The following is a 128,421-nucleotide window of genomic DNA, read 5'->3' as shown; positions in this document are numbered from 1 at the left end:
ACCTCTCCTAAGTATTCGCTTTGGTTAACACTACCAGACAAATGTTAAGTGAAAGTGGAGACAATGTGCATCCTTCTTTTGCGTCTGACTTCAGGGCGCATGCTTTCTGCTGCTACATCACAAAGTATGTTGCTGGTTTATGGCTGGAGATTTATCACATCAAGAAATTACGTTTGCTTCTGTTTTTGTACAACGTTTGTCATAGATGATCGCTAAAATTTTCCATATGTCTTTAACATCTGTGGAGATTGTGAAAGTTATAGTTATTAGGCCTGCGAACAAGGCTTCCTCACAGCGCTAGGAACTTCTGCACATTTTCCGTCTCTTTCACATCTTTTCTTCTCTGTCTTCCCTGGCTACCACTTAAGTCTCTTCAGTTATGAGAAATCAGTTCTAGCACAGTTAAACATCCCTGCAGGCAGTCCTTACATGGTGGGGTGCTGCGTAAACGTGGATCTCTCCAGGGGCACCTGGGTGGCTCAGTCGGTTAAGTGTCTGACTTCGGCTCAGGTCATGATTTCGTGGTTCATGAGTTCGAGCTCCGCGTCGGGCTCTGTGCTGACGGGCTCAGAGCCTGGAGCCCGCTTCGGATTCTGTGTCCCTTTTTCTCTGCCCCTCTCCTTCTCACTCGCTCACTCTCTCTCTCTCTCAAATGTAAACATTTAAAAACAATTTGTTTTAATTTAAAAAAAGTAGATCTCTCTCTCCCTTTATTTTTCTATAAATAGCAACTCCCAATTTTGGGTGTTTAATGTACGTTTCGTTTAACTCACCCCCGGCCCCATGACATTGTGCGCTGGCCACCTTTCATTTGCCCCTTTTGGATCCACTCCTCCCCGTGCACCCTGCTCTCTGCCTTGGAAGGCTGACCTCACTGGACTGCATCTGTGGGCTCTCCCATGTCCTCTGGCTTCCAGGAGATTCTGCACAATGTGGAGACCAGGATGAGAGAGGAGAGTGCGGGCAAGTTATATATTCCCAGGGTAGCTGTCTCACTTCTCAGTCTCGGAAAGGAGTTTATCCTCACCCCCCCCCCCCCCAGCCCAGTGGATCCGCCATTCTAGCCCCCGGGGAGCTGCACTTGCCCTTGTCTCCCTAGTTCTGCCCACGCCTTTGTAAACACTCCCTCTACTTAACCCTTCTCTACCTGCCCTACTTTTATTTTTTTTATTTTTTTTTTTTATGAAATTTATTGACAAATTGGTTTCCATACAACACCCAGTGCTCATCCCAAAAGGTGCCCTCCTCAATACCCATCACCCACCCTCCCCTCCCTCCCACCCCCCATCAACCCTCAGTTTGTTCTCAGTTTTTAACAGTCTCTTATGCTTTGGCTCTCTCCCACTCTAACCTCTTTTTTTTTTTTTTTCCTTCCCCTCCCCCATGGGTTCCTGTTAAGTTTCTCAGGATCCACATAAGAGTGAAACCATATGGTATCTGTCTTTCTCTGTATGGCTTATTTCACTTAGCATTACACTCTCCAGTTCCATCCACGTTGCTACAAAGGGCCATATTTCATTTTTTCTCATTGCCACATAGTATTCCATTGTGTATATAAACCACAATTTCTTTATCCATTCATCAGTTGATGGACATTTAGGCTCTTTCCATAATTTGGCTATTGTTGAGAGTGCTGCTATGAACATTGGGGTACAAGTGCCCCTATGCATCAGTACTCCTGTATCCCTTGGATAAATTCCTAGCAGTGCTATTGCTGGGTCATAGGGTAGGTCTATTTTTAATTTTCTGAGGAACCTCCACACTGCTTTCCAGAGCGGCTGCACCAATTTGCATTCCCACCAACAGTGCAAGAGGGTTCCCGTTTCTCCACATCCTCTCCAGCATCTATAGTCTCCTGATTTGTTCATTTTGGCCACTCTGACTGGCGTGAGGTGATACCTGAGTGTGGTTTTGATTTGTATTTCCCTGATAAGGAGCGACGCTGAACATCTTTTCATGTGCCTGTTGGCCATCTGGATGTCTTCTTTAGAGAAGTGTCTATTCATGTTTTCTGCCCATTTCTTCACTGGGTTATTTGTTTTTCGGGTGTGGAGTTTGGTGAGCTCTTTATAGATTTTGGATACTAGCCCTTTGTCCGATATGTCATTTGCAAATATCTTTTCCCATTCCGTTGGTTGCCTTTTAGTTTTGTTGTTTGTTTCCTTTGCTGTGCAGAAGCTTTTTATCTTCATAAGGTCCCAGTAATTCACTTTTGCTTTTAATTCCCTTGCCTTTGGGGATGTGTCGAGTAAGAGATTGCTACGGCTGAGGTCAGAGAGGTCTTTTCCTGCTTTCTCCTCTAAGGTTTTGATGGTTTCCTGTCTCACATTTAGGTCCTTTATCCATTTTGAGTTTATTTTTGTAAATGGTGTGAGAAAGTGGTCTAGTTTCAACCTTCTGCATGTTGCTGTCCAGTTCTCCCAGCACCATTTGTTAAAGAGGCTGTCTTTTTTCCATTGGATGTTCTTTCCCGCTTTGTCAAAGATGAGTTGGCCATACCCTGCCCTACTTTTAGTATGCCAAGTTTCCTGCTGGGACCCTGAGTCATAAAGAGAGAGACTCTCGTTACCACATGAAAAGAAGAAGGCCAAGTTCACACCCAGACTATCTGGCTCCACAGTCCCAGCGAGAGCCAGAGCGCTTAGCCACCCGGCTCTCCTCCCTCCAGGATTCACAAAGGGTTGTGGGGCCCTGTTCTCACATTTCCATCTGAAGTCCAGAATGGGCTCAGTTGCTTTCCGTGGGCCTCTTTCAAGAAGGGTCACTCTTTGTTCCCTTTCTCAGTGTCATCGTTGGTTCCGGGGCGCGGCGGGTGCTGTGTGGGGCAGCCCGGTTGCTGTGGCCATCAGCCCAGGAATGGATTGAGCGGCCTTTTAAACATTCAGTAATAATGCTGACTCGTGTGCATTTGAGTCTTCACATTAGCATTTGGAGCTCCGTTTGCATCTCCGTTTGCATCTCCGTTTGCATCTCCGTTTGCATCCTCGGTGCCCTGTTGCTGCATCCAGCGGGTGGACAAGGCCGTGTGCTGGGGGAACGGAGTCTCCCCAGGCTGTCCGTCCCAGAGTGAGGAGAGACTGGAGGCTGGCAGACGAGGGGATCTGAAGGCCCTTAACCCTGGAGAACTGGCTCTCCCCAGCCTAAGAGCTGTGCCAATGCGGCCACAGCAATTTGCTATGAACTCCGCAGTTAAAGACAACAATGGAGTTTTTTGGTAAACCGGTAAATTTAGTCTGTTAATGCTTATGTATTTATTTTTGAGAGAGAGAGAGACAGGGAGACAGAATCCCGAGCAGGGTGTGCACTGTCAGCACGGAGCCCGATGTGGGGCTCGAACTCCCAAACCGCGAGGTCATGATCTGAGCCACAACCAAAAGTTGGACACTTAACTGACTGAGCCACCCAGGAGCCCCTGGGCACAAATCATTCTTAAGCATCCCTCCCACTGGCCTGTCCTAGTTCTTTCTCCCCCCTTCCCTTCCTAACGAGAGGCCAGATGCGCAAGGGTGGGTGAAAAGGGCCAGGGTGTGGTCAAGTCTGGGGTCTGGGTGATGACTGGGGACGCCCCATTGGCAAGGCCCTCCCACCCTTAACAACACCAGGTACCTGACTGGCCACATCCTTGTTTGGAACAGTACTGGCCAAGGAAGCCTCAGAAAGAGATTCCCAGCTGCTTTTCCCCTGGGTTCCCAGGCAGAATGTTTACAAATGCTGCCAGGGCAACACCAGTTTCCACCAATGAGAAACAATTTCTGGCTGTTTCTGTTAGTGAAGGAGGGGGACAGTCGGTCACGCAACAGCATGACCTCCAGAGCAGGCCCACACAGTAGAATCCGTGCCCAGTACTTCTTGCGGGGCTGTGCCAGGAGGAACAGCGACGATAAGCCTCACGGCTGGTAACTACAGGGGTCCTTTTTATGTGCCAGCTGCTGTGCAAAGGGACTCTGGATGTGTGAAGTCTTTTATTTCTCTCAACAACCCATAAGGCAAGTGTTAATATTTTCATTACAGGGGAACAGACTGAGGCAGAGAGAGGGTTCAACCCAGTGCTGCCTGTCTACACTGACTGAGCTCCTTATGTCTTCTTTTATGTATTTATTTTGAGAGAGAGAGAGCGAGCGGGGGAGGGGCAGAGAAACGGGGGAGAGAGGATCCCAAGCAGGGGCCGCACTGTCAGCACAGAGCCCGATGTGGGGCTCGAACCCACGAACTGTGAGATCATGACCTGAGCTGAAGTCGGACGCCTAACCGACTGAGCCACCCGGGTGCCTTCTTACTTCTTTATACCCAAATTCTGAGGTGGTGACCTCCCTTGTGTGCTTGATTGTTTTCAAAGATGCCCTTTATGAATCCAGGATGAGCTTCTGCCATAATGGTTATCAGCATAGACCCAGGAGCAATTGACGTAACATTTCTTAGTTTTCTCATCGACAAAATGCCTATGGAGTAAGGTTTTTTATGGGAATCAAATCAGACAATTCATGTAAAGACCGAAAACAGTGGGGCTCCTGGGTAGCTCAGTTGGTTGAGCATCTGAGTCTTAATTTCTTTTTTTTTTTAATGTTATTTACTTTTGAGAGAGAGAGAGAGAGAGAGCATGAGTGGAGGAGGGGCAGAGAGAGATGGAGACACAGAATCCGAAGCAGGCTCCAGGCCCTGGGCCATCAGCACAGAATCCGACATGGGGCTTGAACCCACGAACCGTGAGATCATGACCTGAACCGAAGTCCGACTGTTAATTTCGGCTCAGGTTGTGATCTCACGGTTCGTGACTTCAAGCCCCACATCGGGCTCTGCACAGTGCAAAGCCTGCTTGGAATTCTCTCCCCACCCCCCTTCCCTGCTTGCTCTCTCTCAAAATAAATAAATAAACTTAAAAAAAAAAAGACTGAGAACAGTGCCTGGTGCATCATAAGCTGTCTTTACGATGGTTAGATACTATTTCTAGCATTATTATTGATAGCGGTAGTAGTAGAAAATGTTTTTTTACGCGGTGAAATCAAAAGTTGTTGACCCTACATTAGGACCCAGTTTTATTAATTTGATTGATCTGTGAAGTCCCTCCGTCTCACAACCCCTGCTTTTAACCACTGTGCTTTGTGTATGAAGTGCTTGGCTCCTCGCCCCTCGGACAATCCGTCTCAATCGCAGTAAAGAAAGGAAGGTGATTCGCCGAGTGTCCCCTCCTCACCCAGGATGAAACGCTCAGCTCACTGCCCGGAAGCCGGCACACACATCGAGGTCCCACGCACGGAGCCTGCCCCCAAGATAGTGCGGGAGGCAGAGCAACGGGACTGGGGAGGGACGAGGGGGTAGGTACTGTGGCTTACAGGGACTCAGACTCTGATCGCAGACAGAGGGTTTCACGTCCCAGCTCTGCCACGTACTGGCTGTGTGACTTCAGGTAGGTTGTTTCACCTCTCTGAGCCTCATGTGTGCAATGGGAATCTTTTTTTTTTTAATGTTTTTATTTATTTTTGAGACAGAGACAGAGCACGAGCAGGGGAGGGGCAGAGAGAGAGGGAGACACAGAATCCGAAGCAGGCTCCGGGCTCTGAGCGGTCAGCACAGAGCCAGACGCGGGGCTGGAACTCATGAACCGTGAGATCACGACCTGAGCCGAAGTCGATGCTTCACTGACTGAGCCACCCGGGCGCCCCAAGCGACTGGCTCTTGATTTCGGCTCCCGTCGTGATCTCACAGTTTGTGAGATGAATCTGCGCATCGGGCTCTGTGCTGACCGAGTGGAGCCTGCTTGGGATTTTCTCTCTCCCTCTGTGTCTCTCTGCTCCCCCTCCCCCACTCTCTCTCGCTCTCAAAATAAATAAGTAAAAACATTAAAAACATAAAATAAAACAAGAAGGAAAGGCACACCGAAAGTGCGCAACAGGCAGTAGGTAGCACCGTCGTGACGGCGGAGACAGAGGAGTAGAGGAGTCCGAGTCCAGTGCTCCCCCAACGCTGGGCGAATTTGCCTGGGACAAATGCGTGTGTTTAGCTCTCGCCGTTTAGGCCCAAGGCCCAGCAGCCAAGCCAGGAAGGGATTTGCGTGACACTGTCGCTGGTGAGCACGCGGGCTCCAGAGCAAAAACACCCCCGGTGCTGATGACCGGCCTCAGTGCCACTCGCTGGTCTGACTCCCATGCGGCCCGCCAGACCAACCGCCGTGAACCTTCGAGGGCCACGGTGGGCCCGGATCCACGGCAGCCGCGTTCCCAAAGGGCAGAGCTCCGGCCTCCTTTGTGTCAAGGTTTCGTGGCTGAAGGCAGCAGGGCCTTTCCTAAGAAGCAGGGGGGGTGGGGGGAGCTGGTGAGAGGCGTGCGGTGAGAACCCGACCCAGGAGGCCGGGTGCTGGGATCCTTCACGGCCCGGAGCAGAAGGACAGGCGGCCAGGTGACGAGAAACTCCTTGTAGGCAAGATGCTTTCATGGGGGAGGCCGGGAGAGAAGGCGCCTCCTTGAAGTGGGAGCTTGAACTCCGTGGGCCAGGACTTGACCTCCTCCCCCAGTCAAGCCCCTGACCTAAGCCACAGATTCCGGCCCCGGGCTCTCCAGATTGGACTCGGGCAGTGCCGGCGACAGGTTCTCCCAAACGCCGGATGCTTTCGCTCTCCCTGGCGCAGGTGTGTGCGGCCCGGAGACGGAGGCAGAGGAGCGAGCGGGACGGTGGAGGACGAGCCCAGCCCAGCCCCTGGTTCCCCAGGAAGCAGATGGATGCGGCGGACCGGGAAGCCCCAAGTCCGCACCTTGCTGCCCCCACCCCACCTCTCCACGGGCCTCCCCTCACCTAGCCCTGCCTCCTCGGAGCCCCCAAGCCCTGGTTCCCGGCTCGGACACCAGCGTGCGGTCCAGTGACGTGCCTGTGTTCACCTGAGAGCACGCGGAGCCCGTGCCCACAGACGTGCCGCCACAGAAGCCCACGGGGCTCTTCCAGAACGCGCCGAGGGCGCCTTCTTGGCCGCCGGAAGGCCAGTCCGCAGTGAGTGGGTGTTGCATCCCCTTCCCTGGAGACCAAGGGGCAGAGCTTGTTGGACAGGCGTCGTCCTGTCCATCCGGGCGTCCCGAGGCTGCCTCACGGGACACAGCGCCAGCGGAGAGGGAGGTAGGCACCTCACTGGCCCTGCGTGTGGGAAGTGGGGGTGAATTTGTACCAAGGATATGGTGCTCCCGAGAGAGAGTTGCTCTGGAGACCCAGGTCTCTGTTAGCTTCTCCCCGAGTTGAGCACAGGGTGGGGACAGGCCTCCGGGGGGAGGTGGGTGACATCAGAGCAGAGGGAAGAGGCCAGAGCTCAAGTCGGGGGCCCGCTCCGAGGGAGTCCACACTGTGGGCCCCGAATTGGATTCTTGCCTCTGTCCCTGCAGTCATTTTCGTTCCCGCTCAGTCTCTGCCCTCCCCTCCGCTAATACCTTCACGCTCACCTCGTCACCCTCTGCCTCATTTATCCTCTTATCTGTGAAGCACGGCGGCAGGCACTGGGGGCGCGTGAAGGGGAGAAGACAAGGCCCCCACCCTCGGCGCGCTGACGGTCTAGTTGGGAAGATAAGGCAGGCCCACGCGAGAAGAGAACTAGCGGGGCGCCTGGGTGGCTCAGTCGGTTAAGCGTCCGACTTCGGATGGGGTCACGATCTCGCGGTCCGTGGGTTCGGGCCGCACGTCGGGCTTTCTGCTGTCAGCGCAGAGCCCGCTTCGTATCCTCTGTCCCCCTCTCTCTTCTCTGCCCTCACTTGCACTCTCTCTCCCTTAAAATAAATACATTTTTAAAAAGAGAGACAACTAGTAAGTCAAATGTGGCAGGGCACGTTGGGTTTGGGCAGGTTCTAAGCCAGTATGGCTGTATGACCTTCTTGCTCCGAGTCTAAAAGGCCACCAGACTGTCCCAGGAAGGGGCAGGAGGAGGTAGGAGGCCCAGGGCCTTTCCCCAGCTGAGGCCCATCCCCTAACATTAAAGGTCAGGGACCCTGAGCACTGTGCTGCCCAGTGACCTCTCAGAACGTTCCAGCCATCCTGAGCACACAGGTCTGCCACTGAGCGAGTGCCTCACTGAACAGTGCCTTGCTCAGAACAAAAGCACTGTGGCAGAGCGGTTTCTGGATCACTGGGCTTTTTTTTTTTAAGTTTATTTATTTATTTTGAGAAAGAGCATGAGCAGGGGGGAACAGAGAGAGGGAGAGAGAGAGAATCTCAAGCAGGCTCTGCACTGCCAGTGCAGAGCCCGATGTGGGGCTCGAACCCACGACCCTGAAATCATGACCTGAGCCGAAATCAAGAGTCGGACACTTAACTGACAGCCATCCAGGCACCCCTCGGATCGCTGGACTTTTTGATGGTGATGCCTTGATTCTCATCCACGGTCGTAAGTACGGTGGGCCGCTCTTACAGGCCCTGGATACAAATTCCAAGGTTGCTGTAGAGACCTGACCCACCCCGCCCCAAAGACAGTGCTCTTTAAAAAAATTTTTTTTTAATGTTTTATTTATTTTTGAGACAGAGACAGAGCATGAGCAGGGGAGGGGCAGAGAGAGCGAGACACAGAATCCGAAGCACAGAGCCCAACGCGGGGCTCGAACTCACGAACCGTGAGATCATGACCTGAGCCGAAGTCGTACGCTCAACCGACTGAGCCACCCAGGCGCCCCAAGACGGGGCTCTTACAGGTAAGAGAGGGCAGTGGGCTTCTAGGGGGCTACCCTGTTTTCGGGCCTTTAGAAACACAAGGTATTAGGCCCAGAAGGCAAAATCTTATCTTTCTGTCTTCTGGGACTGAAGAACATCTGCCAAGAAACAGGACAACAGAGGAAACAAAGTGTATCCCAACTAATAAAGCACGGAACAGTTACAGGGCCTTTTCTTCCCAGTTGCATGGGTTTACACAAGTAAGATCGGCTAGGCCCTTTTCTCAAGCCGTGCCCAGAAAAGAACAATTAGGGCTGTAATCACGAATGAAGATTTGTGGAAATCCCCAAAGCGGTGATTTGGCTCTTTGTTGCAAAAGGGCCTTTGCGGGTGGGGAAGCGTATTCCAGCCAACAGCATCGGACACCGAGGGTACACAGATATGCCAGGGAGACCCTTAGCAATCAGAGTGTGCAAACACAGCCCTGGATTTCTTCACAGAAATTTCCTTCTCTTGTCTTTGAGCAACAGTGCACCCAAAACGTGAAGGTTCTAAGAGCATGGTGAACCCCAGCGCAGTATGCCCGCGGGCTGTGCATGAGTTAGGGGGAGGAGAGGGGCGTTCCACAAGCACACACAGACCCCAGCCAAGAAGCTGAGAGCCAGACTCTGGGTATCTGACGTCCACATCGACATAACCTGGGAAGAAAAAGCTCTGTAACTGTTCCTTGTGTCCTGTGTCTCACAAAAGGAGAGTATAAAAATGTGTGTTCTCGGGTCACAGAAGTATCAGCACGAGGGGAAATCTTGGAAAAGCAAGTGGTGCTCAGCGCTCAGCCCCCACCCCCTACCTTCATCCAGAAGCTTCCTGTTGAGGATGGCCGGCTCCAATCCCAGCCACTCGTCACCTTCCCTTGGAAGGGAGCGAGTGGCAGCTGCTGAGAGGGGTAAGCCAGCACTTGGTTCTCACGGTGGCGGTGGCGTTAAGCCGGTTCTCCTCTCTGCTTTCAGAAAATACCTTCAGAGCGATCAGTGTCTTTGTTGAGCTTTGTAAGACCTGTTGTCTTTGCAGTGCTCTGGAAAGACCTTAGTTGCGATCCCTCATTCTAAGAGGGAACCCCCAGACCGCTCCCTGCACTTGGTTACACGCTGGGCCTCAGGGGCCCCCGACGCCACACTTGGGTGACTTTTGGGGACCTAGGGGTGGACTGGCCAGCCACTCGAGGGGTGCGTGCAGTGCCGGCAACGATCCCTTCCGCATGTGCGGGGCTGTGGGTGCAAACCATTTCACGGACACGACTTCGTGGCAGTCTCATATCCGCAGGGACGTGTGCGGGGCATATACTATCCTCACGTGAGAGATGGGAGACCTGAGGCTCAGAGCAGTGAAGTGACTTGCGTAAGGTCACACAGCCGACAGGCGGTGGGGCCGCCTGACACATCCCCGGCGCTGAGGCTCCACGGCACACGTCAGCCCTTCGGGAAAGGAGCCGTCCTGGGTCGGGCGTCCTGTGCATCCTAGAAGGTTTAGAAGCACTGCTGGCCTCGTTCCACTAGGTGTCAGCAGCGCCCCAGGAAAAGTAAACTTTCCGCGGCGGGGGCGGGGCTGAAGCACGGCTTTCTGTCCCTCGCTCTGCAGCGCGGCCAGGCCGGAATGGGCCCGTCACCATCTCACTCCTGCTTCCCGCCCTGCAGGGGCTCCCAGCTGCCCCAGGAAGCGAGTCTGACAGCCCGAAGGAGACAGACCAGGCCCCTCGGGTTCTGGGCGCTGCCGGCCTCTCCAGTCCCTCTTCCCTCCTCCTTCCCGCCCCACGCTCCGCTCCAGGGCACAACCGCTCATAGCTCTTTCCCACACGGCCGTGCCAGTCTGTGCGCCCACGCTCGTGCCCTTTCTCTGCGTGCCGTGCCCTCCCCCTCGCTTGCTTAGCTCGCAAATCCTACCCAACCTTCAAGACGTGCCTAGCAGCGTAGGCATCGCCCGGAAACTTACCCTAAGCCCGTGGCCTTTCCCTTCCCCCTCCTCAAGCCCCACCTCCGTGCTCCCGCACCTTCTGCAGCTTCAGTTCCGAGCACGCCTCACCCCATCCTGTCATCAACTGCGCTTCACGCTACTGGGAGCTCCTGAAGGGCGAGGCTGTGTCTTATTCGAGTCTGAGGCACAGTGCCTGGCAGGCAGCATTTACTCAGCGGTGTTTACAGACGCGAACCCCCGAGAACAGATGAAAGCACGCTGGGTTGGGAGTGAGAACACCAGGAGTCTGCTCCCACTTGCGCCCCAGCTAAGTGATTGCTTCCCACCCCTGAGCCTCTGTTTCCTCCTCTGAGGAACGGGAGTTTGGACGAAATGTCTAAGGGTCCTTAGAAATTGGGTTGCTGGGGCGCCTGGGTGGCTGTCGGCTAAGCGTCCTGAGCCCCGCATCCGGCTCTGCGCTGACAGCGCAAAGCCTGCTTGGGGTTCTCTCTCTGCCCCTCCCCTGCCCGCGCCTGCGCACGCGCTCTGTCTCAAAAAAAAAAAAACAAAAAACAAAACACATTTTAAAAAAAGAAAAAGGAATTGGACTGCTGATTCTAGAAGGTTTTCTCAAAAATGTTCCACTTAAAAATGCTTCCCAAAGGGCAGGATCATCCTCTTCCTCCCCTTCTGAACGTGTAGGACCTTTAACCTTTTTCAAAGTCTTTTCCTATCGACTGTTATTTGACCCTAGAAATAACTACAGCAGCCTGGCAGATGTAATTTCAAGCAAGAACCATTCTTCCAAACAAGTGACGTAAAGGTAAACTGTGTGTCAGCTGTTAACGCGCTTACCGACGTGTGTTTGTATGTATACGCACACAGAGAGACCCTTCAGGGTGGTGTGTCGATGGGGAGGGGCTGGGCAGGGCGTTGGAACAGGTCTTTTCACTGAATACCTTATATTGTTAGATGTTTGAGCTGTGTGACTACAGTATTTAAAAAATTAAAGATAGTGAATAAAACCAAATGAATGGCGTCATTTCCCGAGCATCATTTCAACCTGAAGAGCAGGTGGCTATGGACCAGGGGTGGGAGAGGGGTCAGTGCCCTGACCACCTGTCAGAGCTGCTGGAAGAAAACACTTCTGGCTAATTGCACCTGCAAAGAATCGAGGGAGACGCAGGCTACCGAACACGACTGTCATCTTCTACCTACGGTGTTTTCACCTGGTTCACTCCCTGGCCGCAGACTATAATGATGAAGTGAAATTTCATGGCAGGTTCCAGAAAAGAGGGAGGTGAAGGATTCAGACACTCATGCTGAACCTGACCGACTGATTTCTACCTGTCATTTTGTGGCCCTCCACTGAACAGCCCCGAATCCATCTAAGCAGATACCCTTAGTGGATGATCCCCACCTTGAGGCACAGTAGACAGAACAGACCTAAAAATCCAGAGACTTAGCGATGGATTTAGTAATGCTGTCAAGGTCTTCCACATCCCCATCCTTACTCCCTGCCTCTTCCGTCCCAGAGATGGTTTTCATGACAGTCAACAAAGTGAGGCCTGTGTGGTGCTAAATGCGGACTAGAGGTTGCATGAAGCATGTCATCGGGGCCGTGGCTTTCCTTGAACAGTTTCTCATCCCCGGGCAGCACAATAGAGAATAACGCTCGAAGCACGAACGCCGCCACCTGCTTCCTCCGTAAGCCCTGCCCGGCGGCAGGAGTTCAATGGAAAGCGCACAGTGCGACAGCGGGCCAGGTCACGTCAGACGTTAAGATGGAGAAGAGAACAGGTCCTGTGGCCGCCTTGGGGGTTGATCTACACACACATCTACACACACGGGACAGCACCATGTCTCTAGGGGTTACAGCTTTTCAGATTATCTGCTTACCTTTAGTGGTGAACGTGCAAGTGTTTATTTCAAGCAGTCAGTGTACTCATTTTAATAGAATGACGAGTCTTGCCGCTGCTCCCCACTAAGACAACAATCGGCACTTGAGTGAATCCTATGTGTCAGATGCAGAGTGAATGGAAGTTCAAGGTGCAAGCTCAGCTTTAAAAACATCCTACCTGGGGGCGCCTGGCCGGCTCTATAGGAAGAGCGTGCGACCCTTGATCTCAGGGTTCTGAGTTCAAGCCCCATGTCGGGTGTAGAGATCACTAAACACTTTAAACTTCATATAAAAGCATTCTACCTGGAACTTAACACAATAGGAATCACCCAGAAAAGGAACTAGAAAGGAACTATATTTTACTAGCAACCGCTGAAGGAATGAGGTCTTTGTTCATGTATTCCTATCTACTCCAATAGTAACAACTACCATTTATGACACATTAGGCACTGACAGGTGCTTGGTGTACATTACATCTATCATTTTAAGCCTCAGCTGCCTTCTACTTTTTTTTAAGAGGAAAGATCCTTTTTTTTTTAAGTTTATTTATTTTGAGAGAGAGAGAGACAGAGCGAGCAGGGGAGGGACAGAGAGAGAATCCCAAGCAGGCTCTGTGCTGTCAGCGCAGAGCCTGACATAGGGCTCAATCTCATGAACTGTGAGATCACGGACTGAGCCAGCCAACGCCCCTAGTTTTTTTGAAAGTGATAAAGCTACACTGGGTAGATTGCTTGAGATTGTTTAGTACTATTAAAAAAAAAAAAGTAAAGAAAGCCTTTAGTTTTGCTTTTTTGTTTTTATTATGTACTACATTGATAGACTGCATAACCTTCTAGAAAGGGCAGATGAGCATAACTGAGTTAATCTTCATCGGTCAGGAAAAGGCTTCTTTAATCAATATTTTCCAAACCCTGAAAAACAGTATAAAAAGGAAAATGTGAGAATTCTGTTCCCACCAAAGATGTGCATGTACTGGCATACATCAGAGATCTTGAAGGTTTGGTTCCGGACCACGTCAGTAAAGTCAGTCAAATAAATTTTTTGGTTGCCCAGTGCATATAAAAATTATGTTCACACTATACTGTGGTCTCAACTGTGCAATAGCATTAGGTCTAAAAAAACAGTGTACAAACCTTAGTTTTAAAGTACTTTAGTGCTAAAAAATGTTTTATTAAAAAGTACTTTAGTGCTAAAAAATGCAACCATCACCTGAATTTTCAGTGAGTCATAAGCACTGATCACAGATCACTGTAACAAATATATTCATAATGACAAGTTTGAAATATTTCGAAAATTACCAACATGTGATACAGAGACACGAACTGAGCAGATGCTGTTGGAAAAATAGCGCTGACGGACTTGCTCGATGCAGGGCCGCCCCAACCCTTCAATTTGTAAAAAAGCACAGTACTGTATCGATAAGTGCAATAAAAATGAGGTATGCCTGTACCCTTACTTCCAGTGTCCCCAAATGGCATTTTATTAAAGAAAGTACTTGCACATCCCTTATTTCTCTAACTGCAACAATAAAGTGAATTGAATGTTATAATCACTAAAGTAAAAAGAGTAAGCTATAAGGATGTCTAGTTTTCATTTTCTGACAGCAGCAAACATATCACTTTATATGAAAAGACCCCCCCCCCCCCCCCGCCCCAACCCACCCCATCAGAACTAAAGTCAAGCAACTATTTACCATCTGGATCCTTCAGAGAGTCAGAGGACAGTAAGGTAAAACCATTTAAAAAAAAATAATAACAGCCAACGTGAGGAAAATACTGTCAACCTCATTCTACTTTTTTACACATGGACAAATGGAGACTGCTTAAAAGTCTCTTGCTTAAGTCAGTAAGAAAGTGGCAGAGCCAGAATTCAAGGTCAGGGACCCCCACCTCCAGAACTCTTGCTCTGTAAGCAAGACACTGTTTATTCTAACTTAGCTCACAACCAAATACCTCAGAAACCATAGAGTAAAAGATTAATCAGCGATGACATTTCTTCCAAGTGTTAAAATAACACAGTCCAGGTATTTTGTTTACTATTGCGGGAAGAATCACCTTGCGAGAAATTAAAACTGCACGGCCCAGGGAGCCACCCTGTAGAAATTCTAATTAGGAATCTTCATTTTATCTCCTACGCCAACTGATTGTGATGGTTATTGGACCGTGCTTTGAGAAATACTGCTTTAGTTGAGTAGAGATCGATCGTCACGTTCATTACATTAGATTCTCAAATAGCACTCTACTGACAGGCAGATCACCTAGCTTGAGTCCTTAGAGTGTTATTTATAGTCACCGACCCTGTTTTCTCATCTATAAAATGAAACTAATATTAACCTGGGTTCACTGTGAAGAATAAATGAGCCAGGAGAGAATATTAAAAAGTAACTACAATTTTTTAAAAGAATAATGGGAGATGAACTCCTACAAGATGTAGGAATATACTATTAGGTTTATCAGATTAAAATGCTATTGCTTGGCCATTTTGTATCTACAAAAAACTGCAATTCCATAGGATTCAATCAAATTTAAAATTAGAGTAATTCTTTAACCTATGGCATTGGGTGCAGGAACTGGCAAACTAATGGAGTACGGAAGAGTGTATTTGTGAAACAGGACCATGTGTACGTGGAAATTTAGTTTATTAGAATGGTATTTCAAATTAAAAAATGGACTGTTCAGGGCACCTGGGTGGCTCAGTCAGTTAAGCGGCCAACTTCGGCTCAGGTCATGATCTCACAGGTTTGTGAGTTCGAGCCCGGTATCTGGCTCTGTGCTGACAGCTCAGAGCCTGGAGCCTGTTTTGGATTCTGTGTCTCCCTCTCTCTCTCTGCCCCTCCCCTGCTCATGCTCTATCTCTCTGTCTCTCAAAAATAAATGTTAAGAAAAAAAATGGACTGTTCTACAAATGGACAATTGTGACAACTGGCTATCCCTTGGAAAAAAGTACAGTTAAAATCTGATTTCACATTATACCCCCAAATGACCTGTAGATGGGTCAAAGCACCAAATGTAAATATATATATATATATATATATATATATATGTGTGTGTGTGTGTGTGTGTGTGTATATATATGTGTGTATATACACACACACACACACACACACACACATATATATATTTTGGAGGAATTTTTAAAATATATAAATAATCTTGGGTAGGAGAGCCATTTGTGAGCCAAAATCCAGAATGACAAAATACGATAAACTGAACACCAAAATTAAAACCTATCTGATGAAAGACATCATAAAGTGAAGAAGCCAGACTGGGGAAAATATCTACCACATATGCAACAGACAAAAGATTAATAGCCATTACATGTAAATAACATATATGTGTAGGTGCGTGTATAAAAAGAACAAGCAAAGGGCACAGGCAGACAATCCACAGAATAAAAGACACAAAGGAAATGAGCACTGTAAGACATTTGGCAAAACATTACTAGAACCCATCTCAACTGACACATGGCTAGTATCAGAGCTATCTTACCTTTGACACATAGTAACGATTAACTCCAGAGATGCGCCTGTCTCTTTGCATCAAACTCCACTGATACCGATAATAGGCAACCCTTTTTTCCTACAATTAAAAGAAAGTATTATTGCACAATGTTTATGAAAATGAATGACCCAAGAGAGGGCTATCGGAACTTATAAGTGACATTCTAGAAAAGGAATCATCACTGAAACAAAAACCAAATCGATACTAAGACCGGATCCTAAATAAAATCGGATCATTAAACTTCATAATTAAGATGGTAACCATGAGTTCTTACCCTTTATATTTTAACCAGCATCTGGTTTTTTTCCCCTTTCCTCCTTCCCCTCGCCCCGTCCCCACCCCCTGCTTTTTTTTTTTTTTTTTTTTTTTTTTTAGACACCTGACTAGTCGTTTCCTTTTGGGACCCTAATGAGAGGAAACAACAGCGGCAGATCACACGTGAAGAAAAGTCACAAAACCAGAAAGCAAACACATTTATACCCTGCACTCTAGAGATAACGTGAACGAGTAGAAGGAGAAGAAAATTACAACCCTGATGTGAAAAGCAGGATCTTGCGGTAAATACCTAGAGGCTTGGGGGGAAAGGTGGGGGATAAAAAAATGTCAAGGGAAAAACCTAACTACGGGTAGGGAGGTAAAAAACCGTGAAGCTACCAGGATGTGGATGCGAGAAATTTAAAAAACAAAAACAAAAAACCATCCAGCAAGAAAGATCAGCGATCCGAGGAAGTGGAGGCAAGACTAGACTGACGCTCAAGAGTTCGGACCTACCTTCTAATCTACCTTTCCAGCCCCCGAACCCACTCGGCCCTCTAGCCCACTCTTCGCACGACAACTAGCTGCTCCTTGCTAGAGGAGGATGTGGTTTCCGTCGGGTTTCGTTCCGCAAGCCTCCGCTTGCAGGCAACACTAAGAAAGGGGAGGGCCGCCCCCGGTGTTCCCCAGCCCAGAGAGGCTCCGCGCCCCAACGGCCTCCCGCCGCCCGTTTTGTAACGCCAGTCCACGGAGTCAGCCGTCGCGCCGGAGAGGCCGCCTTACCTTGCCCCCGTTACAGAACCTGTGGATGTGCGCAGTGGCTATGCCGGGGATGACCAAGCACACGGCCATGACGCCGAGGCCGGGCAGAATCTCGAACCACATCGCGCCGCTGCTGCCAGGACCGAGCCCCTCCTTCCCGGCCCCCGAAAGGTGACCCGGCCTCGGACCCTTCCCGGTAGGCTCCGCGGCAAGCTGCGAGCGGGGCGGGGCCGCACACGCCTCCGGAGGAAACGACGCAGGCCGACCGGGCTCAGCGGTGGCGCGCGCTCGCCCCCTCGCCCCCTAGCGCTCCCGCAGTCGGCTTTGGGCCGCCCGGTTGGCTCCGAGTGGCGGCCGGGCGCGCGACGTACGATGACGTGAAGAGGCCCCGCGCGGCCGAGCACGCCATAGCCGTTCCGGAGCTCGGGACTCTAAAATGGCAGGGCAACTTTCGCCGGGAAAGACCACGGACCAGGTGTGCACCTTCCTCTTCAAAAAGCCCGGTGCACGAAAAGGGGCTGCAGGCCGCAGAAAGCGCCCGGTCTGCGACAAGGAGTCCGGAGACAGCAGCGGCAGCAGCGACGAAGGCAACACAGTGGTTCGCCCGGAAAAGAAGCGGGCGATCCACAACCCGATGATACAGAAGACTCGTGGCAGTGGTAAACAGAAGGAGGCTTACGGCGACTTGAGCAGCGAGGAGGAGGCGACCGAGCCCGAGAGCCTTGGCGTGGTGTACAAGTCCACCCGCTCGGCCAAGCCCGTGGGACCAGAGGATATGGGCGCGACTGCGGTCTACGAGCTAGACACAGAGAAGGAGCGTGACGCGCAAGCCATCTTTGAGCGCAGCCAGAAGATCCAGGAGGAGCTGAGGGGCAAGGAAGATGACAAGATCTATCGGGGGATCAATAATTATCAGAAATACATGAAGCCCAAGGATACGTCTATGGGCAATGCTTCCTCCGGGATGGTGAGGAAGGGCCCCATCAGAGCTCCCGAGCATCTACGCGCCACCGTGCGCTGGGATTACCAGCCCGACATTTGCAAAGACTACAAGGAGACTGGCTTTTGCGGCTTCGGAGACAGCTGCAAGTTCCTCCATGACCGTTCAGATTACAAGCATGGGTGGCAGATCGAACGTGAGCTTGATGAGGGTCGCTATGGCGTCTATGAGGATGAAAACTATGAAGTGGGAAGCGATGATGAGGAAATACCATTCAAGTGTTTCATCTGTCGCCAGACCTTCCAGAATCCAGTTGTCACCAAGTGCAGGCATTATTTCTGTGAGAGCTGTGCGCTGCAGCATTTCCGCACCACCCCTCGCTGCTATGTCTGTGACCAGCAGACCAATGGCGTCTTCAATCCAGCGAAAGAATTGATTGCTAAATTGGAGAAGCACCGAGCTGCGGAAGTGGGTGGTGCTTCCGATTTCCCAGAAGACCCCGATGAGAGTCCAAACCCCATCACTTAGTTTTCCTATTATTCTCATACCTCAAAATAAATACTTTCGTTGTTTTGGAAAGCGTAATTCGCCGTGTCCTTCCTTTCTAGGGAAAGTGAGTGGAAGAGGCGGGTGGTGAAGTAGGTTCCTGGATGGATGGCTTGTAAAAGCCTCGAGGTAGGTACAATCTGGATTTTTGCCTGGTATAAATGCTGCCTGGGTGTAACATAACTTCTCAGAACCCTTTGGCATGAATTCCGGGGAGGGGAGAAGTTGGAAAGAAGAGCTAGAAGTTGCTAGAACTAATCAAAGCTGTGATGAAAGCAAGAACTGAACCTATCGTGTCACGTTTCTGTATCACTTAATAGGTTACAAAAGTACCTTCCATGCATTATCTCTGTTGGGAGCCTGTACTGCTTCAAAACCTGCCCCAGCCAAGGTGTGTGTTCGGGGGGTGGGGGGTGAGTGGGAGGATCGGGTGGGCGAGCTGCTAGCTAGCACCAGGGTGCGCGTCTGGGAAATGGTCCTTGCTCTCTTTAAAGCACCATAGGTGACCCTGCTTCCACGAACGATTGAAATGGCCTATGCTGTGCTGTCCAGTATGATAGCCGCTCGCTTCATGTGGCAGCTGAGGACCTGAAGTGTGGCAAGTTAGCCACTATACTGGACACTGCAGCGCTAGACCCAACTTGTAAACCAAGTTCGCAGGGCAGAAACCCAGCATTTTATAATCCATTGTCTGAAACCGTGTCCTCACAGACTGTAACGGAGCCGATCACGGTCATCTACGTACCTGTCTTCCCAACCAGTCTGTGAAGTGTTCAGTGACAAGCCCAGTGCTTGGCATGTAATAAACAATAAACCCAGAGACGCTTGAAAAGGGATATTGGGGCCAAAGCCTTGAATCCAGGCTGAGGAGCTTTGACCACATTCTGTAGGTAATGAGACAGCAGAGGTTTGGGGAGGGGAACACAATCAGACTTTTTTTTTCCCAATGTTTATTTATTTTTGAGAGGGAGAGAGGCAGAGCGCAAGTAGGGGAGGGGCAGAGAGAGAGGGAGACACGGAGCCCAGAGCAGGTTCCTTGCTCCGAGCTGCCAGCACAGAGCCCCGATGTGGGGCTTGAACTCATGAACTGCGAGATCGCGACCTGAGCCAAAGTCGGAACCTTAACCAGCTGAGCCACCCAGGTGCCCCCAGGCTTTTTGTTTTTCTTTTAATGTTACTGGGGCCACAGGCTGTTGGATAGATTGCAGGAAGATGGAAGACACGAGGCAGGGAGGCCAGTTAGACCAAATGATGAATACATTTTTACTGATTAGTATTTGTGCTGATCCCAGGAAAGAGATGCAATAATTAATTGTGGGTTAGAGTTTTTAAATTCACATTCATTAATCCATTTAAATATATTCTTTGAGGGGCACCTGGGTGGCTCAGCCAGTTGAGGGTCCGACTTCAGCTCAGGTCATGATCTCACGGTCCATGAGTTCGAGCCCCTCGTCAGGCTCAGAGCCTGGAGCCTGCTTCAGATTCTGTGTCTCCCTCTCTCTCTGCCCCTCCCCTGCTCATGCTCTGTCTCAAAAATAAATAAAAACATTAAAAATTTTTTTAATAAAATAGTAAAAAAATAAATATATTCTTTGAGCGGCAACTGTGTGTCAGGCACTATGTTTGGCATAGGGGATATTAGCAAACAAGATAGACACAGCCCCTGTCTTCACGGAGCTGGACATCAAACAGTGGCAGGTGTGATAAGCAGGAGGGAAAAAGTGCACTGGGTCGATCTCTCAGGATTAACCCAATCCCAGCCTCGGAGTTCAGAAGCATCGTTTTACTTTTTACAAAGTGATACGTTCTATAAGAGAATGGATAAAGTCCAGTGGGGATACGTAATAACCTATTGGGAGAGGGGTTTAAGAAAGTCTGGCCAGAGGAAACAGCACTCAAGGGATGAGACAAAGAAGCAGCCAAACAGGAAACAGGACGCTGTGGGGACACAGATGGAGAAATAGAAGCAAACACTGTCGGGGTGCCTGGGTGGCTCAGTCGTTTGGGCATCCGGCTTCGGCTCAGGTCATGATCTCACGGCCCATGGGTTCGAGCCCTGCATCGGGCTCTGTGCTGACAGCTCAGATCCTGGAGCCTGCTTTGGATTTTCTGTGTCACTCTCTCTCTGCCCCTCCCCCGCTCAAGCTCTGTCTCTGTCTCTCTCAAAAATAAATAAACATTATGGGGCGCCTGGGTGGCGCAGTCGGTTAAGCGTCCGACTTCAGCCAGGTCACGATCTCGCGGTCCAGGAGTTCGAGCCCCGCGTCGGGCTCTGGGCTGATGGCTCAGAGCCTGGAGCCTGTTTCCGATTCTGTGTCTCCCTCTCTCTCTGCCCCTCCCCCATTCATGCTCTGTCTCTCTCTGTCCCAAAAATAAATAAACGTTGAAAAAAAAATAAAAATAAAAATAAATAAATAAATAAATAAATAAATAAACATTAAAAAAAAACTAAAAAAAAAAAGCAAACACTGTCACGGAAGGCAAAGGAAGAGAGTGAAGTGTCGTGAAAGATACATGGTGATGAGGAGCAAAAGAATTATAAAAATGTTTCTTTCTTTTTTCTTTTTTTTTTTTTTTACCCTTCCTGAGAATTGATATTCAGGAAGTTAAGCTGATGGAAAGGGTCCAGGAGAAAAAGATGAAAGAGAAAGAATGCTGCCGAAGACTAAGCTCTAGAACTGACCAGGGATGAGATTGAAGGCACAGATCAAGTTAGTCTGAAACGCGAACCCTCTTGCACTGTTGCTGGGAATGCAAACTGGTGCGGCCACTCTGGAAAACAGTGTGGAGGGTCCTCAAAAAATTAAAAATAGATCTACCCTATGACCCAGCAATAGCACTGCTAGGAATTTACCCAAGGGATACAGGAGTGCTGATGCATAGGGGCACTTGTACCCCAATGTTTATAGCAGAACTCTCAACAATAGCCAAATCGTGGAAAGAGCCTAAATGTCCATCAACTGATGAATGGATAAAGAAATTGTGGTTTATATACACAATGGAGTACTACTTAGCAATGAGAAAGAATGAAATATGGCCTTTTGTAGCAACGTGGATGGAACTGGAGAGTGTGGTGCTAAGTGAAATAAGCCATACAGAGAAAGACAGATACCATATGGTTTCACTCTTACGTGGATCCTGAGAAACTTAACAGAAGACCATGGGGGAGGGGAAGGGGAAAAAAAGTTAGGGAGGGAGCCAAACCGTAAGAGACTCTTAAAAACTGAGAACAATCTGAGGGTTGATGGGGGGTGGGAGGGAGGGGAGGGTGGGTGCTGGGCATGGAGGAAGGCACCTGTTGGGATGAGCACTGCGTGTTGCATGGAAACCAAGTTGACAATAAATTATATTAAAAAAAAAGAAGTCTTTTTTTTATGTTTATTTTAAGAGAGAGGAAGACAGAGCATGTGAGTGGAGGACAGGCAAAGAGAGAGAGAGAGAGAGAGAGAGAGAGAGAGAGAGAGAGAGAATCCAAGCAGGTTTACCGCTGTCAGCACAGAGCCTGAAGCAACGTGGGGCTCCATCCTGCCAACCGTTGAGATTATGACCTGAGCAGAAATCAAGAGTTAGACGCTCAACTGAGTCACCCAGGCTCCCTAAGAAGTTGGTCTTAAAGTGCTGAGAGAAAGAATAGGAGAAAGACATTTGTCTACTACTCCACATATTGTTTAATACCTGCCTCTGAATCTTAAGAATATACAAGATACATGCAAATGAGCATTAATCTTAGGATCCACAACATCCAGCATTTTCTTAAAAGGGACCATAACCACAAAAGCACACGCATCAATAGTGTACTCAAAATATCTTTCATACTTACCAGTTTATGATTACATTTGAAAAGTCAGAGGGGCGCCTGGGTGGCGCAGTCGGTTAAGCGTCCGACTTCAGCCAGGTCACGATCTCGCGGTCCGTGAGTTCGAGCCCCGCGTCAGGCTCTGGGCTGATGGCTCAGAGCCTGGAGCCTGTTTCCGATTCTGTGTCTCCCTCTCTCTCTGCCCCTCCCCCGTTCATGCTGTGTCTCTCTCTGTCCCAAAAAAAAAAAAAAAAAAAAAAAAAAAACATTGAAAAGTCAGAACTAGTTTTTATCACCTTTAATTAAATGGTGCAACTTCATTTCATAGGTGGAAATTAAACATTTGTTCTTTCAAATATTTTTATTTATTTTTTATTATTTATTTTTTTTAATTTACATCCAAATTAGTCAGCATATAGTGCAACAATGATTTCATGAGTAGATTCCTTAGTGCCCCTTACCCATTTAGCCCATCCCCCCCTCCCACACCCCCTCCAGCAACCCTCAGTTTGTTCTCCATATTTAAGAGTCTCTTCTGTTTTGTCCCCCTGTTTTTATATTTTTGTTTCCCTTCCCTTATATTCATCTTTTTTGTCTCTTAAAGTCCTCATATGAGTGAACTCATATGATTGTTGTCTTTCTCTGACTAATTTCACTTTGCATAATACCTTCCAGTTCCATCTACGTAGTTGCAAACGGCAAAATTTCATTCTTTCTGATTGCTGAGTAATGCTCCATTGTATATTACATACCACATCTTCTTTATCCATTTATCCATCGATGGTCATTTGGGCTCTTTCCATACGTTGGCTATTGTTGATAGTGCTGCTATAAACATGGGGGTGCATGTGTCCCTTCGAAACAGCACACCTGTATCCCGTGGATAAATGCCTAGTAGTGCAATTGCTGGGTCATAGGGTAGTTCTGGTTTTAATTTTTTGAGGAAGCTCCATACTGTTTTCCGGAGTGGCTGCACTAGTTTGCATTCCCACCAGCAATGCAACAGCATCCCTCTTTCTCCGCATCCTCGCCAACACCTGTTGTTGCCTGAGTTGCTAATGTTAGCCATTCTGACGGGTGAGATGGTATCTCATTGTGGTTTTGATTTATATTTCCCTGATTCTGAGTAATGTGGAGCATGTTTTCATGTGTCGGTTGGCCATCTGGATGTCTTCTTTGGAGAAGTGTCTGTTCATGTCTTTTGTTCATTTCTTCACTGGATTCTTTATATTCTGGGTGTTGAGTTTGATAAATTCTTTATAGATTTTGGATACTAACCCTTTATCTGATATGTTGTTTGCAAATATCTTCTCCCATTAGGTCAGTTGCCTTTTAGTTTTGCTGATCGTATTTATTTTTTTTAACTTTTATTTATTTTTGAGGGAGAGACAGTGTGCATAGAGGGAGACAGAGAATCTGAAACAGGCTCCATGCTATCAGTGCAAAGCCCGATGTGGGGCTCGAACCCACGAACTGTGAGATCATGACCAGAGCCAAAGTAGGACACTCAATCGACTGAGCCACCCAGGTGCCCCACAAATAGTTTTTTAAAGTATGTAGTGGGGGGAGGGGAAAGCAAGCATGCGAGCAGAGATAAGATTGCTCTAAAGAAGCTAACCTAGTCTGAGAGGTCAGAGGAGGCTGCCCTAGGAAATGACCCTCAAACTGAGACCTAAAAGGGGAGCGGGAGAGAGTATCCCAGGCAGAGGGATAAGTACACACTGAAGACCTGAAGTGAGCGACTGGCTTGGGCTAAGAATACAAAGCAGTCCAGCACGGCTGCAGGAAAGAGGTAATCAGGGGCCAAAGAGCAGACACCTTGCGAGTCACCTTAAGGACTCTGGACTTTATCTGAATGGCAAAGGGATGCCATCAAAAGGTTTTAAAAAAGAAAGTGAAGGGGCACCTGGGTGGCTCAGTCAGCTGAGTGTCCGACTCTTGATTTCGGCTCAGGTCATGATCTAGCTCATGGTCGTGGGATCCAGCCTCCATGTCTGGCTCCGAGCTGAGCATGGAACCTGCTTGGGATTCTCTCTCCCTCTCTCTCTGCGCGTCCCCCACTTGTATGCATGTGCACGTGCTCTCTCAAAATAAATAAACATAAAAAAAAAGAAAGTGAGATGATCAGATTTGAATTTTTTTGAGAGAGAGCGTGAATGTGAGCAGGACAAAGTGAGAGATTTTTTTTTCACGTTTATTTTTGAGAGAGAAAGAGCGGAAATGGGGGAGGGCAGAGAGAAAGGGTGACAGAGGATCCCAAGGAGGCTCTGTGCTGACAGCAGAGAGCCTGATGTGGGGCTCGAACTCACGAACCGAACCGTGAGATCATTACCTGAGCTGAAGGCTTAACCAACTGAGCCACCCAGGCACCCCCCGATTTGAAGTTTTAAAAAGAGAATTCTGCAGTGTGGAGAATGGATTCAAGGAACCAGACAGGAGACACGGAGACCACTGGAGGTTGTGGACATGCATTTAATAAGTAGTTTTTGAGCATCCACTATATGCCAGGCATTGATTTAAGCAATAGAGACACAGCCATAACAAAAGTGCACAAGTCGGGGATGCGCCTCTTGATCTTGGGTTAGGAGTTCGAGCCCCACGTTGCGTGTAGAGAATACTTTGAAAAAAAAAAAAAGTGGCGCTCAGTCGGTTAAGCGTCTGACTCTTGATCTCGGCTCAGGTCATGATCTCACAGTTTATGAGATCGAGCCCCGTGTCCAGCTCTGCACTGGCAGTGCGGAGCCTGCTTGGGATTCTATCTCTCCCTCTCTCTGCCCCCCACCCCAACCGACTCTCTCTCAAAATAAATAAACTTAAAAAAAAAAAAAACTAAAAAAAAGAAAGATGCACATACAGAAAAGCACATAAAACACAACTTTGCAGAACAAGTAATTACACAGGAACACCCGCATAACCACGACCCTGGTCAAGGAATACAAAACGGAGAACACTCAAGGAGCCTCAGTGCACCCTCTTCAGATCACACCCCTCCACCCGTAGAGGTTACACAGAGGTAACCCCTGTGCTGGCTTTTACGGTAATCGGTCCTTTGCTTTTTTCCGTCGACCCAGCCTTCCTCTTTAGCTATTTCTCTCTCCTTCCCTCTCGCCAAACCAAGAAAAACCGCACACTCAATGTCCCTCCTTTCTCATCTCCCATTTATTCTTTCTTTGTAGCAGCTTTGGTGAGAGATAGCTCATATCTCAGTACGAATATATTCATAGTCACCATTTAAAAGTATATACTCCAGTGGCTTTTAGCATATTCACAAGGTTGTGCAACCATCCCCACTAATTCGAGAACATTTTTGTAACATACAGAATTGTTGGATCACTATGTTGTACACCTGAAACTAACTGAACACTGTACATTAATTCTACTAGAATTTTTTTAGGGGAACATGTTCAACACCCCAAAAAGAAACCCATAAACACTAGCGGTCGCTCTCCACTATTCCCCCTCGTGCCCCACACCTCACTGGCGACCACTCAACTTTCTGTCTCTATGCATTACCCCTTTCTGGACATTTCATATCCATGGACATACTACATTTTGTGTATTCATTCATCAGTTGATGGACATTTGGGCTCTTTCCACATTTTGGCTATTATGAATAATGACGCCATGAACATTCATTTTTGTGTGGACACAGGTTTCCATTTCTCTGGAGGAGATACCTAGGAGTGGAAATGCTAAGTCATGTGGTAATTTTGTTTAAACTTTTTTTTTTTAATTGAAGTGAAATTCACATAAAATTAACCAGTTTACAGTGAACAATCCAGGAGCACCTGGGTGGCTCAGTCGGTTAAGTGTCCGACTTCGGCTCAGGTCATGATCTCGTGGTTTGTGAGTTCAAGCCCCATGTCGGGCTCTGTACTGACAGCTCAGAGCCTGGAGCCTGCTTTGGATTCTGTGTCTCCCTCTCTCTCTGCCCCTCCCCCGCTCGCTCTCTCTCTCTCTCTCTCTCTCTCTCTCTCTCTCTTTCTCAAAAATGAATAAACATTAAATTTTTTTTTAACTTAATCTGAAATAATTAAGATGGGGGGCGCCTGGATGACTCCGTCAGTTAAGCATCCGACTCTTGATTTTGACTCAGGTCATGATCTCACAGTTTGTGGGTTCGAGCCCGACATCTAGCTCTGCACTGGTGATGAAGTTTTGGGGTGATTGGGGGGTTTGTGGGGTCCGGATCCAACGGCCAAGAAAGAATTCTTGAAGACGTCTTTGGTGTAAAAAGGTGATTTTGTTAAAGCACGGGGACAGGACCCATGGGCAGGCAGAGCGGCACCGTAAGTGTGTGTGTCGGGGGGGGGGGGGGGTGACTGGTTTATGGAGTGGGGGGAGAGGGAGTTTGCAAAGAGACTTTCACATGCTAAAGATTTACTGGAGGCCTAGCTACCATCAAGCTAAAGTTGTCTTTCCCTCCAGCAAAGCACTCAACGTTAAGACATTTGGGAGTTCCTGGACTTCAGGCTATGATGGGACTGCCTTTTTCTGGTAAATTGGTGGAGGCTCTTATCAGTTTAACCATTTGTTTTTGTCCTTTCCTGTTTGGGGGTAGCCTGGAGTGTCCAAGGAATATCACACATGTCCCACCTGGGGGTGGGGGTGGGGTGCTGTTAGCCTGCACTTTGTCCTCCGCTCGCCCGACGCTCCCTCGCGCCCTCATTATTGGTAGCACTAAGCACGGAGCCCACTTAGGATTCTTTCTCTCTCTCCCTCTCCGCCCCTCCCCTGCTCACTCGCTTGTGCTCTCTCTCAAAATAAATAAACATTAAAAAAATAATAAGAAATTAAGTTGGGAACACCAAAAGCAGAAGAGAGTGGATTGAAGAGCAAAACAGAATCCTAGGATGTGTGAGGTACTTTGCATAACAGTAATGGACGTAATGCCAGGTGAGGAGGGAGCACAAGGCAAGCTGATACCCCGCAAACCACCCCCCTCCCAGGTGGGATCTGTGTGATATTCCTCAGGCACTCCCGACTGCCCAAGAACAAAGGAAAGGACAGAAAACAAATGGTTAAACTGAGAGTCTCTGCCAGTTTACAATGATCTCATCAATAGCCCGATTTCCAGGAACTCCCACTATCTTAATAACGTTTTGCTAGAGGGAAAAACAACCTTAGCTTAACAATACCTAGGCCTCCAGTAATCTGTAAACCCTCTTTAGCACAGGAAAATCCCTTTAAGAAACTTTCTCTTGACTCTCCTTCCCCCAACTCCACAGTATATACACAGTCACTCCGCATAACCCCAGTGCAGCTCTTTCTGCCCACGGGTCCTGTCCCCGTGGTTTTATAAGATCACCTTTTTGCACTCAAGATGTCTTCAAGAATTCTTTCTTGGGGCGCCTGGGTGGCTCGGTCGGTTGAGCGTCCGAATTCGGCTTGGGTTGTGATCTCATTGCTTGTTGGGTTCGAGCCCCATGTCGGGCTCTGTGCTGACGGCTTGGAGCCTGCTTCGGATTCTGTCTCTCTCTCAAAAGTAAATAAAACATTTTTTAAAAATTATAAAAAAAAAAAGAATTCTTTCTTGGCCATCGGCTCCGAACCCCACCACTACCCCAAAACCTCACCAAGGATACCTCATGCCCAGAGGTGCTTGGGAGTAGGGTTTAAATTCCTCACATCCACAAAGTGTAGGGTCCCACAATATGAGAACCAAACAATAGTAACAATAAAAATGATAGTAAAACAGCTCTGAAACGGTGGGAATCATAGGGAAAAAGCAAAAGAAAACTGGTTACATGGGAGACAGAATGAGACATTCCAACATACATCTACGAGGGCTTCAAGGAGAGGATGGAAGACAGACAATATCTGAAGAGATAATGATTCAGACATTTTTAGAAATAAGTCTGCAAGCTAAAGGAGCAACCTCAAGTACTTAGCCAGATAAATACAAACAAATCCACACCCAGACAAGTTGTAATAAAACTGCAGAGCACAAAAAGCAAAGAGAAAATCTTAAAAAAAAAAAAAAAAAAAAAAAAGAGATATAGATTACCTGCTAAGTAACAACAGAAGAGTAACTATAGACTTTTCAAGAAAAAAAAAAGATGTCAGGGGTGCCTGGGTGGCTCAGTTCATTAATAGTCCCACTCCTGATTTCAGCTCAGGTCAGGATCTCAGGATTCCTGAGATCCAGCCCCACATCAGGCTCTACGCTGACAGCGGGGAGCCTGCTTGGGATTCTCTCTTTCCCTCTCTCCCTGCCCTCCCTTGTTCATGCCCTCTCTCTCTCAAAATAAATAAACATTTTTTTAAAACATGTCAGATAATAGGATAATAAAATGATAGAATAATATGTTCAGAGTGCTGAAGAAAAAAGTCAGTCAAGAATTCTATAATTAGGGCACCTTGGTGGCTCAGTCGGTTAAGCGACCAACTTCTGCTTAGGTCATGATCTCAAGGTTCGTGAGTTCAAGCCCTGCATCCGGTTCTGTGCTGACAGCTCGGAGCCTGGAGCCTGCTTCGGATTCTGTGTCTCCCTCTCTTTCTCTGCCCCTCCCCCATTCGTACTCTGTCTCTCTCATTCTCAAAAAATTAAGGAAGAAAAAAAGAATTCTATAATCAGGGGCCCCTGTGCAGCTCAGTCAGTTAAGCATCCAACACTTGATTTCGGCTCACGTCGTGATCTCGCGGTTCGTGGGTTCATGCCCTGCGTCAGGTTCTGCGTGTGGAGCTTGCTAGGGAGACCCTCTCTCTTTCTCTCTCAAAGATAAATAAATAAACCTTTAAAAAAATATTAAAAAAAAGAATTCTTATTCATTCAACAAACTCAGCAAGTGCAATGAATTTATTTTTTTAAAAAACTCGACACCTTCTCTGTGCCTGACATTTTTTTTATTTATTTTTTTTTTAATTTTTTTTTTCAACGTTTATTTATTTTTGGGACAGAGAGAGACAGAGCATGAACGGGGGAGGGGCAGAGAGAGAGGGAGACACAGAATCGGAAACAGGCTCCAGGCTCTGAGCCATCAGCCCAGAGCCCGACGCGGGGCTCGAACTCACGGACCGCGAGATCGTGACCTGGCTGAAGTCGGACGCTTAACCGACTGCGCCACCCAGGCGCCCCACTGACATTTTTTTTTAAATGATTGGGATACACAGCAAATGAAATAGACAGAAATCCATGTCTTCGTGGGGTGCCTGGGTGGCTCAGTCGGCTAAACGTCTGACTTCGGCTCAGGTCATGATTTCGCGGTCCGTGAGTTCGAGCCCCGCGTCGGGCTCTGTGCTGACCGCTCAGAGCCTGGAGCCTGTTTCGGATTCTGTGTCTCCGTCTTTGACCCTCCCCCGTTCATGCTCTGTCTCTCTCTCTCTCAAAAATAAATAAACGTTAAAAAAATTAAAAAAAAAAAAAGAAATCCATGTCTTCGTGGAATTGACATTCTAGTGGAGAGAGACAGGAAATAAGCAATAAATAAATAGGTGAATTATATAATAGGTAAAAACAGGTGAGGGAGGCGGCTGGCTGGCCCAGTCAGAAAAGCATGCGACTCCTGATCTTTGGGTTGTGTGTTCAAGTCCCACGATGGGCATAGAGATTATTAAAAAACAAACAACACAACAATAACAAACAAGGGAACTGAGATGGTCTGGGGCAGGAAGTGGGCTGAAAGTTATAAAAGGGTTGTCAGGGTCACCTCATCAAGGAGGTGACATTGGAGCAAAGATTTGAAGGAGGTAAGGTACTTGTTGGAAATGCATCCAGCTAAATTTTTATTTAGGAATGAGGGAAATAATAGCATTTTTAGGCATGTAAAGATTGTGGGTGTTTACTATTCACAGACACTCACTGACATAACTATTAAAATGAAGATTTTTTTTGCAAGAAGGAAACTGAACTCAAAAGGAGAAAAAGGCAAAAAGAAATGGTGAGCAAAAGCTTTGCAAAAAGCGAATGTGTACTAACTGTTAACATATAAAGGGGAGGTTAAAGAATGAAACCCAAATACCTTACAACCATAACATAGAAACGTGGATGGTGTGATGGGAAGGACTGGAGTTCAAGCACCGAAAACTCCATGTATTGTTTGGAAGAATGATGTAGTTACTTATTAACTCTAAACTTCTTAAAGCATGCATGTTGATATTTTAAATCAATACTAAAAGAGACAGTCAAAACAAAAACCTACACCTGAAGACTAAAAATACAACTCTAAATAGCCAATGAGTTCATGAGAAAATCTTCATGGAAATCATGAAAAAGTTAAACCTCAATGACAATAAAATACGTGTAAAAACATGTGACATGCATCTAAAATGGAATCACGAAGACAGTGCATAGTGTTTTTTTTAATGTTTTTTTTAAATATGCCAAATTAATGCATAAAGAGTTCCATTTTTATTTTATTGATTGATTGATTTTTAAGTAGGCTCCATGACCAACGTGGGGCTTGATCTCACGACCCTGAGATCAAGAGTCACATGTTCTACAGGCTGAGCCAGCCCGGTGTCCCATGAGTTCCATTTATGAAGCTAAAAAAAGAGGAGGACAAACCTAAAAGGACAGTGGGGGAAAAGTAATAGAGAAGAGCAGGAGTTAATAAAAACACACACAAAAATTGGAAATGATCAATAAAACCAAAAGCTGGTTCTTAGGAAGAAATTAATATAATAGGCATACCTCTATGAAGACTGACCTATTTAAAACGATGAAAGGTATACATAAATAATATTGAAAAAAAAAGATATAGCTATGGATTCAATTTAAAATTACAGCCACATAGAATAGGTTGGAAACATGGCAGAATAAACATGTTTTCATTTCCACAACATTCTGAAATCACACTAAAATGATAATAGATAATTGTATGGGGCACCTGGCTGGCTCAGTTGGTGGAGCATGTGACTCTTGGTTTTTTTGTTTTTTAACACAAATTCTATGGCAAAGGGAATCAAGGTGGATAATTACCTGACATTAACATAGGAAGAGTATTTTGGATTATTCAGGCCAGTATAATCACAGGGGTCTTCAAAGTGGAAGGGGGAGGCAGAAGAGAGAGTAAAAAAGAGGTAGATGAAGCAGAGACAGAGAGAGATGCTATGTTGCTGGCTCCGAAGATGGAGGAAGGGGCCATGAGCCCCCAGCAGCTTCAACACCCTGAAAATGGGGCACCTGGGTGGCTCAGTCGGTTAGGCATCTGACTCTTGATCTTGGCTCAGGTCCTGACCTCACCGTTTGTGAGATTGAGCCCTGCGTCGCGGCACGGAGCCTGCTTGGGATTCTCTCTCTCCCTCTCTCTCTCCCCCTCCCCCGCTTACTCTCACTCTCTCTCAAAATAAGTAAGTAAACTTAAAAGAAAACTCTGAAAATGACAAAAAAAAAAAAACTAGATTCTCTCCTAGAGCCTCCAGTAAGGAACTCACTCCTGCCTGTACTTCAATTTTAGTCCAGTGAGATCCGTGTTGGGTTTTTTTTTTTTTTTTAGTTTGTTTTGAGAGACAGAGAGAGAGAGAGAGCATGTGCGCACATGCAAGTAAGGGAGTGGCAAAGAGAGAGGGAGAGAATCCCAAGCAGGCTCTACACTGTCAGCACAATGCCCGATGCAGAGCTCAAACTCACCAACTGTGAGATCATGACCTGAGCCAAAATCAAGAGTCGCACACTTAATCGACTGAGCCACTCAGGTGCCCTGATATCCATGTTGGACTTTTAATTTACAGAACTGTACGCCAATAAATGTGTGTTCTTTTAACCCACTAAATTCGTCGTAATTTGTTACAGCATCAATAGGAAACCAACACAGGGGTGCCTGGGTGGCTCAGTCGGTTAAGCATCCAACTTCAGCTCAGGTCATGATCTCATTGTTGGTGGGCTCGAGCCCTGTGTCAGGCTCTGTGCTGACAGCTCAGAGCCTGGAGCCTGCTCCGGATTCTGTGTCTCCCTCTCTTTCTGCTCCTCCCCCGCTTGCTTTCTGTTTCTTTCTCTGTCTCAACAAGAAATAAACATTAATTTAAAAAATAGGAACTAATATAGTTGGTGTGGGGAAAGCTCAAGTGTTCAGTTTTGGATGTGTTCAGAGAACCTGAGCGTGTTAAAGATCTATGTAGAAGATACCAAATAGGCAGATGGGTAAGAGTCTGGAATTCAGGGGAGAGGTATGGGATGCAGATAAAAATCTGGAGTTGTCAGCGAAGAGGGAAAAGCCAAAAGAATGGATGAGGTTAACAAAGGAGCAAGTGTAGATAGAGAAGAGGTCTAAGGAGTGAGCCCTGGAACACCCAAGTCTGACAGCTGACATCCAGCCGGTGGTTTCAAGGTAGCGAGCACTCCAAAACACAGGCAGGCTCCACGATGTAAATGCACAGCTAAGCAGTAGGTCAGAGGCAGATACTTAACACTCGGCTTGTGAGAACAGGCAGGTGCTGGAGACAGGAATGAGTCACAGATCTCAAATACAGGGAAACAGTCTTGTCAAGAGGAAATAGGCATAGGCCTGGCAATAGAGGTTGAGAAAAACATAAGGACAGAGTCAGGGCGATATATTTTAGACGTTGGCAAAGATGGGACCTTGGCCCTGAACCAGCTTTCTGCCTTGGGCTTCTACTGCATCCTTAACTTGATTCCTGGCCCTTGTGGGTGTTTGTGTATCTTTCTAGCTTATCATTTTCCCTTCTCTCCCATTTCTCCTCCTTTTTCCTTAATTGCGCATAACATACAAATAATATATTCAATTGATTCTGACTTTTTTTTTTCACGTTTTAACACTTCTGAAATCAGATGAATCGTGTCACAGTTTAATTGGCAGCATTTTTTTCCTTCTTGGTATATAAAATAATGATGGTCTTGGGGGCGCCTGGGCGGCTCAGTCGGTTAAGCTTCCGACTTCAGCTCAGGTCACGATCTCACAGTTTGTGAGTTCGAGCCCCGCATCGGGCTTTCTGCTGACAGCTCAGAGCCTGGAGCCTGCTTCGGATCCTGTCTGTCTGTCTGTCTGTCTCTCTCTCTCTCTCTGCCCCTCCCCCACTTGTGCTCCGTCTCTGTCTCTCAAAAATAAATAAAAATGTAAAAAAAAAAATAATGGTGGTCTTAGAGTCAATGGTATCTTTGGTTTCATGAGATACAATTGCTCTCTCATTTAGGGAGCATTTCAAATTTTTCAAATTTTGCATTTTTTTTAAATTTGGAGGGGGCTGAACTTTATTGAAGTTTCACTTACTGAAAATAATATCCGCCAATTTTAAGTGTACAATTAAACGAGTTTACACAAATGCGTGCAGTCATGTAACCATCAGCACAATCATGATAAAGAGCATTTTCATCACTCCAAAATGTTTCCTGGGGTCTCTCTGTGGTCAGTCCTTTCTCCCTACCCCTATCCCCAAGCAATCATTGATCTGCCATCTGGCACTATAGTTTTACCTTTCCTAAAATTTCCGATAAATGAGATCGTACAGCCTGTACTCTCTTTGCGTCTGGGTCTTTTCACTGAGCATAATCATTCTGCGATTCATTCATGTTGACAGACGTTATCAGTTCATTTTCACTGTTGAGTATTATTTCATTCTGTGGATGTGCCACATTTTGTTTGCTCGTTCGCCAGTTGGCAGACATTTGGATCGTCTCCAGTTTGGGGCTATTATAAAAAGCGAATAATTGACCTTTTTCAAAGCGGGAGAAAGGGTAATCCCATGTAAAGCAAGGGGGTTTTATTTTATTTTCTCCTCATGAAGCATGAGAGAATTCTTTTACTTAAAAAAGGATAAGGGAAACAAATCTCATACATTTTGGTCATATTAGTCCTTTAAATACCAGTGAACGGTGAGTGTTCATTAAGTATCTGTGAATCCTAATCAAGGTAAGGAAAGGAAATTCCAAAGTTGCTCAGAGTACACTTTAGAATGAATAATAGAAAATACGAGTCTAAAAAAAGAAAACACAAGTCGCTCCCCCAGTGAGATAAACTTTGGATAACATTGGGCTACTTGAGGAAAACGAAGCCTGCAGAACCTATCTTTTGACCTGAAAAACACTAAACTTTCAAGAGTAAGGATTCCACTTACTTACAGATAGGAATACTGACCCATCTGTGGCTCCAGACGCCTGGCTAGGAGGAGCTAGCTGCGTTGTATGCCGGGATTTGTAGTCCTCGAAAGAGTCGTTCTAGCCAAGATGGCGGCGTTGCTAATGACGTGCGAAGAGCGGCCCCGAGGGAGTCTGAGCCACCAGGGGATTGGGCTGTGCGGACCTTCCGCCGGCGGGAAGTTAAGACCAGGTGCTAAGACCTTTCTATCAAAGGAAGCCTGGCGCCCTGAAGTCTCGCGAGATCCTGGCCGGGCCCAATGGAACGCGGGGCCTGGTTTATCACTAGGGGCGTTTGTTGGGGGCGGAGCTAGACGGGAGTGGGCCGGGCGTCGTAGGTGCCCGGCGTAGCGGCGTTTAGGCCGAGCTGCGGTTCTCAGGAGCGAAGCCGTGGCCATGAAGGAGGAGAAGGATCACAGGCCTAAAGAGAAACGAGTAACCCTGTTGACTCCCCCGGGGGCCACGGGCAGCAGCGGTGGAGCTTCGGGGGACAGCGCCAAAGGGGAAGATAAGCAGGATCGAAATAAGGAGAAGAAGGAGGCGCTGAGCAAGGTGCCTGGCCGGCTGTTGGCCCGGGAGAGGGCGGGACGGGTCCGCCACCCGCGAGGATGGTTGGGAGTGGGGCCGCTCTCTTTCCCCTCCCAGTCTGCCCCTCTGTTTCTTTACCTGAGTGAAAATCACGTCACCTAGTCTTCACCTACTCGCCCGAGATCGAGGGAGCCCCTGTCGGCCAAGCCCCGGGGTACGAGTGAAGGAAAAGGGAGGGATTCCTAGATGAGAAGGTGGAGATCCGAGCTGTGAGAAGAGTGCAAGAGGGATCGATAGTAAAGAGAATGAGGAATTAGAAGGTTAATGGGGGTGGGGGTGGGGGGGTGGATTATTAAATAGTGAAGGGGCCATCGGGGGTGGGAGTAGTTTGTGATCAGAGTAGTAATGGAGGCGAGTTGAGCGGGAGTGGGGGGATTCATGGTCGAGGGGGGGGCGGGGCGGGTTCATCTTATTTTGGGAGCAATAAGGAACTTTTGGTATTCCTTAGCGTTTTGAATTCTCTATGCTGAATGAGGAAGGATTCTGTTTTAGGATATGTTGGCTGTGGTAAGGGGATCATAAATCAAATGTTCGTGGTACCCACAAAAGACCAGGATTGGCCTATTAATTTCTTGTTACTACATCTGTCGAAAAATGGGTGATAGAAAATGATGCAAAAACCTGGTAAACGGCTGGGTTCTGTTTAACAGAACCTAAGATTTTCCTTGTTCTCTGCTGTTCTTATTTCTAAGAGTTTGTAAAAAACAACAAAACAAAACAAAAACAAAGCGTTACGATTGGTCTTGACTAATTCTGAACGTTAGAATAATTTTCTGCTGGGTTTTTAATATGTGAGCTCATCCTTTAAAGACCAACTTTTTTTCAGGGCTGGTGATTCTTTCAGGTATGACAGGAAATGGATTTGTACTAATTTTATTTTCCTTGTTCGTTTCTTAAGGTGGTCATTCGGAGATTACCTCCCACTTTGACCAAGGAGCAGCTTCAGGAACATCTTCAGCCTATGCCGGAGCATGATTATTTTGAGTTTTTTTCTAATGATACTAGGTAAAATGAATAAATAAAAGAGGGCGGGGGTAAATGAAAATTTTTCTTTCATTCTTTTTTACCCTACTGTTTCCATTTGATTTTTGAGCCTGTCTCTTTAATATATGCATACTTGTAATTCAGACACCTGCAAGCACATTTACATAATTGCTTTCCTCTCTGCAGTCTGTATCCTCATATGTATGCCAGAGCATACATCAACTTTAAAAACCAAGAGGACATTATTTTGTTCAGGGATCGCTTTGATGGTTATGTATTCCTTGACAATAAAGGTGAGTCCTTGTAACTGAAGGGGAGTTTCTTTGTCATTTGTATGTTTAAGACAATGTGTGTATCACAGTGTTTTCTCAGTGCCTTCATAGCTTTTCTAAAACTCGGTGATAAAATGTGCAGCATCTAAAGAGTTTTACACATTTACTAAGCTTATTGCAGTCTTATAAATAGATGTGTGACTTTTCACAGCCCTTGGATATTTTTATTAACCTGTTATTTCTGTAGTTTGACCGACTGAATGAAATTGCCACTGTTTTCTCTTCCTGTGGCCAATTTTTTTCGCCCTGGATTAGGCGATCTGTTGTTTTGACTATTTACCAGCTTCAACAGCAATACTGATAAACGGCTCTTTAAACTTGTACAACAAATTTTAAATATTTACTTGTCATCTCACTTCAAGGACCAACATTGATCGATTTAGGTTAAATCCTTTAAGCCAGTAATTCCCAGTTGGGAACACTGTCCAACGTTCCGATTCGTATTTGTGCTTAAAACATCCAACTTCATGATCTCCCACCTTGTATCCAGGATTCTATAGGGAAGAAAAACTTCTGCCTGAACTCTCTCTTTATTATCTGCCACTTGTAACATTGTACCTAGAGGATATCCAAGCTGCTATTTCCCACTTACCTTTTTTGTCTTTGTAACTATTATAGGCAAACAAAGTATCTTTTTGTTGGACTGTTTTTCAGTATTACTTCAGAGTTGGTAAAAATGAAATCTTTGTGAGGGAATATGCCAGGAAAAGTTGAAGGATTTCCACTGTGTTTCACCAGATTTTATTAATCCCCATGCCCCCACAGACCCCTGAAACCACTTACTTCTCCACCCCCAACTTTATTCCACTAGATAGCAGTGTTTTCCTGGAAACCTGAGTTATGTTTAACTTTTTTCCTCTCTTTTTTATCCCTTATATTTAAACAAGTGATGAATTTTTCCAGTTTATTTTTTAATGTCTCGTTCATCTACTTATTAATACTTTTCACACTGTGTCCTTGCCTCCCAACGCTTAGACAACCCATTGTCTCTAAACTTACAGAATTTTCCTTTTTTTTCATTTCTGTATAAGTTCAGTCTGTTACACTGCCATGAAATTAATGTTTTTGAAAATAGTGATTTAAGACAGCAGTTACGGGGGCGGGGGGGGGGGGGGGTCCAAATTCCATAGCCTGGTAGTCAGGGTCCTTCATAGGTTGGCCTCACTTCTGGGGTTTTGGTTTGTTTTTTTGATTTTTCAGCCTCTCTTCCACAATTCCTTCTGCTTTAGTCTGATTTATTTATTCCTTCTCAAATATATCAGTTAATAAACTAATCTGATTCTGTATTCAGTAGGATTTCCAAAACCATGCTTCCTCCCTGACTTCTTTGTGATGCCTTCTGGTCATTTATATTTATTCTATTCTGGCTTATGTCTACATGCCAATGATAGTATTTTATATCCTTTATGACATCATTCTATAACAGGGGTCTGGTGTATTTTCTTTTTCCAGCAGTCACTTGGGTATTTTTTTACTGAGATACAATTCACATACCATAAAATTCCATGGTTTTTAGTATATTCACAAAGTTGTACAACCATCACCACGATGTAATTCCAGAATGTTTTTATTACTCCAAAAAGGATCCTATAACCATTAGTCATCTCCCCTTCCTCCTCCTGTAGATATTTCCTAGAAACAGATTTATACAATATGTAGCCTTTGTGACTGCTTCTTTTACTTAACATGTTTGCAAGGTTCATCCATGTTGTAGCCTATAATCATTACCTCATTCCTTTTTTTTTTGTACACATTTTTTAAAAATTGTGGTAAAATACACAAAATTTACCATCTTAACCATTTGAATTCTACAGTTCAGTTGAATACATTCACACTGTGCAACCAATTCCTAGAACCTGTTTATCTTGCAGGACTGGAACTCTATACCCATTAAACAATAAATCCCCATTTCTTCCTCCCCCCAGCCTCTGGCAACTACCATTCTACCTCTATGAGCCATCATTCTGTCTCCATAAAGTTGGCCATTCTAGGTACCTCATATGAGTGGAACCACATAGTGTCTGACTTTCTGTGATTGGCTTGTTTATTTAGCATAATGTTCTCAAGGTTGAGCCATGTAGGGTGGGTCAGAAACTCCTTTTTAAGCCTAAGTAATATTCCATTGTATGTCTATACTACATTTTGCTTAACCATTTCTCTGTTGGAGGACATTTGGGTTGCTCCCACCTTTTGGCTATTGTGAATAATGCTCCCATGAACGTGGGTGTACAAATATCTACGCAAGTCTCTGCTTTCACTTCTTCTGAATATATACCTGAAGGTGGAGTTGCTGGGTCATATGGTAATTCTAGTTTTAATTCTTTGGAGGAGCCACCATATTGGTTTCCATAACAACCGCACCATTTTGTGTTCCTACCAGTAATGCACGAGGGTTCTAATTTCTTCATGTCTTCGTCAACACTTGTTATTCTCTGTGGTTTGTTTTTTTTTTTTCCTTTAGTAGCTACCTTTCTAATGGGTGTGAGGTGATCGCTCATTGTGGTTTTGATTTGCATTTCCCTAATGATTAGTGTGGTAATATTTTATTCTTTTCATATGCTTGTTAGCCATTTATATATCACCTCTGTAGAAATGTCTATTCAAGTCCTTTGAACATTTTTCAATTGGGTTTTTTGTTGCTGGGGAGTTGTAGGAGTTATTTATATATTTTGTATATATTGACCCCTTATCAGATGTATGATTTACAAATATTTTCTCCCATTCTATGGGTTGTCTTTGTACTCTGTTGTCCCTTAGATAAACAAAAGTTTTTAATTTTGATGTAGTTCAATTATTGATTTTTCACTTTTATTGACTGTGCTTTTGGTGTCTCCTGGCATATTTTTTATAACAGCTTTATTGAGCTATAATTCATATGCCGTAAAATTCACCCTCTTAAAGTATACAGTTCAGTGGGTTTTAGTATATTCACAGAGTTGTACAGCCATCACCACAATCTGATCTTAGAATACATTTCGCTCTCCAAAGAGAAACCCCGTATTCATTAGCTCTCACTCTCCATTCTCCCCCAACTATGCCCCAGCTCTAGGTGGCCACTAATCTTCTTTGTATCTCTCCAGATTTGCCTATTCTAGAGATTCCTGATGTATTTTAAAAAACATTTTTAAATGTTTCTTTTTTGAGAGAGCACGAGGGGAAGGAGCAGAATCCGAAGCAGGCCCCAGGCTCCAAGCTGTCGGCACAGAGCCCAATGCAGGGCCTGAACTCACGAGCTGTGAGATCATGACCTGAGCCAAAGTCGGACGCTGAACCGACTAAGCCACCCACGCGCCCCTCTGATGTATGTTTTAAACGAACATTGATTTATAGATTTTTCCCCCCTCATATCAAAATATCACACTTTAAAAGTTGAAGTTAAATGATTATTTTACTTCCCTGCCATATCTTTTCGTTATGTTATCAGTGTGAAATTGGGGCTCCTTTGGTAACATACTGATGTTAGTTGTGCCCATGTGATTTGTGCCCTTGTGATTCATTCCCATTGAGGGGCCCTATTCAGTTGACTGCTGTCAAAGGAGGCCTAGAGAATGGTGGGTTGACTCTCTTGTATCCACTTTTGGCTTTTTTGTTGTTATAGCAAGTGTGGTATTTTTTTCTAAACAGGTCAGGAATATCCTGCCATAGTAGAATTTGCACCTTTTCAAAAAGCTGCAAAAAAGAAGACTAAGAAAAGAGATACCAAAGTTGGGACTATCGATGATGGTACAGTATAGCTCTAGTTATGTAATGCTATTGCCCTGGGTTTTTTTAAAAAAAATTACTACCTTTGTGGGAATTAATTGGATTCCAGTCTTTCAAATAGGAAAACACACAGAATAAAGTTTGTGAGAAATGTAATTTCACTGGTGAAAGCTTTGCTTAATTGTCGGAATAGAAGTGGGTTTCCTGTAGAGTTCCCACTCTGGCTGGTGCCATCTCATTCCTTCACCATCAAGCAATATAGCATTGACTGTCGAGCAGTAAATTACCTTTGGCTTGTTGACTGGAAGACAATGGTGAAAAATCAGATGTATCAAAGTACAACTCTTTGAGGTCTCAATGTATTTTATGATGATGATTATTTATTTATTTATTTTTTTAACGTTTATTTTTATTTTTGAGAGACAGAGAGAGACAGCATGAGTGGGAGAGGGGCAGAGAGGGACAGAGACCCAGAATCTGAAGCAGGCTCCAGGCTCTGAGCTGACAGCACAGAGCCTGACATGGGGCTCGAACCCACGAGCCGTGAGATCATGACCTGAGCCGAAGTCGGACGCTCAACCGACTGAGCCACCCAGGCGCCCCTTATTTATTTCTTTTGATTTCCATTTTTATAGAGAGGGAAGGTTTATCATCGAGAGCTGGGATGGAAAATTTTCTATCCTTGAGGAACATAACCTAAAGTAGTGGAAGTGGCTAGTCCTATTTTCCTGGGCTTTGCATATGCAGTTAACTGCACACATAGTAATTACATTGAACTGGAATACGGGAACCGCAAAACTGGAATAATTGCCACGTAAGGTAAACTGGATCCAGATTTTGAGCTCTGTGTAATGTTATGTTGGATACAGACTTAGCTGTAACGTTTTGTATCTGATATTTTGGAATCCTCTAGTTTGATTTCCATTACTTATTATTAGAGTGGGTATTATAAAGAAAACACAGAAAAGATTCAACACACAGCTAGTGACTGATTATATCATAGATTCGGATCTGGAAGACTAGATCAAGTGACATGCCCCACAGTGCGCAGAAACTCCAAATACCAGCAATGGGATGACGCCAATGTGTTACCCTTTCTGATGTCAGATGCGTCGAGAAAACTCCAGGAATCATCAGCTCCAGTGCAACATCTAGGACATCCCCCCTCAATATGTTGGGTTTACTTAATGTGTATTTATTTTTGAGAGACACAGAGCACGAGCAGGGGAGGGGCAGAGACAGAGAGGGAGGCAACAGAATCTGAAACAGGCTCCGAGCTGTCAGCACAGAGCCCGATGCGGGGCTCGAGCTCGGGAACGGTGAGGTCGTGACCTGAGCCGAAGCCAGCCGCTTAACCGACTGAGCCACCCAGGCGCCCCGTGTTGGGTTTACTTAAAGTGAGGTATGCCCATACAGGAATTGCTTACGTGCCATCTGTAATACTGGGAAGGTCCCATAACGACAACTTGCAGTTCTCACGTAAGTGTGAGTCTGGATGAGGTGGACAGTAACTTTTAAAAGCAAACTACTTAACATGCCTGGAGGTTCTGTTACAACGTGTGGTGTCTGCTTATCCCTGACTTGAGTGAGTATAGGGAGTAAGAATTCCGAGAGTAATAGGCCAATAAAGCCCTGAATGGTCTAGTGGGTATGTTTAGGTTTATTTTTAATCTTCCATGATGTAGAAAGTTTTTTTTTAAAGTCTGCTATATTTTCTGTTTACCGAAACAATTATTTAGATCCAGAATATAGGAAATTTTTGGAAAGTTATGCTGCAGATAATGAGAAAATGACATCTACTCCAGAGACACTGCTAGAGGAAATAGAAGCAAAAAATAGAGAATTAATAGGTAAGTGGGCAACAGGAATTAAGGGCAACGGCTTTTTCATCAGAAGACCTGACTCCTACTTCTGTCACTTGCTAGCTGTGTGACCAGGGGGAAGGCCCTAACTTCTCTGAGCCTCTGTGCTATAAAGTGCAGACGATAATACCTGCCTCACAGGATTATGTAAATGCATTGATAAGATGGGGAAAATGCTCCGTGACCTATTTTAATGCCATATAAATATAAGTAGAAAAAGTTTGAAGACGCATGGGACGTTTTGACGTCGGCAAGCCTTTGAAGATCAATTGGTATTTTCTGGTAACAAGCAGCTCACGTTCCTGAAAAACATGTGAACTGAAAATGTCAAAAAATGAAGTCCGTTACTGCCAAATTGAAAACTCCTTGAGAAATTCTAGTTTGGACGTTGGCCCTAGCAGTAAATTGTCACTCCTCTCTCAGCTCCAAACATAAGCATAGCCCCTGACCCAGGATTTCCACTCCTAGGAATTTATCCAAAGGAAGTAGGCTTTCAAAAATGCTAACTACAAGGCTAGATAGCATTGTTCAGGATATTGGAAATTAAATTATCTTTCTAAAATGGATCTTATTAATGGATGCAGAGTCTAAGCCCATCTCTGATAATTTCCTTAGAATAAATTCCTGGAAGTGGAATTATGGGGACAAAATGATGAGATATTTTTAGCGCCTTCCCCCAGTTTCTTCCCAGTTGAACAAATTTATATTGCCGTCTGAAACAAGAGACTATCCTTTGCACTTAATTCTCACTGACACTGGGAATTAGTCCATTAAAAAACTGCTTGAATTCGGATTTCTTCACTTTTGAAAAATGTATTTCAGACCTTCAGAATTGAAGTAAACTACTGTAAAACTCTTTTCTGATAATGTACTCGTGAACTGTTTTAAGGGGTACAGTTTTCCCACCTTGGGTGGTTGGCAGGGAATGTCAGAAAATGGAATCCTTTCTAGGGGTTGATAAGTATTATTAATAATCTGTTTACATTTATGTAGCTAAAAAGACAACCCCACTTTTGAGCTTCCTGAAAAACAAGCAGGTAAACCTTTTGTTTTTATAGTTCTCTCGATACTTTATATTTTCACTAGTTCGTAGTCCATAAGCATACGAGCATTGAATTGGGATCCTAGCGGAGAAACAGCTACCTTTTCTACCATGATTCTTTGAAAGATGTGGCTCATTGGCCTCACTCTCTGGCCCTCTCCTTCGTGTTGTTAGGCCAAGGATGCACTCTGCAAACCCAGACGGTCTTTAGCTTATTCCAGAGACACTCCCTTGGTTTCCTAAAAGCCTCTGGAGATACGGCATGGCAACAGTGGGGAGATTCTGATACTGGCAGGCCCTGGTCTTTATTCTCAGATTCTCAGTGGGGTGGCGAGGGGGTTAAAGAGGTAGAAAGTAGGAAGGAAAGACAGTCCCGTCTAGTGGGTGCCCACCATAACTTTTGGATTAGGTTTTTGGTGATGATTACCTTGTTTGAAGGCTTATGTGGATGTTTCTTTCCAGAGAATGAGAGAAGAAAAAAGAGAAGAAAGAAGGAGGCGAGAAATAGAAAGAAAAAGACAAAGAGAAGAAGAGAGGAGGAAGTGGAAGGAAGAAGAAAAACGAAAAAGGAAAGATATAGAAAAGCTAAAGAAGATAGACAGAGTTCCAGAAAGGGACAAATTAAAGGACGAACCAAAGATAAAGGTATGAAAATGATGTGAGCTGACTGCATGTTGCTAAAAATTGCATGTACTTCTTTAAATATGCATGCATCTTGTGCTGTTGTAAACATAATTTTTTTTAATTTGTTTTTGTCTTTGTGGGGGGGGGAGGAGGTGAACCAATAGAAATCCTTCCTATGATGCGAATGGTATTGTTTTTAAAAATTCAAGATAATCTAAAAGAATTAAGTAATTTACATGATATTTTTTCATGAAGATCTGTTATTTTTATCACAGAAAATGTTCAATGTTTGGATTATTATTCTCAGTTCTTCATAAGTAAGGGCTTAGGGCTGGCTGGCATGAATTACGGGTTTTATTCAGCTTTTCCTTCATATTTGATACATGAAGTTGCCTCATCTGTTTGTTTTCCACTGTCTTCAGGTACACAGGTTTCTGTTACAAGCTGTGAATCAGAAAAATGTAAGGACCCAAGTACATGATACAGAGCACCTAGTATCATGTCACACACACAGGTCTTAGTTCATAATAAGTCCTTTTGGTGGTGGTGGTAGTGATACCTGTAGAAAACTCCTTCCAACTGACTTGAGTCTTCTTGAAATCTGAGCCATTTTCAATTCCTACCTTAGAAGGAAGCCCCAATGACTTCCTGATGCTCTGCTGGGTCCCCGGAAGCTTTAACAATCTACGGCTAGAGGACAACCATGCCTAAATCGCTCTTTCTTTCCATATGCCTCTCCTAACGGGCTGCCTTGTGGGAGTATTAGGGATAAATATAGCCTGTGTTACACGCTTCCCTTTCACATGATTCTCCCCGTTACCGTCTCTCATCTGCCTGGGGATCTGGGAGCAGCTGATTGTGATGAACGCATCGCACCTAGGAAGAGGCGAGCTTGTAGAAAGCTCCCAGCCTTACCGCTTCCCTTCTGAGGGCATGGCTGAGGCAGCTCTTCCAGCAAACTTCCTGGGGAAGTACTGCCTAGTCCTTCAGAGAAAGGGAAAATCTCACGGAGATGGTGGCAGGGTCTCCTCCTCTTACCTCCTCAAAATGAAGCAGTTTATGGCCAGAGCGTGTTCCCCCAAGCCTCTCCTGGGCTCATTACAGGCGATAAGGAGCTTGGGCAGCAGGGTGGGGAGATTCCCACCTTAATTCTTTCCAGCGATCTCTCTCTCTCTGTCTGCCGTGGCACAAGTGACCTGACTTGCTGTTCCTATCAGCAAGGCAGAAGGTTGAGCCAGCCACACTAGAAACTTTCACGATTGTTCTTAATAGAGTAATGAACATCCTGGCTTCTAACGAAGATGTTCATTAGAAAAAATAAGAACACTTCCAATGAAACCTGCACATGGTATCCTCACTACATCGATGCTCCGTAGCGTCCAGTGTGGACTGGCCATTTGCCGTGGCTACGTGCTGCAGGCCTTCATGCTCAAGTCTTTCTTGTGGTGCTTTGCCTCTTGCTTGCTGACTCGTGTGATGCCTTCACCCTGAGATGAACCTTTGTATGATGCCTTCGCTCTGAGACTCGAAATTCTTCTATTCTGCCTAAGAATCACTCTGAATATCCAACACTTGGGGATATTCTAGAGAGGTCTGTGGCAGCGATGGGAGAAAGAGACTGTTTTGTTAGCAATTTGGACTTCGTAAGGCACGTTTATTTTAGAACTGCATTTTGTCATATGTATGTGTGTCATATATATGCATGTGTATGTATATATATGTGACATTGAGCAGAGTTCCTACTCCGTAGAGACGGAACCTCACCGTTCTGTGAGGCCTTTGGATTTTTAAATCAAATGATGAAAATTATGTCTGATCGTACCATCATAAGTGTGTTATTCTCAGGCTCAAGGCAGAATTATTCTTGCAATGGATCCCTCCTTTGGTGACAAAGGTATCGGTCACTCCAAGCACGACAGGCAAACGGCTGTCCAACATTACTGTCCAACAGTAATGATCTGCCCGGCATCTTCGATTTGTGGCCTATTTTCCCATCAAGTTACATCAGTATGCTAGCTGGCTACAGAAGGCATACTTGGAAGTGTGCACTGTTTCACTAAAAGGTTGACCCATTTCAAGCCAAAGGAGTCTTGATCCTATTGCCACAAGTGATTAAACCACCTGGAGTGGATAACACTTTCCACGTTCATAGCCTCCTTTTAGTCAATTACTGCTCTCCGTGCGCTAGTTCTTAACCTGGAAGTTTAAGAGTAGCTGCAGAAAAAGGCCTCCTATAGCCTAAATTTAAATCACTTGGAATATTGTTTTCTCGGGTAGAATCAGAAGAGAATGTCCCACCCTTGAAAATAAGAATACGTTTGTTCTCTTTAAAGCTACTCAAGAAGCCAGAAAAGGGAGATGAAAAAGAATTAGACAAAAGAGAAAAAGCCAAGAAACTAGACAAAGAGAATCTGAACGATGAAAGAGCCAGCGGGCAAAGTTGTACACTGCCCAAGCGCTCTGACGGCGAGCCTAAAGACGAAAAGCCTAAGAGGTCAGTGGCCGAGGGCTCCTTGGGACACTCCGTTTTCAGCCTGTTTCAACGTGTCAGTTTTACCGCTGTGTCCTGGCTGGTGCCCGAAGGGGGGCGGGAGTGCAGGGGATGAGGAGGAAAGGTTTCAGATATTCTAGCATCTTAGTCTGGGCGAACGAACTTAGGGGTTTTGTTACTGGTTTTCAAAACGCTCGCGTTTTTTCACCCTGCTCCAAAAGCACAAGGTCACCTGTCGTGGCCGCGTCCTAACCGGAGCGCCTCCGTGCACGGGAGCAGGCCACAGGGAGCAGGCGGCGTTTGGAGGTGCCATCTGAGATCTGTTCCCCTCGCAGGCCGGAAGACGAGGGCGGCCGAGACTACCGGGAGCGGGAGCGGGAGCGGGACTACGAGCGGGACCAAGAGCGCCTCCTGCGGGAGAGGGAGAGGCTGAAGCGGCAGGAAGAGGAGCGCCGCAGGCAGAAGGAGCGATATGAGAAGGAGAAGGCTTTTAAGAGGAAGGAAGAGGAAATGAAAAAAGAGAAAGAAGCGGTTCGGGACAAAGGAAAGAAGCCGGAAAGTACCGAATCCGTAGGCAGCTCCGAAAAAACTGAAAAGAAAGAGGAAGTGGTTAAGAGAGATCGCATAAGAAACAAGGTGGTGCTTTTTGTTCTGTTTGTTTCCATGAGGACTTTTGCTCTCCTCTCGCACGTGTAGAGGCGAGGGCCAGCTCGCTGTGTGTGGCAGACTTTTTACAGGGGATCTTTAACTGTCTGCAACCTTTTTTCGGTCTCGGTGCGGTCCTTTGATTAACTTCTTGTAGGCATTTCAGACACACACAAAAGTAGAACAGAGAAGAACAAGACACACGCTTCAGCAGTTACCGGCTCCCGGCCAAGCTTTCTACTCTACCCCATCCCTGCCCCTACTGATGCTTTTCAAGCAGATCCTAGACACAGAATTTCTTCTTTAAATACGTCGATATTAGAGACAGAGATTCTTTTTCTTCATAGAACCCGGTAGCGTTTTCACACCAACCCCACCCCCCCAACACACACTAGTAAGTCCTCAGCGCCCTACCTACTGCGTTTTTCCCAATCGCCTCATTAGTAACTTCTTGATAGGCTCCAAGCAAGGTCCACCAATTGTATTGTATCCTTAGGTCTCTTTTAACCTAAACAATCCCCCCTCCTTTTGTTTTCCTGCCCTTTATTTGCTGCAGAAACCACTTTGTCCTGTGGAACTCTCAGCTCTAAATGGTCTATCTTCTACGTTTCCTTGAAAACTGGTAGTTCTATCTTGAAAAACAGGGGTCGGCCGATTTTTTTTCTGTAAAGGGCCAGATGGTAAGCAGTGTAGGCCTTATGGGCCATATGGTCTCTATCACAACCACTAAGCTCCGTAGGAAAGCAGGTATAGATAATATGAAAAGAGTGAGTACGGCTGTGTGCCGCACTCTGTTCATGAAAACAGGCGGCTCCTCACCCACAGGCCTGAATACACTCAGGCTCAATTTTTGGCGAGAACACTTCATAGATGGAGGGGCGCCTGGCTGGCTCGGTCGGTAGAGCATGCGACTCTTGATCTCGGGGTTGTGGGTTCGAGCCCCGTGTTGCATATAGAGGTTACTTAAAAATAAGATAATTAAAAAAAAAAAAAGAATACTTCATAGACGGGTGTTGTGTACTTCCTATCGTATGGTGTCAGGAAACGTGTGATGCCCGGGCGCCCCGTTAGTGTAATGCTATGATCAATACATAGCAATTGCATTGTGGTTATGGAATAGGATGTCCTTGTTCTTAGGGTATACAAGCTGAAATATTTAGGGATGAAGGGTCATGATGTGTGCAACTTAAATGGAAAACAATACGTACTAGAGGCTGAAATAGCACATGACAAAACGTTCATAATTGCGAATCCAGGAGAAGGGTACTAGGTGTTCACTATGCAGGTTTTGCAACATTTCTATAGATTTAAAATTTCTCAGGGTGAAGAAATTGAACAAACAACCAATCGGTAGGTTCAGGTATTGTAAGCCTGACCCATGTATTCTAAACATTTTTAGCCTGAAATTCAGTGTATCCAGGAAAGGCAAGATAGACACTTGATCCTTTCCCTTTATGCACCGGCATTCAGAGTAATGAGTTGGGGTCCCAGCAACTTCTAGGTCATCTGTGAGTTTTGCCTTGTCATAAGAACTTGTGGATTTAGAAATATTTGATGGATTCCAACTTGGTTTTATCAGTTATCATCCTTGTTGACGTTTAAATTGTCCCATCTTTGCACAGCGGGAGCCCCATCATCCGTTTCTTCAAATACTGTGCAGGAATCTTTGTCTGTTTTAACATCTCATCTTATAAAAATATTGAGACATTTTGCTGGAATTATTCAGTTGAGACTAATGCTTTAAGGCTAGCTTTCAGACGCTAGGGAGAAAGGGTAAGGAAGGCTCATGTAATCTTTTTGTTGAGTTCTAAAAAGGACCTATACATCTAAGTTTTCCAGGATCACACTATCATAAACCACACTCATGACTTGAACCGAGAGGTACATGATGACTTTGTTGAGGGTTATTAGGAATTGGAGATCAAAAGAGCCACCTAGAGAGTCTCAAGCTGGGGTGTTAAACTGTCATACGTGAATTAAGAAATAACCATGCTTTGTGGCAAGTTGCATGGGGTATGAGCTCGTAATTTCAGGGGGGTCTTCACTAAGACTTTGCATTGTTTTTTTTAAGGTTTTTATTTATTTGAGAGAGAGAGAGAGAGAGAGAGAGAGAGAATCCCAAGCAGACTGTGTGCTGATAGCTTGTCTACTGTGGGTCTAGAACTCACGAACTGTGAGATCAGGACCTGAGCCGAAATCCAGTCGGACACCTAACCGACTGAGCCACGCAGGCGCCCCAAGGCTTTGCCTTCTTCATTTTGGTTTTCCTCCTAAAACTTTGCTATGTGGTAGCGAATGTTAAAGTCCGTTTACGGATGAGGAGGAGAGACAGGCGATGGCTGAGGTTTCGAAGTAAAGAAAATTCAAGCTAATTCAGCTCATCTTGAGATGGTTATAAAAATTAGACTTATTGGAAACTTACCCTCAGCGTACACAATAATACTTAATAAATGGTTGCTCTTCTTTGGAGAGAGGGGAAAGGAGGCGGGAGGTTAAAAGCAAGTTAACCATCAACACTGTCGTGTCCTGTGCCCTCACGTTTCTGGCCTCGTAGGGGTTGTTTCGGGGTACATACCAACCTATCATTCGTGACTCCGAAGACCCCCTGGGAATGTCTGGCGGCGATGTTGTGACATTAACATTTCATTTTACTTTAGGATCGCCCGGCAATGCAGCTTTACCAGCCAGGAGCTCGAAGCCGAAACCGACTCTGTCCGCCTGATGACGGCACCAAGTCTGGAGATGTGGCGCTAGAAAAGAAGCAGGAAAGTGGTATTAGCCATAGGAAAGAAGGAGGAGAGGAGTGATAAGTCCAAACGGCCTTAGGTGTCCTGACTGTCTAGGCAGCCAAAGAGCACGTATTAAGCAATCCAGAAGTGCCTTCAGGGCAAAGGAATAGAGACAGAGGAAGGGATCGCTGGGCTGGTGAGGTACACTGCAGAGGAGTACGTTCTTTTTTTTTTGTTGTTCTTTTTTTTGCGTCCGAGCAGGAGCCCGGTTGCAGGTTCAGGTTGGAAATACAATTTCACTTTCTTATGCAGTTCCTACAAAGTCATTTTAAAGTGTCAAAGATGAGGGAGGGGCCACGCAGTGCGGTTTGCAGGCGGGAAATGTCCAGTGAGGAGTTAATTAGGTGCGACCCGAGGAGGGTAAAAAAAAGACAGCTCGTTCTGTAATCAAAGGTTTTGGTCAAACCCTGGATTGAACTTTTCTGAATCCGAGTGGAACAGAGTCACTGTGAAGTCTTGTTCAGATCTAATTACATTCATTGTTGGTGATAACTGTTGACCGTGTAGCGTAGACGCAACGAGCATGTAATTGTAGTACAAGGACAGTGAAGGGTATAACACGTTTGCGCCTGTGCAAAAACTGAATTATGTCGTGTCTATATCCTGGGTCCTGAAGTTTGGGGATTAGTTGTAGTTTTTTATTTGCTTATGTGAGCTTAGCGCCAAGAATATTTTTAAACCTCTCCTTTTTGCCTTTAGCGATTTTGATATTAATGAGTAAAATTTAACCTGTGTTTGGTTCTTGACAATCCAGTCTTTGTTTTATCTTAGGTCCGATGATCTGAGGGCATACCCTCTCCGGGAAGGAAACTGCACCAATTTCTGTTCCTGTCAGATAGCTACTTTTAGTCCTAGCTTTTTTGCATTGATGTCAATAAATACCAATATCACTCAAGTATGAAGCTAAGTGTTTGTTTGTTTTTTTTATTACCTTTACTAACTAGCTATTAATTTGGAGAGATGAGCCTTTTGATACTGAATTCACCTCTCGGGAATTTTGAAGGGGGACGAGCGATATTCGCTTCTGCCTTCACCAGCGTTAGGCCTTTGCTTTGCCCACCAAGATCAAATCATGGTTCACTACTCTTGTTCCTCAAGAACCGGAATGTCCGGACGGCATCCTGCCAGCCTCCCCTGAGGTGGCGTCGCTCTGCCGTTACCGAAGTCACCGCTTCATGTTCTCCTCGGCTTTGAGAAAGCAGTTTCCCAAGAAGCAGGGAAAGAGGAGGAGCCATCAAAGGTTCCCTGAAGGGAATGCTCCTCAACTGGGAGACAGCACCCAAATACGGGCAGGGAGACCGTCAGAGAGAGTGGCTGCCGGTGTTCCGTGCCGCGTGGCGGTGATGGAAGACAAGAAAGGTGCTCGTTGCGCTTGGCGGTATTGAGGTCACCGGTGAACTGATGGGGGCAGAAACCATGTTATAGTGAGGGGTGAGTGGCGTGTAGGAAATAGAGATGGGGGCAGCTGGATAAATGGACCTTGGAGCTCAGAGGAGAGACTTGGGCTGGAGATACAGGTTTGGAATTCATCTGTTGTTTTTTTTTTTAATTTTTTTTTAACATTTATTTATTTTTGAGACAGAGAGCATGAACAGGGGAGGGTCAGAGAGAGAGGGAGACACAGAATCCGAAACAGGCTCCAGGCTCTGAGCGGTCAGCACAGAGCCCGACGCGGGGCTCGAACCCACAGACCGCGAGATCATGACCTGAGCCGAAGTCGGACGCTTAACTGACTGAGCCACCCAGGGGCCCTGGAATTCATCTGTTTTTAGGTGATTGCTGAAGCATGGGTCTAAATTTAGTCACTTAGGGTGAGACGGTAAAGAAAGAACAAGCAGACCTAGGGCCCAGCCTTGAAGAACGCGAAGGTGACAGGGAAGGAAAAGTATCTACATGGGGCGCCTGGGTGGCTCAGTCAGGGAAGCATCCGACTTCAGTTCAGGTCATGATCTCACGGTTTGTGAGTTCCAGCCCCGCGTCGGGCTCTGTGCTGACAGCTCGCAGCCTGGAGCCTGCTTCGGATTCTGTGTCTCCCTCGCTCTCTGCTCCTCCCCGGCTCGCTCCCAAAAATAAACATTAAAAAAATGTTTAAGGAAAAAGAAGTATCTACATGGGGCGCCCGGGTGGCTCACTCGGTTGAGCGTCGAACTTCGGCTCAGGCCAGGATCTCACAGTTTGTGAGTTCGAGCCCCGCGTTGGGCTCTCTGCTGTCAGTGCAGAGCCTGCTTGGGGTTCCCTGTGCCCCTCGCCAATCTCTGCCCCTCCCCCGTGCTCTCTCTCACACAAGTAGAAAATAAACATTAAAAATATCTACAAAGACAGAAAAGGAGTAGCCAGAGAGTAGGTGAAAAACCAGAAGACTCTGGTATTACCTAACCCAAGAGAAAAGAGTGAAGAAGGAGAGGGAAGTGACCATTAGGGTTGGATGCTGCTGGAAGGTCAAGCGTGATGCCTGAAAAAAGGCCACGGGGTTCAGTGACCCACGAATCACTGATGACCTGGAATTACAGGGAATGGAAGCCAGACTAGGTTGAGAATGGAAACCATAGAGGGAAGTTTGGCAGTGAAAAAATGGAGATAGGTAAATGGTGTGGGTGAAGGATTATCTTATTTTATTGTTATTATTTTTAAGTAGGCTCTAATGCCCAGCGTGGAGCCCACCGCAGGGCTTGAACTCACAACCCTGGGATCAAGACCTCAGCTGGGATCAAGAGTCAGACGCTTAACCGCCTGAGTCACCCAGGCGCCCCAATGGAGGATTATTTTAAATATGAGAACTCCTAAAGCATGTTTAGAAGCCACAAGGAAAGCCCCGAGAAAGAGGATGAAGTCCCAGGGGGGAGTGACCATCAATAGTGCAGGTTTCCTGAGAAAGCAGGTGAAAACGGGGCGGCAGTGGCAGAGCTGGCCTTAGGAGGAGCGATGCTCCGCGGCCATCGGCCATCAGTCCTGAGTCACATCGCTTGCCTCCTGACCCAGCCTGGGGCCGGTTGCCAGGCCTCTGGAGGCTGTTTTCACATCAGCACCTCCCTCTTTTTTCCACTTGCCTTGCCAGTCCAACTTGGTAAACCACACTTCCCTACGCCCCTTAAATTTCTTCACGTACGTAGTCATTTTTGCCAACATTTACTAATCACTGACTGTGTGCCAGGCCCCGGGGTTCAAGGACTCGAGTCCTTGTCCTTGAGAGACCATGGTCCAGTGGTAGGAGGAAACAGCTAGAAATGACCAGAGCACGGCTGCCGAGGGTTGCTGGAGAAAACCCCTAAACCAGATCAACAGGTGAGACGACAGGAGGGCCCTCCCTCCTGCCAATAATCGGCTTTTCAAATCCATCTTGACTTCCTTTTCCACAGCGCACCTTGCTTTCTCTAGTTGGCCCCCTTGCTCTCGTGTCAGGAGGAAGGAGGTGAGGACACTTCCTCCTAACTCATAATTTCATGTTCCTCATGAAAACAAACTGCTGCAAGAAGAGAAAAGTAAGCATCCACTTTTGCCTACTTCGGACAAAGGTTTCATTTGTTTGGAAATAACGACGGGATGGAGACAGCTCACACATCTAAACGTTCATTGAACACCTACGGGCTTGCCACCAAGATGATGGTAGTGAACAAGGTCCCTGCCCTCATATTTACAGCCACTGGGAGTTTGCTGCTCTCGTGGAGAGAAGTGATACTAAGGGAAATAGGCAGGAAAAATTGAAGGGGTGAGGGCAGTGGGAATAGGTATCTCCAGGGCAGTGACAAATGGGTGGCTTTGGGCATTCATGCCCTCGGAATCGGGAACCGCACCCCCCTTTCCCCAGCAGGCAAACACAAGGTAGTCCTGAGGTAGTAACTTAACTCTGCTCGTAAATGAAAATCTAACTCTCTGTGGTATTCACAGATGCTATCTTTAATTCCACAGGAGAAAGGTTAATAGGAGTTTTGTAGCCTTTTGCTGGTGTATAGAAACTCTGATGGGGCGCCTGGGTGGCTCAGTCGGTTGAGCGTCGGACTTCGGCTCAGGTCATGATCTCACGGTCCATGAGTTCGAGCCCCGCGTCGGGCTCTGTGCTAACGGCTCAGAGCCTGGAGCCCGCTACGGATTCTGTGTCTCCCTCTCTCTGTGTCCCTTCCCCCGCTCGCACTCAGTGTCTCTCTTTCTCAAAAATAAACATTAAAAAAAAAAAGTAAGTGACAAGTGGGGGCACCTGGGTGGCTCAGTCGGTTAAGCATCTGACTCTTGATTTTGGCTCAGGTCACGATCTCACAGTTCGTGACTTTGAGCTTGAGCCCTGCATCAGGCTCCGCACTGTCAGTGCAGAGCCTGGCCTGGGATTCTCTCTCCTCCCTCTCTCTCTCTCTGCCCCTCTCTCTCTCTTCTCTGCCCCTCCCCCACTTGCTCACACGCTCTCTCTCAAACTTAAAAAAAATTACAGTTTCTTTAAAAAAAAAAAAGTGACAGGTACCTGACAGAAATAATACATCAGGGAAAGGTAATATGATGTTCACAGTTGGGGGTTGAAAGTCCTAAATGAGAAGGTGACTTCTGAGTAGACTTGAGAAGGACACGAGGTAGAAGCCTCCAAAAGAAAAAGCATGTGAAAAGGCCCTGGGGCAGGAGCATGCCTGGCCTGCTCAGGAATGGCAAAGAGGCCCCATAATGGCTGGGGTAGAGTGAGCAAGGTGGGGGGCAGCCAAAATGGATGGAGTGAAGTCAGAGAGCTCACAGGGGCAAGATCTTACAGGTCATAGTTAGGACTTGGGCTTTTCTTCCAGATGTTATAGGAACCACCACACAGTTTTGAGCAGAGATGTGATATAATCTGACTTAATATTTAAAAATAAAAGGATCACTCTGGCTGCTGTGTTGAAAACAGACCAAAACAGAGGAAAGAAGGGCAAAGAGACCTTAAGCTGTCGCAGTAATCTAGTAGAGAAATGACAGTTGCCTGGACCAGGATGGCAGCAGCAGAAGTAGTCAGAAGTGATCACATTCTGAGCACATTTTGTAGGTAGAGCCCACAGAATTTGCTGACCGACCAGATGTGGGGTGTGAGAGAGTCAAAGATTGTTTAAGCACCCGGGAGGATGAGGAAAGGATTGAGATGGAGGAAACTGCAGGAAAAAGTGTGTGTGTGTGTGTGTGCGCGTGTGTGTGCGTGTGTGCATGTGTGCGGTGGTGCAGGGGGCTATCAGTTTCGGACATGTGAAGCCATGGGATTAAGATCACCACGGGAGTAAGTATAGATGGAAGAGAAGAGATTCAAGGAGTGAAGTCTGGAGCCCTCAGGCATTTAGACACGCGACAAAGAACCAGGAAAAGAGGGTCTGAACGAGGAAGAAAACCAAGCAAGTGTACTGTCCTGGGAGCCAAGCGAACCGAGTATTTCAAGGAGGAGTCAACTCAGACAAATGTTGCTGATGGGTCCAATCAGACCATACCAGAGACATTAACCTAGGATTTGGCAACAGAGAAGTCACGAGTGATCTTCAGAACAGGTGAAAACCTGATTGGAGGGGCGCCTGGGTGGCTCAGTCGGTCGAGCGTCCGACTCTTGATTTCAGCTTCACGCCAAGTCCTGATCTCACGGCTTGGTGGGTTTGAGCCAGGCATCGGGCTCTCTCTGCTGGCAGCGCAGAGCCTGCTTTGGGATTCTCTCTCTCCCTCTCTCTCTCTCTCTCTCTCTCTCCCCCTCGTTCTCTGCTCCTCCCCCACTCGTACCGTCTCTGTCAAAATAAAGAAACTACTCAAAAAAACAAAACCAGGATCACTCTGGCTGCTGTACCGAGAAGTGACTGGAGGGGGTAAGGTCAAAAGAAGGCAGAAGAGTTAGGAGGCTTTTGTCATGACTCAGGTGGGGGATGGTGGTATCTTGGGCCAGGCTGGGGGCCGCGGGGGCGCGTGGATTCTAGCTGGAGAAGAGAGCTGTTGAAGATGTTGTTCTAGATGTTGAGGAGAGCACGAACAGGGCTTGCCGGCAGATTAGAACAGAGGGGTAAGAGAAGAAGAGTCAAGGGTGGATCTCTATAGACCATGCCTTTTAAAAACGCAGAGTTGTTCTGCTCAAGAAGTTGCAGATTGCTGGCCTCCAGGATGAAGCTCAGGCTCCCGGGCCTGCCCCGGGAGGCCCGGGACACCTGCTCGGGGTCTCTGCCCCTTTGCACACACACAGTTCCCTCTTCCTGGAAAGCCCTCCCTCCGTCCCCTTCTCTGCCCCGTCCTATTCCTTCATCAGGATTGCCCTCGAGCAGCCCCTTCTCTGAAGGCCTTTCCGTGGCCTTCCACTGCCCAGGCTGGGGGCACTCCCAGCATCCCACGCATCCCTCCCAGCACGTGGGCCACGCCCTGCCGCCAAGGACAGGGCCCTGGATCCCAGTACGGCACACGGTGCGGGCCTTCGGCTTTATTCCGCTTCCTCCACCGAGTTACTCCCTGCAGAGGGCTGGTGAGCCCAACCAAGTCCCCCCCCCCACTCCAACCCACCTGCTGTGCGCCCCGCCCATCTCCTTCTCTCCCCCCTCACTGGCTCTCTCTCCTACCTACCAGGCTGCTTTTGTCCTAGGAAGGCAGGGGTGGGGGTTATTCGAACAAATATATGAATATCTGAAATGACATGAAAGTGAAAATACTCAGATATTTCCCAAAGACACAATGGAAATTACCTATGGGGTAAACGTAGCCTAGGGAGTCGGGAGGGGGCGGGGGGCTCAAACTCCCCAACGGTGAGATCATGACCTGAGCCGAAGTTGGACGTTCAACCGACTGAGCCACCCAGGTGCCCCTCATTCATAGTTTTGTCTGTAGACCCATATAAATGTGCTTTTAACTTTACGCTGAAATATAACACCCATACAGAAAACCGTGTAATCCCGAAGGGTACGGCTAGATGCATTTTCACAAAGTAAACACACCCATACAAACAGCACCCAGATCCGGAAAAAGAGTATGATCAGCGTCCCCTGCCCCCAAAGATAGCCACTGTCCTGACTTCCCGTGGCACAGATTGCGTTCTCCTGGTTTTGGTCTTTACGTAAATGGAATCACACAGAATGTGTGCTCTTGTCTGGCTTCGTTTGTACCACATTTTTGTGGATGTTGATGAGATCATCCGTGCCATGGTGGTTTTGTCGTAGTTTGTTTATTTCCACTGCTGGATAGGAGCAGTTTGCAAATGTTTTGGTCTTAAGCCTCCTTAAGACCACTTACCTCATGGACCTCTGTTTATGTAGATAGATATATACTGTATTAGAAAGTAAAACAGGAATTTTTTTTTTTTTTTTGAGAGAGAGAGAGATCGGGCACAAGGGAGCAAGGGGCAGAGAGAGAGACAGAATCCCAGGAGGGGCAGAGAGAGGGAGAGAGAGAGAGAAGCAGGGCTCACCCGATGTGATGCGGGCCTCGCGTTCACCCAAAGTTGGGCTCGAGCTCAGCAGATGTGGGACTTGAACTTACGAACTGTGAGATCGTGACCTGAGCTGAAGTCAGATGCTTAATGACTGAGCCACCCAGGTGCCCTAAAACAGGAATATAAAAAACACACAAGCACACATTCTATTGTCTGTCAGAGCAAGGAGGTCATTCTAGTTACATAGCCCCTTGAAAACGCCACACTACGCTCATGAGAGCACGAGAGTAAAAGAAGCAAGTGATGTCTTTGTATTATTAGAAAACTCATGTTGACCTCGCAGACCCTCTGAAAGGGTCTCAATGACCTCCCCCAGAATTCCACGGGTCACACTTTGAGAACTGCTGCTGTATTGCTGCCCTTGGGAAACACGCGGTGTATCTGCTCACGTGGCGATAGATTAGGACAGTTTCCAGCTTGGGGCTCTCACAAATAATTCTGCTACAAGCAACCTAGTACCTACCTCTGCAGGCACATTTGTTCCCCTTCCCGTTGGGGAAACGCCTAGGACAGGAAATGTAGGGTTAGATAGGGAGGGAACCACGTAAAATATTTACATAATTTAAAAACTAGGGGCGCCTGGGTGGCTCAGTCGGTTGGGCGTCCGACTTCGGCTCAGGTCACGATTTCACAGTTTGTGAGTTCGAGCCCCGCGTCGGGCTCTGTGCTGACAGCTCGGAGCCCGGAGCCTGCTTCTGATTCTATGTCTCCCTCTCTCTCTGCCCCTAACCCACTCGCATTCTGTCTCTGTCTCTCTCAAAAATAAATAAGCATTAAAAAAAAAAGAACTAAATTTACAAAAAACATTCTCTCTTCGTGTCTTTCTTGTCCAGGGAAGCTCCTCTCCTGATGCCCTTCGGCCTGCCCCCGCAGGCCCGCCGAGCCCCCCACACTGTCCACTATACCTGCGTCTTCGTGCATTGTTACTCTCTCTTCTTCCCATCTTCTTCTCCATGATCTACCAAAACCCACCAACTCTTGAGCTCACCACTCTCTCGCGCGGCCCTTCTTTGTCTCCTTCCCTTCACACCCAAATGTCCTCAGAGCATCTCCTCCCTTCAAGCCCTGCCCCACCTCACCCCCCACTCTATTCCCTTCTTGCCACCTTCCTCACGTCCCATCTATACTGCCCAACTTTCACGGGCACCAAGGAGCACCATGATGGCCAATCCCGGAGCCTCTTCACAGCCCCTGTCCTTTCGGACACCTGTGGGACCCAGCTCGGTGGCATTCTGGTCCCTGAAATGTGCCTCCGGCAAATAGGGCTCCGCCCAGTCAGAATGTACCGCACCTCGACTCTTGTCTCTTGTGGCTGGCTGCGTGCGGCTCCTTCTGGCTGGAAAGCCCTCCTCCCCGTCTCCCCATGTCCTGATCCCACCCGTATCAGTCTGCCAGGGCTGCCGTAACAGAATGCCAGACTGGGTGGCTCAAACGACAGAAATTTGTCACAGTTCCGGAGGCTAGAAGTCCAAGGTCACGATGATCAGGGCATCGGCGGGGTTTGGTGTCTCCTGAGGCCTCTCTGGGGCACCTGGCGGGGGGGGGGGGGCCTCAGTCGGTTAAGCGTCCAACTCTTCTTGGTTTTCCGCTCAGGTCCTGATCTCACAGTTTGTGAGCTGACGCCCCGAGGGGGGCTCTGCACTGACAGGGCGGACCCTGCTTGGGATTCTTGTCTCTCCCTCTCTCTACCCCTCCCCCGCTCACGCTAGCCCTCTCTCAAAATAAATAAACTAAAAATTTTTTTCTAAATCTCCTGAGGCCTCTGATTGGTTTGCAGTTGGCCGGCCAGCTTCCATCGTGTTCTCACATGGCCTTTGAGGGTCTCTGGGGTCTCCTGGTGTATCCCAAAGGACATCAGTCAGATTGCTTTAGGGCCCACACCAGCAAGCCTCATTTTAAGTTAATCACCACCATAAAGGCCCTGCCTCCAAAGAGTCATGTTGTGAAATACTGGGGTTAGGGCTTCCACATAGGAATTTTAGGCGAACACAATTCAGCCCATAACACCACCACTCACCTTCTAAGGCTGGATTTAGATGCCATCTCCTCCCCTTAGCTGGCAATCCGCACCCCTTCAATATTAAAAAAAAAAAAAAAATTTTATGTTTATTTTTATTTGAGAGACAGAGACAAAGCGCGAGCAGGGGAGGGGCGGACGGAGAAGGAGACACAGAATCCAAAGCAGCTCCAGGCTCCGAGCTGTCAGCACAGAGCCCGACGCGGGGCTTGAACTCACAAACCGTGAGATCACGCCCTGAGCTGAAGTCAGACACCCAATTGACTGAGCCACCCAGGCGCCCCTCCCCTTCAATCTTGTAACAGTTTATTTGCTTCCTAGCACTCTCTGCCCTGTTACCATACAAGGGAATGAAAGTAATAATGGCTGCTGTTTACTGAGCTCGGTGGCTATTATGTGCCAGGTAGACATTAACTCAGGCCTTACTGTGTGCGTAACGTGTTACCAGCGACTCTGAATCCTCACCACGGCACTGCGAGTTAAGCAATATTATTTACCCCCATTTTACAGAAGAGGGAACTGAGGCGCAGACATGCCGAGTTACGTATCCAACGTCATGTAGCCAGTACGTTGCACTGGTGGGGTGTCCAAACTCAGCTGGCCCTGGCTTCAGAGTCTGTCAGCACTGCACTTGGGGCCTTTTCAGTTCGACAGGTACCCAGGCCTACTCCGTGTCAGGCTTCGTTCTTGGTGCAGGGGGTACAGGAGGGAAGAGATGCGACCAAAAAACCCTGCCCTTGTGGAGGCTTGTGGTAATGGTACGGTTCTAGATTTTACTGTGGTGGTAGGTCCATGAAGTTACACATGTGATAAAGCTATGTAGAACTACACGCGCGCACACACACACACACACACACACACGCAAAGTTACACATGTGATAAAGCTATAGAACTGCACACACACAGATGAGTGCACATCTAACGAGTGACATCTAAGCTCTTTGGATTGTTCCAATGTCAATTTCCTGGTTTTGATATTATAGCAATGCAAGACGATAATGCTAGAGGCTGAGTGAAGGGTGCACAGGATCTCTGTGTAGATTTTTGTGCGTTCTGGTGAATCCCTGAGTCTTTCAAAATAAAGAGTTAAAAATAAAATCTCCCTGCCCTCATTGAGCTTATGTGGAATTAGGACGATAAAGAAATACGTGCTGTGACATAATAGAGGGTGATAAGTGTTATCATGAAAAGCGGGGAATGGGGATCCGGAGCGTTGGGGAATGAATGGTCTCTCGTGAGTGGAGACATTTGAGCCTTGACTTGCAGGAGGTGTGGAAAGCAGCCGTGGGGTACCTGGGGGAATGGAGTCCCAGGGCGGGAGAACACCCGGTGTAAGGCCATGAAGGGAACTGTGTCTGGCGTGTTTTAGGAAGAGCAAGGAGGTCAGTGAGGCTTTAGCAAAGTAAGTGAGAGGGAGGACAGCACGAGCCTGGGTGAGAGAACTAATGTCCGACCAACTGGGTAGGGCCTTTGAGGCCACTGCAAATTCCTGTGCTTTCTTTCTTTTTTTTTTTTTTAACTGTTGTGTATTTATTTATTTTGAGAGAGAGACAGAGAGAGAGAGAGAGGACAAGGGTGGGGCAGAGAGAAGGAGAGACAGAATCCCAAGCAGGCCCAGTGCCATCAGCGCACAGCCCAATGCAGGGTTTGATCTCATGAACTGCGAGACCATGACCTGAGCTCAGATCAAGAGTTGGATGCTTAACCGACTGTGCCACCCAGGTGCCCCCGTACTTTCTTTTATGAGGAGAGGGATGGGGAACCATTGGAGCGCGCTGAGCGGAGGAGCGCCATGGAGATCAGGCGCGCCATGATCTGCCCGAGGTCTTGAAAGGGTCGCTCTGGCTGCTGTAGGGAAGCCAGCAAGCGGGCAGAGCAGCGAGGAGTCTTAAAATAATCTAGGTGAGAGAGGGTGGCTCGGACCCGGGTAGAGGTGATGAGAAGTCCTCAGATTCTGGATACATGTCAAAGTCAAGCGGACCAGATTTGCTGACAAACCAGATGCGGGATGCAAAAGGGACAGGTGGAAGATAGATTTTGGCCGAAGCGGCAGGAAGAATGGAGTGCCATTTGCGGTGATGGGGAGGACTTTGAGTGAGCCAGTTAGGGGTGAAAAGGTCAGGAGTTCTGTTGGAGACGTACTAAGTTTAAGGCGTCTATGAGACATCCAAGTGGATGCCGAGAAGGTGGTCGGAGCTCAGGAGAGGTCCAGGCTGGAGATACATGTTTGGGTGTCATCACCCAAGAGAGTAATGATATTGGATGAAATCGCCAAAGGAGGGAGTGTATATAGAAAAGAGAAGAGGTCCAAGGGCGCCTGGGTGGCTCAGTCGGTTAGATATCCGACTCTTGGTTTCAGCTCAGGTCACGATCTCACGGGTTTGTGAGTTCGAGCCCCACAGGGGGCTCTGTGCTGACAGCGCGGAGCCTGCTTGGGATTCTGTCTCCCTCTCTTCTCTTCCCTTCCCTTCCCCTGCTCTTGCTGTCTCTCTCAAAGTAAATAAATAAACTTTAAAAAAATTAAAAAAAAAAAAGAGGAGGTCCAAAACCGAACCTCGGGGCTCTCCAATGTTAAAAAGGAATTGAGGTAAGGAAGAATCAGCAGAAGAAACTCAGAAGGGGTAGCGTGCGAGGAAGAATCAAAACCAGGTAGAACAAAGATTGCGCTCTAAAGCTGTTAAGAATTAAAAAGATGGTTGACCCCTCTCGGTACCTGCCCCCCGTGGCCCTGTGGGTGTGCAGGCCAGGGGCGGCCCCAAAGAGTAGGAGGCGGAGGGGGAGCAGGTGGGCAGGTCTGAGTGGCGATGGCACACTCCCCGGGAGAATCGGGATGGGCAGGAGACCGCAAGGATACGCCCAGGAGCTGTGGCATCCAAAGAGGAGCAAGCAGTAAAAAAAAAAAAAAAAAATCTCAACATGGAAAATGCCAACCAAGAAAATAAAAGGATGCAATAGAGCAAGTTGCCAATAAAGGAGAGCCCTTGACTCTCCCTTTGGAAGCTGGTATATATCGTGTGCCTAGAGGAAACTGCAGGTGATTCCAAGTTCGGCAGCCCATGCTGCAGTCTAGGTGGGGCGCGATGGAGGCTTACAGAGCCACAGGCAAGGGTGACAGAAGAGAATATGGCGGGGCGCCTGGGTGGCTCGGTCGGTTAAGTGTGGGACTCTTGGTTTCGGCTGAGGTCATGATCTCCCGGTTTTCTGGGTTCGAACGCTGCCTTGGGCTCTGTGCTGACAGTGCAGAGCCTGCTTGGGATTCTCTGTCTCCCTCTCTCTCTCTGGCACCCCAGTTTATTTATTTTGAGAGAAAGAGAGTGAGCGAGTGGAGAAGGGGCAGAGAGAGAGAGAGGGAGAGACAGAATCCCAAGCAGGCTCCACACTGTCGGCGCAGAGCCCAATGTGGGCCTTGAACTCACAAACTGTGAGATCATAACCTAAGCTGAAGTCAAGAGCCCGGTGCTTAACCAATTGAGCCACCCAGGTGCCCCACTGTCTCTGTCAAAATCACTAAATAAACTTAAAAAAAAGAGAGAATATGGAAAGGATTGGGGAGGAGGTGAGACAGCTGAGGGAAAAGCAATCCGGTCATGGTCTGAGGGCGGTTAGCACTTGACCCTGCGGCCATGACCATCAGGATGAGTTTTGCCTCGTATCTTGAATCCTGTTTTCCCTGAAGTTAACAGGAAGACATACCTGCTTCCTCAACTTACATGTTCTCAATGTACCTTTGTTATAAACCTTTCGGTGCTCCGTGTCTCTTGTGGGTCTCCTGTTAACCAGCTTCTAACTGAATGTTATATTTTGACCCAATCTGTAAGACTGTGTCAGCAGGGGAGTTTTACCCTATTGTACAGCAAGATGCTCATCATACGTTGTGAAGTTAATAAAGCAGTTTAAAGAGGCAAAAAAAAAAAAAAAAGATTTGTGTAAGCTCTCAGCACCGTGTCAATCGCACCCTAAACCTAGGGTAAACGGTAGCTATAATGATGATAATGATGGTGATTCAGCAACTAAAGGCTTATTTGCTGCTCCTCTGGGCCACCAAAAACAAAATACTGGCTCTCAAATAAATAATAAAAATCCAGGTTAAGAAGCCTGAGGTCTCACTTCAGTTAAACATAAAATTATCTGGATGAGGGTCTGAATTTAAAAGATGGATGGGATTAAAGTAACCAAAGTTTTGCTGTTAAAAAAAAAAATGGTTATTAGGGGCACCTGGGTGGCTCAGTCGATTAAGTGGCTGACTCTTGATTTCGGCTCAGGACATGATCTCACAGTCCGTGAGATCTATCCCTGCCCTGCATTGGGCTCCCCGCTGAACTTGGAGCCTGCTTGGGATTCTCTCTATCCTTCTCTCTGCCCCTCCCCTCCTCTCATGTGTGTGTGTGTGTGCACTCTCTCAAAATAAAATGTTTATTTATTTTGAGACAGAACATGAATGGGAGAGGGGCAGAGAGAGAGAGAGAGAGAGAGACAGAGAGAGAGAGAGAGAGAATATGAAGCAGGCTCCAGGCTCTGAGCTGCCAGCACAGAGCCTGATGCAGGACTTCAACCCACAGACCTCAAGATCAGGACCTAAGCTGAAATCGGTCGCCCAACCAACTGAGCCACCCAGGGTGCCCCAAAATAGATAAACATTTTAAAAAATGGTTATTAAATTTGGCTCAAACTTCCTATTGTTTGTGTATTTCCTCTCTAGACCTAAGCCACCAGAATCCAGTTGCTCAAGACAGAAACCCGGGCCAAGTCCTGTTAATGTCACAATCATCTCTTGATTTTATTTCTTCTTATTCAACATCCCCGGGGACTACTTTACTTTGGGCCATTTCTTTTTTTAAGATTTCATTTTTAAGTAATCTCTACACCCAATGTTGGGGCTCGAACTCACAACCCCAAGATCAAGAGTCACATGCTCTACGGACTGAGCCAGCCAGGCCCCCCCACCCCGCCCCCGGGCCAGTTTCTTGCGCAGACTATTTCCAAATTCTCTCCCACTAGTTTGTTCTACCATCTGTCACTGTACTCCAATATAGGGATTCCTAACTATTTCTGTGCTGTGGAGTCCTTTGGCAGTCAGATGAAGTTTATTTTCAGAATGTTTTTAAATGCATAAGACAGAGTACATAGGATTACAAAGAAAAGCAACTACACTGTAATAGTTATCAAAATATTTTCTAAAAGAAATGTGTGCTGTAATAACATATGAGCTTCTTTTTAATTGCTTATTTATTTATTTATTTATTTATTTCTTGAGAGAGAGAGAGAGAGAGAGAGAGAACCATCGGCGTAAGGGCAGAGAGAGAGTGAGGGAATCCCAAGCAGGCTCCCCATTGTCTGCACAGAGCCCGACTCGGGACTAGATCCCACGAACCCCGAGATCATGACCTGAGCCAAAATCAAGAGTTGGATGCTTAAGTGACTTGAGTCACCTAGGCTCCCCATTTTTTAATAATTTTATTAAAAATTTTTTAATGTTTATTTTTGAGAGAGAGCGTGCGCATGCACACACACACACACACACACACACACACGCATGCGCGTGTGGTGGGGAGGGGCAGAGAGAGAGAGGGAGACACAGAACTCAAAGCGGGCTCCAGGCTCTATGCTGTCAGCCCTTAGCCCGACACAGGGCTTGAACTCATAAACTGTGAGATCATGACCTGAGCTGAAGTTGGATGCTTAACCGACTGGGCCACCCAGGTGCCCCTAAAGTTTATCTATTTATTTTGAAAGAAGGAGAGAGAGAGAATGAGCAGGGAAGGGGAAGAAAGAGAGAGAGAGAGAGAGAGAGAGAGAGAGAGAGAGAGAATCCCAAGAATCCCAGGCAGGCTTCGCAATGTCAGTGCAGAGCCTGATGCGGGGCTCAATCCCATCCTGAGCCAAGGTCAAGAGTCAGTGCTTAACCGACTGAGCCACCCAAGTGCCCCGGACATATAGGCTTCTTAACACAGTTCTACTTATGGGCCCAATAACTATAGTTTACCCTTGAACAACACAGGAGTTAGGGGTGCTGACCCTATTCAGTGTAAAATCTACATGTAACTTTTGACTCCCCAAAAACTTAATAGCCTACTGCTGACCAGAAGCCTAACTGATAACACAAACTGTTGATTTACACATACTCCATACGTCATATGTATTATATACTATATCCTTATGATAAAGTATGCTAGGGAAAAGTTTATTAAGAAAAATCACCAAAGAAAATATTTATAGTACTGTACTGTATCCATCGACAAAAAATCCACATATAAGTGGACCCAGGAAGTTCAAGTCCACGTTGTTGAAGGGCCAACTGTACTATAATTCCAAACAAGTGATGAATGTGTAAATGGTATTTCAAGACATCTGCATCAAATGCAATGTGATATGAAACCATCTTTGATCTCTACTGGTGACAAAGTCATAGGTACTGTTGACGCGACTATAGTATGTTGCCTACCTTTGTAAATAAAGTGCAAAATTTCAGACAGTTTGATAAAAACAAGTTGTGATTTTTTTTCCCATCCAAGTTCATGTATCCTGTGAACTCTATAAATGGACCATTTGTGGACCCCAGGTTAAAAACCCTTACCTTAATCTACTGGTGCAAAACGGCCTGAAGTGACTGCAAAGATACACAGAGGATTTTGTTTTTATTTTATTTCATTTTAGAGAGACACAGAGAGCGCACAAGCAGCGGGGAGGGGGCAGAGGGAATCTTAAGCAGGTTCCATGCTCAGCGCACAGCCCAAGTGGGGCTCAATCCCACGACCTCGGGATCAGGACCTGAGGCTAAATTAAGAGTGTGACAGTCATCCGACTGAGCCACCCAGGCGTCCCAAAAGTTTATTATTTTTTTTTAATTTTTTTTAATTTATTTTTGAGACAGAGAGACACAGGGCGTGAGCAGGGGAGGGGCAGAGAGAGAGGGAGACACAGAATCCGAAGCAGGCTCCAGGCTCTGAGCTGTCAGCACGGAGCCTGACGCGGGGCTCGAACTCACGGACTATGAGATCATGACCTGAGCTGAAGTCGGACGCTCAACCGACTGAGCCACCCAGGCGCCCCCAAAAGTTTCTGTTTTTAAATGTGGAGAAGAAAAACATGGAATCGGGGATCATCAACATCCAAAACGCATGTCATTAATTCCTATGCATTTTGCAAAGCGGGCTAAAAGTCCGTCTGGGATTCCTAGTAGCCAAGGAAAAGGTTATCTCGAAATTTCTCAGCTTAGACCTTGATTAGCAGCAACCTCTTGCCTAGACCTCCCGGACCCACCCAGTGCAGCCCTCGCCACCCTCCCTTGCTTTCTCCAACACCACCATCCCTTCCCGTCCAGCACGGCCCAGCCAGCTCGAAACCATGCTAGACGTCGAGATAAGACCGAGATGCGCACCGCCAGGCCACCCCGGCGGAGGTTAACCCTCGGCGCTCTGCTTCCTAAACCCAGGACCGAAGTCCCTTGCACTCGGACGTGACGTATCCCCCACCCGCCCTTGGAGTTAGCTCCGCCCACTCTGCTGTCTCTGCCCTCGGAAGGGTTACCGCTTCGGCTTTTACCACGGCCTGTGCGCCTCACCCACGAAGCAGGGTGCCCTGCTCCCGCCCACTTACGGAAGTGGCGTAAAACGAATTCCATTTCGCACGGACAAGCGCGATTTGCCGAGTTCCCACGAGAGCGCGCACGCGCACGCGCACGCGTGCGCGGCTGAGGCAGAAAGGGCGGCCAGAGACGGCCATCGGCCAATGGCAGCAGCTTCCAAGCTCCGCCTCCGGCAACGTCTTCTAAATACGTCCTTCCGCCCGCTTCCTTCTTTTCCTTCTTCGCCATCCTTGTGGGCGCTGCTGGTCGTTTCTCGCCATGGTAAGTTTATCCGTAACCATCGGCCCCGGGGTGCTTTCGCGAGACTTGAGGCTTCCGCGATTTCGCAGGCACCTCACGCTGTATCGAGGTGCTGGGGCCTTTTAAAGGCTTTTTCTAGAGAAGGCCGAGTTTGGCCACGGCTCCAGCTACAGGCCTGGCGGGAAACTAGCAAGTGATGGAGAACCTAAGGGGGGGTGGGGGGGTGGCGCTTTGTGCTCCAGGCCGCTGCCCAGGCTAGCAGGGGTTCCCCCTGCCCTTCGCCCTTACGGAGCGAACTGTGATTCTGGGACAGGGAGAGAAGTGGGGGGATCCACTCCAGAAACCGTGGCCCGACCTTGGGGCACGTGGGACGTGCCAGGCATCGAGAAGGGAATGTGGTCAGCTGGCTTACGGAAACTTTTTAAGTTGGCTGCCGGCTGCATAGCAAACTAGGCGCTTACAGGACTTTTAATTCTTTGTTCGAGGATTTAAGTATCTCCCCCGTGGAAGCACCTGGAAGAAGGGGTGCTCTAGTGTGAATCTATATGCCATTAGGGCGTTCAACCTAAAATGCCAACTGAGGACAATTATGGTCGTGGATTTTAACCTGTGATAGGTTTCTTAGAACGTAAAATTGCCTTCTGCTTCTAGGTGTGGAGAGAGAGGATCGGTAACTGGTTGTTTTAGTTGACAGAAAATTTACAACTGCTACCGTGAGCTGGGAGAGAGGAGTGTAGTCCTTGCCTTCTTTGTAATGGCCCCTGTTATTATGCAGGGGTGTGCTGGACCACGTTGGCCAGACTCGAGACTACCACTCCTGCCATTTCCAGATTGTTCTGCATTCTGAGGGCGGGGGGGGGGGGTGGTTGGGGTTGGACTTAGATGACCCAAGTACTTAAAGCCAAAAACGCAATGAGAAATTGGGAAAGTCATCCTTGAAAATTATGTGTTAAGTACAGTTAGAATTAATACCAAAATGGTCAGTGGGTTAGAATAGATTTATTGATGGTCAAGGACTTTGTGTATATCTTAATTACTCTTGGGATGACCCTTGAAATTAGGTACCTGTTGTACATAGTGCACTGAGACTAGTTGTCTTGCAAGTGACAGATTGTTCTGGGTGACCAAAAGCTTGTGTCCTTGGGGCCCCTGGATAACTCAGTGGGTTGGGCGGCCAGCTACAGCTCAGGTCATGATCTCGCGGTCTGTGAGTTCGAGCCCCATGTCGGGCTCTGTGCTGAGAGCTGGGAGCCTGGAGCCTGCTTCCGATTCTGTGTCTCCCTCTCTCTCTGCCCCTTCCCTGCTTGTTCTCTGTCTCTCTCTCACAAATAATAATAAACAATTAAAAAATTTTTTTAAAAAAGCTTGTGTTCTTTTGTGAAAACCAAGTTCCTCAGCTATCCCCAGTGGTCCTCTGGGTCCTGGGTGACAGCAGGGAAGAGTGGAAGGCACCCTAGCCTTGGAGCATAGATGACCTGAGCTTGAATCCCAGCTCTGCACATTAATACTCTGATTTGGGGTAGGTTACTTACTTTTCTGACTCTTGGTGATTTTTATTTGAACAGTGGGAATTACATATCTGCCTCTAGAAATTGTAAGAAGCAGCACAAAGGGCGTGATGGATGGGTTTAGCATTGAGAAGGTTGTTTTTGGTATAGATAAAGCATTCAAATGTTTGTGGATTGAAGGAGTTCCTGACTTTGAATCTTTTGAGCAAGCTCTGGTGTTGCTGTCTAAATTGATTACCTTTTTGGGGCGCCTGGGTGGTTCAGTCGGTTAAGTGTCTGACTTGACTTTGGCTCAGGTCATGATCTCGCCGTTCATATGAGTTTGAGCCCCGCATCAGGCTCTGTGCTGACAGCTCGGAACCTGGAGCCTGCTTCAGATTCTGTGTCTCTCTTTCTCTCTCCCCTGCCATGCTCATGCTCTGCCTCTCTCAAAAATAAATAAAATATTTTGAAAAAATTTTAATTGGTTACCTTTTCTTCCCAGTCTTCTCACAAGACTTTCAGGATCAAGCGATTCCTGGCCAAGAAACAAAAGCAGAATCGTCCCATTCCCCAGTGGATTCGGATGAAAACTGGTAATAAAATCAGGTAAGGACCCCCCCCCCCCCCAACACACACACACCCTGCCCTATAATCACCTGCGTCTTTTGTGGGGTGGTTGTTTTGTTTTAATGTGCTTCCTCTGTGTTTCTGGACAGAAACCCAGCCCACCTCTGGGATTAAGGGCAGACACTCCAATATTTGTTAATTTCCTGTTGTCTTTAGTCTGAGCCAGAACGTAAAGTGGAAGGCTGTCTTGTTGCTCGCCTAGTCCGTCTTGGAGGTGTTTATCTTTTCTAAAAGATTGGAAGATTGCCCTCTACTGCAGAAGTAGTTGAATTGATGGTTTTGGAAAAAAGATGTAATTGCTAGAATTGCGACAGAAGGCCTCTGGGGTCATCTAAGCTGACAGGCAAAGCAGGCTCCGTGCCCTCAGTGCAGAGAGAGAGGGAGAGAGGGAATCCCAAGCAGGTTCGACACTCAGTGTGGAGCCCGATGCGGGGCTTGAACTCAGGAACCGGGAGATCATGACCTGAGCCAAAATCAAGAGTCACTTAACCAACTGAGCCACCCAGGCGCTGCCCTCATACAACACTGAGAAAAGAGCATTGAGCCTCTTGGCGAAGTGGTTACTTGGGCAGGTCAGCCCTTCTTCAAGCTTGCTGTAGTTCTGTTGAGAACATTGGACATCCATAGTAAAGCCCTTTTTTAATGGATTGACATGAACATCGGTTTCTCTGTCCTATCCCCACCTGGTGGTGGGGCCTCCTGTTATGGGTTATTGTGAGGAGTGAAAGAAATGTATATTTCAGAGTATACACTTGGCCCAGAGAACTGGCACAATTGAAGGATTTTTCTCGTCCCTCAGCTGCCTTGCAACTTTTAAAGTGTGTTAAAGCAGGTTGCAATTACAGTGCTTCGTTTTGTGGAAGTACTGACATTATCCTGCTGAAAGAAAAACAGTGTTGATCATTTTTGATTTTGCCTCTCTGAGGGTAAAATCAGGACAGATTGACATGGACAATTCTGAGGAGCTTTCATTCTGCAAGTCACTTGCTTTGATACTGAAATGATTGGGGGTGTTAATCTATTGGAAAGATTCTGCAGATGCTGTTTTGATGTTTTGAAAGACGAGAGGTTCGAAAATAAAGATGTCTGGGTCTCCCCGGGGATGTTGAATCACAAGTAGGTGTGCGTACTCTTGGGAGGGGAAAGAACTTCCCCACTAGTCCAGTCTCAAGAACCAGTGTGTTTTCTTGGCTTGGAATCCTTTGGAGAGGCAAAAATTTGATGTGACTAGTTCTTAAACACATGTAGCAAGTCACCTTTTACTCTCCAGAGAGCTCCAAACGTGTTACGGGAAGGAAAACTGGGAGCCTGCTGAAGTCAGACTGCCTTTGTAACCCGCAGTTTCCTTCTGTGCAGATACAACTCCAAGAGGCGGCATTGGAGAAGAACGAAGCTGGGTCTGTGAGGGATCGAACATGAGATGGCACACGTTTATGCCGCCTGAAAGTCATACGTTTCTATTCCATCACCTCCCTGCTGCCTGACCAGTAGATGTGTTTTATTAGGAAATTGACTTTTCTCTGTTATGATGCTTCTGCTCCTGTAGGTTGGTTCAGTAATAAACCTGTGAGACCTTTTGGTTGAACTGCTGTTGTGTTCTGATTTGTGAAGGACTGACTTCCTCCTCCTGTCAGATCTCCCACAGCGCTGTCCGGTAGAACTTTCTGTAGTGATAGAAATGTCCTTTGACATTGGAAGGACGTGTGGCTAGTTTGAGTGAAGAGCTGATTTTTTTTTTTTCAATGTGTAAATTATTTTTGAGAGGGGGCGGGTGACACGAAATGTGAAGCAGGCTCCAGGCTCCGAGCTGTCAGCACAGAGCCCGATGCGGGGCTCGAACCCACAGATCGCAAGACGGTGACCCGGGCTGAAGTCGGACGCTTCACCAACTGAGCTACCCAGGCGCCCCAGGAACTGATTTTTAAATTTTTATTTAATTGTAATTAAAAAACTCCATGTGGCTAATGGCTCTTAACGCCTTATGGGAAGTGAATATTTGAGGTAGCACATTCTTTTTTTTAAGTAGGTTTCATGCCTGGCACGGAGCCCAACACAGGGCCCAAACTCGGGACTCTCAGATCAAGAATGGAACTTAAACTGACTGAGCCACTCAGGTGCCCAAGCACATTCTTAAATAGCATCTTTATATACTATTGTCTAATGCCAGTCTTCAATACAAGTAGGAATCATCTGAACCAGGGGTTATCCGACTGGTCTGCCTGGTTTTGTTTGGCCTGTGAACTAAATTTCTGTATTTTTAAATTGTTGAACGAAATCAAAAGACTGTTTTGACACACTAAAATTCAGATTTATTGGGCCTTTATGTGCCAGGCACTGTTTTGTTTTTTGTTTTTTTTTTTAATGTTTTATTTATTTTTGAGACAGAGAGAGACAGAGCATGAACGAGGGAGGGGCAGAGAGAGAGGGAGACACAGAATCCGAAGCAGGCTCCAGGCTCTGAGCTGTCGGCACAGAGCCCGACGCGGGGCTCGAACTCACGGACCGCGAGATCGAGACCTGAGCCGAAGTCGGACGCCCAACCAACTGAGCCACCCAGGCGCCCCTGCCAGGCACTGTTCTAGGTACTTGGGGTCAGTTGATAGACAGGTGTGGGTGTAGGTTAGGCTAGTAATGGGCCAATATGGAAGCCAGAGCAAATGTCTGGAAAACGTGGGAAGGAACAAAGGGTCCCTAATTACCTGTGGGATGTAGGTGAAACTACAGGGAGGGAAAGGGGAGTCAAGTTTGGTGGCGACCCCATATGGAGTTTGTAGGGACCCTGTGCTGGATGTAGCAGAGAGCAAGTGGCAGGGATGGCCTGGCACAGGGGTCCCTAACCCAGAAGCACACTAAGAGGTTCAGATGGTCATAATCCTGAAGGACCACTGTTTATTGGAAATCAGAAGAGTGGGCTACAGAATACCAATTAACCAACCTAGGAGCCTGGGAGCTGCTGCTGTGGGGACAACAGGAGGTTTGTTTTGTTTTTAAATTTATTTTGAGAGAGCGTGTGAGCAGGAGAGGGGCAGGAAGAGAGAGCGGGAGACAATCCAAAGCAGGCCCTGCGAGGCACCGCGTGCACAGCCCGATGCAGGGCTCGAACCCAGGAAACCACGAGATCGTGACCTGAGCCGAAATCGAGAGTCAGACACTTAACAAAATGAGCCACCCAGGCACCCTGGTAGCAGTGGTAACCTAAAAGATGTTACACGGATCCAAAGCAGTGGGGCTCGATATAATTGGCAGTCCTGTGCCGGGAATTTTCAACTTGGAGGATTAAAAACACCTCAGCCTCGGGCCGGCCGGGTGGCTCCGTCTATTAAGTGTCCGACTCTGGATGGAGCCCTGTGTTGGGCTCCATGCTGACAGCGCAGAGCCTGCTTGGGATTCTCTGTTCCTCTCTGTTCCTCCCCTGCTCACATACACACTCGAATATTAAAAAAAATAATAACCTCAGCCTCACTGTTCAGAGTAGGTTGGGACACCGCTAAGGTGCCACTAATGGACCTTAAACAGGTGTCAGAAATGAAAGGTAGAATGACATGGGCACCAGGGGTGATTGCTTGTACATAAGGGGTTAACTTTTTTCTTTCCCTAAGGAGTTACTTTTGAGCCTGGGAGTTGGGCACAGGTCCTGGTTCCATTGGCCCCTCACTAGCTCTAGCTCGTTCGGTTGCCAGTATTTGTTTGCCCATCTGTGAAGGACTAGATCAGTGCTTCCTGAAGGGGGAATTATGGGAGCTCTGAGACCTTCAAGATCTACATTTACAAACTACCAGAAGTGTGGCATTAGAGGTCAGCTGTTGAAAGACATGGGGTCAACCCTGCGCTGACACTGCCCGCCCCTTGACGTCCTGCTGAGAGGCAGGCACTGGTGGGGGGGGGGGGAGTCTGCTGAGTTGGGATTCAAATCCCGCTCTTCGTTTGTCAGCTGTAAGCCTCCGTGTCTTCATCTGTGAAGTGGGGCCAGTGGGAGCTCCCTCAGGGGGCTGTGAGGATCATGTACCTACAGCACTTGGTGCCTGACCAGGAAAACAAGGAATGGGGAGTGAGCGGGAGTCGAGGGGTGTGGCTCCCTCCCCAGCAGACCTGAGTATGTGCTGGATAAAGCTAAAGACAGATAGTGGGGAGGGACAGGTCGTCCAGGGAGAGGTCAGGCACAGCTGTCAATGTTCGCGCTCAGTGTCAGCCTCTAGACAGATGTTGGTTCCCTTCCAATCCCGGGATTCTAATTGCGAGTGCCTTAACCACCTCGAGGGCTTGGAGAGGAGGCAGGGCAGTGTGAGAGTGAAAATCCTGGGCCTTGCCGTCAGGCATCGGTTGAGTCCGGCTCCATCCTGACCCAACTGTGGAAACTCGATCTTTAGGACTTTAGGAGACTCCCCCCCCCCCAAGTCCTACTTACCTTGGGGTTTGTAAGGATCGATAATGTCTATAAAAGGTCGGTTCTACCAGGTGTTCCCCCATCGTACAGATTTTAAAAGGTTATACAACTCTCCTGCTAATAGCAACTGACATTTTGAGTGCTTACCATGCCAGGGAGCTGCCCTTAGGAATGGCCACGAGGACCCGACGGAACAGAGTGAAATATTAAGCATTCACGTTTCCCCGATCCTGTTCTGTTCCAGAGAAGTCAACATCAAACCACCGCCCAGGCAAAAACACTGGTGGGTGTTTGGGGCACCAGAGGCAAGCATAACCTGCAGGACTACTGCAGTCAAGACTATACGGGGCGCCTGGGGGGCTCAGTCGGTTAAGCGTCCGACTTTGGCTCAGGTCACGATCCCGCGATTCATGGGTTCGAGCCCCGCATCGGGCTCTGTGCTGACAGCTGTCAGGAAACAAGATGATCGGCATCCCAGAAGCCCCTCCTTGGGCCCCCTTCCAGTCACTACTGCCCCCAAGTGTAACCACTGTCCTAACGTCTAACAGCATAGATTAGTCTTGCCTATTTTTGCATTTTATAGGAATGGAATAATTAACTTTGCACTTACTGTGTCTAATTTCTTTTGTTCACTCACCATCATAGGAGATTTTGTTGTTATGTGCAGCTGTAGAGGATTCATTTTCATTGCTATGTAACGTATTGACCTTAAAACTGTCAGGGGTGCCCGGGTGGCTCTGTCGGTTAAGCGTCCGACTTCAGCTCAGGTCACGTCGCGGTTTGTGAGTTTGGGCCCCGTGTCTTGCTCTGTGCTGACGGCTCAGAACCTGGAGCCTGCTTTGGATTCTGTGTCTCCGTCTCTCTCTGCCCCTCCCCATTTCATGCTCTGTCTCTCTCTCCAAAGTAAACAAACATTAAAAATTTTTTTTAAATAAATAAACATTAAAAATAAATAAATAAAACTGTCAGTGGGGCGTCTGGGTGTCTCAGTTGGTTAAGCATCTGACTTTGGCTCAGGTCATGATCTCGTGGTTCATGATTTTGAGCCCTGCATCAGGCTCTGTGCTGACAGTTCAGACCCTGGAGCCTGCTTCACATTCTGCGTTTCCCTCTCTTTCTGCCCCTCCCTCACTCACGCTCTCTCTGTCTCTCTGTCTCTTTCTTAAAAATAAATAAACAATAAATAAATAAATAAATAAATAAATAAATAAAACTGTCAGTGGGGCATCTGGGTGGCTCAGTCGGTTAAGCATCCGACTCTTGGTTTTGGCTCAGGTCATGATCTCATGGTTCATGGGTTCAGGCCCTGCCCTGGGCTCTGTGCTGACAATGCAGAGCCTGCTTGGGATTCTCTCTATCTCCCTCTCTCTATGCCCCTCCCCTGCTTATGTGCACGCTCTCTCTCTCTCAAAATAAATAAACTTTAAAATAAAATAAAACTGTCAGTTATTTAACCAGCAAAAATGGATTTTTTCAGGAATAGCAGAGAACTGCACCTCAGGACACGTGAACCGAGGCACAAAAGCAAACAAAGGAGGTGAAGGCTTTTTTACAGAGGAAAAGGGAGAGTTGGAAGGTGCTGTTACAAATAAAAAGTCCATGGGAGTAAACTGGGAGTTCGAAATATGGTGGCTTTTCATTGGCTGAGTTGTGGCCGTCACGGGCTCTTATGAGGCAAGGAGAAAATCCTTCCTCCTCCTAGGGTAGTAAAGTATAGGCTTCTAACTGGGGAATGCAAGGTGCGTCTTTTCCTGTTGGGGTCTGCAATCGACCATGGATGGTAGGGCATGGGCGCTCCCCCTTCTGGCCTCCTGTCTCTGTTTTAAATGAGCTTTCCTTTTGATGAATTTTCACAAGCGTTCCAGTGTGTGAATAGGCCACGGTTTATTTCCCCATTTTACTCTTGATAGGCATTTGGATAGTTTCAGGTGTGGGGCCTTTAGCGAACTGCTATGAACGTCTTTGTACATACCTTTCGTTGGACATGTGTATGCATCTCACTACAAGTGATTTAGTTTTCATTTTCTATTCCTCGGGATGTATAAACATAACAAAAATGGTTTTTTAAATTTTTTTAATGTCTATTTTTGAGAGAGAGAGAAAGCAGAGTGTGAGGAGGGGCGGGGAGGGGCAGAGAGAGGGAGACACAGAACTTGAAGCAGGCTCCAGGCTCTGAGCTGTCAGCACAGAGCCTGATGCAGGGCTGGAACCCACGAACCGTGAGATCGTGACCTGAGCCGAAACCAAGAGCCAGACGCTTAACCCACTGAGCCACCCAGGTGCCCCTCTCAGCTTCTTTCTGAACGTCACTGTACTCTTGTCCTTCTGGGCAGACCTGTTTCCTCTGCTTCTCTTCGAGCAAAGCCAAACCTGGCGTCCACTTGGTCCCAGAGAGAAATGGGTGGGAATCTCTGAATCCCCACAGCAAGATCGTGAGATGGTGAGCCTGACTGGCCCAGTCAAGAATCAGTCGCCTATCGCTGGAGGGCAGGGTCCTGTGCAAGCATGACTGCCCTGTGGACGGACTAGTGCCCAGAAAGAACAGTGTGGACTGAGCTGACGCCTCCGAAGCGCACGGACTCCAGTGGAGCTCTAAGGTGGGAACGAGAGACCTGCACCCTAGGGCTGCTGTTGCTTCAAGGAACCTCTTACGTATCTGGGCCTTTGTTCTCTTCTGTTCGCTTCTCTTCATCCAGTGCTCTCTACAGTTCTTTATGTCGAGTCTTAAGTTTGCTTTTCTGCGGGTGTTTCCAGAAGCTTCCACGAACGTGGAGATGTGGGAAAGATGACGTGTCAAGTAAACAAGAGAGAATCCTGAAATAAACTAGACAAACTTATGAGCTGTGGGATTTGAAAAAGACATACCCTTTTGACCTTAGACCAAATTCGTGGTTTGGGCTACAAGGCCAGTTAGGCATTCAAGCTAGAAAAAAATGTTACTCCTCTTTAGAGACTGAGGAACGAGTCCCATGTTCTTTTTTTTTTTTTTTTTTTTTTACTGTTTATTAATTTTTAAGAGAGAGAGAGTGGGGGAGGAGCAGAAAGAGAGGGAGGCTCTAGGCTCTGAGCTGTCAGCATAGAGCCCGAGGCGGGGCTCGAACCCACAAACTGTGAGATCATGACCTGAGCCGAAGTCAGCCGCTTAACAGACTGAGCCACCCAGGCGTTCCAAGCCCCGTGTTCTTATCTGGAGCTACTTGTTCTGGAGGAAGTCCTTGGAGCTGCCTACAGCCTGGCATGCGTCTGAGTTCTCCAAGACATGTATTTTGATGGGTTCCGAACAGCACATGATAGACGCGACTTGTTTGATTGCTATCAATTCATTGTTGTGGTTGTGTTTGAAAACATTTTAAAAATCCAGTAACCATAGGGGAACTGTGTGCAGCGCACACAGGAACTCTCTGTGATAGTCTTGCAACTTTTCCGTAAACCTAAAACTATTTGAAAATAAAACGAGTTTAAAAACAGAATGAAATAACCAACCAAACACCTAAACCTAAGGGTGAAATTAATTAACCATGCATTTTAGGGGTGCCTGGCTGGCTCAGTCAGTAGAGCAGGCGACTCCTGATCTCAGGGTTGTGAATTCGAGCCCCATGTTGGGTGTAGAGATTCCTTTAGAAAAAAAATGTTTTTAAAGCATGCATTTTAAAATGTGGTGCTTGGGGCGCCTGGGTGGCGCAGTCGGTTAAGCGTCCGACTTCAGCCAGGTCACGATCTCACGGTCCGTGAGTTCGAGCCCCACGTCAGGCTCCGGGCTGATGGCCCGGAGCCTGGAGCCTGTTTCCGATTCTGTGTCTCCCTCTCTCTCTGCCCCTCCCCCGTTCATGCTCTGTCTCTCTCTGTCCCAAAAATAAATAAACGTTGAAAAAAAAAAATTAAAAAAAAAAAAAAATGTGGTGCTTACAGAAGTATGCCGATGGGAAAGTGAGCTCCTGGCATGTTTACAAATCACCAAAAGCTATTGAGTTCCACTGATGATGTGTACATCATAAACACCTATCTTTTTTTTTTAATATCTTTACATTTATTTATTTTTGAGGGAGGAAGAGAGAGAGAGAGATGCAGAGAGAGAGAGGGGGACAGAGAACCCGAAGCAGGTTCTGCACTGACAGCAGAGAGCCCGATGCAGGGCTTGAACTCACGAACCGTGAGATCACGACCTGAACCGAAGTTGGATTCTTAACCAACTGTAAGATCGTGACCTGAGCCCAAGTAGAATGCTTAACCAACTGAGCCACCCAGGCACCCCCATAAGCACCTATCTTAAGGTTGTGTCTACACAGATTGGCTCCCCATTGATTGACAGAGAAAATGTACTATTTGTAGGCTGTCCAGTCTTAGTACAACCCTCTGTATAGGTGCTTTGGTTAATCGTGTGGGGGTAGCAGAAGAATACGGAAAGCTCATGGAGCTTTGGAGCTGGCCAGGTCTGGGTTTACATCGTTTACCATTCACTAACTAGCTGGGTGACTTTAGGGGAGTTACTTAACCTCCCTGGGTATGTGTGAAATGGGGGTTAATAATACTGTGCTACAACATGGATGGAACTGGAGAGTGTGATGCTAAGTGAAATAAGCCATACAGAGAAAGACAGATACCATATGGTTTCACTCTTATGTGGATCCTAAGAAACTTAACAGAAACCCATGGGGGAGGGGAAGGAAAAAAAAAAAAGAGGTTAGAGTGGAAGAGAGCCAAAGCATAAGAGCCTCTTAAAAACTGAGAACAAACTGAGGGTTGATGGGGGGTGGGAGGGAGGGGAGGGTGGGTGATGGGTATTGAGGAGGGCACCTTTTGGGGTGAGCACTGGGTGTTGTATGGAAACCAATTTGACAATAAACTTCATATATTGAAAAAAAATAATACTGTGCTACAGACTTGCTGCGACAATTAAATGAGATGGTATATCAAAAATATCTGGTCAGGGGACGCCTGGGTGGCTCAGTTGGCTGAGCGTCCAACTCATGGTCTCAGCTCAGGTCTTGATCTCACGGTTCGTGAGTTCAAGCCCACATCGGGCTCCACACTGACAGCGCGGAGCCTGCTTGGGATTCTCTCTCTCCCTCTCTCTCTCTGCCCCTCCCCTTCTTGCTCTCTCTGTCTCTCTCAAAATAAATAAATAAACTTAAATTTAAAAAAATATCTGGTCTATTGTTCAGACTTAGTAAATGGTAGCAATTCATCTTTAAGAGTTCCTAGAGTAAACCTGTAACATAGTTTTTCTTCTTTCTTTTCCTTCCCTTCCCTTCCCTTCCCTTCCCTTCCCTCAGCTTCCTTCCTTCCTTCCTTCCTTCCTTCCTTCCTTCCTTCCTTCCTTCCCTCCCTCCCTCCCTCCTTCCCTCCCTCTCCGCTTCCTTCCTTTGCTTCCTTCTTTAGTTTTTGACTGGATTGGGGAGGGGATGAACAGCTTCTGTATCAGCAGGCAGTTAACAGAAAGCTGACACTGGTGTAGATATTTAGGTGCAAACTGAAAACTAAAATTTGAAAATGAATGGGTAATAAATAAACTGCTATAAGACTCCCTGCTTTACGGAGGGAGTAGAAGTCTGGAGCCCAGGATTGTTAGGAACCAGTAAAAGGTCCCAAGAAGATGAGGAGGTTCATCTCTGAATAGGAAATGTCAAGAATAACATTCATTCATTTAACAAATATTTATACAACATCTACATGTGTCAAACAATGGGCCGGCTGCTGGGGATATAGTGGTGAATAGGCTAAGCACGGACACCGCACTGAGGGCTCTCACAGTGTAGTCCAATAGCCACACACACACACACACACACACACACACACCTGCAAGTTTCTAGATATAATACTGGTTGTGTGCAACACATACTCATATTTTTATGTTATTCTATCTCATTAAAAATATATTTCAGGGGCGCCGGGGTGGCTCAGTCGGTTATGTGTCCGACGGCCAGGTCATGATCTCACAGTTTATGAGTTCGAGCCCCGCGTCTGTGCTGACAGCTCAGAGCCTGGAGCCTGTTTCGGATTCTGTGTCTCCCTCTCTCTCTGCCCCTCCCCCACTCATGCTCTGTCTCTCTCTCTCTGTCAAAAATAAATAAACATTAACAAAAATTAAAAATATATATATATTTCGGGGCACCTGGGTGGCTCAGTCGGTTGGGCGTCCGACTTCGGCTCAGGTCATGATCTCGCGGTCTGTGAGTTCGAGCCCCACGTCGGGCTCTGTGCTCACAGCTCAGAGCCTGGAGCCTGCTTCGGATTCTGTGTCTCCCTCTCTATCTGCCCCTCCCCTGCTCATGCTCTCTCTCTCTGTCAAAAATAAAACATTAAAAAAAATTTTAATAAAAAATACATATATTTCATAACCCGTTAATAGGTTGCATCCACAGTTTGAAAAACATTGATCTAGTCAAGGAAACAGACACACAGACAATTAATTTTCATACAGTGTTATAAGTGCAATGACAGAGAAGTATTCCTAGGGGCCAAGGGAAGTATTCTGAACTCACATTTACTTTGTTAAAAAATTGTTATTTATATTTGAGAGAGGGAGAGACAGAGCGTGAGTGGGGAGAGGCAGAGAGAGACTGAGACAGAATCCGAAGCAGGCTCCAGGCTCTGAGCTATCAACACAGAGCCTGATGCAGGGCTCGAACCCATGAGCTGTGAGACCATGACCTAAGCTGAAGTCCAACGCCCAACCGACTGAGCCACCCAGGCGGCCCTCTTCCTGAGTCTTTTGGGCCTTGATTGCTTTCAGCTTGAACGAATCCGCACGCGAAAGTGGCACATCTTGGGGTGATTGTTGTGAACCCCGACGCTCACGTGCTGAGCACCTTGGCGCTCCTCGGTCTGTTCCTCTGCACGTGGCATCTCATCCTCCAGGGCCTCTCCGTGTAGCCTGGGCTTCTCGCAGCGTGGTGATCTCAGGGCAGCTGACTGCATGGCATCTGGCTTGACTGAACGTTCCAAGAAATAGGAACTGGAAGCCGCTGCCGGTTTCTTCCGACCTGAGCCCTGAAACTGGCATGTTCATGGGCACACAGACTGTGCAGTCACACGGGGCGCTGCTAAGTTCAAGGCCCTGCTTCTCTGCCATCTTGAAATTCTTTCAAAAAATTTTTTTCTTTTTTTTAAATTTTTGATTTGTTTTTGTTTTTGAGAGAGAGATAGAGACAGAATGCGAGCTGGGGAGGGGCAGAGAGAGAGGGAGACAGAGAATCCGAAGCAGGTTCCCGGCTCCGGGCTGTCAGCACAGAGCCCGACACGGGGCCCGAACTCTCGAACCGGGAGATCATGACCTGAGCCGGAGTCAGAGACTTGACCGACTGAGCCACCCAGGTGCCCCCGAAATATTCTATTTTTTAAAGTTTATTTCATTTTTTCAGCATTCTCTACACCCAACGTGGGACTCGAACCCATGACTCTGAGATCAAGAGTCACATGCTCTATGAACTGAGTCACGGGGCCACCTCGCCATCTTGAAATTCTTAATCAGTGTTTAGAAGGGACCCTACGTTTTCAGTTTGGGCTCTGCCCAGAATATCTCTTTTGCTCTACTTTATTGGTCTGAGCAGTTGCAGAACCCACGTGGATTCAAGGGAAGGGGATACAGAGCTCACCGTCAGGAAGAGTATCAAAGAACTCAGGGTCACCTTTAATCCATCACCGCATGGCGTAGGAGAGGTGATAGAGTACTAGAAGCAAGAAATCCGAGATCTAGGGGCACCCGGCTGGCTCAGTCAGAAAAGCATGTGACTCTTAGACTCAGAGTCATGAGTTTGAACCCCACATTGGGTGTAGAGACTCCTAAATAAATAAACTGTTACAAAAAGAAGAAGAAGAAATCTGAGGTCTGGTCCCAGTTTTATCGCTACAACGGGCCTGCTGCGAACAATCACTTCAGCTTTGGGGACTTCGGTTTCCTTCCACTTAAAATGAGGAAACTGGTTCAAAAGTCATGAACTTCTAGTGACACATTTGTAACTCTCGACATGTACATCTGATAGGGTATTCGTTAGAGAACAAAAATGTTTCCACGGGGCATGGGAACGGAAGGGCAATGAGCTACAAAAAAAAAAAAAAAAAAAAGATTATTGGTTTAATCAGTAGGGCTGTGGCTCTAGATTCAAGGTCACCTGCCTCCAACTTCCAGTTGTTCCTCCCACAAACACGCACCACGGGCGATGAGGCAGACCCGCAGGGCTGGGTGCTGGGTGCTGGGCTGCGGGGATGAGCCACATCCACAGACCCCAGTCTTCAGAGGCTCACGGCCTACGGTGCGGCAGGTGAGTGTAGACAGTCGCAGCCTCCAATGCGGCCGGGAAGGCACGAAGTCCTGCCCTGATGGGGGAGGGGCCGAGGAAGAGCCCGCTGAGCCCCGCGGGCTGCGGAGGACTCAGGTCCGGGGCACCGAGTGGGGCACGTTCACATCCTAGGCAGAAGGAAGAAGGGGCACGTTCACATCCTGGGCAGAGGCCTGCAAAGAGGCCCGGTCGCGGGAAAGCTGGGAGACTTGATGGAACTGAAAGTCACTCTGTGTGGAAGTAAGTGCAGAAAGGGGACGTGTTCGGTGGGTGGTGGCAGGAGAGGGTGCTGACGGAAGGGGTGATGAGGGAACGGGGCTGAAGGCGGAAGCTGGGGTCAGATCACCGGGAGCCTCTAGGCCTTGAGAGAGAGTTTGGATTCTACCCTGAGGCCCAGGCAAACATTGAAGGGTTCGAACTTGGACGGAGGGTCTCGGCTCTGGGTTGAAGGACTCTCACCGGGGTTGCTGTGTGGACTGCTGAGGTCAGACTGGTTGGAAGTAGGGCAGGGTAGGCTGGGAGCAGCCTGGTAGGAGGCTGTGGTTTGTGGTCTGGGTGAGCAATGATGGTGACGGCACGAAGGCAGAGGCAGTGGAGACGGCGTGAAATGCACAGACGAGAGACACTTAGTAGAAGCGAGACTTGTGACCGCGTGTAGAGCAGGGAGAAGAGGGCAAGGGTCCTGCCCAAGTTCCTGGTCGGAGCAACAGGGTGGATGGTGGTGTCATTTACCGGGAGGGAAAGACCACGAGAACAGGTGTTTTTTGGAGGAGAAGCGGAGGGATCAAGGGTTCAGTTTGGTATATCCGGGCAAACCTTGGTTTGCGAGCATTAATTCGGTCCGGAAGCGTGATTGTCATCCAGAGCGCTTGTATGTCGGAGCAAATTTCAAGAACCATCGGCTCAGTTGCGATCATCGTCACGTACTACTCGCATTGCAAGACACCACTCGTTTGGCAAATTAAATTTGATTAGAAGTGTTTGCTCATCTTGGGGAACCCTCACCAAACAAGGTTTTACTGTATTTGGTTTGGGATGGCTGTGAGACTTCCAGGAGAAGATATCCAATAGAGATATCTTGTGGATATGCAAGTCAAAAGAGAACCGGAGGAGGCTGTGGGTTAGGGGAGGGGTTTTGTTTTGACCTAGGAGTGACAGCTTGTTTGCAAAATGACGTTGAAGAGCGCAGAAGAGAAGGAAAGGTAGGAAGACAGAGGGGGTCAATAGGAATAGCCAATGGATCGAAGCTCCTGGGGGCTGGGGAGGGACGGGTTAGCCCAGGACTAGGGGTTTGTCTTACAGAGGAGGAAAGCCTAGGAATTAAGAGTTCAGATGCTTGGGTGGGGGGATGGGTGAACTAGGTGAAGGAGACTAAGAACACACTTATCTTAAAAAAAAATAGGGGCGCCTGGGTGGCTCAGAAGGTTAAGCGTCCAACTTTGGCTCAGGTCATGATCTCACGTCAGCGCACAGCCTGCTTCAGATCCTTGATCTCCCTGCCTCTCTGCCCCTCCCCACCCACTCCACCCCCCCCCCCCCGCCGTCTCTCAAAAAATAAACAGCTTAAAAAAAGAAAGAAAATCATTTATATTAAAAAAGTACACTTATCCTGATGAACACTGAGTAACATATAGAACCGTCGAATCACTGTATTGTACACCTGAAACTAATATACCACCGTATGTTAACTCTACTAGAATTTAAAAAAAAATAAAAAAAAAAGAGTTCAGGGGCGCCTGGCTGGCTCAGTCGGTAGAGCACGTGACTCTTGATCTCAGGGTTGTGAGTTTGAGACCCACGTTGCAGGGCAAGATTAGGTAAAAAAAAAAAAAAAAAAAAAAAAAGAAAAGAGTTCAGGCTCTGGAATCTGGGTCCTGTCGCCTTCTAGCTGTGAGACCTTGGGCAAGTCACTTACTTTCCTGAGTGTCAGTTTCCTCAACTTTAAAGTGGGAAAATGATGAGAACCTGCTAAGTTTGGCCTGATAATCAACGGCCATAGTGTGTGTAATAGGCTTACCACGGTGCTTGGCTCTTAGGTCGTGCCCCCTAAATGGGAGGTGTCATCGTTATAACAGGAGCACAGGAGGAAAGGTCACGCACAAGTCAGGTCATAGGTTTGGTTACGGGAAGCTGAACAAATTCTTTTTAGATATTTTATACCTTTTTGATGAAATAAAAGGTGAGGTTATCTAAAGGGGGCTATGTGCGGATGTCTCTGAGACTAGAAAAGCCACTTGTTTTGCATTGCCTAGGAGACAGGATAGTCACTGTCAACAAGGGTCAACAAATTGCCAGTCACTGAAATCGTCAAGATTTGCTTTTTGGTTTTTTTTTTTTAATGTTTATTTATTTTTGAGAGAGATAGAGACAGAGCGTGAGTGGGGGAGGGGGCAGAGAGAGAGGGAGACACAGAATCCAAAGCAGGTTCCAGGCTCTGAGCTGTCAGCACAGAGCCCGAGGCGGGGCTCGAACCCACGAACCGTGAGATCATGACCTGAGCCGAAGTCGGATGCTCAACCGACTGAGCCCCCCAGGCGCCCCAAGATTTGCTTTTATTTTATTTTATTTTATTTTAATTTTTTTAAATGTTTTTATTAATTTTTGACAGAAGAACAGAGCATGAGCGGGGGAAAGGTCAGAGAGAGAGGGAGACACAGAATCCAAAGTGGGCCCTGGGCTGTCAGCACAGAGCCCAACGCGGGGCTTGAACTCACAGAGAGATCATGACCTGAGCTGAAGTCGGATGCTCAACTGACTGAGCTACCCAGGCGCCCCAAGATTTGCTTTTAAATTAAAGTGACTCCTGCTTTTGTAGCCTAGTACTGAAACTTGTACGCAGTACAAGTCACAAGTATTTGTTCATCTGTTTTTTTCCTGATCTAGTTTCCTTTGTTTTTAAGAGTTTATTTTTTAAGTAATCTCTACATCCAACACGGGGCACGAACTTACAACCCCGAGATCAAGAGTCACGTGCTCCACCGACTGAGCCAGCCAGGTGCCCCTGATCTAGTTTCTTAATAGACATTGTAAAGAACAATTATACCAAAAAGTTGAGAAGATAATACAGATAAAGCTCATGATTTATTTGGATTTTCTTAGTTTTTACTTAATATCTGTTTTCTGTTCCAGGATCCCATCCACTTTGCATATCGTTGTTATATCCCCTTAGGCTCTTGTTGGCTGTGATGGTGTCTTGGATTTTCCTTTTTGATGACCTTGACAATTTTGAGTACTGGTCAAATTTTTGTAGGATGCCCCTTTATTGGATTGTTTGATGTTTTTGTCATGATTAGAATGAGGTTATAGGTTTGGAGGAGGAAGGTCACAGAGATAAAGTGCCGTTCTTCTCAGATCATGTCAAGGGTACATCCCCCTTGATATTGACCTTGATCACCTGGTTAAAGTAGTGTGGCTCAGGCTTCACCATAAAGTTACTTTTCCTTCTTCCCAACTGTACTCTTTGGAAGGAAGTCACAATGTGCAGCACTCTCTTAAGGAGCAGAGCATTGTATTTTCCACACTTTAAGGGAGGAATGTCCCCATAAATTATTTGGAATTATTCTGCGTGGGACATCTGTCTCTTCTTTCCTATTTATTTGTTTATTTATTTAATAATTTATTTATATCAAAATAGACTTATGGGTATTTCTTTTATACTTTGTATACTTTTTATAATCCAGTACCTTCCCAGCCCTAGAATCAACTATTTTTCCAAAGAAGCAAGGAACCTTGGTTTCTTTTACTGGGAAATGGTATTAGAAACCAAGATCTGGGCACTAGGTATTTCCCATCCGAATAAACTTTAATCTGATCACAAACCTATCATCTTGAAGTAACATAGTTGTTTTTTTTTTTTTTGAAGTATATTTATTTCTTTTGAGGCAGAGAAGAGCACAGGGGCAGCAGAGGAGCAGAGAGAGGGAGAGAGAGAGAGAGAGAGAGAGAGAATCCCAAGCAGGCTCCGCACTGTCAGCGCAGAGCCTGATGCAGGGCTCAATCCCACGAACTGCGAGATCATGACCAAAACCAAGAGTCAGACGCTTAACAGGCTGAGCCACCCTGGCGCCCCATCATAGTTGCTTTTTGTATCAGTGTTCAACCAGAGAAACAGGACCAGTAGGCAATATCTATTAAGAGATTTGTCGCAAGGAACTGACTTCCATGATGGTGAGGTCTGACTAGGCAAATTGGGAATCCACAGGGCAGGCCTTCAGGAGGGTACAGTGGACCTCATGAGCTTGGGCTGTCCACAGGCAGAATTTCTTTTCTTGAGGGAGCTTCAACCCTGCTCTTAAGGCTCCTCAACTGATTAAATCAGTCCCACCCAGGTTATTCAGCAAAGCCCGGTTTGGATCTTCTGTCCTCCTCTCTCTTCTCTCTCTCTCTCAAAATGAATAAACATTTAAAAAAAAAAAAAAAAAAGCAAATGGTCTACATGCTCCAATCAAAAGACTAGGGAGACTGAATATATTAAAAAAAAAAAAAAAAAAAACCCAGACAACCAAACAAATGAAAACAAGACCCATCTATGTTTCCTACAAGAGACTCACAACAGACTTAAAGACACACACAAACAAAAAGTGAATGAATGGAAAAATATACTCCATGTAAATGGAAGCCAAAAAAAAAAAAAAAAAAAAAGCTGGGGTAGGCAATACTTGTATCAAAGAAAATAGGGTTTAAAAGGAAGAGTGTAATAAGAGACAAAGAATAGCACTACATAATGATAAAGGGATCAATCCAACAAGAGGATATAACAATTGTGGGGTTTTTTTATTAAAAATTTTTTTGGGGGCGCCTGGGTGGTGCAGTCGGTTGAGCGTCCGACTTCAGCCAGGTCACAATCTCGCGGTCCGTGAGTTCGAGCCCCGCGTCAGGCTCTGGGCTGATGGCTCGGAGCCTGGAGCCTGTTTCCGATTCTGTGTCTCCCTCTCTGTCTGACCATCCCCCATTCATGCTCTGTCTCTCTCTGTCCCACAAATAAATAAACGTTGAAATAAAATTTTTTTTAATGTTTATTAATTTTTGAGAGACAGAGCGTGAGTGGGGGAGAGGCAGAGAGAGAAGGAGACACAGAATCCGAAGCAGGCTCCAGGTTCCAAGCTGCCAGCACAGAGCCCGACCCGGGGCTCGAACCCGTGAACCACAGGATCATGACCTGAGCTGAAGTCGGCCGCTTAACCGACCTAGCTACCCAGGCGCCCCAAGGACATAACAATTATAAATATATATGCACCCAACAGGGGAGTGTCTAAATATATAAAGAAATATTGACAGATATAAGGGAGAAAGTGACAGTAATACAATAAGGCACTTTAACACCCATCCCCTTACATCAGTGGATAGATCATCCAGATAGAAAAATCAATAAGGAGGGGCACCTGGGTGGGTAAAGCGAGTCTAGAAGGAAGACATCTCAGGGCACCTGGGTGGCTCAGTCGGCTAAGCCTGTGACTTTAGTTCAGGTCATGATCTCATGCTTGTGAGTAGAGGGAACCTATCTCAACAGGAGAAAGGCCATATATAACAAACCCACAACTAATATCATATTCAATGGTGAAAAGCTGAAAGCTTTTTCTCTAAGGTCACGGACAAGACTAGGATGTCCATTCTTAGCACATTTAGTCAGCATAGCACTGCACGTCCTAGCCGCAGCAATCAGACCAGGAAAAGAAATAAAAGCCACCCAAATTGGTAAAGAAGAAGTAAAATTTTCACTGTTTGCAGATGACATGATACTATGTAACATGGAAAGCATACATAGTATCTCCACTGGAAAGTAGAACTGATAAATGAACTCAAAGTTGCAGGATACAAAATTAATATACAGAAATCTGTTGTATTTCTATACGCTGATAATGAAGTGACAGAAACAGAAATTAAGAAAACAATCCCATTTACATTTCATCAAAAAGAATAAAATACTGGGGCGCCTGGGTGGCTCAGTCGGTTCAGCGTCCGACTTCAGCCAGGTCACGATCTCGCGGTCCATGAGTTCGAGTCCCACACTGGGCTCTGTGCTGACGGCTCAGAGTCTGGAGGCTGTTTCAGATTCTGTGTCTCCGTCTCTCTCTCTCTCTCTCTGCCCCTCCCCCGCTTATGCTCGCTCTCACTCTCTCTCTCTCTCTCTCTCTCTCTGTCTCTCTCTCTCTCTCTCTCAAAAATAAGTAAACATTTAAAAAAAGAATAAAATACCTAGGAACAAATTTAACCAAGGAAGTGAAAGGCCTGTATTCTAAAACCTATGAGACCTTGATGAACAAAATTGGAGATGACACAAATAAATGGAAAGACAGTCCATGCTCGTGGATGGGAAGAATTAATATTGCTAACACGTTCATACCATCCAAAGCAATCTACAGATTCAATGCAATCCCAATAAAAATACCAATACTCTCTTTCACAGAACTACAACAAATAATCCTACAATTTGTATGGAACCACAAAAGACCCCAAATAACTAAAGCAATCTTAAGAGAGAAGAACAAAGTTGGAAGTATCACAATCCTAGGTTTAAAACAATACTACAGGGGTGCCTGGGTGGCTCAGTCGGTTAAGCCTTGGACTTCAGCTCAGGTCATGAGCTCATGGTTCGTGGGTTCGAGCCCCGCGTCGGGCTCTGTGCTGACAGCCGGATCCTGGAGACTGCTTCGGCTTCTGTGTCTCCCCCTCTCTCTGCCCCTCTCGTGCTCTGTCTCTGTCTCTCAGTAATAAATAAACGTTAAAAATTTATAAAAATAAAATAAAATAATAAATAAAACAACACTACAAAGCTACAGTAATCAAAACAGTATGGTATTGGCACAAAAACAGACACACAGATGGCACCTGGCTGGCTCAGTGGGTTGGGCATCCAACTCTTGATTTCAGCTCAGGTCATGGACTCACAGTTCATGAGTTCAAGCTCCATGTGGGGCTCTGTGCTGACCATGCGGAGCCTGCTTGGGATTCTGTCTCCCACTCTCTCTGCCCCTCCTCCACTTGTTCTCTACTCTCTCTCTCAAAATAAATAAATAAACATTAAAAAAAGACACATAAAACAATAGAATGGTATAGAAAACCCAGAAGTAAACCCATGCCTATATGGTCATTTAATCTATGACAATGGAGGCAAGAATCTACAATGGGCAAAAGACAGACTCTTCAATAAAAGGTGTTGGGAAAACTGGACGGCTACATGCAGAAGAATGAAACTGGACTACTTACACCATAAGTAAAAATACAGTTAAAATGGACTAAAGAGGGGCGCCTGGGTGGCGCAGTCGGTTAAGCGTCCGACTTCAGCCAGGTCACGATCTCGCGGTCCGTGAGTTCGAGCCCCGCGTCGGGCTCTGGGCTGATGGCTCGGAGCCTGGAGCCTGTTTCCGATTCTGTGTCTCCCTCTCTCTCTGCCCCTCCCCCGTTTATGCTCTGTCTCTCTCTGTCCCGAAAATAAATAAACGTTGAAAAAAAAATTAAAAAAAAAATGGACTAAAGATCTAAATGTGAGACCTGAAACCATAAAACTCCTAAAAAAAAAAAAAAAAGCAGTAATCTCTTAGACATCAGCCTTAGCAATATTTTTCTGGATCAGTCTCCTCAGGCAAGGGAAACAAAAGCAAAAACAAATAATTGCAACTACATCAAACTAAAAAGTTTCTGCACAGTGAAGGACACCATCAAGAAAACAAAAAGGCAACCTACTGAAATGCAAGAACATATTTGCAAATGATATATCCGATAAGGGATTAATATCCAAAATATATAAAGAACTCCTACAACTCAACACTAAAAAGCAATCCCCAAAACCCCCAAATAATCTGGGTAAAGAATTGCCAAAGGGCCTGGATAGGCATTTTTCCAAAGAAGACATCCAGATGGCCAACAGGCACATAAGATGCTCAACGTCACTCCTCATCAGGGAAATACAGATCAAAACCACACTGAGATACCACCTCACACCCGTAAGAGTGGCTAAAATGAACAAATCAGGAGACTATAGATGCTGGCGAGGATGTGGAGAAACGGGAACCGTCTTGCACTGTTGGTGGGAATGCAAACTGGAGCGGCCGCTCTGGAAAACGGTGTGGAGGTTCCTCGAAAAATTAATAACACACGTATCATATGATCCAATCATTCCACTGCTGGTTATTTACCCGAAGAAAATGAAAACACTAATTCGAAATGATACATGCACACCTATGTTTATTGCAGCATTATTTATAATAGCCAAGATAGGTAAACAACTTAAGTGTCCATCAGTAGATGAATGGGTAAAGAGAATGTGGTATATATATATATATATATATATACACACACAATGGAGTCGTAGCCATAAAAAAGAATGAAATCTTGCCATTCATGACCACATGGATGGACCTAGAGGGTATAATGCTACGTGAAATAAGTCAGAGAAAGACAAATGCCCTATGATTTCACGTATATGTGGAATCTAAAAAACAAAAGAAAAGAACAAACAAAAGAGAAATCGATTCAGACTTATTTGTTTTTCATTTTTATTTTAAGTAGGATCCATGCCCAACATGGGGCTTGAACTCACAACCCTGAGCTCAAGAGTCTCGTGCTCTATGGACAAAGCCTGCCAGGTGTCCCAGAAGCAGACTCATTAACACACATACCAAAATGGTGGTCACCAGAGGAGAAGGGTGGAGGGACGGAGAGAATAGGTGAGGAGGATTAAGAGGTACAAACTTTCAGTCATAAAAGAAATAAATCACGGGGATGAAACATACGGCCTAGGGAATACAGTCAAATAATGTAATAATTTTGTACAGTTGGCCAGTGGTAACTACACTTACCATGATGAGCATTTTGTAATGTATGTAATTGTCAACTTACTACGATGTACACTTAAAACTAGTATAATATCGTATGTCAACTATACCTCAGTTGAAAAATAAAGTGTACAGAGGGCACCTGGGCTCAGTCGTGAAGCATCTGACTTTGGCTCAGGTCATGATCTCACAGTTCATGAGTTCGAGTCCCACATCGGGTGAGCTCCAGCCCTGTTTCGGGTGAGCCCTGCATCTCTCTCTCTCTCTCTCTTTTCTCTCTCTCTCAAAAAACCAAAGTGTACAGTTGAGTTCCTTTTAGTATATTTACAGATATGTGCTACCATTATCACAGTCAATTTTGGAATATTTTCATCACCTTAAACGAAATTCCCTGCCCTTTACTATCACCTTCTAGCCCCCCATCTTTCTCAGCCCTAGGCAACCTTTATATATCTATATCTATATCTATATCTATATCTATATCTATCTATATATATTTTTTAAATTTTTTTAATGTTTATTTTTGAGAGAGAGAGAGAGAGAGACAGGGAGACAGAGCATGAGCGGGGGAGGGGCAGAGAGAGAGGGAGACAGAATCGAAAGCAGGCTCCAGGCTCCGAGCTGTCAGCACAGAGCCCGACGCGGGGCTCGAACTCACAAACCGTGAGATCGTGACCTGAGCCAAAATCAAGAGTCGGATGCTCAACTGGCTGAGCCACCGAGGCGTCCCTATCATTACCTTTTCAAGGTTCATCCACTTTGTTGCATGTATTGGAACTTGATTCCTGTTTATGGCCAAACAATATTCTATTGTGTGGTGACGCCACATTTTGCTTATCCATTCACCTGTTGATAGACATTAGGGTTATTTTTAGCTTTGGGCTATTATGAATGATGCTGCTATGAACATTCACGTAGAAATTTTTGTGTGGACACACGTTTTCATTTCTCTTAGGTAGATAACTTGATACCCAGGAGTGGAATTTCTGAGTCACAGAGCAAACAAGTTACGGTACCAATTCCCATGTGTGTATGGGGGGGGGGGTGTTCCCCACACTAATAAGGATCAATTCTTTCGTGCCAGCTGGGTACCCTACAACGTAACTCGATTTAGCTTCATTCTGACACTATCCACCGGGAGACTGGCATCAGATTCCACAGGTCGAGGACTGAGTCCTACAAGACTCACCCCCTCCCCTGACAACTTTCGATATCAGTCATAAACCCAGGTGTCACCGGTGCTTTTGGCTGACCAGCTGTAGATTGCAGGTTCCAAGTACCCTCTCCTTGGGTTCGATTAATTCGCTAGAGCACCTCATAGAAATCAGAGAAACGTTTTACGTATTAGATCCCTAGTTTATGACAAAAGGGTATAACTCGGGAAGAGACGCATGGAAGAAATGTTTAGGGCAAGGCATAGGGAAGGGTTCTCGGGGCTTCTGTGCCCTCCAGGGTGCCACTCACCTAGCACCTCCACGTGTGTACCAGCCCAGAAGCTCTTAGAATTCCTTCCTTTTGGCTCTTTATGGACGCTTCATTACATAGCCATGGTTGATTGAATCATTGGCCTTTGGGGACTGACTCAACCTCAGGCCCTCTTCCCTCCCAGGAGGTTTGGGGGAGGTACGGAAAGTTCTGTTACTTTGGGTAATCCTGGGGTTGGTGGCCCTGGCAACCAGCCCTGTCTTAAGGGCTTTCCAAAAGACACCTGTTTAACATAACAAGACACGATTATCACTCTTATCAGGAAATTTGAAGGGTTGCTCGGTGCCTGGAACAAGGTCAAAGGCCAAATATATACATATATATTTTTTAATTTTTTTTTAACGTTTATTTATTTTTGAGACAGAGAGAGACAGAGCATGAATGGGGGAGGGTCAGAGAGAGGGAGACACAGAATCCGAAACAGGCTCCAGGCTCCGAGCTGTCAGCACAGAGCCTGACGCGGGACTTGAACTCACGGACCGCGAGATCATGACCTGAGCCGAAGTCAGCCGCTCAACCGACTGAGCCACCCAGGCGCCCCAACATATATATTTTTTAAATTTCAGTTGATTTATTTATGTTGAGAGAGAATGAGAGAGCGAGTGTATGTGAGCGGGGGAGGGGTAGAGAGAGAGAGAATCCCAAGCAGACTCCACACTGTCAGCGCGGAGCCGGATGTGGGGCTCAGTCCCATGAACCGTGACATCCTGGCCTGAGCCGGAATCAAGAGTCGGACGCTTCACCGACTGAGCCACCCAGGCGCCGCCACATATGTATTTACTATAAATCGCAATATCACATATGGTAACTCTACGTTCCAACTTTTTGAGGAGGTGCCAGACTGCTTTCCAAAGTGGCTGCACCATTTCACATTCCCACCGGCGGAGAATGAGGGTTGTCATTTCTCTGCATCCTTGTCCAATGCTTGTTATAATCTATCTGATCACAGCCATCCTCGTGGCTATAAAGTCGTATGTCATTCTGGGCTTCGCGTGCATTTCCCTAATGACTAATGATGTTGAGCATCTTTTCAGGTGCTTGTCGGCTATGTGCATATATCCCTTCTTCTCCGGAGAACCGCCCGTTCCAGTCCTTTGCCCATTTTTTAAGGGCAGGTTGTTTATATTTTTGTCGTTGAGTTGTAGGATTCTTTATATACTCTAGATACTGGACCCTTACAAGATATATGTTTGCAAATATCTTCTGCTGTTCTGTGGGTCGTCTTTTTACTTTCCCAATCGTTTTCCTTTGAGGCCCCAAAGTCTTTAATTTCGGTGAAGTCCAATTTATCTCTTTCTTGTTTTGTCCCTTGTGCCTTTGAGTGCCAAGCTATGATTCCATGGCCAAATCCATATCTATTTATTAAGCACCCTCCATTCATCAGGAACTAGGGGTACTGTAGTGGGTAAGACAGACTTGGTCCCTGTCTTCATGGAATGTAAGTCTAGTGGTGGCAGGGGAGATTTTAATGTAATAACTGCTGGAATAATTTCCTCAAGTGTAATGAGGACTAGGGGCGCCTGGGTGGCTCAGTCGGGGGCAAGCATCCGACTTCCGCTCAGGTCATGATCTCACAGGTTCGTGAGTCCGAGCTCGGAGCCTGGAGCTTGCTTCGGATTCTCTGTCTTCCTCTTTGCCCGCCTCTCTCCCGCTCATGCTCTGTCTCTCAAAAATAAATAAATGCTAAAAAAATTTTTTTGAAAAAAGTATAAGGAGGACTATGAAAAGGAGCAGAATGAGCCAAGTGCTAACCCAGCCCAAGGGGCAAGGAAGTCTTCCCCAAGGCAGTGACTAACATCTGCAGGATGAGTGGGAGTGGGCCAGGTGAAGGGGGCAAAGAACAGAGGGAAGAGTGTTTCTGGAGAGGGCACGGCATGTAGGAATTCCCAGAACTCGGAAGAACATGGCTCTTTCAAGGAACCTTGCTAGGAGGGCTGTGTGGCTGGCAGAGTGAGGAAGGGAGCAGGCAGGGGTGTGTGGGGCAGGGAGAAAAGGACTCGGGGAGAGAATGCAGAGTGAAAAGAAAGCTTTCTGAGACTTCAAGTTGGGAAACGCCAGCAATCACAGCTGTAGGAGGTCATGGAAGACGAGGGAAGAGAGTTTCCAGGAGTAGGAAGTAGCCAACATGAGTCAGTGAGGCCAGGAAGCGAATGAAGATAAGGACTTGCACTGGGCAGCTGGGAGGTCATCGCTGGAGACGGCGTAGAAGCAGTCGTGCTGGGATGATGGAGGTGGAAACCAGAATGCAGAGCGTTGAGGACAGATCTAGAAGTGAGGGGATGAGGGGCGCCTGGGGGGGCTCCTGATTTTGGCCCAGGTCATGATCTCAGTTCGTGGGATCGAGCCCCGAGTCGGGCTCTGTGCCGACAGTGTGGAGCCTGCTGGGGATTCTCTCTCTCTCTCTTCTCTCTGTGCCTCTCCCCATGCTGGCATGCACTCTCTCTCTCTCAAAATAAACAAATAAACATTAAAAAAAAAAAGATGTGGGGCGCCTGGGTGGCGCAGTCGGTTAAGCGTCCGACTTCAGCCAGGTCACGATCTCGCGGTCCGTGAGTTCGAGCCCCGCGTCAGGCTCTGGGCTGATGGCTCGGAGCCTGGAGCCTGTTTCCAATTCTGTGTCTCCCTCTCTCTCTGCCCCTCCCCCGTTCATGCTCTGTCTCTCTCTGTCCCAAAAATAAATAAACGTTGAAAAAAAAAAAAAAAAATTAAAAAAAAAAAAAGATGTGAGATGGAGACAGTGAGGGGAGGAGACCTCCCTTTGGAGAGGCTTGGCTGTGAAGAGGAGAGAGTCACAGATTTGGCCAGAAGGCTGGGAGAGACTTGAGCCCGTTTGTCCCCCCCGTTTTTTGTTTTTTGTTTTTTTTGAGAGAGAGAGAGTGCATGTGTGAGCCTGTGCACACCCACACAATCAGGGGAGTGGCAGAGAGAGAAGGAGAGAGAGAATCTCAGGCAGGCTCTGCTCAACAGCTCAGAGCCCAACTTGGGACTCGATCCCAGGAGCTGTGAGATCATGACCTGAGCTGAAATCAAGAGTCCGACGCTCAACCGACTGAGCCCTCCAGGCGCCCCTCTCCTGGTCTCCGTGTGCCCTGCTAGGCTGTTGCACATGCATCATCTGAAACCCTCGGAACCCTGCTGGGGAGGTTGTGTTGGTCCCATTTTGCTGATGAGGAAGCACAACTCAGAGGAGTGAGTGGCCTGCTTGCTCAAGATCACTAATCGGTAGTCGGCATTCAAACCCAGGCTAAGCTAAGTGCTTTGCACACCAGTGGTTTTGAACTTTGCTAGGCGGGGGGGGGGGGGGGGGGGGCGCTGTGTGCCACCGTCTGTCCATCTCCGTGTTCACCAGTTTTACACGTGGGGCTTCGAGGTCAGCTTCGTGAGAGCAAGTTCTATGGAGGAAAAAAAAGTTTGAACGCCACTGCTCTCCACAGGGTTCTGTGAACTTCTGAGTTGAAGCATGACTTTTCTTGAAGCGTTTTTCCAGAAACGCTTTGCTTGTGTGATGTTCCACTGCGACCCCCCCCCCCCCCGTCTCCCTGGCACATCCATGCTTCATGTGACTGCCAGCGTGACTTTTCTAAAATCCCAGCAGGTTACTCCTCTGCTTAGAAACCTTCTATGGCTCCTGGCTACCTTTAGGGCAAAATCTACGCTCCTCCGTTAGCATGACCTATGAGACCCTTGGTGATCTGAACCCCCGCCCACTTCTCCAGCTTTGTCCTTAACTACTGCCCGGCTCCCGCCTTCCTGCCAAACCTGCCGACTTACATTTCCTGGTACTTGCTGTATTCTCCCAGACATACTCCGGTGGCTCTGCCAGGAGGCCCCTCCCCCCTTCCACTGACCAACGCCCCACGCACCCCTGGAGCCTCAGATCCGGCCTTACCTTCCTCCCTGGAAAGCTTTTCCTGCACCTTTCGCCTGGGTCAGGCCCCGCCCTTGGGTGGCAACCCACCCGAAACTCTCATGCTCACCTGTCACAGGCCTGCTTCTGTCACCTTTCCTCGTCCCCTGCTCCACCAGAATGCAGATTTGCATCATCTGCTTAGCTCCGTCTTGCTCCCCTGGAAAGCAGTTTCTCAGGGAATCTGTTCTTTCTCTTGGGGTAAGCATACCAGTCTTGCCTCAAAAAGCATACCAGAAATGCCAATGGCTTGATGTGAGGCATGGAGGCTTTTCAGCATGGGAGTCTGTCCCCTGCAGCCAAACCTCAATTTTACATGGAGGAGGTAGGCTAGGCAATATCACATGATGAGGGAAATCTGCGCGGGAGAATAGCTGACTCCGGGAGAAACGATACAGAGTGCTTTCCAATCTTCCGGCTGACTTGGTTTTCGTTTTGGAAGAAGCAGGGCAGATGCCTGTCTCAGGTCCTCAGATCTGCTGATAGTTCAGATGCTTAGGGGCAGACTTTTCCCACGAAGAGGGGACTGCTGTTCTAACTGTCCTTTGAACGCTGGGCACCGGCACAAGCCAACGTTCCCTCCAAGCCCGGGAGCCCGCAGCCCGAGCCGCTGGGCAGGAAGGCCCCGCCCCCACGGCCTTCACCCAGCCCAGCCCACCTTGCAAGCTGTCAAGGGAGAGACCCTGGAGCGGAGACCACAGCCCTGCATCAGGCACCCAATTTGCATCTACAAAATGGGCTTGGGGGTGGAGTGGGCTGTGCCAGCTGCTGATGGCAACTGCCAGGATGCAGGAAGTGTTCACCCTTTCAAACACCGAAGAAGTTCATGGAGAACAAAAAGTTATTGCTACGCCACACTGTGTCAATTTAAGGTGTAGTTCCTAGACACATATGACAGGCCGAGAACGTTGACAGGGAAGGTTTGGATCATTTCATGGATGACAAGAACCCGGTGGGTTATTAAGGGAAGATCGTAACGTTTTGAGCCCGGAGGAGGTAACAGAGAGGGCCAAGCAGGCGGGCCAGGCGGAGACAGAAACCTGTGTGGATGAGCTCAGGGTGGCCTTTCTGTGTTCTGTGATGACTCAATTTCTCCCTGGTGTTCAAGGATGGGGATGGGAGGGCTGGGGACACAACAGTCCATTGCAAGGGCTGTCTAAGCTTCCAGGGATGCCGTGCTATTTTGAAAATGCACCGTTCTCTAAGGCAGCATGGATCCCTAGCCACCAACTGCTTTTCCCTCCCTTCAGCCAAAGTCAACCTGTATTCTACTGTCTTCATACACAATTTCTGAATGGGGGCAATTTTCCAAACTATAACTTATAGATTACACGTAATGAAAAAGCAATGCCGATGATTAAAGAAGCCCTATCTCGGAAAAAGTGCCAGTGGGTGTGTCTCATGGGAGGGCAGAAGTCCAGGTAAATTACATGACTCACCACAAAATATCAGAAATGTACACTTGCACATTTCGCCCTTCTCCCACCCCTCTGCCCCCTACAGACGACTCCTCGAGGATGAGACTTGTGCGGGAAGCCAGACCTAGCGGCCAAAGAGCCCCGGGGACAGGCAAACTGTGTGTCTCTACTCAGAGCCAAGGTGAAAGCAGATCCTTCCAGTGCACGGCTTGGCCATCTGCTGTGGGAACGAGGTCCTGAGCCGCCCCGATCACTAGCTCCTGGCCAGCTGGTGAGCTCTTCCCTGCAAATGTAGGAAGCTTCCCGCACTCGGCGGTTAATGGAAAAAAAAAAAAAAAAAGTCACTCAAAGGACAGCTTTGTCATGTGAAAGGAAAACATACTCCGCTTTAATATGCTCAAGAAGTCATCCGTGATACATTAGAAAAAGTACCCGTAAAAGCCTGGAGGTGTCAGGAGCAGGTTGGGGGGAAGGGTGACTCTGCCCGCAGGAACAGCCGAGTCAAGCCTTCAGTTAGGTGTTTCCTCTGTTATCCGTGGTTTATAGTCTTAACTCGTTCTTCTAAGCGAGTGCTTCCTAATAAACCCAGAGCTTCTGCCTGCCCAGAAATGGCTCTTGGAAGCGTTAAGTTTTCCTCTCCCACGTAGGACGGCACTCCCGCTCCTAACTCCGTAGTCCTGTAGTCTTGGGACTCGGCGTCAGGGCGGCTTGGTCTTTGCTGTCTCGGTGAGGGTACCCTGGTCCCCAGGTCTCCTGGCCGGTGGCCGTAGAAGACCTGGGACAGGTACCTGAGACAAAGCTGGAGGTGGTCCGCCGCTTGCAGGCCCAGCGCGCTCGGCTTCGGCCCGAGCTGCCGCCCCTTCGGGCGGGGCCCGAGACAACCGGAGACCGAGGCCTCGACGCGGCGTCGCGGTCCCTCCGCGCTCTCCGGTCTCCGTCGCCCTCACCGGTCCTGGAAGAAGGGGAATATTTGGCGGAAAAGGCCCTGAATTTGCGCCACCCGGCTGCCCGCGTAGTCCTTCTCCTTTCGGGGCGTGTAGTTCTTCTCCACGGCGGTCGCGCCCACCGCGCTCGGGGTCCGTCGCAGCGTCCACGCGGCGGCGCAGCCGCTGCTGTTGTTGTTGGCGTTGTTCCGCCCTCTGCCGCCCGCCGTCTCCCAGTCCTCGGCCCCCGACAGCTCCCGCAGGCTCCGCGGCGCGTCGGGTCGCAGGTAGTGACAGGCCCGGTGGCCGCTGTAGTCGCGGCGCGTGGGGTCAGCCCCCAAGGCGCCCACCAGCACCTTGATGACCATGTCGTGGCCCTGCAGGGCCGCCAGGTGGAGGGGCGTGAGGCCGCCGCTGCCCGAGGCGCTCACGTCGAGCTGCAGCCCCCGGCGCTGGGCGAAGTCGTACACCAGGATGAGCTCCTCGTGGCACCCGTGCTTGGCCAGCCAGTGCAGCACCGTGTAGCCCGTGATCGGGTCGCACCGCAGCAGCAGCCCGGGCTCGGCTTCCAGCTGCTCCCACAGCACCTCAAGGCGGCCCTCGGCGGCCGCCAGTATCCACGCGTGCTCGTGGGGCTCCAGGCACAGCCCGCCGCCGCCGCCGCCGCCACCCCCCGGACCGTTCGGCCCGGCCGGGGACTGCTCCTCGGCGCGTTCCTCCGACAGCCAGCCGGCGGGGGCCGCCCCCTGCAGCCCCAGCAGCTCCCACAGCGCTCCGCGCCGGCGGCCGCTGCCCGTTCCCGAGAGCATCGGCGAGCCGTGCAAGTCCCGGGAGGCGGCGGCCGCGGCGGCGTGGTCCCGGTACCTGCCCAGGCTGCTGGGGTCCGCTCTCGGGGGGCGGGGTGGCGCGGCGCTCCGCGAGCTCAGCGCGGTGGCGGCGAGGGAGGCCTTGCGCCCCGGGTTCGCGGCCCCCCGGGGCTCGGCCATGGTCCGGCCGCTGCCGCCGCGGCGCTTCCAGTGTCGAGCGTTCGCTGCCCTTCCCGGGCCCCTCCGGGAGAGGAACTGGCGCTGGCGTTGGGGAAGGAAGCGGCTTGAGCAATTGGGCTCCGGAGGGAGGGAGCAAAGGAGGGGAGAGGGAGGGAGAGAGGCCGCGAGCCGCGAGAGGGCCCGGCGCGGGAGGTGGGGGGGGGGTGGGTGTGTGCTTGGGAGGGTGGGAGCTCGGGCGGGGTACGCAGGGCAAGCCCCTCTAGAGCCCCGTGGGTACCGCCGCTCCCTCCGCGTCCCCGGGTCGCGGGCGGCTCCGCCCCAAACGGCCAGGTGAGCCGGGCAGCCCCGCCTCCCGCCCCGCGCGCTCCGGTGGGGCGGGCGGGAGCGGGCCCCGGCCGCCGCCCGCGCTCGCCAGCCGCCCAGCCGCCCGGCCGCCGCGGCCCGCGGGGCTTCTCGGCATCCCGGCAGCGGCTGGGGTGAAGAGGCTCTAGGGCGCCCCCTCCCCGGCGGGCTGAGCTCGGCTCTCGGCCAAGACCTCCGGGAGCGCGAGCCTTGAGTCCCGGGGCGCTGGCTCCCCGCCCCCTTCCTTCGCCTCTCCCTCTAATCTCCTCGGGAGTCTCCCTGCACTTTGTCCCCGAGCCGCCGTTGTCCCGCCCCTAGACAACGGAGGCGGTCGGGGACTCGGGCTCCCTTGCCTTGCCCTTCGTACGGCCTTGGCCCTCCCCGCGGAGCCCGGAGCGGCCCGGGATTCCCGCAGAGGAACCCGAGACGAGGGTCCAGGCGGAAACTCTTGCAGGGACCCGAAAAGGGGTGTTCCCCTCCTCCCCGCGGGTCCCTGCTCGGCTCTCCGCCCTCTCCTCCTCTTTAACCGTTCCCGAGTTGGCGTGAAGAAGCAGGCACAGGTGAATCAGTCCGCTGCCGGGGCAACGCCCTGCCCTCTTCAGAGAGGTGTCGCTGTTGTCTCCCTGAGGGTATTTTACCTTCCTTCCCTCGACCGAGTGGTAGTTCTTGCCTCCTGCCCCCGCCCCCGCCGTGTTACGGAGTTCAGTTAGTGGGCCACAGGGAGCCGCATAGAAACTTCTTGAGTCAGAGCGGGGCACAGTCGTGCTTAAGGTGGTGTTTGGGAAGATGATTCGGGGAGAGGGAGAGGCAGAGGCAAGAGGCCGGGAGGCCGTCCCGACAGTCTAGGCCAAAGGGGACGGGCGTTCAGGCCAGGCCAGCTCACTCCACTGGGCCCAACAATGATGGAAGCTATCCGAGGCTTTTCCTCCTTGACCCTCAAATATTTTGCCCTAAATATTTTGAGCTTTCCTTCGTGACAGCCTATGCATGTGCAATCGATTTTTGAACATTTATTATGTGCCAGACGCTGGACTAGATGCTTTATATATATCAACTCTTTTAATCCTCCCAGTGACCTCAAAAGCTAAGTCTCATTGCTACCCCCAGTTTGCAGAGAGGTTAGGCCACTTGCTCAAGGTCAGCCAGCAGGAAAGTGGCAGAGCAGGTCTGTGTGACACCACAGTCTTTGTCCTGGCACCGAGGGACTGGCATTCAAGCCAGGCTTATCAGCTGCCAATCACTCACACGGGCCCCAAATTTCAGCCCAATGGACGGACTTGTCCCAACCTGAGCGTATCTGACGGTTGCCCTCCTCTTCCCGAGCGTCCTCCCTCAGAGCTTCCGTCCGGGGAAGTTCTTCTCCCGGTCCTTTGACATTGGCCTCAGTGTCCACCTTCTCCAGCATGCCTCCTCCGATTACCCCAGCCCAGTGATGGCTCTCCCTCTCCCAACCAGCTGTTTGCCCTCCTCCCTTGGCACCCAGTGCTGACTGCCTTGTGGTGCTTCCCTCCCTGTGCTCTGACATGCCAAATACGCTCTCAGCTCTTCGATGGCTGTGTCATACTATCCTTGCTCTGGTTTGGCAGCCCGGGGGGTGGGGGGGAATGTGACTGCGTGTATAGGCCGAGGGGGGCAGTGTGCGTTGGGGGGGTGCCCACTCCCACGTCCCTGCCTCGGACTGCCACCTGTAGGACACCAAAACCGACTGGTGGAGTTTGTCAGTTCGTAAAAAAAAAAAATAAAGTAGCGGGGCGCCTGGGTGGCTCAGTCGGCTAAGCGTCCGACTTCAGCTCAGGTCATGATCTCGCGGTCCGTGAGTTCGAGCCCCGCGTCGGGCTCTGTGCTGACCGCTCAGAGCCTGGAGCCTGTTTCCGATTCTGTGTCTCCCTCTCTCTCTGACCCTCCCCCGTTCATGCTCTGTCTCTCTCTGTCTCAAAAATAAATAAACGTTAAAAAAAAGATTTAAAAAAATAAAAAATAAAATAGAGTAGCGATCAAGTAGCTGCTGCACCGAGCCCATCAGCCAAAGCCACCTCCTGGCCTTTGCTGACTCCTCAGAGACCAGGCCCAGGCCCAGAGTGGGGCCCCAAGCTTTCAGGCTTTCATTTTCAAAATGAACCCTGACTGACAAGCAGTTACTTCCGTTGCTCTGGAAACTCCCCTCCATAACCCCAAATTTGTAAACACCAAACCACACACATGCACACACACTTCCAGAATATGCAAACAGCTGCAGCAATATATATTTTTTTAAATCAAAATGCCAGCATGGAGAACGCAGGATAGAAGAATGCTCGGGCTATTAATTTTCCTGGCCACTAAGCGGGCAATCCCCTTCCCCGTTGGCACTAATAATATCTCTGGTTACAGTCCAAAGGCTGCAAAGGCGGTCACCTGACCGGCGCCGCACACCCATGACGCCCGTGCCCTTGCTTAGTTGGCTCTTGTTGCCAGAAACCGAACCCACGGTGCCTCCCTGGCAGCTCATTCCACCTTTACTTAGCAAGTACTTCCTGCCCTAGGTCACCAGCCGCCTTCATGGTTCCCCAGAGCCACGCATGGCCTCTAGTTCAGGAGAGAGGGTCCCTGGAACTTCAGGGCTGGGAGTGGGGTAGCGGAGGCAGAACGCAGAAACGACAGGAGTGACCCTCCTAAAATGAAGATGCCCGGCACCTGAGGTGACTGCTCACCCCCCGAGGGAGTGGAGCCGACCCCCCTCAAGCCCTTGGAAACAGTCTCCCCGCCCAAAGGTGCCTTCAGGGCGGGTGTTTGCATTTCAAATGGCGATGCCTGGTGTCTTTCTCGACCAGCCTCTCTGATAAAACAATAAAATACAATAAATACTCCGGGTTTGTTTACAGATCCTGGGCCATTTGAATTAGAACTTCCTATTTCGTTGGTCGTTTCTTCATTTTTCAGCTGTGGTTGACCTGTCAGGAAGGATGGCAGGGGGCAGAGAACATTCTAGAAGTGCCAAATATACACTATGTTTCCTTTCTTCCGCAGACCTGTGCTGATATCATCACCTGATTCTCAGTGAAGGAGAGAAAGCTCCTTCCCCACTGAGCCAAAGAGTGTGTGGCTTGTGCAAACGTGCGTGCACGAGTGTATGCTTGAGTGTGTGTTTGTGTGTGGGTGCACACTGCCAGGCCTGTCTCTGGTTGTCATTTTCCCCTTTCCACGTGTCAGGGCTTTACTTGAGGATACCCCTGTGAAAAGTTTAACATTCTGATTACCTTTTCCTTAGATGATAGAACAAATGACACTTTAAAAATTCTTTCCTACTACTTTGGATTTACTGCCCCCCCCCCCAGTCCTTCAGTAAAGTGGGGATATACATTTTAAAAAATTGTTTTTAAATGCTTTTATTCATTTTTGAGAGACAGAGTGCGAGCAGGGGAAGGGCAGAGGGAGAGGGAGACACAGAATCCGAAGCAGGCTCCAGGCTCCGAGCTGCCAGCACAGAGCCTGATATGGGGCTCGAACTCACAAAGCGGGATCATGACCTGAGCTGAGGTCGAACGCCCAACCGACTGAGCCACCCAGGCGCCGCGGGATGTACATTTTGGGGGAAAAAAAGTTATGCTCTTACTCTGGGACCAGGGTAAGCTTAGCATAGGAGAAGGTGGTGAGACCGAGTTGATCTGTGAACAATGATGAGACCAAGGGTTTTTCAAAATGGCTGAGGAGGAAGGGGCATGCAGGGAGCGGAAAGAAATCTTTAGGCCCAGGCCCTATTGCAAATAGGAAGCTTCCTAAGACTTGGGCTGCAATAGCTTAACTGAAGTCCACGTGTCAAGCATGGACCCTGAAGTGTGACGAGAGAAAAAAAAATTTCCATTACACATATTGATACTGCTGTGAAAATGTCACATCCCGGACGTTTTCTCGAAGTATTACCGCGCGGACACACACGAGGGCGCGCTAACCAACTAGAGATGGAGAGAATCGGAAAGGTCGCACAGATTTCCACCGGGGAGGGGCGGGGAAGAGGCGTTGCAGGTCCTTTCTCGGTGTGGATTCAAGTTTTCACCCCGGTTTCTCACCCCTGGTCCCTAAGTAGATGCAGAGAAGGAAGCAGAAGCATCAGGGGCTGTGATGAGAAGTCCAGGGTGTCATCTTGAAGAGAATGTGAGCAATCTGGAGAGAGAAGGAGGAGGGTGAACAGAATAAGGTGTTCCCTTACTTTATTCAAGAGGACTAGGCTTCTGTAGTCTGTTATGCTTGGAATAATAATCCCTTGTGGTTTTCAAGGCGCTTTCATGTTTTTTCATTATTTCTTTGACCCAGGCAGCAAGCCTGGGAGGCGGGTAGACAAGACAGTATTTATAACCAATTCACACGTACGGCCGAGAGAGGTTAAGTGACCTGCCCAGAGCCACACAGCTCAAACGTGGTGCAGCCGGTCTGCGGGTCAGCTGTCAGCAACGCTGTGCAGTAAGTGAATGTCGTCCGTGGTGCCTTCTGCCTTCTGTTTCTAATCCAGATGCCCTGTGCCTCAAATTACCCAATGTAGCACTCCCTAATGATAAGGATAACACCTACCTGCTGGTACTGAGCACTTGGGTGCCTGGCTGGCCCATTGCCAGGTATTAAACGTGTATAATCATACATGAAAGCTCGGAGCAGTTCTATTCACAACAGCCAAAAGGTAGAAATAATCCCCGTGGCCAACAGATGCATGGATAAACAAAACACGGCGTATCCGTGCACTGGAATATTATTCGGTCACAAAAAGGATTTAGGGGTGCCTGGGTGGCTCAGCCGCTGGAGCGTCTGACTTCAGCTCGGGCTGTGATCTTGCGATTCTCAAGTTCGAGCCCCCCATCAGGCTCGCTGCTGTCAGTGCAGAACCCGCTTGCGATCCTCTATTCTCCTCTCTCTGCCTGTCCCCACCCGGTGCTAAAAAAAAAAAAAAAAAAAAAAAAAAAAAAAAAAAAAAAAAAAGACGTTAAATAATGACACATACGGGGCGCCTGGGTGGCTCAGTCGGTTAAGCAGCCGACTTCGGCTCAGGTCACGATCTCGCGGTCCGTGAGTTCGAGCCCCGCGTCGGGCTCTGGGCTGATGGCTCAGAGCCTGGAGCCTGTTTCCGATTCTGTGTCTCCCTCTCTCTCTGCCCCTCCCCCGTTCATGCTCTGTCTCTCTCTGTCTCAAAAAATAAATAAAAAAACGTTAAAAAAATAATAATAATGACACATGCTACAACATGGAGGGACCTCGAAAACATTATGGTAAGTGAAAGGAGCCAGACACAAAAGACCACATATTGTCTGATTCCATTTATACGAAATATCCAGAAGAGGCAAATCCATAGAGGCAGAAAGTAGGTTAGTGATGGCCTAGGCTGGGGGGTGGGGTGGGGGCAGGAAAGGGCTATTGGAGAGCAACTGCTAATTGGTACAGGCTTCCTTTTGGGGTGTCAAAAATATTCCAGAATTAGATAGTGGTGATAGTTGCATAATGCTAAAAATCACTCGGGGGTACACTTCATAATAAATTCCGGGGCGCCTGGGTGGCTCAGTCAGTTGAGCGACCGACTTCGGCTCAGGTCATGATCTCACAATCCGTGAGTTCGAGCTCCGCGTCGGGCTCTGTGCTGACAGCTCGGAGCCTGGAGCCCGCTTCAGATTCTGTGTCTCCCTCTCGCTCTCTGCCCCTCCCCCACTTGCACTCTATCTCTCTCTCTCTCAAAAATAAACAACTAAACTAAAATAAAATGGTGAATTGCATGGTATGTGGATTATATTTCAATAAAGCTGTTTTCAATAAAGCTGTTACCAAAGAAGTGCATTCTCTCTAATCTTTACATTAACTCTAAGAAATGGGGACTAATGAGAAATTGAGGCCCAGTGAAGATAATGTGGCCACGTTCACCGGGCTAGTGTCGGGGGAGCCCACCCCATTTTGCCTGACTGCAAGGCTCGCGCCTTCGATCGAATTCTACACCCCCTCTCGTACATCACTGATACAGAGGCTACCGTTACAGCCTGTACCGACTGAGGACTTATTATGTGCCAAGCACATTACACTCCTGATCTTGTTGGCGCTTCAGACAAGGTAGATACCATTAAAGCAGTGGTCTCCCAACTTTTTTGGTTGTACATCCCTCAAATGGAAGTGTTTTGAGCCAGTAGTCTCCACATTTGAGTGTTTTGTAATTTCAGAACGATGTGCATTACTCTTCTAATAGATGATGTATATTATAAAGCATACACAAAAAGGACATTTTCTCTCTTTTTTTAACTGTTTCTTCTTTTTTTAATTTAATTAATTTTTTTTAATTTACATCCAAATTAGCATATAGTGCAACAATGATTTCAGGGGTAGGTTCCTTAGTGCCCCTGACCCATTTAGCCCATCCCTCCCCCCGCCTATACCCCATCCAGCAACCCTCTGTTTGTTCTCCATATTTAAAAGTCTCTTATGTTTTGTCCCCCTCCCTGTCTTTATATTATTTTTGCTTCCCTTCCCTTATGTTCATCTGTTTTGTCTCTTAAAGTCCTCATATGAGTGAAGTCATATTATTTTTGTCTTTCTCTGACTAATTTCCCTTAGCATAATACCCTCTAGTTCCATCCACGTAGTTGCAAATGGCAAGATTTCATTGTTTTTGATGGCCAAGTAATACTCCACTGTATATATATATACCACATCTTCTTTATCCATTTATCCATCGATGGACATTTGGGCTCCTTCCATACTTCTGCTATTGTTGATAGTGTCTTTTTTTTTTTAAGTTTATTTATTTTTGAGAGAGAGACAGAGAGCAAATGAGGGAGGGACAGAGAAAGAGAGGGAGACACAGAATCCGAAGCAGGCTCCAAGCTCTGAGCTGTCAGCACAGAGCCCGACATGGGGCTCGAACCCACACACCGAGAGATCATGACCTGAGCCGAAGTCGGTTGCCCAACTGACTGAGCTGCCCAGGTGCCCCGCAAAGGACACTTTCATGGATGAGACAAGGATGAAATAAATGGATTTCAAATAGTTTAAACTTTTTTTTTTTTTTTTTTTTTTTTCAACGTTTATTTATTTTTGGGACAGAGAGAGACAGAGCATGAACGGGGGAGGGGCAGAGAGAGAGGGAGACACAGAATCTGAAACAGGCTCCAGGCTCTGAGCCATCAGCCCAGAGCCCGACGCGGGGCTCGAACTCACGGACCGCGAGATCGTGACCTGGCTGAAGTCGGACGCTTAACCGACTGCGCCACCCAGGCGCCCCAGTTTAAACTTTTTATTTTAGTTATAGTAGAAAACCGATTTTGATTGTCACTACAATGTTCTCATTAATACATTTTTTCAGAAGAGAATGTGATTGCATATGCTTCATTAAAAATTTTTTTAACCTTTATTTTTGAGAGGGAGGGAGAGAGAGACAGCACAAGCAGGGGAGAGGCAGAGAAGGGGACAGAGGATGTGAAGCAGGCTCTGTGCTGACAGCCTGATGCAGGGCTCATAAGGGGCTGGAACTCACGAACCGTGAGATCATGACCTGAGCTGAAGTCGGATGCTTAACTGACTGAGCCACCCAGGCGCCTCAACATGTGCTTCATTTTTTAAAAACCTCAGGTTAACACTGTAATGTAGCTATGCAAAAGTGTGGTTCTTTTTTTAAGATTTATTTAAAAATTTTTTTAAATGTTTATTTATTTATTTGTGTATTTAAATATGAAATTTATTGTCAAGTTGGTTTCCATACAACATCCAGTGCTCATCCCAACAGGTGCCCTCCTCAATGCCAATCACCCACCTTCCACTCCCTCCCACCCCCCATCAACCCTCAGATTGTTCTAAGTTTTTAAGAGTCTCTTATGTTTTGGCTCCCTCCATCTCCGACCTCTTTTTTATTTTTTTTCTTCCCCTCCCCCATGGTCTTCTGTTAAGTTTCTTAAGATCCACATAAGAGTGAAAAAATATGGTATCTGTCTTTCTCTGTATGACTAATTTCACTTAGCGTAACACTCTCCAGCTCCATCCACGTTGCTACAAATGGCCATATTTCATTCTTTCTCATTGCCAAGTAGTATTCCATTGTATATATAAACCACAACTTCTTTATCCATTCATCAGTTGATAGACATTTAGGCTCTTTCCATGATTTGGCTATCATTGAAAGCCCTACTATAAACATTGGGGTACACGTGCCCCTATGCATCAGCACTCCTGTATCCCTTGAGTAAATTCCTAGCAGTGCTATTGCTGGGTCATAAGGTAGATCTATTTTTAATTTTTTGAGGAACCTTCACACCGTTTTCCAGATCTGCTGCACCAGTTTGCATTCCCACCAACAGTGCAAGAGGGTTCCCGTTTCCCCACATCCTCTCCAGCATCTATAGTCTCCTGATTTGTTCATTTTAGCCACTCTGACTGGCGTGAGGTGATATCTGAGTGTGGTTTTGATTTGTATTTCCCTGATAAGGAGCGACGTTGAGCATCTTTTCATGTGCCTGTTGGCCATCTGGATGTCTTCTTTAGAGAAGTGTCTATTCATGTTTTCTGCCCATTTCTTCAAGCTAGTCTTCTCAAAAAGAAAAGGGAGATGACCCAAATAGATAAAATCATGAATGAAAATGGAATTATTACAACCAACCCCTCAGAAATACAAGCACTTATCAGGGAATACTATGAAAAATTATATGCCAACAAACTGGACAACCTGGAAGAAATGGAAAAATTCCTAAACACCCACACACTTCCAAAACTCAAACAGGAAGAAATAGAAAGCTTGAACAGACCCATAACCAGCAAAGAAATTGAATCTGTTATCAAAAATCTCCCAACAAATAAGAGTCCAGGACCAGATGGCTTCCCTGGGGAATTCTACCAGACATTTAAAGCAGAGATAATACCTATCCTTCTCAAGCTGTTCCAAAAAATAGAAAGGGAAGGAAAACTTCCAGATGTCTGCTAGAACTGATACATGAATTCAGCAAAGTCGCAGGATACAAAATCAATGTACAGAAATCAGTTGCATTCTTATACACTAACAACGAAGCAACAGAAAGACAAATAAAGAAACTGATCCCATTCACAATTGCACCAAGAAGCATAAAATACCTAGGAATAAATCTAACCAAAGATGTACAAGATCTGTATGCTGAAAACTATAGAAAGCTTATGAAGGAAATTGAAGAAGATACAAAGAAATGGAAAAAAATTCTGTGCTCATGGATTGGAAGAATAAATATTGTTAAAATGTCAATACTACCCAAAGCTATCTACACATTCAATGCAATCCCAATCAAAATTGCACCAGCATTCTTCTCAAAGCTAGAACAAGCAATCCTAAAATTTGCACGGAACCACAAAAGACCCCGAATAGCCAAAGTAATTTTGAAGAAGAAGACCAAAGCGGGAGGTATCACAATCCCAGACATTAACCTCTACTACAAAGCTGTAATCATCGAGACAGCATGGTATTGGCACAAAAACAGACACATAGACCAGTGGAATAGAATAGAGACTCCAGAATTGGACCCACAAAGGTATGGCCAACTCATCTTTGACAAAGCAGGAAAGAATATCCAATGGAAAAAAGACAGTCTCTTTAACAAATGGTGCTGGGAGAACTCGACAGCAACATGCAGAAGGTTGAAACTAGACCACTTTCTCACACCATTCACAAAAATAAACTCAAAATGGATAAAGGACCTGAATGTGAGACAGGAAACCATCAAAACCTTAGAGGAGAAAGCAGGAAAAAACCTCTCTGACCTCAGCCTCAGTAATTTCTTACTTGACACATCCCCAAAGGCAAGGGAATTAAAAGCAAAAATGAACTATTGGGACCTCATGAAAATAAAAAGCTTCTGCACTGCAAAGGAAACAATCAACAAAACTAAAAGGCAACCCACGGAATGGGAAAAGATATTTGCAAATGACATACCAGACAAAGGGCTAGTATCCAAAATCTATAAAGAACTCACCAAACTCCACACCTGAAAAACAAATAATCCAGTGAAGAAATGGGCAGAAAACATGTTTATTTATTTTTGAGACAGAGAGAGACAGAGCATGAACGGGGGAGGGTCAGAGAGAGAGGGAGACACAGAATCTGAAGCAGGCTCCAGGCTCTGAGCTGTCAGCACAGACCCCGATGCAGGACTCAAACTCACAGACCATGACATCATGACCTGAGCCAAGTCGGGAGCTCAACTGACTGAGCCACCCAGGCGCCCCTAAGATTTATTTTTATTTTTATTTCATTATTATTTTTGTAAAGCAGGCTCCATGCCTAATGTGAAGCCCAATGTGGGGCTTGAACTCCCGACCCTAAGATCAAGACCTGAGATCAAGACCTGAGCTGAGATCAAGAGTCCAACACTTAACCAACTGAGACACACAGGCACCCCTTTATTATTTTTTTAAGTAATCTCCACACCCAACATGGGGTTTGAACGCATGACCCTGAGAGCAAGAGTCACATGCTCTTCTGGCTGAGCCGGCCACGAGCCTCTGCAAAGATGTGGTTCTGAGCTTGGTTTATTTCAGCACTTGGTTTCAGGGGCTGTCATAGATGAGAATGATGTCTCAAAAAGACACACAGCCCTCAACAGAAGACAACTCCACTGGCTGGCTCACTACGTCATGATTCCATTTTTCAATTCCACCCACCGATTACTCAATGGTTTTCGATGAAATTCACCTGGTAAACGGACACGTTTCCTGATGTCGATCGTTTGTTCTTACCAACCAATCAGCGCCCGTTGCACTTTTGTGTTTTTAACAAATGTCTTCAAAACCCACAAAAACTCTACATTTGGAAGATTTTAAGCCAGGGCAGAAAACGTCAGTCCTAGGTTTTTAAGTGTGCAGATATGAGAGGTTTTCTAGGTATGCAACTCACATCATTTTTGGCAATAAAATGACATAACAGTGAAAACACATGTAGTTGTTTTCCAAATGTCCTCTCCATGTCCTGAGCTTCCTTCCAAAGCAGTTATTTTCTCACTCATTGTTAAAATAACAATTTAACCTTGAGTAGCTAGATTGAGAGTGCTTATAATTGTTTTAAAGGTTCACTGACTGCTATAGGACACCATGGAAGAAGTCAGTAAATTTGAAACACGTATCTTTGTGTGAAAGGAAAGCTTATCTTTTAGATTGAAAACTCGTTAAAGGACTTTGTCTCTGTACTATCCTTTTTTTTTTTTAATGTTTTTATTTATTTTTGAAGGAGACAGTGCTCGCTTCGGCAGCACATATACTAAAATATTTTTGAAGGAGACAGAGACAGAGCATGAGCGGGGGAGAAGCATAGAGAGAGAGAGACACAGAATTCAAAGCAGGCCCCAGGCTCTGAGCTGTCAGCACAGAGCCCGATGCGGGGCTCGAACTCACGAGCTGGGAGATCATGACCTGAGCTGAAGTCGGTCACTTAACTGGCTGAGCCACCCAGGCGCCCCTCTATAAGATATTTTGAAAAATTAGGGGGCACCTGACCAGCTCAGTCAGGAGAGCATGAGACTCTTGATCTCAGGGTTATGAGTTTCAAGCCCCACATTGGGCGTGGAGCCTACTTAAAAAATTTTTTTTTTAAATAATCAAATAAAAGAAGTAAAGTGGTCATTTTTTGGTTCAGACTACATCTTCCTCTTTATATCTTTCTTTAGCAGTGGCAAAAAAGTAATTCTTTGTGGATTTCATTGATGAAACAGAATCTAGCTGTAACAAAAGCGTTGTAAATACAAAGCTTCAAATGTTAGAAACATTTTATCCAGCTGTACAGCAAGCTCCCCACACTATCATTTATCCTAACACTTTGTTCAACTCTTCAGCAATGGCCTCTAGATGCCTTCCGATAGTATTTGCTGACAAAACAATGAATCTTACTTTGTCACTGTGTTATTTCACGTGGATTTGTTTTGACCAGTTCTTACCAGGACCGCAAAAACAAGTGTTTTCAAAACCAAAAGGATCTGCGAACTTTTGTCTCTCATTATTTAACAAGAAACTCCAAACGCAGCTTCTAAACATGTATCTTTACATTTAGTGAGACTTAACAGCGTGCTGTGTTGAAACTCACGTGATGTTAAACATTGCCGGAAAAGTAGTAGAGGTTTAACTTTGTTGTGGATGCCCAGTTTTTTAATGTAAACGGGAAACAAGTAGGACGTACAGCTTGACAAATTTACCGCCGGCAGCCAGATCAAGAAATTGATACTTTTGGCTGATTTCTTATCAGAACCAACGTGTTGTTGCAGTTACTCTGCGACGGGGCCGGATGAGAGGGTCACGCGAGGAGGGAAGATGAATTAGTTCTGCCATTTTCCTTTGCCCATTTGTACTTCTGTTCTTTATATTATCTTCATTCAGGCTGCGGTTTTGTAGGAATCTTTTCAAGCCACTTTTCCATTTGGGGAGGACCGGTTTAGTTAAAACCAGATGATATAATCTGTAAATTCACAGCAGAAATTGCAGAACTTTGCAATAAGCTGAAAATAAAACGAAAGGGGGCCGGCGTCACCATCAGTGTTTCTGTGTCGCGGAATTCTTGTTCCTCCGTCAGGATATCCATCAGGGACCATCTTACAAAGGGGCCGGATGGTGGAGGGTGCCAGCGTCAACCCGTGTGGTGTGTACATTACAGTTGAATTTCTCTTATGATTTTGTCACAAGATAAATTTAAACAGAAGTTCTGCTATTTTCTGCCCACACCTCAGTGAATCATCCTGTCCCACCCTGGAGACAACTGGTTCATCGCCTTGGTTCCATGTTACAAGTGGGACAGCTGAGGTGCTGACGGCTCAAGCAACCGACTCAAGGAAACACAGCCAGTATGCCATGGAACCAGTATTCACGCGGGTCTGTTTGGCTCCAATGCCCATGCTCCCTCAATTACAACCGAAAGATTCTGGCTGATTCGGCGACGCATAGTTTCTGGTTTCAGATGCCAGAATGGTGACTGCCAAATCTTATTTTCTCAGCTGAGGGCACGTTTCCCTCCGGGTGGTCGATGGCAGAGCAGGGGTTAGGATTGGAGAGAGGATGTGGGCTGAATTGGAATCTAACAACCGGGGGGTTGGGCACTGACCACGTGTAAGACGCGGAGCTGAGCGCTGAACCCTCCTCAGAGCCCTAGGAGGTAGGTCCGGGTGTCATTTCCATTTACAGGTGACAAATAGATCAGGTGGCCGTGCTGGCATTCCAAGCCAAACGTGCAATGACTCCTAAACCCGGGCTGTTGACCAGTATGTAGTCTCACTGCCCCATAGATGATATCGCTTTAGTGAGCACGCAGAGTCAGCAACATGCCGGTTACCGTAACAACTGCTTTCCATGTGTTATATCCCATTGAATTCCAACAACAGCCTCACAAGAGAGGTACTCGTTTTACAGATGCAGACACAGAGGCTCAGAGAGGCTAAGCGACTTGTCCAAGGTCACATGGCCGCTAGCGAGTGGTAGATCCACCGGGGCTGGCCGCCCTTCCATCGTTGCTTTGGGCAGGGAACGGACACGATGGCAGCAGAGCCAGCCTTTCTTGGGGAGTCCGTTAAGCATGCCGTCAGCAACTCCTCACTGAGCAGATGGAAATCCAGAGAGGCCTAGAATGGTGCGGTCTGTGGACTGACGCCAGTCCAACAGTGTAAGAACAGAAATTGAGAGCTTAGAAGCATTTACGGAAATCTGATATCACTGCGGCGTCTAAGCGCATGATTCATTTTTTTTTTTTTTTTATTTTGCAGAAGTATCCGCTTGTGACAGATTGGAAATGAAAAAAAAAAAAGATAAATAACTTATCTTTCACCACAGATCGTTTGAGAAGCACTGGTGTAAACAAATCCTGTGCACCATCCATGCCCAAGGGCTGTCATTTTGAGAGTGGATTATGGGAACGATGCGACGAATCAAGGTTCCCAAGTTGAACCTGATGCTGAGGGTTTGTGAAAGCCAATAAGGGCCTGACCCTGTTCCTTTTGGGGGTTCCCCAAAGAGAATGAGGCGGTTGGCTTTAGATGATAATGACGCTGCCTTTAAAGATCCAGTATCACTGATACGGAGGCTACCGTTACAGCCTGCACCGGAGTTAGGACTGGCCCAGCAGCAAGGGTGACCCCAGGCAGAACCCCAGAGTGCTGAGCTGGGGCCACTGATGTCCCTCTGGCTTAGAGCCTGGGGCAGGGCTGAGCTCACAGCTGGAGGGTTGCATGATCCTCAGAAACTGTCCCCAGTCATGGGCTGGGGAGGACTAGGCTCTGGGAACCAGGCAGAACCTGAGCCCGCATTGTTCCTTAGCCTGGCATTCAAGGCCCTTCCCAATCTGAGCCCGTCATGATGTTAACATCTAGCACTTCCCCTGTTCACATGTATTTGCTCATTGAATCCTCAAACTGACCTTCCCATTGTTGCCTCCATTCGACGTGTGAAAATTGAGGCGCAGAGAAGTGAAGAGGTTAAGTGACTCACCCAAGATTGCACAGCTAGTATGTGGTGGTGCTGGGATTCAAACCCGGGCAGTGTGGCTCAAGGGGCAGATGTTTAGCCAATAGCCTATATTCTGAAATATTTGCCATATCAACACAAAGGACCTTCGGTGCCTTAACGTGAAGGAGCGGCTCTAATGGTGGGGATCTCAGACATGGGGGAGCCCAACAGGGGAGAGAAAAGGCCTCTTGGAGGCCTTTCCTGGAAGTACACTCAGCCCTACGTTCCATGGCGGCGCCTCTGGGAGACCACAGCGGCCTCTTATGTGAAGTAAACGAGAGACAATAGCTCCCTGCTTGGGCTCGTGGCATCTTCAAAAATGACTCAAGGCCCCCAAGTCTTGGCCTCAAATGTTTCAGTGGCCCCTGTGAGGGCTGAGTTCACTTGAACATTGTTCTGACTCAAGTGGGCAGAATCTGGTGAGATCTCAACATAAAGCAGTTTGGGGTGTATTATTCTTTTTTAAAGTTTACCCACTCATTTTGAGAGAGAGCAAGAGAGAGCACAAGCAGGTGAGGGGCAGAAAGAGAGAAAGAATCCCAAGCAGGCTCCGTGCCATCAGCGCAGAGCCCGATGTGGGGCTCAAACTCATGAACCGGGAGATCATGACTGGAGCCAAGACCAAGAGTCAGATGCTTAACCTACTGAGCCACCCAGGCGCCCCATAGTAGAGGCTGGAAGGGGCTATGGGCTCAAGGGATCATGTTGATTATTTTTTTAAGTTTATTTATTTTGAGAGAGAGAGAGAGAGGGAGAGAGAGAGAGAGAGAGAGAGAGAGAGAATGAATCCTGAGTATGCTCCACGCTTACAGTGCAGAGCCCGATGCAGGGCTCGATCTCACTAACCGTGAGATCATGACCTCAGCCGATACCAAGAGTCAGACGCTTAAACCAACCCAGGTGCCCCTGGGTTTATTTTGTATCATGCTTCGTTGTCATCTGTTCTGGCTCTTGAGGTTAAGAAACAGGCTCTGTGCCTTTGGTGGCATGGAGACCGTGGCGCTCACCTGTGCATTCTGTGGCTCTGGAAGCGAACCACACTCTGTTTTCACCTATCAGTTAGGGCAGGTGTGGACAGTTTCTCACAATTGGTCCGCTAAGAGCATGATCTTTCTGTCTGATGCGCTGGGGTGTGGTTCGGGTTGGTAGAGGGGGCAAGGAGGGCCTCGAGCTCAGCACAGGCTCTTAAGACAAGACCCTGTCCCTGGGCCAGCTCCCCCAGTGAATGCCTAGCGGTGCCCACAAACAGCAAGGGAAGGGAGAGGGAGAGAGCTTTGCAGCTGGTCCCAGTGCCAGTGCTAATGGATTTGCAAGCCTACTTTGGCATGCACGCCAGAGGTTGTCAACCCCTTGAAGGAAAACAACCCTGCCTGGCCCTGGCAGGACAGTGGAAGTTTCGGGGTCAAATGCCTGCTGGGTGCTCTAGGACCCGGAAGCCTACAGCTCAGTATGACCTATCCGGGGGTGCTTCCCATTCCTCGGGGAGTTTGGCTGCTTCCTTAAGGCATGAGAAAGTTTGGCCAGCTGGCATCATCAGGGGTTGTGTTCCTAGGGTCCCCTGGCAGCCAGTTTGGCAAGAGCGGGCTGGGAAGAATAGTCACTTGGTTTGTTTCCTCCCTGCCAGACGCTCAGAGCTGCTGGAAATCCACACGGGAGGCAACAGCTCGACATGGTTTCATTCATCGAGATCCAGGGGGAGGACACACTCCTTCCAAAGACAGATAGGACCCACATGCGTCATGTAGCAAGTGGGTAGGGTCGGTTTCACACTTCACACATTTCAAAGTATAATTAAGTGTCGGGGCATCTCCTTCTGTGCTCATGTAACACTTGTTTTTCAGGGCTCCTGGGGACTGAAGATTTTGTAAAGGAACAAAACAGACCAAACACATATGCAAATTATTCCTATTTATGAGTGAAAAATGAGTAAGACACCAGATTGACGAGGCGTCGTTACCAAGGCAGGAATCTGATTCCCGGCTGCAGGAACAGCGGGACAGTAGCCACAGCAAAGGGGGTGGGGCAGAAGAAGCTTGCTCCACATGGGGCAGGCCAGACCCCACCTGGAATATTGTACTCAGATTTGGGAGACCATTAGTGGGAGTGGCCAGGAGTGAAGGGACTCCCGATGAGAAATGGTTGAAAGAAATTGAGAATGTTTGGCTGAAGGAGGAGAAGGCTCATGGGGGAACATGACAGCTGCCTTTAAAATACTGAAGGGCTGGTCCGTGGGAGAGATGGAGTAGGGAGTGGGCTTTGGACTCAGAACCCTCCCCTCCCCCCCAGCTGAATCCACGGCTTTGCAACTTACCAAGCCTGCTCCCTTTGGTAAGTCACTGAATCTCCCTGAGCCTCGGTTTCCCCATTGGTGCGAGGAGGAGGCTAATACCTTCCTCACTGTGCTGTTGTGAGGATTCCGTGAGAGGCGGTCTATGAAAAGAGTGCTTGGAATCTGAAATATTCGTGGCAGTGTATATCACTGTGCGTGTCCGTGGCGCCGGATCACAGGGGGCGGGCCAGTGGGTGAAATTGACGGAGAGGCCGATTTTGGCGCAATACAATTCCGAAGAGCTACCTAACCGACAGAGGGGGCTTAACGTGCAAATGGCTGCTTTGAGAAGGAGCCAGTTCATCATCATCGGAGACGTTCAAGCAGAGGCCAGACCAGGATTTTCTGGGAGGCTTCATGGGGGAATTCCTGCATACAGAAGAAAGCTGGAGTGCATCACTTCTCAGGTCTTTTCCAACCTTTAGGGTTAAAGATTCTATACTGAGTTTCCGCACAGTGCTGTTACCATAAGGGATTGTGCGTGTTCCCCTTCTGCACTGGATAGCAGTTGGCCCCTTGCTCCTGCATCATCAATTTTTCCTCCTCTCCTGGGTCTTTTCTATTTGCACACCAATAGGCTGTTTATTCTCCAAGTGAAGAAAAAAACGATTTCCTCTAGCGATTGCCTCGCCTCGATTGCCTCGTTTCTCTCCCTCCCTTTTTCTAAACCATTCAAAAGAGCTGCCTGCATTTGCTGTCTTTCTCCCCAAACCCTCTCTTTTACATACTCCAATCTGGCCTTTGCCCCCACCACTCCACCAAGGTAGTTCTTCTTAAGATCACTGTGAATTTTTTTTTTAATGTTTTTAAAATTTTTGAGACAGAGTGTGAGTGAGGGAGGGGCAGAGAGCGGGGTGCAGAGGATCCAAAGGGAGCTCGATGTGGGGCTAGAACTCATGAGCTGACCAAAGTCGGAAGCCCAACCGATTGAGCCACCCTGGTACACTAAGATCCTTGGGAGTTAATAGACAAAATATATATTGGTCTCTGCCCCCAGTTCCTGGCACCGAACTCCTAAAACCCTTGTGATTTCCTAATATAGGAGCACTAAGAGCATCTTTTGTGCTGTTGGAGTGACTCTGCATGGATGGGGTCCTGCGTGGCTCTTGGGTGGGGGCTGGTCATCAGAAAGCCCAAGCCGTGATTAGTAGCTTGGGATTTTCAGCTTCAACCCCATCCTCCAGAGCGGGCACAGGGGCTGGGAACGGAGCTAATAATTGGTCATGCCTGCATGATGAAGTCTCCGTAAAATCCCAGTCGTAGTATGTATCTTTCCATCTGACTGTTCATCTGGATCCCTTATCATATCCTTCAATAAACTGGTAAACGTGTTTCCCTGAGTCCTGTTTGCTGCCCTAGCACATTAATCGAACCCAAGACGGGGGAGAGGTTATTGGAACTTCCAATCCATAGCCGGTAGGTCAGGAATACAGGGGATAGCCTGGGCTTGTGACTGGCACCTGGAGTTGGGGGGCAGTCTTCTGGGCCTACGCTGTTAACCTGTGGAATCTCATGCCATTTCTAGGTAAATACTATCAGAATTGAGTAGAAGTCTTGGACCCCCTGCTGGTGTCCTTGAATTGTGTGTTGGTGTGGGGAAAGGCATTTGGTGACCAGAAGTGTCAGAAGTGAAGTGTTGTCTGTGAAGGTACAGGAGGCACACAGGGGAGAACTGGGTTTTTCCCTACATAGGAAGGAAGAAAACCGAGGGTTTTTCCTGTGCAGTCATTGACAATTTACATGCCGCCAGACCCAAGGATCAGTTTTCCCCATCTTCCCTGACTTGTCCCCTCCTCATGATCAATAAAGTTGACCTCTCCTTCCCTCCAGGACACCACAGTCTCCTGGCTTTTCTTTTTTCTTTTTCTTTTTCTTTTTTTAAAATTTTTTTTCAACATTTTTTATTTATTTTTGGGACAGAGAGAGACAGAGCATGAACAGGGGAGGGGCAGAGAGAGAGGGAGACACAGAATCGGAAACAGGCTCCAGGCTCTGAGCCATCAGCCCAGAGCCCGACGCGGGGCTCGAACTCACAGACCGCGAGATCGTGACCTGGCTGAAGTCGGATGCTTAACCGACTGCGCCACCCAGGCGCCCCTCTTTTTCTTTTTCAAAACTGTTTATTTGTTGAGGGAGAGAGAGAATCCCAAGCAGGCTCTGCACTGTCAGCGCAGAGCCCGATACGGGGCTTGAACTCACAAACTGTGAGATCATGACCTAAGCCAAAACCAAGAGTCGGACGCTTAACGGACCGAGCCACCCAGGCACCCCAGATCTCTTTTCTTCCCTAGTGTTTCCTAGTGGTCGCATGCCGACCATGGCTTTAAATATATACTGGACAGCGGGGCGCCTGGGTGGCTCAGTTGGTTAAGCTACCGATTGCGGCTCGGGTCATGATCTCGTAGTTTGTGAGTTCGAGCCCCGTGTCCGGCTCTGTGCTGACGGCTCAGGGCCTGGAGCCTGCTTCGGATTCTGTGTCTCTCCTTCTCTCTGCCCCTCCCCTGCTCATGCTCTGTGTCTCTCCATCTCTCAATAATAAACAAACGTTAAAAAAATTAAAAAAATATATATATATACATACATACTGGACAGGGCTCTTGCCTCTATTTACAGGACAGCCCCCATGTTCACATCTCCAGCCGGGACCTCTGTCTTGAATTCCACACCTGTTCAATCAACCTTGACATCACCGCCTGGATGTTTAACTGCCGCGTTTTATTCAGCAGGCTCAACACGGGACAAAGCCACTCCTCCCACTACCTTCCTCATTGCACAAAAGGCAACTCGGTGCTTTCAGTCACTCAGGCTAAAAAACCTTGGGGTCAGCTTGCACCTGTGGGGTGCAATTCATCCAATTCATCAGCAAATCCTGGCAGCTCTATCTTCCACATGTATCCAAAAGCCTCGAGCTCAGCACAGGCTCTTAAGACAAGACCCTGTCCCTGGGCCAGCTCCCCCAGTGAATGCCTAGCGGTGCCCACAAACAGCAAGGGAAGGGAGAGGGAGAGAGCTTTGCAGCTGGTCCCAGTGCCAGTGCTAATGGATTTGCAAGCCTACTTTGGCATGCACGCCAGAGGTTGTCAACCCCTTGAAGGAAAACAACCCTGCCTGGCCCTGGCAGGACAGTGGAAGGTTCGGGGTCAAATGCCTGCTGGGTGCTCTAGGACCCGGAAGCCTACAGCTCAGTATGACCTATCCGGGGGTGCTTCCCATTCCGGCTCTTTTCTGCAGATATCTGGTCTGCTTGCTTGCTCACCCACCGCCTTGAGATCTTCTTGGTGACGCCTTTCCTGACCATCCTACTTAGAAAGGCAGCCCCCTCTCCCCCCCTCCACCATCTCCTCCCTCCCCCTTTCCCTTCCCTGCTTTATTTTTTCCTTAGGACTCGTTACCACGCAGCACACGATATGTTTTATTCACTGAATATGGTTATCATTGACCATTAGAAAGGAAGCTCCAGGAGGGCAGGAATTTTTGTGTGGTGAGGTCTCTCCAGCTCCTATGACGGTGCCCGGCACAGGTAAGTGCTCAATAAATGTTTGGTAACCTCCCAGACGGACTGGTAAGTGACAAACGCAAGTTGCAGGGCAACAAGAATAGTGTGATCTAATTTATGTAAAAGAACACCCACTAGGCACCATTCTATTCTGCATATATGCATGCAAATGGATGCAAATGCACGGAGCTGTCTTGGGAAGGATCACACCAAAGCCAAGGCAGCCCGGTGATAACTAGGGTTACTTCCCAGTGGGCGGGGGGGATGGGGAAGGGGTGTCAAGGAAGACTTTAGTCGTATGTGTAATGTTTGCCTTTTTTCCCCCAAGGAAACCGTATTCCTGTATCACTTTTGTGGGATTTAAAAGAAATAAAAATGAAATCCATTAAAAATGATAATGTGGCAACGGCTTCCAGGGAGTAAACAGAAGAGGTTTGAAGGACTCATCTAAGTGCCAAAAGCCATTCTTAGGGTTCCCATCTGCGGATGGCCTCCAGGACTGCGCCCCTTCCTGCTCCCACCCCTCCCCCAACCCCGTGCACTTGACACATGATGTTTATGTAGCACCTACCCTTTGTTGGGTTGTTTTTATTGTTTGTTTGAGAGAGAGAGAGACAGACAGACAGACAGACAGAGCTGGAGAGAGGGTCAGAGGGAGAGAGAGAGAGAGAGAGAAAGAATCCCAAGCAGGCTCCACACTCAGTGCGGAGCCCAACACTGGGCTCGATCCCATGACCCCGGGATCATGACCTGAACCGAAATCAAGAGTCAGATGCTTAACCGACTGAGACGCCAAAGCGCCCCTTGTTGGGTTGTTTTAAGAGCTGGGAATAGAGAAATAGAGCATTTTGCCTCACAGAGTTGACTTCTTATTGGGGGAGCCAAGGCCCCCCAGCTGCTCAGCCAGGCCTCTGTGGGATGGAAGGTGTGGATTCCCCAGCTATAGAAACAGTGTCCCTGTGGGCTGATATCCTGGGCAAGGCTGCCTTAGGCCTCCTAAGACTTGTCCTGGGAATCTGTCCTTGTAGACATGGAAGGAGCCACGTCCTTCTCACTTGACTAAGGGATTGGAATAACACCATCACACAGATTGGAGTTAACAAATAGCAAACCTACAGGGAGTCTTTCTCAAGCATTCTCGCCCACCCCCGCCCCAGGCCCAGCGTGGGGGAGGCTCCATTCTGCTGCCTGAAGACAACAGATCCGACAGGATGGGGCTTCTAGCCTCTGGCGACATGTCCCCCGCCTCTTGTTCTCATCAGTGGGGCAAGATCACTCAGGAGCAGGCCCCTTAGCTCTTTGTAACCGGGGCTCAGGAGTACGAGACCACCTGGCTCCGGGGGTCCCAAACAGACCAGGCTCGGCCGCTCCGAAATCCAAAGGCAGAGCAAGGAGTGGTGGGGAGACGAGAAAGGAATTTATTTCAGTGAGGCAAACACCAGGGTGACAGTGACTCAAGGACTGTCTCCGAAGTGCTGAAAATCCTTCCAGGTTCATATAAGGAAAATGTGGGACGAAGGTCAGTGGGTATGTGCAGGTGGGCAAGAAAGGTCAGGTCCATCACCGTCTCAGGGTCAGTGACTGGTGGGGGTCTTGGTGGCTCGGGGCAGCCCTCGCTGCTTGAGGGGGTAGTTTCAGTTCCCATCAGGGGATGCTCTGCCCACGGGGTGGTTTGCCTGAGCTAAGGGATAAGCCGGAAAGAATTTAATCAGTTAAGGAGTACTGACTGAGGTCAAAATGGAGGTAGGTGACATCCTCTTGCAAATCTCCACTGTCAAAACACCGTTCCGTCTCTACAGAAGGAAAAGGGACTAGGGTTATTCCCTCTGTAGCTACTCCCCTCTGTCCCCCCAGCCCAACATCTTTTGTCTTTAACTGGAGTTATTTAAGGCGGTGGTTTGGGCCATTTGGGGGACTTACTCAGTTTTCCTGGGTCTGTCCCACATACACAGGAGGGATACATGTTAATAAACTTTTGCTTGTTTTGTCTTTTTATTACAGGGGCGTCTGAGCCATGTATGCAGAAGAGTAGAGGGAAAATTATTTTTCCTCCCTCCACGGTACGAAGGGAAAAACCCAGTTCTTCCCCTGCCTTGTGTTTCTTCCCTGTGAGTCTCCTTTGCTGCTCGCACAAAACACTTCCCTTCCGGTCACCAGATGTGTGGACGTTTTCCTGCACATCGAGCAATTCTCTGTGACACCAGCTGGGGGTCCTACAATCTAATTCAATTCTGACAATATCTATCTGGAGATAGCGTCAGATCCCAGAGGTTAAGGGCCGGGTCCCACAAGGCCGCACCCCACGCGCGGGCGCGCGCGCGCACACACACACACACACACACACACACACTTCAGATGTCAGTCTGTGATGCAAGGTTGTTACCTGTGCTTCTGACCAACTGGCTATAGATCACAGGTAACAACGTCTTTGGGTTAGATTAATTTGCTACAGGAGCTCAGGGAAACATTTATGTTTACTAGTCTGTGAAAGGATATGATGGAGGATATGGATTGTTCACAAGGAGACAGCAGGCCCCAAATGGAGTCACTTGTGCTAATCCCCATGTCAGCAAACCAAGACTTAATACCTGACCTAGTTACAGAATCAGTGTCTCCCAGGAACGTGACTTTTAACCAGTCCATCTGGAACTACCTGGTTAGCACTAGGGAGGTAATCTGCCACAGAAATCCTTTCTGCCCCCCAAAGAAAGGCGAGGCACTCTGCCCTTTCCTGATCTCTTTCCCTTCCTGCCTGAAAAAGCCTTCCGTTTTGTACAGATCCTTGGAGCTCCTTTCTATCCTTCAGATGGGATGCTGCCTGATTCATATATCATTGAAGAAACCCGATTTGATCTTTAAAGGTACTCTGTTGAAATTTTGTTGTTTAACAAGGTGAACAGCCAGATGGACAGAGATCCATACGGGGAGAACTGGGAGGGTCCTGAGTACAGGAGCTTCTGTCCCCTTGAAGCTGGCTGGGATGTGTCACTCTGCTGGTGTGGATGTGTTCACCACCAGGAAGCTCTCGAAACCCCCTACTACTGGGATTTCACGGAGGCTGCCTCGTGCAGGCATCATTACTTATTAACCCTGTTTCTCTCTGGAGGATGGGGGGTGGGGTGGTAGTGGGCTGAAAATTCCAAGCTTCTAATTATGGCTTGGTCTTTCCGCCCAGCCCCCATCCAGGAGCCATCCAGGAACCCTTGGGCTCTTTGCAAAAACCGGGCCCTCTGTCTCATGTTACACGAATGAGTTTCCCCGTTTATAGACGGAGGGTGATACCAGTGATAAAATCTACTTTCAAGGTGGTGGTGACTATCAAAGGAGTTCTTTTCTTGCCTGTAAAAGCGCTTAGGACAATGTCTGGCACATAGCAGGTGTTCAATGCAAGGAGGTGGTTATTCTTACTGTTATTGATATCATAGTTTATTGTATTTCATGCTTATAACAGCACTGTAGGTGGGTGGCATGGCGAGCCTCCAGTTAATGGGGGCCGGATTTCGTTTTGTTTTATGATCCCGGTTCAGCCCTGACCTCCCTGGCGGACCACGGGCTCCTCTGTCCTCTCCCTGGGGCTGGCTTTCTTCAGCTGTCATTCAGGGAGCAGGATCGAGCCCGCCCCTCTCCCCCTGCTTCCTGCCTGACGGGCTGTAACAGGTGCCCCGCACCTGGCCCTGTCCTTCGTCTGGCCCCCTGAAGCATCTGGGCCACGCAGCTCCTCCAGGGACGGGACTTCGGGGCTCCTGATCTTGACTTCGGTGACTGAACACCGAGTGCCAAGTCTATGTGTCACCAGGTTGGGACGGCACGAGTCTCACCACCGTGCCCTACGGCCCCAGCTCCCGAGAGGGGAGGAGGCTGCGGTGGGAATCAGTATTGCGCCCCTTCGGCCATTTCCGGGCCCTAAAGTGACATTTTTCTGCTCAGTTCAATGTCAAAGAGGAAGGTTCACATGCTCTTTTCTCCAGAGCCTGGACTGCCCTCCTACCCACTCCTCCCACTCAGCTCGGCTTGTCACTTCCTTCCTTCAACCAGCACCTCGAACTGCCATCCTGATACAGCCTCAACTCAACGGCCGCTGCCCCCCAGGCACTCTTCCACTCCCCTCCTTGCCCACCCCTGCACAGCGGCCCGTGGAGGATTCTCGTGCTTCTCGAGGCAGCCCTCGCCTGTGCCGTCTGTCCCTCCCGAGCTTGCTGGACCCCGTGTGCCGACAGCGCCCTTCACAGGGGTCTTGACTCCAATCGGGTCCTCTCTGTGAGCCTGGCTGGCTGCCAGCTGGACGGCTCTGAAGCCAGCTCTAGGGAGGGAGTCCTGCCAAGGGCTGGCCTGGATCACTGCTGAGAGAGAAGCAGCCGCCAGTCCCCACAGAGACGTTGCTCTCCAAACTTGTGAGTGGACGTGTCTCAGGAACTTGCTACCCACATTCCTCGTACTTCGAAGACTGGCTCAAAACGGGCAGCCGGGGAGAGAGGCTAAGAACTCCTTGTGATCGCAGCCCTGGGGCTGTCTGCCCGTCACCAGCTGTGTGACCTGGGGCGATTCCTTAACCTCTCGGAGCCTCTGTTTTCTCATCTGAAAAAAAAAAAAAAATGGACACGAAAGGAACTATTTTTATTGCCTCATAGGCCTTTTGTGGGGCTCAGACGAGATCATGGACACGAACGCTGTTGGTAAGCATTTTGGTGCCGTCCTGGTGCTGCTGTGTGGTGTGGATGCACCAATGCAAATAAGACACAAAAACACTGATTAAAACATGGTGTGTGTGTGTGTGTGTGTGTGTGTGTGAACAGACAAAACTTGCCACGGATTCGCCTCTGAAGGATGTCGACCTTCAAAGGAAACAGTTACCTTTTATACCAGTGAAATGAATTTATTTGGAAACAGAGTCACTACAACTCGGGGCCTGCAAGGGGGGGGGTGGGGACAAAACAGAGGCAAGTGAGGAGAGAGATCAAAGGAGAGGAGGGGCGCCTGGCTGGCTCCGTCAGAGGAGCACAGGCCTCTTGATCTTGGGGTTGTGAGTTCAAGTCCCACAGTGGGTGTAGAGATTACTTAGAAATAAAATCTTTTAAAAGCGGGGGAGGGGAGGAATGTTACTTTAAATATTCTTTTTTTTTTTTTTCCTTCAACGTTTTTATTTATTTTTGGGACAGAGAGAGACAGAGCATGAACGGGGGAGGAGCAGAGAGAGAGGGAGACACAGAATCGGAAACAGGCTCCAGGCTCTGAGCCATCAGCCCAGAGCCTGACGCGGGGCTCGAACTCCCGGACCGCGAGATCGTGACCTGGCTGAAGTCGGACGCTTAACCGACTGCGCCACCCAGGCGCCCCAGGAATGTTACTTTATAGAGAAAAAGAGGAAGTCGGAAGGGGCTGCTTTGAACTAAAGTTATTGGAGGAAACTGAAAGGGAGGTGGCGGTTTCTCATTGGCTGGGCTGTGCTACTTTCTTATTGGCTGAGCTTGTTGCCGGGCAAGGAGGCCAGGTACCCTTGATGGTGTTGGGTCTGCAGTTGATGAGGAGTGGTAGGGCATTAGAGCTCCCCCTTCTGGCCTCCCGACTCCATTCACTTTTTTATTATATTTACGTTTATTTATATTTATTTTGAGAGAGAGAGAGAGAGAGAGAAGGTAAGGAACAGAGAGAGAGAGAATCCCAAGCAGGCTCCCCGCTGTCAGCGCAGAGCCTGGTGGGGCTTGAACTCATGAATTGTGACATCATGTCCTGAGCCGAAACCGAGAGTCGGATGCTTTACCCACTAAGCCACCCAGGCACCCGTCCCCATTCCATTTTAAATAAGGTTTCCTGTGTTCAGTTTCACAAGTACTCGAGGACTTTGCTTCAGCAAGTGTCCCCTATTGTTCCTGCATTATTAACCCCTTCCCTGCAATGGAACGTTGCCATCCACATTCAAGTATGCTGTAATGTTTCCTCGCACTTTTTAAAATTATTTTTTAATTTAAAAAAATTTTTATTTATTAAAAAATTTTTGTTTTCAAATTTTTAACGTTTATTTATTTTTGAGAGAGACAGAGAGAGACAGAGCATGAGTGGGGGAGGAGCAGAGAGAGAGGGAGACACAGAACCCGAAGCAGGCCCCAGGCTCTGAGCTGTCAATACACAGCCCGACATGGGGCTGGAACACACAAACTGTGAGATCACGGCCTGAGCTGAAGTTGGATGCTTAACCGACTGAGCCATCCAGGCGCCCCGTTTCTTTTCTTTAAAACACCCACAACCTGGGGCGCCTCAGTGGGTTAAGTGTCCAATGTTTTAAAATCTTTATTTATTTTGAGAGAGACAGGGATAGAGAGCGAGCATGGGAGTGACAGAGAGAAGGAGAGAGAGAATCCCAAGCAGGCTCTGCACTGTCAGCGCAGAGCCCAGCGCGGGGCTCAAACCCACGAACTGTGAGATCGTGACCTGAGCTGAAACCCAGAGCCCGACACTTAACCAACTGAGCCATCCGGCACTCTAAGCATACAACTCTTGATCTCAGCTCAGGTCTTTATCTCAGGGTTGTGAGTTCAAGTCCTGCACTGGGCTTCACACAGGGTGTAAGCCTACTTACACACACACACACACACACACACACACACACACACACCTTCTTGACCCCATATCCCCATCCCCCCACCACCCCATTTCCATGCCCCTCTTTGCAGGAAGACTCTCTGGATTTTGAGTTGTCTTTTCTGGCAGTTTCTACTTCCTCACCTCCCATTGTTTCTTGAACACATTCCAGTAAACTTAACCAAGCCTCAGAATGCACATTTGCCAAGGCAGGGTGGGCTGCATGATTTGAAGGGTCCAGTGCAAAGTAAAAGCGTGGGGCCCCTTGTTCAAAAGCATATTTGTTTCTTGGAGTTACTGTAACACATTACCGCAAACTGGGTGGCTGGAAACAACAGGAATTTATCCTCTCCTAGTCCTGGAGGCCGGAAGTGGGCAACCAAGGTGTCAGCAGGGAGGATTCCTTCTGGAGACTCTGAAAGAGACCCTGTTCCACGCCTCTCTCCTAGCTCCTGACGGTGTTCCATGCCTTGGCTTGTACATACATCACTCCAATCTTTGCCTCTATCCTTCCATCACCTTCTGTGGGTCTTTCCCCCACTTTTCTCTCTTGAGGACACCTGCTATTAAATTTGGGGCCCACATTAATTTGATCTCATCTCAACATCTTTACCTTAATTACATCTGCAAAGACCCTTTTTCCAAATAAGGTCACATTTGGGGTGGACATATCTTTTAGGAGAGGGGCCATCACTCGACCCAGTATAAAAAGTTATTTAAGAATTTCAAGATGGTTGGGGCATCTGAGTGGCTCAGTCAGTTTAGGGTCTGATTCTTGACTTCGGCTCAGGTCAGGATCCCCGGGTTGTGGGATCGAGCCCTTTACCGGGCTCTCCTCGCTGAACATGGAGCCTGCTTGAATTCTCTCTCTCTCTCTCTCTCTCTCTCTCTCTCTCTCTCTCTCTCTCTCTCAAATAAATAAATAAAAGAATTTCAAGATGGTTGCAGAAAAGCGTTAAAGCAAGTGCAGGACCCTGCTGAGAACAGGGCCCTGTCCAAGTGCATAGATCGCATGCCTATGAAGCAGGAGTGTGCCAGGGTCATTCATGGCCTCTTTTGCTCTCAAATCCAATGGCGAGTTTGAAGTCCCCATCTTACTGGCTTCTCGGTGGCATCTGACATAACTGATCGCTCTGTTCTTGCCACCCTCGCTTCCCTTGGCGTCTGGGACGCCAAGCTCTCCTGATTTGTCTCTGATCTCACCAGTCAGTCAGTCCTCGGTGCCTTCTGCCTTCTCTTCCCTCCATCCTCTAGAGTCTGGAGGTTGGAGAGCCCTGGGGGTAGGGCCTTTGACTACCTCTCTGTACATTCACTTCCTCAAGCACCTCATCTGGTCTCAGGTCTTTAAACGTCCCCTCTGCAAGGACACCCGCTGCCCTCAACTTTCCTCTGGGTTCCAGACGGACAGATCCAGCTGCCTCTTCAACAAGCTCCCCTTGGAGATCTAACAGGCCCATCAAACCTACCACGTCCAGACTGAAGTCCTCCTGAGCTCCACCCACCCCCACCGTCTCCTCCTCACCCTTTAATGGCGTCTCTGTCCTTCCAGTTGCTTTGAGTGAGAACCTTTATGTCGTCCTAATGCCTCACTCTCTCACACCCCAACACGCAGTCTCAGCGCACACGCCCATCCCACTTAGAGTGAGATCTCCACTCCTTGCCGTGTTTTGTCCACGAGGCCCTCCTCTACCTCCCCCATTCCATCTCCTACCAACACCACTCCCACCCCACCTGCTGTTCCTTGACCACACCAAGCATGCTTCCACCCCAGGGCCTTTGCACCTGCAGTCCTCGCTGCCTGGTGTCTCTTTCCCCATCGATTCAGGAGGCTTGCCCCCTCACTTCATTCAGTCCTGCTCAAATGTCACTCGGTCAGGGAGGCCTCCTGTGTCTAAAATAGCATCTTCTGCGGGGCGCCTGGGTGGCTCAGTCAGTTAAGCGCCCGACTCTTGATTTCGGCTCAGGCCGTGATCTCACGGTCTTGAGATCCAGCCCCGCCTTAGGCTCTGTGTTGGGCGTGGAGCCTGCTTGAGATTCTCTCCTCCTCTCTCTCTCTGCCCCTCTCCTGCCCTCTCTCTCTCAAAAATAAATGAATTCATGAATAATTAATTAATTTAAAAAATAGCTTCTTCTGGTCCCTCTGTAGACCCGCCCCCTCTTGATTTTCCTACCTTTGCTCCACGTTGATCTCTCCAACTGGAATGTAAGCTCCACGAGTCTAAAGACTTGCTGTGTTCACTGCCGCGGTCCTCACCACCCGGCGTAGCACGTGGCACATACACTGAGTCGATGAATGAATCGTTCTGCTCATGCTGCTCTCCTAGCTTAAAATCCTGCGATGCTCCATGGCAACTCGATGCCTTTGCTGCTACTGCTCCCTCCGCTCCGAAG

At 47.9% G+C, this 128,421-nt stretch overlaps 5 protein-coding genes, 2 long non-coding RNA genes, 1 other non-coding gene and 1 pseudogene across 9 annotated transcripts; 6 read left to right on the top strand and 3 right to left on the bottom strand.

Annotated features, from left to right (window-relative positions):
* Nucleotides 1–13,239: 13,239 nt before the first annotated feature.
* On the bottom strand, nt 13,240–17,202 carry NDUFA1 (NADH:ubiquinone oxidoreductase subunit A1). The gene is made up of 3 exons (XM_030305700.1): nt 17,002–17,202; nt 15,952–16,041; nt 13,240–13,374 (listed from the first exon to the last, which is right to left on the bottom strand). The coding sequence occupies exons 1-3, from the start codon at nt 17,101–17,103 to the stop codon at nt 13,354–13,356; spliced, it is 213 nt and encodes a 70-aa protein (XP_030161560.1). The 5' UTR covers nt 17,104–17,202; the 3' UTR covers nt 13,240–13,353.
* A 91-nt stretch (nt 17,203–17,293) lies between these two features.
* On the top strand, nt 17,294–18,505 carry RNF113A (ring finger protein 113A). The gene has a single exon (XM_030305697.1). It carries the CDS (start codon nt 17,417–17,419, stop codon nt 18,446–18,448), a length of 1,032 nt encoding a protein of 343 aa, XP_030161557.1. The 5' UTR covers nt 17,294–17,416; the 3' UTR covers nt 18,449–18,505.
* A 16,090-nt stretch (nt 18,506–34,595) lies between these two features.
* UPF3B (UPF3B regulator of nonsense mediated mRNA decay) lies at nt 34,596–50,254 on the top strand. 2 transcript variants are annotated; one of them, XM_030305694.1, is made up of 11 exons: nt 34,596–34,845; nt 35,780–35,886; nt 36,052–36,158; nt 39,822–39,920; nt 41,639–41,749; nt 42,755–42,798; nt 43,266–43,448; nt 43,850–43,888; nt 45,761–45,921; nt 46,254–46,554; nt 49,221–50,254. In XM_030305694.1, exons 1-11 carry the CDS (start codon nt 34,690–34,692, stop codon nt 49,368–49,370), a joined length of 1,458 nt encoding a protein of 485 aa, XP_030161554.1. In that variant the 5' UTR covers nt 34,596–34,689; the 3' UTR covers nt 49,371–50,254. The 2 variants fall into 2 exon arrangements, with proteins under 2 accessions (XP_030161554.1, XP_030161555.1); XM_030305695.1 differs by lacking the exon at nt 43,850–43,888 and having other exon boundaries at nt 34,597–34,845.
* Nucleotides 50,255–61,451: 11,197 nt separating this feature from the next.
* LOC115506870 lies at nt 61,452–62,417 on the top strand (annotated as a pseudogene).
* A 4,098-nt stretch (nt 62,418–66,515) lies between these two features.
* RPL39 (ribosomal protein L39) lies at nt 66,516–70,286 on the top strand. The gene is made up of 3 exons (XM_030305962.1): nt 66,516–66,605; nt 68,577–68,680; nt 70,058–70,286. The coding sequence occupies exons 1-3, from the start codon at nt 66,603–66,605 to the stop codon at nt 70,104–70,106; spliced, it is 156 nt and encodes a 51-aa protein (XP_030161822.1). The 5' UTR covers nt 66,516–66,602; the 3' UTR covers nt 70,107–70,286.
* On the top strand, nt 69,527–69,658 carry LOC115507968. The gene has a single exon (XR_003966878.1). It is a non-coding gene; the product is annotated as a small nucleolar RNA SNORA69 (small nucleolar RNA).
* Nucleotides 70,287–80,912: 10,626 nt separating the features above from the next.
* LOC115507534 lies at nt 80,913–81,316 on the bottom strand. The gene is made up of 2 exons (XR_003966693.1): nt 81,237–81,316; nt 80,913–81,125 (listed from the first exon to the last, which is right to left on the bottom strand). It is a non-coding gene; the product is annotated as an uncharacterized LOC115507534 (long non-coding RNA).
* LOC115507533 lies at nt 81,257–124,209 on the top strand. The gene is made up of 4 exons (XR_003966691.2): nt 81,257–81,346; nt 81,497–81,604; nt 121,456–122,315; nt 123,382–124,209. It is a non-coding gene; the product is annotated as an uncharacterized LOC115507533 (long non-coding RNA).
* On the bottom strand, nt 94,817–99,185 carry SOWAHD (sosondowah ankyrin repeat domain family member D). The gene is made up of 2 exons (XM_030305948.1): nt 95,601–99,185; nt 94,817–95,015 (listed from the first exon to the last, which is right to left on the bottom strand). The coding sequence occupies exon 1, from the start codon at nt 98,855–98,857 to the stop codon at nt 97,892–97,894; it is 966 nt and encodes a 321-aa protein (XP_030161808.1). The 5' UTR covers nt 98,858–99,185; the 3' UTR covers nt 94,817–95,015; nt 95,601–97,891.
* Nucleotides 124,210–128,421: the final 4,212 nt, after the last annotated feature.

The sequence above is a fragment of the Lynx canadensis genome, chromosome X, assembly GCF_007474595.2.
Source record: "Lynx canadensis isolate LIC74 chromosome X, mLynCan4.pri.v2, whole genome shotgun sequence".
NCBI lineage: Eukaryota > Metazoa > Chordata > Mammalia > Carnivora > Felidae > Lynx > Lynx canadensis.
Note: the sequence above shows the minus strand (reverse complement) of the source record. Positions and strands in the feature narration are given on the sequence as shown.

Excerpts from the sequence above, each read along its gene's own strand:
- RNF113A (XM_030305697.1), top strand. The coding sequence starts at position 17,417 with ATGGCAGGGCAACTTTCGCCGGGAAAGACCACGGACCAGGTGTGCACC.
- RPL39 (XM_030305962.1), top strand. Across the intron at positions 68,681-70,057 it reads AAAACTGGTAATAAAATCAG|ATACAACTCCAAGAGGCGGC; the intron begins GTAAGGACCCCC and ends CCTTCTGTGCAG.
- UPF3B (XM_030305694.1), top strand. The coding sequence starts at position 34,690 with ATGAAGGAGGAGAAGGATCACAGGCCTAAAGAGAAACGAGTAACCCTG. Across the intron at positions 34,846-35,779 it reads AGAAGGAGGCGCTGAGCAAG|GTGGTCATTCGGAGATTACC; the intron begins GTGCCTGGCCGG and ends TCGTTTCTTAAG. Across the intron at positions 41,750-42,754 it reads AAAAAATAGAGAATTAATAG|CTAAAAAGACAACCCCACTT; the intron begins GTAAGTGGGCAA and ends ACATTTATGTAG.
- NDUFA1 (XM_030305700.1), bottom strand. The coding sequence starts at position 17,103 with ATGTGGTTCGAGATTCTGCCCGGCCTCGGCGTCATGGCCGTGTGCTTG. Across the intron at positions 16,042-17,001 it reads GGTTCTGTAACGGGGGCAAG|GAAAAAAGGGTTGCCTATTA; the intron begins GTAAGGCGGCCT and ends TTTTAATTGTAG. Across the intron at positions 13,375-15,951 it reads ATCGTTACTATGTGTCAAAG|GGTTTGGAAAATATTGATTA; the intron begins GTAAGATAGCTC and ends ACTGTTTTTCAG.
- SOWAHD (XM_030305948.1), bottom strand. The coding sequence starts at position 98,857 with ATGGCCGAGCCCCGGGGGGCCGCGAACCCGGGGCGCAAGGCCTCCCTC.